This window comes from Meles meles, chromosome 20 (assembly GCF_922984935.1).
Source record: "Meles meles chromosome 20, mMelMel3.1 paternal haplotype, whole genome shotgun sequence".
Lineage (NCBI taxonomy): Eukaryota > Metazoa > Chordata > Mammalia > Carnivora > Mustelidae > Meles > Meles meles.
In genome coordinates, this window is record NC_060085.1 from 9673195 (window position 1) to 9813247 (window position 140053).

General features: G+C 54.0%; 3 protein-coding genes across 9 annotated transcripts; all 3 read right to left on the reverse strand.

Annotated features, from left to right (window-relative positions):
- Positions 1-598: 598 nt before the first annotated feature.
- PRKACA (protein kinase cAMP-activated catalytic subunit alpha) lies at positions 599-17904 on the reverse strand. Its single transcript, XM_045990612.1, has 10 exons — positions 17632-17904; positions 10117-10178; positions 9529-9657; positions 6343-6441; positions 5277-5359; positions 4379-4505; positions 4181-4276; positions 3964-4086; positions 1685-1849; positions 599-1281 (listed from the first exon to the last, which is right to left on the reverse strand). The coding sequence occupies exons 1-10, from the start codon at positions 17675-17677 to the stop codon at positions 1156-1158; spliced, it is 1056 nt and encodes a 351-aa protein (XP_045846568.1). The 5' UTR covers positions 17678-17904; the 3' UTR covers positions 599-1155.
- A 2137-nt stretch (positions 17905-20041) lies between these two features.
- Positions 20042-28401, reverse strand: ASF1B (anti-silencing function 1B histone chaperone). Its single transcript, XM_045991308.1, has 4 exons — positions 28132-28401; positions 23378-23493; positions 21629-21805; positions 20042-21245 (listed from the first exon to the last, which is right to left on the reverse strand). Exons 1-4 carry the CDS (start codon positions 28238-28240, stop codon positions 21039-21041), a joined length of 609 nt encoding a protein of 202 aa, XP_045847264.1. The 5' UTR covers positions 28241-28401; the 3' UTR covers positions 20042-21038.
- Positions 28402-41710: 13309 nt separating this feature from the next.
- ADGRL1 (adhesion G protein-coupled receptor L1) lies at positions 41711-85535 on the reverse strand. 7 transcript variants are annotated; one of them, XM_045989893.1, is made up of 24 exons: positions 85357-85530; positions 70071-70235; positions 66604-66817; positions 63200-63309; positions 59584-59598; positions 55186-55986; positions 54048-54362; positions 53220-53323; positions 52731-52916; positions 52404-52442; positions 52043-52226; positions 51602-51724; positions 50859-51073; positions 50398-50568; positions 49739-49948; positions 49424-49644; positions 49149-49215; positions 48625-48716; positions 47916-48084; positions 46693-46821; positions 46404-46500; positions 46183-46311; positions 45989-46006; positions 41711-45532 (listed from the first exon to the last, which is right to left on the reverse strand). In XM_045989893.1, the coding sequence occupies exons 2-24, from the start codon at positions 70138-70140 to the stop codon at positions 44790-44792; spliced, it is 4422 nt and encodes a 1473-aa protein (XP_045845849.1). In that variant the 5' UTR covers positions 70141-70235; positions 85357-85530; the 3' UTR covers positions 41711-44789. The 7 variants fall into 7 exon arrangements, with proteins under 7 accessions (XP_045845849.1, XP_045845848.1, XP_045845847.1 ...); XM_045989892.1 differs by having other exon boundaries at positions 59584-59601; XM_045989891.1 differs by having other exon boundaries at positions 46404-46821; positions 85357-85535.
- Positions 85536-140053: the final 54518 nt, after the last annotated feature.

Genomic DNA, 140053 nt, shown 5'->3' on the forward strand with positions numbered 1-140053 from the left:
GCTAAGCAGAGGAGGAGTGCCCAGGATGGGAGGAGGGGGGCGGAGGCTGCTGGGTGAATAAAACAGGCAGCCCCTCCCCAGCAACCCTGGCCTTGAACCCGGGACCAAGAGCGGGAGGAGGGCTTTGCCTTCTTTTGCGGGGGTTGCCTTCCCAACTAAGCAGAGAGGAGGCTGGGCATTAAAATCTAGCTGAGAATAAAATTAGAGTTTGGGGGGAGTGCTGGTGGGAGGAAAGACCCCGGGCTTGGGGCTCCCCTTCTATCTTTTCCGGGGACAACTCCTTTTTGGCAGGGATGGGGCAGCTGCTTTCTATGTCTTGGCCGAAGCCCAAGGGTGAAGAAAGGTCTGTTGGGGCAGAAGGGGACAGGGGCTTCCTAAAGGGGCCGAGACCCTTCCAGGCTTGCCAGGGGAACCCCCAGGGTAGGGGGGAGGTGGACAGAGAAGCAGAGGAGATTAGCAGCTTGGGGCGGAGGTCTGAACCCCAGCTCCTTCCTTTACAAATTCAGTCTGCTTCCCAGTCTTGTTAAAATGGATTTGGGAAGGGGGAAGTATGGGAAGAAGGTGGGGAGGCACTGGTGGAACTTAAATAAGATTATACTTTTTTTTTTTTTTTTTTTTTAATTCTAGCAAGCAGCCCACCCAACAGGTTACTAAAATCTCTCCTTTCCAGGCATGACTGCTCTGAAGAGAAGGCTGGCCTTTCCTTCATTTGCCCTTAATGGGTGATGCCTGTAGTTTGGGGAGGTGGGGATGGAGTTAAGTTTGGGCCCCTCTTTCCACACCCTGTCCCTGAATACACCAGCAAGACTTGGTCTGACTGGAACATAGAAACTCATTTAAAACAGGCAGAAGTGGGCTGGGTCGGGGGCTTCTGGGGAGGAGGAAGGCAAAAGCGGTGGGGGGTGGGGGTGGGCAGGAGGGTGAGGGATTGAGGGAGAGCAGCTGGTGTTTCCATTCCTCTGAATATCTGGCTTCCTGCTCCCCCTACCCTGGAGGGTGGGGTGGGGGTGAAATTAGATGCAAGGAACTCTGGGGCCTTCTGGCTGTTCAATCCAACCCTCCCACCCCCCCCACCAAAAAAAAAAAAAAAAAAAAAAGAGAGAGAGAGAGAGAGAGAGAGAGAGAAAGAAAACCCATGGGGGCACAGGCACACCCCTAAAACTCAGTAAACTCCTTGCCACACTTCTCATTGATGGAGACTCGGATCTCTTCCTCCTCATAGTCGTCAAAATTACTCGTGTCCCCAGGGCCTTTAAACTTTGGTATGAAGGGAGCTTCCACCTGGAGAGGGGTCAAGAACCACTCAGACCTCAGTAGTCAACATAATTATCCTTACAACAATAAATGTAAATGGACTAACATTCATGAGATAATTTACTATGACCCAGGTCTCAGCTTAACATTAGGATGTCGACTCACCTTAACAACCTAAGAATCTCATTATAGCTAGCTCACCAGAGGGGTGTCTGATGCTCAAGATCACAGAGTAGCCAAATGATGCCACTTCTAGACCTCCACTGCTCTAAGCCCCCTCAGCTGGACTGACTCAGAGCCTGTGGCCTATTTTCAGATGTCACTTCCCTTTCCATCTCTTCACCGGTTGCCCTCCCTGGCTCATGCTCTCCTCTCAAAACCCTCTGCACCTACTGGGAAGAGGGGTGGCATGGGAAAGGAGGTGGCCCACCTTCCTCTGGTAGATGGCGATCCAGTCAGTTGTGGCAAACCACTTGTGGTTCTTGATATCATTAACCCCATTCTTGAGGTTCCCAAAGCGTTTGGTGAGGTCCACCTGCAGCAGGTTCCGCAGCAGATCTTTCAGGTCAGAGCTGAAGTGGGATGGGAACCGCACCTGGAGAGGGGGTTAACACAGACAGGGTGGGGGACTTGTCTGGAGTTGAGAAATCCCAGAATGCTGCCTTTGCCGCCTAACAGTCCTACTGGGTGGAGAACCTTCAAATTGAATGTGCTTTAGGATCCCATTAAAAAAGCTTGTGTGTGGGGGGGGGGGGGTGCCTGGGTGGCTCAATCGGTTAAGCATCTGCCTTCAGCTCATATCATGATCCCAAGTTCCTGGGACTGAGCTTCAGGTTGGGCTTCTTGCTCACAGTGAGGAGTCTGCTTCTCCCTTTCCTTCTCCTGCTGCTCCCCCTGCTTGTGCTCTCAATCTCTATGTCAAATAAATAAAATCTTGGGGCACCTGGGTGGCTCAGTGGGTTAAAGCCTCTGCCTTCGGCTCAGGTCATGATCCCAGGGTCCTGGGATTGAGCCCCGCATCGGGCTCTCTCCTCAGCAGGAAGCCTGCTTCCCCTTCTCTCTCTGCCTGCCTCTCTGCCTACTGTTGATCTCTGCTTGTCAAATAAATAAATAAAATCTTAGAAAAAAAAAAGAAAGAAAAAGCTTGTTGGGGCCATGGGAGTTTGATTCAGGAGGTCTGAGAACCTGTGCCTAGCCTGTTCCTCGGCCATGCTGATGCTGCTGGACAGGAGGCCACTCTAGGAACTGCTGCTCTAAGGTAAACGCTCTGATGGTTCCCATATCAGAGAAGAGGAGAGAGGCTCGGATGGGTTGAGCAGTTTGTTTAGGGTCACACAGAGGACTGGGACAAGGGGGCTTTCACCTTGGGTCTGTTGGACTCCAGAATTTGCATTCTTAGCTACTGCTTCCTAAGGCAGCTCTGCCGAGGTCAGGGAACTTCTGAAATATTCATGGTTATGAGAGAAATGACTGTTTTTGTTTCCCCCTCTCTCCCCATAGCTAAGACTCTTTCACTCTTTAAGGCTCACTTCAACTCTTCCAGAAACTTCCCCAAAGCCTTGTTCGCAAGTAGTTACTGGATTTACAGCAGCAAGAACTAAGTTCTAGCACTGCTCTACATCTTATAGGCTGTATGACCTTGGCCATGGCCCTTAACCTCTCTGGGCCTGTGCCTGCCTCCAGTTGCACAAGGGAGAGAATACCACGCAGGGTGTGTGGGAACTGTAAAATGTTACAAAGAAGGGAGTTATGCTCATCTTCTCTTTCCTCCTCAGAACTGCCTATTTTTTTTTTCTTTTCCCCCACTTTGGGCCATTTTCCCTGCAATTTCTTTTCTGCCTGGTGGCACACACCTCATCTTTCCCTTTTTAGTGACTCCACATTGCAGCTGGTTTCTTTCTCAGAGAGGCAAGCGTCTGGTTCCCCAGTTCTTGTACGGTAAGATGAAGCTCAGAGAGGTACAGGCGCTTGCCGGAGGTTTCAAAGTCAATGGGTGGCTGAGCTGGGACTTGGAGCCAGGTTGACGCCCCCAGGCTGAGCTGGAACCTGCTTCCACTAATTCCCAGGCCGGGTGGAAGGATGGCTGAGTCCTCCCAGCAAGGTGGTGAGCTGAGGGCAGAGGTCGGGTTCCTACCTTGTCCCAAGCCCTTGGGGCCTGTGATGATGCTCTCCACACCTGAGCTTCATCACTCCTTCCAAGTGCTGGGGTACAGCGAAGGGGGGTGTGTCGTGTGGCAGTGAGCACATCTGTGCTCTGTGACTGCTCTGCTGCCAGACCTGGACTCTGAGAGTCAGCAAGTCTGCGTCTGGGAGAGAAGACGTGGGCCGCAACCCCTAAGTGACCCTGAGGGGCCCCGAGTGGCACCCAGGAACTGCACATGGTTGCTTTTCTGCTGTGAAACTTGTGAAAACTCATGCTCAGTGGGATGACTGGAGGCAAGCAGAGCTTCCGGTCAGGCAGGGGAAGGTGTTCGGGTGGGGCTTGGGGTTCTGGAAGCTCTGGAAATATCAGCAGTGTGGGTCCAGGACTGGGCGGGGAGGTTGTGTGAGGTGCTGGCCTGTTCGTGTGGCTGGTGCACCCAGCTTCACTGATTGGCTTAACTTAATGAACTTCTAGATTGTTCTGACACTATATGCAGGGCTCCATGGTGAGCAGAACTGGTGGGGAACGGTCTGTCTGGGGGCTTAGCCCCCGTATCCAGGCCTCACCTTCCCAGAGACAATCTTCTCATAGATCTGGATGGGCTGGTCAGCGAAGAAGGGCGGGTAGCCAGCGGCCATCTCGTAGATGAGAACCCCTAGGGCCCACCAGTCCACAGCCTTGTTGTAGCCCTAGAGTGAGAGGGGTGTACGGTGTGAGGAGGGCAAGGAGGGGGTGCAGGCGGAGCAGGCCTCAAGGCAGGGGGATGGACAGGGAGGTGCCTACTTTGCTCAGGATGATCTCCGGGGCCAGGTACTCAGGGGTCCCGCATAAGGTCCAGGTGCGGCCTTTTACACGCTTGGCGAAACCGAAGTCTGTCACCTGCGGGCACAAGAATGGGCTGTTGGCCAGGAAGTGGGGAGGGATGGGGAAGATCCAGCCCAAGGCCACCTGGGTCCACCCCTTGCCCGTCCTGGTGGGCACCTGGATGTAGCCCTGCTGGTCAATGAGGAGGTTCTCCGGCTTCAGGTCCCGGTAGATGAGGTCAAGTGAGTGCAGGTACTCGAAGGTCAGGACGATCTGGGCCGCGTAGAAGCGGGCATGCGGTTCACTTGTGGGGACAATTGGGGAGAGGACAGGTGAGTGTGGGTGGTTGTACCCAGCATGACCCGCCCACCCCCAAATGATCTAGAGCCGCCCCAAATACATAAGCAGAGCAGACTTCTTCGAATAGGGCCCTACATGGGAAAGCGCTGTATGTCCAGCAACAGAGGAACACAGCTAGAGTGTGGTAGCTTCACACGCTGGGAATGCACCCACCGCCACCACCAGGACAAACGATGAATACAGTTAACAACGTGACTAGATGTCAAGATGATTATGTGAGCAAGAGAAGAAAGGAACAGAAGAATGTGAACGGTGTGATTTCCATTTATATCCAGTCCAAACCCAGACCAAACACATTTACGGTGTTTGAAACCAGAAAGGACAACTGCTTTCTTCAGGCCGGCAATTTGCCAAGAAAGGGCTTCGAGGGAATTTTCTGGGGTGAAGGAAATGTTTTCTATGGCATTTTGGGTGGTGGTTTCACAAGTGTATGTGACTGTCAAAACACTGAACACCTGTGCGTTCTGTTGTATGTAAAGCGTTTATCTATATAACTAAGGAAAAAGATAGTATAAATTTTATAACTGCCGACTTAAGCAGGGAGCCCTAAGTCATTGTGTTGCTTCTGTTTTGTGGGGACTGAGAAACCACAGATTCCTCAGCTCAGGGGCAACAAGAACCCGGACAGACCTGGAGAGCCCACTTCATGCCCCCAGATGGCTTGGGTCATGTGACAACACCCGTGGGCCCACCTGGCCCCACCTGGCCCGCTCACCTGAACCTTCCGATCCGCCGCAGGTGCGAGAACATCTCCCCGCCAGGCACATACTCCATGACCATGTATAAATTCGAGTTGTCCTATGGGAAACAGCGGCTGATCAGGGCCCCGTCCGAAAGCCTGGTGCCCTTACATGGTGGGTGTTCCAAAATAATGGGACAACAACAATCTTGGCTCCCATATGAAGCCCGCTTGGAGTTCCAGGCGCTGTTCTCCCTGAGCCTCCCCCTCATTTCCTTCTGCCCCATGAAGAAGGGGCAGCAGGTATCCTGCTTACAGGAAGTGAAAGGGAGGGCCGGCAGGTGGGGTGTAAGGGGCCCAGCCAGCGTGCCTGGGCTGGGGAGAGGACTCCATGGTGCCTCACATCTGAGACTGTCTTGCCCAAAGCTTGAGGTCACAGTTTTGTCACCTGTAAAACGGGCCCAGGATGGGCTACAGAATTTGTGGGGCCCCAGAATAAAAATGTGAAGCCCCTTGTTAAAAAAAATGATGACAATTTTTAAGAAGGTAGCAGCAGAGGTTTAAACCACACATGGGGGTCTGTCTGGGTCTCAGGCCTTGAATGGCTTTTCCCAGACCTTGTTGTCACAGCTTAGGACAACACCCAAAGTAGCTCACGGAGGGCACTCACTTTGTGCTCGGAATGGTCATGTCCATCCCATGAGGTGGGGAGTGTTGTGATCCCCACTTTATAGACAAGGAAACTGAGACTCAGGGCAGGGAGGTCCCGCGCCAGCATTACACAGCCTGGAGGTGCACAGAACTGGGGTTTGAATCCAGGCTTTGTGGGGAATTTGGGCTGCAGGTGGGCGTCAGGTGCTTGCTGTCAAACGGGGAGCTGGTTTGGAGGGACGTCAGCCAGGTTCACAGGCTAGAAGCTGGTGGGCCCAGGAGCTGGATGTAGGTCTACCAGAGTCTCAGGCTGACTCCTGCCCCCGAGCAGCCCTCCTCTGGGCTCTCCTTCTTAGTGGACCTGCCTTGCCCTCGGCCCCATCCTAGCTCTGGGAGCCCCAAGGCTGTACCACTTAGCAGGGGCCCTGGCCCCCGGCCCCCGAGACCCCACCTTGAAGGAGAACTCGAGTTTGACGAGGAACGGAAAGTTGACCGCCTGCAGGATACGCTTCTCGTTCAGGGTGTGCTCGATCTGTTTCAGCTTCACCACCTGCGGGGGTGGGAAGGGAGGGCAGAGAGGGTCTGAGAAGGTCCTCTTCCTCTCCCATGCCCAGAAGTAGGGGTGCCTGGGCTGGGCTGGGTCCTTTGAGTGCCCACAGCCTGTAGAGCCTGGGGCTGGATGCACAGTGAGGACACACTGAGAAGGCAGAGGCTGTCTGTCCCTGCATGGCACGCAGTTCAGGGCAAGAACACGAGTCACCAAGCCTCATGGCCCAGAGGGGTCAGAGTCATGGTGTGGGAAGCTCAGGGCCTGTGGATACCCAGATAAGAGGCCTGGTAAGGTCGGGGGGGTGGGGGAGTCAGAGAAGGCTTCCTGGAGGAAGGGCAGCTAAGCTGAAACCGAAAAGACAAGCGAGAGTGATGCCTAAGAGATGTTTAGAAACACTTTGCCTGCATCCAGAGCACCCTCCCCACAGCCACTCAAACCCCAGGCTGATTCTGCCTCAGCTGTCCCCGGCAGGCGCCTCACACATAATGACAAGAGCCCTGAGGGGCATGTGCTCTGAGCATGGGATTTTGGCAGATGCAGAGAAGGGAAGTGACTTGCCCAAGGTCAACCACTGCTAACCCGGGTCAGGCCCGCATGTCACCTGCAGGCAGGCTGGCCCCTCGGTCAGCTCTGATCTGCTGTGCCCCAGGGCTCCTCCTGCTTTGCTCACAGCTGTAAGCTACAGGTCCACACCCGCACTGTCTGGTAAGTGTGTACTACCATGTATGGATGCTGAGCACCTGAGATGTGGCTAGGTGCCTGGTGAGCTGAGTTTAAAATTTTAAGTTTCTAAAATGAAAAAAAAAATTTTTTTTATTTGTCGGAGAGAGAGAGAGAGCGCACGTGCGCACAAGCAGGCAGAGTGGCAGGCAGAGGCAGAGAGAGAAGCAGGCTCCCCACTGAGCAAGGAGCCCGATTCAGGACTCGATCCCAGGACCCCGAGATCATGACCTGAGCTGAAGGCAGCGGCCTGACTGAGCCACCCAGGAGTCCCTGAAATTTTTTTTTCTAAAGATTTTATTTATTTATTTGACAGAGAGAGACACAGCAAGAGAGGGAACACAAGCAGAGGGAGAGGTAGGCAGAGGGAGAGGCAGGCTTCCCGCCAAGCAGGGAGCCCCATGTGGGGCTCAATCCCAGGACCGTGGGATCATGACCCGAGCCGAAGGCAGATGCTTAATGACTAAGCCAGCCAGGCGCCCCTAAAATGAAAATTTAAAAAGGGACACTCGAGGTCAGTTACTGGGTGACTTTTAAGCCTGACTGGAACAACGTGGACTATGTGAATTTGCTTTTCCAACCTCTCTGCTTTTTCTTGTTTTCTAGTAAAAACTGAACATCTGACCAGAGATGTAAGTGTAAAATACACGCTGGATTCTGAAGACTTAATACAGATAAAAAAAAAAATGAGATGTCTCATTAATGGTACTTTTGCACTGGTTACATACATTGAAATTATAATATTGTAAATATACTGGCTTAACTAGAGCACATTTCTGAAATTAATTCTACCTGTTTCTTCTCACCTTTTTTTTTTTTTTAAGATTTTATTTATTCATTTGACAGACAGAGATCACAAGTAGGCAGAGAAGCAGGCAGAGAGAGGAGGAAGCAGGCTCTCCGCTGAGCAGAGAGCCCGATGTGGGGCTCGATCCCAGGACCCTGGGATCATGAGCTGAAGGCAGAGGCTTTAACCCACTGAGCCACCCAAGTGCCCCTCTTCTCACTTTTTAAAGGGGGGATTCTACAGAATTTAAAACCATATACGGGGTGCCTAGGTGGCTCAGTGGGTTAAAGCCTCTGCCTTTGGCTCAGGTTATGATCCCGGGGTCCTGGGATCGAGCCCTGCATTGGGCTCTCTGCTGCTCAGAAGGGAGCCTGCTTCTTCCTCTCTCTCTCTGCCTGCCTCTCTGCCTACTTGTGATCTGTCAAATAAATAAATAAAATCTGAAAAAAAAAAAAAAAAAAAAAAAAAAAAAAAGACTGAAAAACAAACCAACCACCCATATACAGCTTGTATTACATTTCTATTAAACAGTGCTACCCAACAGTAGCGCCTGACATAGAGTAGGGTCTCAAAAATATTTACAGAAATATGGTCTATGGGGTGCCTGAGTGGCACTCAGGCGCTCAGTTGAGCGTCTGCCTTTGGCTCAGGTCATGATCCTAGGGTCTTGGGACAGAGTCCTGCATCAGGCTCCCTGCTCGGTGGGGAGTCTGTTTCTCTCCCTCCCTCTGACCCTCCTACCCACTTGTACCCCCTTCTCCCTATCTCGAATAAATAAATAGAATCTTTAAAAAAAAAAAAGTCTTGGGGCGCCTGGGTGGCTCAGCGGTTTAAGCCTCTGCTTTTGGCTCAGGTCATGATCTCAGGGTCCTGGGATCGAGCCCCGCATCAGGCTCTCTGCTCAGTGAGGAGCCTGTTTCTCCCTCTCTCTCTGCCTGACTCTCTGCCTACTTGTGACCTCTCTCTCTGTCAAATAAATAAATAAAATATTAAAAAAAAAAAAGTCTGTGTGGGGCACCTGGGTGGCTCAGTTGGTTAAGCCATGATGACTCTGGTCATGATTCCAGAGTCCTGGGATTGAGCCCTGCACTGAGCCCCACCTTGGGCTCCCTGCTCAGTGGGGAGTCTGCTTCTCCCTCTCCCTCTGCTCCTTCCACTCCCCACCCCTGCTTGTGCTCTCTCTTGCTATCTCGCTAATAAATACATTAAAAAGAAAGGAAGAAAGAAAGAAAGAAAGAAAAGAGAGAAGAGAAGAGAAGAGAAGAGAAGAGAAGAAAAGAGAAGAGAAGAGAAGGTAGGTCTGTGTAAATACAATACTTTCCCTAGGAAGACTTCTGGCTCCCTTGGTACAGGGTAGGTGTCCGAACCCAGGTTCACTGCCTGGACTCCCAGGAATGGCTGGTCTGGAGGGGAAGCTTCATTCATGAAGGCATCATGGGCGCTTCTGGCCCTTGAGTCTGGCACATTAGGAGGGCTCAGGAAACGGCGAATGACAGACAGGAAGACTTCTCAGGCAGTGGGAACAGTCTGAAGGAAGGCCTGGTGGGTGGACGGTGGTCCCTGGGATGGGCCGTGCTTACCTTCTGTTTGTCGAGGATCTTCATGGCAAAGTGGTTCCCGGTCTCCTTGTGCTTCACCAGCATCACCCGCCCAAAGGAGCCTGTGCCGAGGGTCTTGATTCGTTCAAACTGATCCAAATGGGCTGTATTCTGTGGGCGGAGGGGTTGCCAGGATCAGGGACCCTCTCCAAGTGGGGGGTAAGGCTGAGGTCCAGGGCTCCCTCTGCCACCAGCAGAGGGGGCCCTGGGGAGCAGGTGGAGTGATGGGCGTGAGGACAGGGGGTGGAAAAACAAGATGGCGAAGGACACATTCCTTAAGGCGGGTGGCAGGGGCCAGATCCGGCCCTGGCCCGGGGCCCAGGAACTGCTGGCAGCTGCATGGGGGGGCAGGGGCCACCAGGTGGAAGGGGGTGGTGGGGTGGGGGTACGTGGCAGTGGGTGATTGGGTGCCTCCGCCCAGGAGTCCCCATTGGCATCTAGGGGGCAAATGGGGTCAGGTCTGGAGCCCTCCACTGGGCCCGAAAAATCCTCACCACGTGAGAGGGACACAGCTGGAGGGAAGGGGGCCGTCAGCTCTCCCCTCTAAGGCTCTGCATCCCAGGTGCTTACCTGAGCAGGATTTTCCCATTTTTTAAGAAAATCTTCTTTGGCTTTGGCTAAGAACTCTTTCACTGAAAAGAAAAGGGAGAGCGTTGGTTAGAGACCCCATCTGGTCGGGGTGGGCCGAGGCCATTCCTGCGGAGACGCTCGTTTGTGCAAAGTGGGGTGTAGCTGTCTCAACCCAGAGACTGGCCTTTTCCCAGCAGCTTCAGGTGCCCCAGCTGAGCTGGAGGGCAGCTTTGGGGGACGCTGATCCTGGCTGGGGCCTGCACCCCCTTTACTCAGAGAAGTGGGATACAGACTCAACTCCGTCCCAAATGGGGTGCAAGGTGACTCAGGGGTTACTCTTAGGGGTACAGAGAATGACGCCCAGGCCAGCCCACCCCCACTCGCTCCAGTTCTGACCGACATTCCACGGCCAGGGCCGACGCCAGCCAAGATATTTATAGCCTGGGGATTTGGCTGCTCCTCCAGCCCCTTCTCTGGGGAGGCCGGGCCCTGGGTGGAGGCCTCTGGGGCTCGGGTAGCAAGCGCCCTTGGGGGGCTCAGCTGTTGCCTTGGCCCCCAGCTGGCCCCGTTCCTGCCTTTGCCAGTCCAGGGGAACTTCCTCTGAGCTGGTTCAAGGGGAGCCTTGTCCGATGCCCACACCCTATGGGCCCTTCAGCACCCCAAGGTGAACATCACCATCGAGGTAACAGTGAAGACCTCCTGGTGTACTCTGGGCCTGCTCACTTGGTTCGCCTACCAACTTTCTTTTATTCATCCTTCCCATTTAAAGCCCTAGGAAACTGAGGCTGGAAAACAGGCGTTCTTGCCAAAGCCAAGAAGGAGCCCAGTAAAGCAGTTAAGGGCCGGGACACTGGGACAAGATCAAGTTCAAATCCCAGTCTGGTCTCTGATGAGCTGTGCAACCTTAGGCAACTGACCTGACCTCAAGTTTTCCTCATCTGGAAAGAGGGGATAATAGTAGTAATGACCTGGTAGGGTGGTTGAGAGGAATGAATGCATTAATCTTGGCAAAAAGGGTTAGATACTGGCTGGTGTGGGGTTAATGCCATATAAATGGCAATTACTGATTTTGCTCTTAAGTACTTAAAAAAATTGAGGTATGAAACATGGGGGCGGGGTTGCACTGGCCTCTCAAACTTTAAATGTACAGCCTGGTGGATTTTCACATTACAGACCCGTCCTTGTCACCACCCCCTGGGGCCAGACACGCTCTTCAGGGACCCTTCCTGTGTGCCAGTCCTGTGCTGAATGCTCTTTGTGCTCAATTCCTACCCTGATGGGTCAGACCTGCTATTCCTCTCCTTGTACAGATGGGAAGACTGACCAGGCCCGAGGTGGCCTGCCGGACCTCACTGCCCACAAGACTCAGTGTTTCGCTGCTGCCGGATGGCAGTGCACCAGAGTGGCCCACAGACCGAGCTGTCTTCTCCCTCCTGATGTTCCTGCGACACCTGCTACCCTGCGGCGTTGTGTAGGCTTGCACTCAGGCCTTGTCTGTCACCTGCCTGGACTACCCAGACATAGCGCCAGGAATTCCACACAGCCTCAGGGGTGGCTGCCGCTCCCACCGTCCCCAAGACTCCCCTCAGCGTTTGGAGGGATGAGCCTTCCATGGGGTTGCAGGAGTGGCAAGATGGAGGAGAGACTGTTGGTCAGGAAAACCCTCAAACGGGTGACTGGGCAGACAGAGGGCAGTCAAGGAACAGCCACGAGTCCTAGGCTGGTGCCTGGCTGGGCCGTCCGCCTGCTGCTCGAGACCTCTCTGAGCCTGGGGGCTACACCAAGTCCAATGCTTTCACCTGCACAATCTCTTCTGACGCAGAACACCTTCCTTGGAAACCTCCAAACATACACACTGAATTCTGGATGAAGGTGGTAGGGGAGAGGGTACCCTTCACCTTTGGGGGTACCTTTGCCTGCCCAAGAAGGCGAAGCAAGGGCTGTGGGAAGAATCCAGGAAAATGCCTGGTCCTGCTTCCCTGTTTGCTCTCAGCCATTCCTGAGAATTACCATATTCTGCTTTTTCCTGACTCAGTGGGCCTGCCTCTGGCTGTCTGCTGGTTCCCCACTGAGAGGCTCCATGGGAGCCTTGGTCCTAGTACAGCTCTTCTCTAGACTCTCAAAGAACTAAAGTGTCCAGACTGTGTCCCCTCTGGTGCCAATGGCTTGCCAGATTTGGGCACAGTGGGGAGGGGAGGGGATGGTGCCAGGACTGTGCAGATAACGAGGGATAATAATTGGGGAACCCCAGCCAGGAGCCCCCATACTCACCTCTGCTTCCTACCTCTTCCAGCAGAGGGTGCAATGGGGGGGTGGAGAGGGGTAGGGTGATCTGAGACCCATCAAGCCCTGGCCAGGGAGGCTCAGGGTGCTGGCTGCGGCTTAGGTACCCAGAAGGTGCGGTGCAGGTAGCCCAGGAAACGGATAGTCAGGTGGGCCCAGAGGAGCAACTGTAGCCACAGCTGGAAGGTGGTCTCCGAGTCACTGCCCTGGCCACTGCCTGACCCCACATCCATCCCAGGCTGCCCTGAGCTCTCCCTGGAACCTTCCCTTTGCGGGGAAACCAGGAATACGCAAAGCCTCTGAGCTGGCTTCCTCTGGAGGGCCTCAGGGGACCAGGGAGGAGGAGCTGGTTGCCAGGGAAGCATTTAAAGGTGCCTGCTCCCAGCTGGCCAGGGTTCGCAAAGTCCCTCCTTGGCAGAAGGCAGTGGGAAGATTCTCCTGAGGGTGTCCCTTCTGGCTGGCCTGGCTGCCCCAGGGGTGGAGTGCTAAAGCTAACTTCCTGTTCCAGGGACTTCACTGCTCCCAAGACGCTAGGTCCCGCCTTCCTCAGTGGGTGCTGAACTACCCAACGGATGGCACCGGATGTGCCCAGGGCAGTGCTCACTGGGCAGAGGGGAAGGAGTTAAGGTTCAGGCCCAGGCAGCAGCAAGGGGCTCCCCGGGGGGCCAAAGAGGCCCCAGAGCCCCATTAATTAGCTGAAAGAGCGGATGGAAGAGAAAGGCCTGATTGGGGGGGGTGGGGTGGGGCAGACACAAGAGCCACCCTATCTCCTCCCCTAAGTCCTCTTGGAATCTGGAACCCCCAAATCCTGTTGCCCCAAGAGAAAAATGGGTATATCTGGATTTATCTTGCTCCTGTGTGGGGGCAGAGAGGGGACTGACATCGCGGGATGTCCTTGGCCTGTCAAACCTTGCCCTGTGCTTGGCTCTGCTTTCAGCCACGAAAGTCCAACCGGAAACGAAAGACTAAACCTAGGAGTGGGGGAGGGGGAGGCAGCCTTGACCATCTTCCTCCTTCTTTCCACATCCCAAATAAAGTGGAGGGTCAGTGGAAGCTTCTCTGAAAGCGCCCAGCACCCGTGGCCCCTCCTGACAACAGGAAGTGGCAGAGAAGGGAAACCCAGCCAGCTGCTGGCTTATGAAACCCGCACCCCTGCCATGTCTCCTACGGGGGATGGAGGGGTGGTTCCCAGCCTCCACTCTGGTCTGGATTCTATTTGGGCTAACAGAAGGAACCTCAGACACCCGTCCAAAAGCCAGGGCCACAGCAGGAGGCAGAAGCCCAGCCTCAGACACTGCAGACAACAATCCTAGCAACACTCAGCCCTCTGAAACCTGTTTGGGACATGGATGAATGGGACCCCTCTTCTGGACTGGATCACTCCCCAGCCGGATGGACCCCCATTCTGTACTGAACCATCATCCATTATGACCTGGACTCCATCACTGAGCTGAATCACCCCCCAATCTGAGCTTAACACACATGGGCTGGACCACCCCACTGCCTTCGTCTGAGCTGGACCCCCTGTGCTCACTTTGGCAACACATATTCTAAAATTGAGCTGGGCCCCCGCTCTGGGTGGACCGTCCCCCCTTGGCTGAACAGGGCCGCCCATACGTCTGCTTTTCCCCAGGCCTCCAGGTTCAGGGTGGTTAGTCAGGGAAGGGTTTCCAGGGCCAGCCAAGGGTCTACAGACTCTTCCTCTCTACCTATTCCTGAAACCCCACTGCAGCCCTTTCCTGGCTTGAGGGGCATAGAGTGCCTAGGAAGTTGCTATAGTAACAGGGCTCATTCTCACCATCGTTGGGGTTGGAAGCCATCACCCAGTCTTCCTCTCAGGGCACCAGACTACGGTGGCTGGGAAGGCTCATGAGACCTGCTGTACCAGCTGGGCTGCCCCATCCCCAATACTTTGTCTGTAAGGGGAGGTAGGAAGTTGTGGGGTGGTGGGAGGAAGGGAAACCCAACTTAGGGATCAATGGGTGCAGGGGAGGGATAGACAGGACCCTCAAGGTTCTGGAGGCCTTACTGGGCTAAGGGAAAAGCTGCCTTGGCAGGACCCTCTCGGGCACCCATACAACTGCCAGTGCACAGAAGGCGCTTGCTGCTCTGAGACAGGCTTCTGTGGGATGTCAGAGGGCTGCCCTTCTTCCCATCCAGGGACCTCTTGGGGGCACTTCTCACAGAGCCTGGATCTGCTTGTCCCTGGGACCTGGAGGGAGATCTGGGGGTTCCCTCTTGCCAGCCCCGCCCCTTCTGTGGGCCAGCTCCCAGGGGTGCCTTTGGCCAGTGCCAGCCAAGGCCTGAGCTCCACTTGGCCGCCTGTCCCTGGGCCTCTTGGGAGGCCTTCTCTTAGTTCTCCAGCCTCCTCAGAGCCCAGGGCTTGGTCTTTTTAATATGCTCCTTAGCATCTTCCCCGGACGCCGGCCAATGGCTTTGGCATCTTTGGGTTACGATGTCTCCCACCCCACCTCAGGGCTTGTTCTAGATCCCTGCTCTCCTGGGAGGAAACTGACACCGTCTCCTGCCATGGAGACAGGAGCCTGGGGGGCTGCGGGATGTCTGACTGGTGCCTCCTATGGCTTGGGCATTTTCCTGACCCGGGTCAGGCTAGCAACGGGCAGATGAAATTCAGGTGCCCCCTACAGGCTAGCCTGGCTACTGCCCCCACCCCCACCGCACCCTGGTGACAAGAGGGCATATTTTGTCTAATTTCATCCTTTTGGACTCAGAGCTTCAAAGCAAAAAGGGGCTTCATTTCTCATCCTATTTCCTTTTCTAAGAGCCCCTGTAAGCCTCTGGAAGGATGTACAGCTTGGGGCATTTCCTAAAGTGTGACATGGGTCCCCTTGGCAGGGCACAAAATGATTTTAGGAAGTTTCGCTTTTCCAGTTTACATTGTATTTTAATGTGTACCAGAGAGAACATGACCAGCAGAACAATCTCCTGATTTCATTTATATTATTGCTTAGGACAGATCAAACTTTACATCTGAACCAAAGTGGGTCAAAACTTTATTATTTTAAATTAAGAAAATATAAGTGAATAGAATAAAAATCAAGGAGGCAGCTTGAGAATGTCTGGGTCTGGAAATTCTGGGGTCTAGGAAGTTAGCTGATAAGCGGATCTGGATGCAAATCCTGCCTCTTTGACATCACCTACGTCAAACTCAAGACAGCGTGTTTGGAAAATTCGGAGAAAATTGTTATGAGAATCATTCCAGCAGATCTATCTATGGAGACCATTTAGCCTGGCACCTCCTAGATGCCTAGTAAACAGTAGCTCTGTTTCATCATGATAGTCCACTTCTGGGTGTCCGGCCTGCACTCCTAGCAAATTAGTGGTTCCTTCCAGAGCCTCTCTGATCCTCCGGAATCCTTTTCCCTGTGCGGAATCCTTTTCCCTATGTGGCTTTCTGTCCCACTATGCATGTGTTTGATATGCCTTGAAAGTTTTCCAGGACAATGTCATCTCCCCAACTTTCAAGTGAGCTACCGCAGTATATAGTGATTTGCCTCCACCTTCCACCTCCCAGTCAGTCTCACCTGCTGGGGGCTCCAGCCCCTCCCCCTCTGCCTAGTCCCCTCCACGCTCATGCCCAGACCTTTTTTGGTCACTACCCACCTGCTCCTCTGTCATCAAGTGCTCAGCTACAGGCACTTGCCTCCCTGTCCCCCGCCCATCGGTGACATGTCAGGCCTTTCCATGGCTGCTTGGTGATTCTGAGTTCTGCCGTTTGAATCCGTGTGGAAATAAAGTTCCCAGGGTTTTGTGCCTGCATCCTTCTGGGACGGGGCATTCAAAGGACTCAGATGCTGGGGTCGGAGATCAGAAATTGGGAAGGGTGTATTTGGACACGGCCTCCCTTTCAGCTCTATTTCTGGGTAACTGGAAGGGGATCCTAGCTCAGGTCCAGCTATAGGTCTGGAGTGATGACAATTTAAGAGCTGGGAGAACTGAGGAAGGCGCCGAGGCCATTTCTGAAGGCATTTCCAGATACAGAGTCTCTCTGGCTGGAAAAGGCCAATACCAACATAATTTGGGGGCTGAGGGGGAAACAGGCCTCTCTCTGGCTGAGCCCTGGGAATGATCAGAATCTATTTGTCCCTTGGCAAAGCAAGTCATTAGATGTCAGTCGCTACTCTCTCCAACTGTCATGCATCAAGTCCCCTCTCTCACCATCCCAGCTCAAGCTGAATGAGCCCTGCTAAACCCAGACACTTCATACCCCACTCTTCATCCTGGGCCAGGAGGGGGTGAAGAAGCCCTGGGGACTGCGTGAATGACGGAGCCTCAGTTGTGAAAAGACCATTTATTTAGGCGCACTTCAAGAAGCCTAGAGCTCACTGCGTATCAGGAGATGGGAAGGAGCTCTGTTGCCGCCCCCCTCACCCCCCTCCCCAAACCCAGGAAAGAAGATGCAACGAATCCCAGCAAGATGGGCTCAAACTTGGCTTTGGAAGCACTGAAGCAGTTCTCTAGGTTTATAAACAGTCTGCTACCTCAGTCAGGGACAGACGTTTGCTTGGAGGAGGGAACGCAGGCAGAGAAGCAGAGTGACTGAGTGACAGGATGAGAGAGGGGCAGAGGGACCCAGAAAGATCCTGTCCCCCATGCCAAGTGACACAGAAGGGAAAAACAATGCTGGAGGTGGCTCTGGGAAATGCTTAAGGGGGGCAGCGTGGGTTTGGAGGGGGGCTGTGATAAGGTGGAAAGGGGAAGGGCAGGAGAAAGATGGCGGGGGCTGGAGGGGGGAGGGGTGTGGTCACTAAGTGGCCAAGGTCCCTGCGGGGTGGAGGCAGACCCCATAGCACTCCCAAGCTGGCAGAAACCTGGGTCGGGGTCTGGCAGTGGGTTCCATCCGTGGGAGAGGTGAGTGACGAAGTGGAGGGATTAGAATCTGGGAAGAGGGGCCAGGAAAGGGGGGGGGTGGGGTGGTGACAAGGCCCCATGTGGGGCCCCAGCGGTCATACGTGCCTTGGTTGGCAGTGACAGCTGGGTGGGGGGGGCACAGTCTTTGCAGTGGGGGGTGGCCTTTGGCAAGGGGGCCCCTACGGGGGTCTTCTGCGGGCCCTGGGACCCAACCTTGGACAGGCAGGGGTACGGGGCGCTGGGAGGGGATGAGCAGAGAGAAATAGAGGGGGGCGCGTAGGGGGAGGGGCCAGGTGGTGATGGACAGGCCGGGGGCTGGCAGCGCGGGGCCGTGATCGGGGTCATGGCCCGGGCACTCACCGCTCTCCTGCTCGCTGCCCTTCTTGGCGGCTGCGGCGTTGCCCATCGCGGCGACGGCGGCCGGGGCCGGTCCCGGAGCTGCGGCGCGGCGGGTGCTGGCGGCGGCCGGCGGCCCAGGAGCGCGCTGGGCGGCGGCGGCGGCCCCTCGGGTTGGCTGCGCAGGCTGCGGCGCCGCGACCCCCGCCCAGCCCCTGCTTCCCGCGTCTCTCCGCGCCCGCCCGCCGGGGAACCTCAGCCCAAGTCCGCTGCTGCTGTCCGTGACGCCCCCGCAGCCCGCCGCTCATTGGCCTAGGCCGTTCTGAGTGACGGCGCCACGCCACCGCCCATTGGTCCTCCGCAATCCTCCCGAGTTGCGATAGGCCCTCGGCTCCGTGACGCGCGCCGCGGACGCCCGGCCACTCGCGAGCTCGCGAGGCCTCAGCTGGGCGGGCCGGCGCACCCGACTGGCCAAGATTCGCGACAGAGCCCGTGGCCCGCCCAGCGAGGCCGCCAATTGGCGGAGGCGCGCTGTTCGGCAAACCCCCCGCAGAACATTCAGTGTCAATCCCAGGGTGAGAGGGCGGGGCGGAGATGCAGCCTACAGCCCGGGCTGGCCGGGCGGGGCGGCAGAAGCTGGCGGGTGGCCGCGCCGCGCTCGGAGGCCCAGGAGGCGGTCCAGGCGGGCGCCCGCCTGGCTTCGTACGCGCCGCAGTCCCCCGCCTCCGCTCAGTGCGGCAGCGGCCGCCGGCCAGCCAAGGTTGGCGCCAGGGCCTCCCCACCACCCTCCCGGCGCAGCCGCCGTCCACCTGCCAGTGGGGGAGGGGCGCGGCGGGCGCCTCGGTTCAGAGGTCGCCAGGCCGCCGGCAGTCGTCATTCATAAGGCCTGACGCAGGACAGCAGAGTCCTGGCCGAGGAGCCTTCTAGGTCTCCTCCAGCCACAGCCGGAGTTTCAGGAGGATGCTGCGCCCAGGGCGTAAGGGGTGGTTGGTAGGGATCTCTGTGCCATCCCTTTCCTGGGCATCTACCCTGGGTTTGGCGTCAGTAGTAGGAGCTGGTACTTGTTAAATACATTGCACCCCACTCCTATCACGGAGGTACTATTATCATCACTCCCATTTTACAGATGAGGAATCTGGGGCACAGCCAGGTTGAGGATGCCTTTTGGGCAACACGAAGGGAAGCTGCCCTCCCTGAGCAATGACTATTTTTTCTGCGTGCCCTTTTATTTTCATTTTTAAGGAATTTAAGTAATTCCTACATCTAATGTTCTGCTCCAACATAAAACCCGGAGATCAAGAGTCCCATGCTCCACGCAGAGCCAGCCAGGTGCCCCTGGGTGCCCTTTATTTATTTAAAAGATTTTATTTATTTATTTGACAGAGATCACAAATAGGCAGAGAGGCAGGCAGAGAGAGAGAGAGAGAGAGAGAGAGAGAGAGAGAGAGGAGGAAGCAGGCTCCCTGCTAAGTAGCGAGCCCGATGTGGGGCTCGATCCCAGGACCCTGGGATCATGACCTGAGCCGAAGGCAGAGGCTTTAACCTACTGAGCCACCCAGGCGCCCCGGGTGCCCTTTTAAAACACAGCCAGGTCAGTTTCTCACTGCCACACTACTGACATTTGGGGCAGGGTAATTCTTTGTTGGGGGTGAGGGATGGGCCTGTGTGTGCACTAATTTTATCAGCATCCCATCTCTACCCACTGGATGCGGGTCGGACTTCCCTCACCTCCACCAAAACAGATCTCAGACATTGTTAAATGTGCCCCGGAGGCAAAGCACCCCCCGGTTGAGAACCACTGAAATAGAAGACCCAAACAGAACTTGCCAAGGGGAGCAGGGGGCCGGATGAACCAGCTACCTTGACGGAGGAGCTAGTTTGGTCTCAGGTCTATACACCAATTGGCTGGTCTGCCTATAGACCTATACAGTCCGCACCCTTTCCAGCAGCTGTCTGCACCCATGTTCCTAGGTCTCCCAGTTTCCGGGAGAGAAGAGTCAGGGCACTTCTCTGAATTATGGGGAAATGGCTCACCAGCCAAAGCAGTCTACTCTGAGCTATGTGGTTACAAAGTAAGGTTAAGTAAAATTTAATAAAAGTGTTGCTTTGTGTGTCCTTGGGGCATGATGTTAATTTCTTCCTGTGGGTCAAGGTCAAAGTCTAAAAAATCACTGGTTATGCTCTATCCAGAACAGCTGGGTTGCTTAACTTTTGACAAAGAAAAACCCCTCCCTGAACCTCAGTCTGGAGTATAATTATGTAACCAATTAAGACGAGGGTAAGAAGCTGAGCAAAGGGACAAAGGGCAGTCAGCTTAGTGGCTAGGGCAAGAGCCCCCTCACCACATTATGAGGAGAAATGAACAAATCTGCCTCAGCCCACTTAAATCTGCCTCAGCCCACTTAAGACAAAAGCAGAATCAGTCTAGATGAAGTGCTTTTTATTTTTAGATCAACCAAAATATTTAATATAAAAACCCTTTAATATACAAACTGCAATCACAATAGCATCCACGTAGCAGCAAAGGAACAGGGCGTCGCGGGGAGCATGGTGTGGGGTGGGGGGAGAGGTTTTCAGGGTCCCTACGTTTCCTTTGCCTGTAAGAGCACGAGGTCTTCGCAGCGGGCAGATCAAGGCAGGCAGAGGGGCCCTGATGCCAACACTGAGGCAGACCGAGCAAAGCAGACTCCTCCAACATGCCATTTCCCCACCATGCCATCCTCCAGGGAAAGACAGATCCAGTTAGGAGATGATGGGAAGGTGGCTGTGACTGAGAGGAGAGTCAACCATCACTCCTCAGCATCCTGCTGAGCACACCCCTTCAGGAACAGTTTTCCAGAGGCTGTTGCACTAGAAAGACCTAAAAACTGTCCTGGGAGAAGGACAGAAATTGAGTCCAAGCATACCTTTTAACCAAGATTTCTTGCCTGTGACTCCAAAAAGTGGGGTGGATTTGCTCAGATGTTGGGGAAGAACAGGAATGACAGAGCCGTTGGCTCAACAGGGCTGGAGCCTTGCCAGGGACTGACCGAGAAAGCCTCAAGGCAGGCCAGGGAGGTCTGTGGGAAGAGCTTTGGGTCAATGGTACTCACAGAAGCATGGTGGCGCAAAGGCCTGCAGGTGGAATTTATAAAGTGTGTGTGGAAGAGAGAAAAGATACAAGTCACGAAGAATTAAAAACTGAAGTACCTGCTTCTTACAGGCCTCGGCAGTAGAGGTAAGATGATCCTTCTGGGTGAGGGTTGGGAGAGACCTGAGGCCTGCTTCCTTCCTCAGAGCCATGTCTGACTGGCCTGGGTATAGTTGATAGCCTCAAAGTCCTCCAGATGGCTTCCATGGGACTGTCTAGGAGGCCAAGTTCCCCTCTCCAGATGTGCTAGGAGACTGGCCGCAGTGCCGGCTGGGCCCAGGTAGGGCCTGGATTCCCGCAGTTAGATGCAGTCCATGGAATTCTCGGGAAGGAGGCTGGGGATGCAGCCAGGGAGACCCAAGCCCTTGATAGGAGCACAGCTGAAGGGGAGGCCACAGCCCAGGGCAGGGTCCTGGTTCTCTATAGCCTCTAGCCTGTCCATGTTGTTGTCCCAGTTGATGTGGAATCGGGTCACTCGGGGGTTCGAGGCCAAGATGTTCCTCTGGAGCTGGGGCAGAAAGAGGAACGTCAACCCTTGTCAGCATGCCTTGTCATTACTCCCACGGAGCTGGGGCACCCCCAGCCCCTGCCCCAAGGCCAGGAAGAATAGAGCTTACTTATTCCATCACCATCAACAACTATGGGTAGAACTCCAAGGAGCGCCTATGTACCATGACTTAGGGCTGAGATCTATCTAATCTCAATTATGCGAGGCGTGCTTCTGAGAAACAAAGACCTTTCTCTCTCTGGTTCTAGTCTGGAGCTGCAAGATCTGAGCATGACTTGAAAACCTTAAGAAGCAACCTTGGCTCCCAGTTCCAACGACTCAACTACCCCAGGTGCAAAGGAGCCAGCCTGTCCGAAGCAGGAAAGTGCAGACACAGGCCCCACCTGAGAGAAGTCTGGCTTCAGGGGTGGGTTCTCCCGCAGCTCGGGATTGGGGTATTCGTTGTTGACGTAGTAGCCCACACGGATGAACTCCTGTCCGTGGTAGGTGCAGGTGATGAGGACCACAGTCACACCCACAGCATCAGTCTCGGGGATGAGGGATGGGTTGGGGGCGTCAGCCTAGAGGAAACACACCCATGCTTTAGCATTGATCACACAGCCACACCTCCCCCAGTTAACAATGATTTTCAAGCAACACATATTTACTGAGCCAGAAGTATGGTCTCTGCCAATGGAAGTTTCTAATCAAGTGGGGAAGACAGAATCAATCCTGCAAATGCCTGTAAAATGTTCAGTGTGACAAGTGCCACAAGGAAGTAAATGGTGCTGAGGAGTGTAGTGAGTGGGGGGAGGGTGGCATAGGATAAGGCAGGTAGGTACTAGGCCACCCAGGACCTTTTGGGCCAGTTAAGGGCTTGGGGAAGAGAAAGAATGTTTGGCAGGAAGTAAGTGCTGCATCACTCTTGTGGTCTTTAAAGACGGGCAGGGGGTGAGGTTATGATGGGAGGAGGGCCGTTGTGTGAGCAGGGAGATTGGGCAGGTTACAGTAGTCACCCTGGAGCACAGATAGCAACCAGGAAGGAGAGGAACAGAGGCAGACAGATTTGCGGTGTGTGGTTATGGATAGGACCAGCTACATAACTGGTACAAAATGAAACCAATACATAATGAAACATGGGATCCCTTATTCACAAATTACTGAGTTCTAGCCAGCGACAGCAGAATTTATTAGACCAGGTGCCGACCCTGTATGGCTGCATGGGCTGAATGCTCAGGAAGCCAGCCCTGCTTGTGGAGTGGAGCAGATGGGCTTGGCTTGCTGGTGGCCTGGTTACAGGTGGGGGAGGTATTAGGGGATGGGATGAGGTTGTTTGGACTGGGGTGGAAGCAGCAGAGTGGGAGGCAGGCGAGGACTGAGCAGAGCCTTTGCTTTTAATATCTTTAAATATTCATTTATTTTAAAATATTTATTTATCTTAAAGAGAGAGAGGGCAAACGAGACGGGGAAGTGGAGGAGGAGCAGAGGGAAGAGTATCCCAAGCGGACGCCACACGAAGCCCAGTGCAGGGCTTGATCCCATGATCTTGAGATCATAACCTGAGCCAAAACCAAGAGTCAGATGCACAACCAACTGTGCCACCCAGGCGCCCCGGTGACCTTGCTGTTCAGAATGGCCAGCAAGCATAGTGCTTGGTGTAAGACGAAGATGTGCCTTATGGAGAAGATATGTTAGATAAGCTTTGTTCAGGCATGAGTTAGAGTGCTCCTGGCAGGGAGTTCAATATGAATGAGCCAACAATACTAAATAAGGTGTCTTTCAATATAAACACGTGAAATAAGATTATGTACTGACATACTATCCTGACAATAGGACTTGAAAGAACCTAACCCTGTGTCCACCGGCAACGGTGTGGTGTTCACGAATTAGCTAATGCAGCATTTGCAGCGACCTTATAGAACGTAACTGCCATGAATAATGAGAATCAACTATGAATCAGTGGCTCGTGGCGACAACTGTGACACAGAAGTGGAGAAAAGGGAAACATATGAAGTATTTCTGAGAGGTCAGAGAGTTCTTGAAAGCAGAGCCAGAATTTGAACCTTAACTTTTGACCCTGGAACCCCACTGCATGCTCTCAGGTAGAAGAGGATGTCTCTAGGTGCCAAGGCCTCAGGCCTTGTCTTTCTTACCTGAAAGATGAACATGTGTCTCCCCGCTGGGACAGGCCCAACTAGCACGGAGTCTAGGATTTGGTCAAACTCCTCACTCTCAGCTGAGCCAACATAAATGATCTTCCACTCTAGATCTGTAAGGATATGGGGAATTAAGGATTTTAAATAGCTGGGCAGCATGAAGGCAAGGGAAGGTCTTCGCATGTGAGTTGTACACAGATCCTTAATATACTGAAAGATTTTTATTCTCAAGAATACCTGACATCTGCTGGAGACTGAGTGCCAGGCATCATAAGCCTGAACATTGGAGTGGCCATGAAACTCTGCTTCTAGTGGGGAAATTTTCCCCGTGAGCCTAGCTTTGCCAGGCAACCTTGACTCTGCATCTCTGGGGAAACTCAGCGATCTCAGAGCCTGAGGTGAACTGTATGGCAGAGGTAGAATTAGGAGCCACGTGACAGAGGCGTGCTGAGGAGGGAAGAGCAGGGAATTGGGCCACTTCAGGGCCCTGCCCACTGGGTCCTGGGATAGGAAGCAGCATCCTCTTTCACACACAGGGACCGGTGCCACCGAACTGAATAGATCCCTCGACAACTGGGGCAGGGCAGCAGATTCCAATCCAGTAGGAGAGCCAGCAGGCAGGAGGGGGAAGACGAGGCCACAGAGGGAGCCAGCCAGCCCCCAGGTCTTCCAGTTCCCGCACCAACTCATGCCTACTCTCAGATATTTGGGTGACAGTGACTCGGTCAACAAATGTGGCATTGTAGGTGATCCTATGAACCCCAACTTGCTTGCATCCCATCCAGTAGGGGGAATCTCATTCCTGAGTAGGTTCCAGCAAGGTGAAAGGAAAAGTGCTTAAGGAGATTCTGCCCAGCAAGCACAGGAAATTCCCAGTGACCGCTGCCTCTTGCAGGAGGTCCAAGTGTATCAGGGGCAAGGTCACGCTAGTACAGGGGAGCTTGGCAGGAGACCTGCAACTTATTTTAGGTTCTTTGAAATTACACAACCTACAGCTCCAGCAGCCGGCGGAAATTTCACAAGCTATGAGTTTCACAGGAAGCAAACTGTTGTTGAAGTTGCCCTGTTTCTTGGTTCAGTGTCCCACAACAGCATCCAACTGGGGAAACACTGCTATGCTGGGCCACAGCTATGGAGGCTTGTCACCTGAGCCCCACGCTCTTCCTCGATACACTGATTTCCTTTCCCATTGCAGCATCACCTAGGTCTGCTACTCAGGGTCCCTAGTGGGTCTGTGGCAAAGTGACCATAACGCTCACCGGGATTCAAACCCCCAGTCTCTTAATATTTGCAGGGACCAGTTAAGTTTACTGATTTACCTTTGTGACAAGGAGTGACACGACTAAATAGAACATGTTTCTGGATGAACAAAAGCCAAGCTGACTCTGTCTTTACCTTTCTAACGTAACTCTCTATTTTGGTAGCTTTCCTCCCAACCCTGCCCTCCCACCCCCTCCTGTGGAGTCCTATATGTGTGCATTTAACTAATCTGCTGGGGCGAGATAAAAAGGAGACTGAAGGAGAGCAGGTCCTGTGAGGGTCACAGGTACTGGGTATTCAATACCACTGGCAAAACCTAAACAAAGACTCGTGTGGGTGCTGCCCCAAGAAAACGCACCGGGCCAGCAGCCAGGCAAATGGGCCACAATGACTCCCTCAAGAGAGGCCAAAAAGAAACCTGAGAAATGACTGAGAACCATAGAAATACTGACTCAAGGGGTTAGAGGAGCTGATAAAGTCATCTGCAGAAGACAGCAGATGCTTGAAAATAAGGACTTATAACCTGGATCATCTTAAACTTGTTAGGTGTTTTAAGCAGAAGCATATTAAGTTGCCCCATTTCTTATTTTTACTTTTATTTATTTAAGATTTTATTTATCTGTTTGACAGAGATAGAGAGAGATCACAAGTAGGCAGAGAGGCTGGGGGGGGGGGAGGGGGGTTGGCGCGCAGGCTCCCCGCCAACCATAAAGCCTGATGCGAGTCTCCATCCCAGGTCCCTGAGATCATGACCCGAGCTTAACTGAGCCACCCAGGCACCCCTCCATTTTTTAATATAACCATCCTTTAGAAGAAGGAGGTGGCTGCACACGCGTCATGGTGTACCTAACTTTTTAGGCAATTTCAAGGGTGACTTGACAGTACTCAATTTTGTCTTTATGTCCTAACTTCACAGTTGAACAGTTGACAACATGCTCCTCCACTAGGTACGAAAACAAAACCAAAACTAACAACCTGATAAAAGGCATGTAAAAATTCATTGTTTTGAACTAGTTGGAGAATATTTCCTGCCTTAAAACAAAACAAAAACTATCTAGTAGGCTCTCTTTCTGTTTGTTATTTGCCCTTGTTCAGAATCATATAGATGAATCTTGGCTTGACCACAGTGTTAGCTGTGGGACAGAACATCTGGTTCCATGACTTATTCAAACAGTTGCCGTTGAATTTCTCAATACAAGAGGAAAAACACACCTACTGTATTAAATGTGGACCGAAGTCTTGGAAGCATCTATTTCCAGTTGCTGAGGAGAAAAAAGAACCAAAGGGGCTTGGAGCCTTTGGGAAACAGAGCCAGCCACTGACTGGGGGCTGGGTCTTTTTTGCACCTTCAGTTGCCAGTGTCAACGTAACAAGACTGAGATTTCTCCAGAATCTGAGAGACTCCTAAAACCAGGCCCCCTCCATATGTTTAGGAGGCAGGAAATGGGATTCTTTCTGCTCCATGGGAAGAAGGCTAGGAAGAGGCAGAAAGCAAGGTGGCAGGTCAAAGTCATGGACAGCCCTAGGGATAGAACCAGAGTCTGGATTTCCAGGCCAGAGTTAGCTTTCTGACTTGGATTTCTCTGAGCAAAAGCTTTATTGTCTGGGTGTAATTAATAATAGCACCCCTTCATTCTCTTTTGAGAGTGTCCCAATGTGGGATTAAATTCTATGGGCAGTCTTATTTATGCTCCACTTCTAAAATAATGGATGAATTCTTTCTTTCCCAGGTTATAGCCAAGGTAGAGAACTCTGGACTCAACTTAGAGACAAACTCTCGTGTCAATGCTTCTATAGACCCGGCATCAAGACTTCTACTTCTATGACCTTGGGGAAGTCATTCCATTTCTCTCTATTAAAAAATAATTACCAGCAGGTTGACTTTTGACTTTCCTGCTCTGGGTCTATAAACAGATTAATAAAGTAACAGGGCAGAGGTTTTCCTAGGAATAGAGGTACTAGATAATGACTATGCAATCCTTTTTAAATGCAAGGAGCACAAACAGGCTGTTTGAAACCTGATCTCCTGCCTTCTGGGAACTGTGAATCCCTTAACCTATTAGCTCCTTACATTTCCTCCTGGCTTTAAAATTAAATTCTTATTCCACAGTGTCATTCTACACTTTAATTATTTATTTACACCCTGCCTTGTTCCAGAAAGGATTTAACTGGGCTTATTCTATAGTTAGTCACAAGTAGATTCCTTAATTTAAAAGGGAGAGAAACTGGGAGAGACTAATCTATTGGCCCAGCCTAAAAGCACACACATCTCGAATTCTATCAACCCCAAACCAATCCAAGTGGCTGGCTTTTCCCACAAACCACCCACCTACCACTGAGAGGCGCTAGTTAGCACACCATGACCTCACAAATCTCCAGCTCCTCAGAGGCTGCCTCCTCTTTTTAATCACCAAATGGAGACTCTGTCTAATGGGGTACTTCCTCCTGAAAGTGATGCCAAGAGTCCCTGGGCAACCTTAGATTTTCGATTTTTATAGACCTTTACTTGAAAGGTCTTTCATTCTTTGTGGTTCCTGTCTTCTCATCTGTGAGATGAGAGCCATGTCTGCCTTTATAACACACAGATGAATAAGTACATCTGTGAAAGCACCTTGGAAAAGATGCACTAAAAGTTCTGACCTCCCAGCCAACTGTTTGAAGCCAGAGACTGTCATGGCTCAGCCTGGCCCACCCCCCCACCCCCACGACTGGGTCAGACCATCAAAAGGGTTGAAAGAATTTCTGCAGTAGGCCAGCTGGAACCTGGTGGGCAGACAGTGGGAACCCGGTGATGCTTGCCTGGTTAGGCCACCCCTCAGATAGGAGTGTGTTTATCGAAGCGCGCAGAGAGGAAGGAGGAACCGCAGCTGGGAAGAACAAGTTATCCTGAAGGACCCGAGCTGGAAACCTGCCATGCCTCCCCAGGTGGAGCCCAAGAATGGAAAATTGGGGACAGGCTAAGGAGGTGGGAAGCCAGGTTCTAGGGTATGTACTTTCGGGGTAGAAAACAATCAGAAGTGAGTGGGGGGGGGTTGTTTTAAATATCAGCAGGTTAGGTAGGGGATTACTGGCAGACAGATGGGGAGATCAGGGCGAGTAAGGTCTTACCACGGGGGAATGGGATTTCACAGAGATAAAGGGTGACGGAGGGGCTCCGTTGGGAAAAAAGGAAGATAGCCTGGGGAACACGGGGTGACTGAAGGTCTCTGCAGGTTAAAGCATGGAGGCTGGGGTCTCTACATAGGAAATACGTGCCCAGGAGGGGCTCCACAGAAAACAAAAATAGGGGGATGGTGGTCTCCACGCAGGAAACGGGAGTAACCGTGGGGAGGGGATCGGGTTGGCCACAGGATGTCCGGGGTAATCTCCACAAAAAGGCTGGGGCTGAACTGGAGGGAAGGAGGAAGATCAGGGCTGGAAGGGCTTGTTTCACGGGGGAGGTCGGGGTTGGCCGGGGGGAGGGGGGAATCTCCACACAGGCCCAGCCTCACCGTCCGCCAGGGCCTCACTGCACTCGAAGCTGATCTCGAACCGGAAGGGGCTGTGGAAAGGGCTCGGATTCTCCAGCACCGCCACGTTCAGCACAGAAACCTTGGCCATCGCCTTGCCGGACTGCGGCCGAGGCCACAGCTGGGGCCGAGCCCGCGCCTGAGTCCTCTGTGGTCAGCGAGGTAGCGTTACCACAGCCGCTCCCGCCTCTTCTGTCCGCCGACTGAAGTGCGTATTTGGTCCGCGCGCCTCCTTCAAATAGCCGGCCTCACCCTCCGGCCAATCACCGTCAACGCTCTCAGCCGGCGCAAGCGCACCCTCAGCCAATCCTGGAGCGCGGGTCGGCGCGCGCCGGGACTCCTTGGGCCAATACAGGGAGCTCCCTCTCCGGGATGCGCGAAGGAGGCGGAACCATTTCTTGGCTTCTTGGCTTCTTGGGACCCAACGGGAACCAATCCCCAGCGTCTCCGACTCGGATGTCGAGGGCAGGGGTGGGCGGAGGCAGAGCGCGGGGCTCCTCTCGGCCAATCCCAAAGGTTCCCGCACCGGCGGGGCCCGCGCTTCGCTCCGCCCTTCCGGGAGCCGCGTCCGGGCGGAGGGCAGCGCCGCCAACCGCCTAGTGGTGGCGCGCGGCACCCGCTTAAGAGGGCGGGAGGGGCGGTGCCGGCGCCCGCGGTGATTGGCAGCCAGGCGTGCGGCCCGGCTGATGCAGATTCTCTGAGAGGTGATTGGCTGGGTTGGTTGCGGGGCGGGAGGAGACGAATACTTAGCTACGGATTCGCGGCAGAGGAGCGGAAGTCGGTCGCCGGCGTGCTTGAATTTTGTGTGGAGGGAGAGGAGGAGCGTTTGCCGCTTGGCCTCTGTCAGCAGGTGAGCGTTGCCGGCACCTTCTTTAAGGGGCTCCCGGCTCCTCAGGCCCAGCGGCGGGGGAGTCCGTTGTGAACGTTGTGAACGTTGGTCACACCTGAGGGAGACGAAGCGGCGCTCACGCGGCGCGCTGGGCCCGGGGCCCGGGGAGTCGGGCCTGGTTCGAATCCCGCTCTCTCCTGCTTGAGGGCCGCTGGGAGGTTTCAGGTGGACAGCGCCGTAAGGGGGACTTGAAGTCCGGCCTCTGCCACTCAGCTCCCGGGGCCACGTCTCCCCGCCCCGTGAACGGGACCGTGGAAAACTCACGGACTTGACTCGTGACTGCATAATACAACTAGAGACCTCTGCACCCCGTAGCCAGGGTCAGACCGCCGTTGGGACTCCAACGCGACTTGGGAGACTCCAGGCGCCCGTTGGACCCATCCTCTGCTTCCTGCCCGCGACCAGTGGAAAATTAACGCGAGCCCCATTTCCCGCTTCACAGTTTTCTAGTTAGCCCTTAAAAAAAAAAAAAAAAAAAAAAAAGGTAACAAAACAGATGAATCTTAATGTTATCCTTAACCCGGTGTAGCCAAGATCTTATTTCCCCATGCGATGGGTATAAAAAATACAAATGAGGTACCTTGCATTCTTTTACTAAAGTACCAAGGCTTCGAAATCCCATGCGTTTTACGGGTGCAGCTCCATTTTCGTCGGAAGGAGTCGGCCTGGCTTTTAGGTTTCAGAAAATGGAGAGTTGAAAATGTAGGTTCACATGCCCACGCAGTCTGTCCCCAACTTAACAAGTTTTCCAGGAGCTCGACGGCGTGTCGGGTTTTCAGCGTAAACGTTGATCAGTTAGAATTCCGTGATGGCGAAAGTGCTGTGCCGCCGGGGCATGAAATGCGTGCACGTGTTCATGAGCCCCTGTGACAAGTGGTTGCTGTATTCCTGGACGTGTAGGTGGGAAACAATTTGGATCAGCCACTCTTAAATGTGAGTGGTTTTCTGTTGTCAGGATAAGAAAATCGTGTTCGAGACTCTACATGCTTTGTTTCCTACTATACCCCCTTCCCCTGCCCTAACCCCAGCTTCGTTTGGCCAAATTCTCATTTGGTTCCTTATAAATCTGACCTGGCATTTCCAGCGCAGAACCTCCACCCAGAACCTCTTCTCCCTGCTCTTGGCATGTCTGGCACCTTCTTGGCATTCAGGTCTATGTGTTGAAATGTGCTTTTCTCAGAGAAGCCTTTGCAAGGGTCCTCTGGTCACTGTTCAGACTCATAGAGTATAGGCCTGAACAGCACCTATTCAAGCCACTAGCATTTCTTATCCAGCCACCTCTGTGGTGTTGGTACAATTGTAAGGCCCCTTGATGCTAGGCATTTTTTTTCTTTTTGTATATCTACATTTCACATTAAGTTAAAAAAAATGTTTTGTGGTTAAAAATATTGACAGTTGTTTTTTCTTGGAGATGATTTGGCTGCAAGAAAATCCCCATTTATGATCAGCGATGATTTCTTGGCAGTCGTTGGGCATACTTGCGAATTTTTGTAACTGAAAAAAATCTAATTTTCAAATTATTTCCAAATGTAATTCAGTTGTTTATATGAATACTCAATTTAATGATGAAGTTGCTATGATGTTTTCTAGACATTTAATTAAATACTTATTCCAATGTCGTAGTTTTCTTTTTGCATTGTGGAACTTTCCCCCACCCCCCCAACTTTTCGTACCCGCTGAGAAGCTCATCAGCCACAAGCATTATGTCTTTGGTGCTAATGAAGAAAATGGCTCTCTATCTATAATGAGTACTCCATATAGCTGGCTAAATAATCTTCCGTTATAAACCAGATCATGTCTTTGCCCTGCTTAAAACCTTCAAAAGCTTATCATACTTAGAGTGAAACCTAAGATCTTTACTGTGGCTTAGGAGGCCCTGCATGGTAACCTCAGCTGACCTCTCGGGCCTCATCTACCAGCCTTCCTCTTGTCACCACTCTCCAGCCTTGCTGGCTTTATTTAGTGTATTTCAACATACCAAGCTTATTCCTGCTGCAGGGCTTTGCACTTGCTGTTCCCTCTGCCTAGAATGTGCTGGCTTTAGACAATTGCATGACTGTCTCATTGTCATCATCACATCACATCACATCAACTCAAATGTCCCCTCAAAGAAGCCTTTCCGAGCCACTCTAGTTTAAAGCAGCCCTCCCTTAATCATATCATCCTGTTTTACCTTAGCAGCATTCAGATCTAGAAGTACTTAACTTGGTTTTAGACTGCTTATCTCTCATCATCGGTCAGTAGATTGATAGCTGATTGAGGGTAGAGATCTCTGCTTCCTCATATTGACCTGAGTGTATTTAAAAGAATAAATTCATATAAAGGGCTTAATATAGTACCTGGAACGTGAAAAACCACTCTATAACATGAACCGTTAGTAGTATATAGTAATAAGGAGATATGTCTTTTGTTGTTTTGTTGTTGTTAAGATTATTTATTTATTTATTTGAGAGAGAGAGCATGTGGGCACACAAGCAGGGGGAGTAGCATAGAGAGGGAGAAGCAGATTCCCTGCTCAGCAGGGAGCCAGATGCAGGGCTGGATCCCAGGACCCTGGAATCATGACCTGAGCCAAAGGCAGATGCTTAACCGACTGAGCCACCCAGGCACCGCAGGAGATGTCTTTATTCTTCCTACTATATTTCAGGTGCACACCCATTTGGAAAGGTAGAAGAAATGCTACAACAAAATACATTTTTACCCATTACCCAGCTTAAGGAGTCAAACATTAGAGATGCAGTTGAAAGGTCTTGTGTACTCCTGTCTCAAAACTAGTCCTTTCCCTTTTTCCTCCAATGTAACCACAACCCTAGATTTGGTGTTTGTTTTCTGTGCATGTTTGTAAAATCTTTATATACAATATATAGTATTATGTTCTACAATTTTATATAAATGAAATCTATGCAAAAAAGTTACCATTCTAGGCATGAGACTGCTGTCTTTAGAAAGACCTGTTTGCAAGCTTGGCCCTTGACTGGTCTCTAGGAACTTGGATTTCATGAAGTTTCCTGTCATCCTATAAATGATGAGTGCCTCGTGGTACCTAAATTGTATAATGTAATTTATATTGAATACTCCTTTCCTTCTGGGGTCTGGAATTTTGGTGCTTGACCAGTCCCCAGTAAATACCCTGGGCAGAGTCTCTAATGAGCTTCCCTGGTGGGCACAGTTCACACGTGTGGTTACAACTTTCCTATAGGAACTAAGTGCATCCCTTGTGACTTCACTAGGTGAAGATTCTTGAAATCTTGTGCCTGGTTTCCTATAGACTTAATGCCGTGTGCCTTTTCCCTTGGCTGATTTTGCTTTGTACCATTTCACTATAAGAAGCTATAGCTGTGTGTAGGCTATATGCTAAATCCTGTGAGTCCTCCTAGTGAATCACTGAACCTGGGAGGATCTTGGGGACCCCTGACATAGTAACATACTGGATATATACTTACAGGGTGATGTGAGCCAGACATCTATGGCCCAAAATTTAAGGAGGTTTTCACTCTCGGGGTCACCCAAGTGTCCAACTTGTCCCTGTACAGCCCTGAGGGTGAGTGCCTCCTGAAATATTCACTCTATATACCCTGCTTGCTTCACTCTAGTCTCAGCCATTGCCTTCTGAAACTTTGTGGTTTTTTTTGTCTAATGTAATGCTTTTGCAGTGTATCTACGTTTACATGTATGTAACTCTGATTCATTTATTTTTACTGCTGCAGCCATGCTGTCTGATGTGGTAGCCATTAGCCACATATGGCTATTTAGATTTCAGTTAGTGAAAATTAAGTAGGAATTTCAATTCCCTAGTCATTCTTAGTCACATTTTGTGCATTTAATAGGCACCTGTGGCTGGTGGCTTCCACATTAGACAGCGTGGGTAGGCAACACTTCCAAGTTTCCTTGGACAGTGTTTACTTATCCATTCACCTCTTGCTCGATGTTTAGGTGGTTTCTCATTTTCTACTCTTACAAACAGGGCTTCAGTGGTCCCTGTTGTATATGTCTCCTTGTGCACACATGTAGGAGTTTCCCTAGCATACATATAGAGGAGTTGAAATGCTGGGTTATGGGAATATCCACCTTTCTAGATACTGCCAGTCTGCTCTTCAACGTGATGGTTGCTTATTCCACCAGTAGTGATGCTATTGCTCGGTGACCTTATCAACACTTGGTACTGTCAGATTTTTTTTTTTAAGAGTGAGTGAGCACAAGCAGGGAGAGCAGCAGGCAGAGGGAGAAGACTCCCCATTGAGTTGGGAGCCCCATGTGGGACTCCATCCCAGGACTCTGGGATCATGACCTGAGCCGAAGTCAGCAGAACCAACTGAGCCAACCAGGTGCCCCTTGGTGCTGTCAGAGTTTTACATTTTTGTTTTTCTGATGGGTGTGCATGAGGGGTTTCAGTTAGCATTTTTCTGATTAGTAGTGAGGTTGAGCTATTTGTATCTATTTATTGACCATTTGTCTTCTGTGAATTGCCTCTTCATATCTTAACTCATTTTCCTGCAGCATTGTCTTGATCTTAATTAGTGCAGAAGTTCTTTTTTCATGGGATACCTGCCTTTTCATTTGTTTGGTGTCGTTTGATGTCAGGATTTATTGTTATTATGTTAATGTCATCAGAGTAATCGATCTACTTACAGTTTGTGCTTTTTGTGCTTTGCTTAAGAAATCTTACCCTGCGGTTGATAAGATATCCTACTGTGTTTTCTTTCTTTGTTTTTTAAAGATTTCTTCTAGAAAGAAAGAGAGCAGAGTACAAGCCTGAGGGGCAGAAGAGAGGGAGAGAGAGAATCTTAAGCAGACTCCTCCCGGAGCACAGAGTCCAACACAGGGCTGGATCCTAGGACTCTAAGTTCACGACCTGAGCTGAAACTAAAGGTTGGGCGTTCAACCAACTGTGCCATCCAGGTGCCCCATCCTACTATGTTTTCTTCTGGAAGTTTTACTTTTCATATTTAGCTTTTAAAAAATCTACTTGGAATTCATTTTTGTGTATGAAGTGAAGTAGGACTGTGATTTAGTTTATTTCCAGACAGAAACCAGTTCTCCCAGTATCTCTTACTGAGCTGTGAAGTGGTTTTCAAAATGTGATGCCCTGTGGATCCAGGAGACTCTTTTAATAATAATTCTAAAGTGTTGCTCGCATTTCTCATCTGCACTGTGTAGTCCTGTACCCCACTGTTAAAAAGCAACGGTTGGGTAAAACTGCTTGTGCTTTAGCAGGAGTCCATGCGGTGTCCCCAAACAGTAGTCATGGTGTCCCCAAACAGTAGTCACAGTAGTCGTAGTTGTCATTGTATGCCTCACTGTTGCTACACATTCAGTGTTAAAACAGTTCCATTTAAGAGTGTCCTTGAAGAAGCAGTGAAAAGCAGAATCGGTATTAAAACTTAGCCCCCGAGCCGGTCTTTCTAGTGTTCTGTGTGGAGAGATGGGAAGTTTGCATAGAGCACTCTACTGCGTGCTGAAGAGTGGTGGTAGTTGAGGCAATGCACTTGTACAGTTGTTCAAGTTGAGGTGGAACTGGTGACTTTTTCATGGAGCACCATTTTTCTTGGAAGGATGAGACTGCAGTTATTTGGTTAGGATATTTGACAGATGTTTTCTCAGAATAAATGAAGTAAGCTGGTCACTTGGAGGACAACTGAGGGTTTGTTGCCAATGATAAAATTCGAGCTTTCAAGCAAAATAGTCTTTGAGAAAACTTATTCACCACAAGCCTGACAACTTCTCAATATTTAAAGATTTTTCTGATGAGATCAGTGGTGATACTAACAAGGTATTAAAAATACTGTATCGTGGGGCGCCTGGGTGGCTCAGTGGGTTAAAGCCTCTGCCTTCGGCTCAGGTCATGATTCCAGGGTCCTGGGATCGAGCCCCGCATCGGGCTCTCTGCTCATTGGGGAGCCTGCTTCTCTTCATCTCTCTCTCTGCCTGCCTCTCTGCCTACTTGTGATTTCTGTCAAATAAATAAATAAAATCTTAAAAAAAAATACTGTATCGTGAAATGTAGTAATTCAGTAGATCAGTATTTTCCAATAGACCAATGGGTTTCAGTGTAACAGTGTGAAAAGTTCATTGATACAGTTTCATATTCTTCATTATAATTAACTTGAACATATTACTACTTTTTGAGTTTTGGTATAATAACAAAGTAGAATATCTCCAGTTAGCAGAAAAGGATACAGCATTCCTCCCTCTTCCAGCTGTGTATCTGTCTGTGTGAGGCTGGATTTTCTCCATGTACTTCCATCAAGACAGCATATTGCAACAGATTAATTGCAGAAGCTTGCCTGCGAATCCAGGTCTCTTCTATTAAGTCAGACAATTGGGACTTTACAAAATGTAAAACAAAGCCATTCTTTTCATTGCTTTGTTTTGTTTTAATTTTTTTTTTAATTGAAAAAAAATCTTTTGAGAGAGAGAGCATGTGCACATGTGAGGGGTGGGGGAAGGAACAGAGGGAGAGGAGATAATTCCAAGAAAAATGTGCATGGAGTGTGAGCCCATCACAGAACTCAATCCCATGACCCTGAGACCACAACCTGAGCCAAAATCAAGAGTCAGAGCAACTGAGCCACCCAGGCACCCCTCACTACTTTGTTTTTAAAAACATATAGTTATTCTACTGAAATAAGTTATTTATGTTAACATCTAATGAATTTATTAGCTGAATTAAATATTTAAAAAATCATCAGTTTTATTTTCTAATTTAGTAAATATACATAGATATAATCCTTATCCCTTCATGTATTTATTTATTAAAATATTTTATTTATTTATTTGACAGAGAGAGCAAGAGAGCACAAGCAGGGGGAGCAGTAGGAAGAGAGGGAGAAGCAGGCTCCCAACCGAGAAGGGAGCCCGATGTGGGGCTCAATCCCAGGACCCTGGGATCATGACCTGAACCAAAGGCAAACGTTTAACCATCTGAGCCACCCAGTAGCCCCATCCCTATCCCTTTAAACAACAGCTCTTTAGGGTCCTCATTAATTTGTTTGTTTGTTTATTTATTTATGTGACAGACAGGCAGAGAGAGAGGGGGAAGCAGGCTACCTGCCAAGCAGAGAGCCTGATGCAGGGCTCGATCCCAGGACCCTGAGATCACGACCTGAGCCGAAAGCAGAGGCTTTAACCCACTGAGCCACCCAGGTGCCCCTCATTAATTTTTTTAAAAAAGATTTTATTTATTTGAGAGAGCAGAGCAGGGATAGGGACAGAGGGAGAGGAAACAGACTACCTGCTGAGTGGGGAGCCCAATGTGGAGCGTGATCCCAGGACTATGGAATTATGACCTGAGCCAAAGTCAGATGCTTAAGAGATTGAGCCACCCTGGTGCCCCTCATTAGTTTTTTTTTCTTTTTTTTTTTTTTTTTGAGAGTTAATGTTTTTCCTTTTTCATTAAAAAAAAATTTTTTAAGAGCAGTTACTGGGGCGCCTGGGTGGCTCAGTGGGTTAAGGCCTCTGCCTTCAGCTCGGGTCGTGGTCCCAGGGTCCTGGGATCGAGCCCCGCATGGGGCTCTCTGCTCGGCAGGGAGCCTGCTTCCCTTCCTCTCTCTCTGCCTGCCTCTCTGCCTACTTGTGATCTCTATCTGTCAAATAAAAAAAAAAAAAAAAAACAAAACTAAAAAAAGAGCAGTTACAAGTTCATAGCAAAATTTTCCATATGCCCCCTGCCCCACCTTCTGTCATGCGTAGCCTTCACCACCATTAAGATCCCTCACCAGAGTGGTACATTTGTTATAGCTGCTGAACCTACATTGACAAATCATTATTACCTAAAGTCTGTAGTTTACATTAGGGTTCACTTAGTGTCGTACATTCTATGGGTTTGGACAAATGTGTGACACGTGGCCATCATTACAGTCTCAGAGTGTTTTTCCTGCCCCCAAATCTTCTATGGCCCACCTAGTCACCCCATACTCCGCTCATTAATTTTTAAGAGTGTAAAAGGGATCCCAAGACCAAACCCCCTGAGAGCCTCTGTATGAATCCATCCTTTCCCTAGTGATTTGTAGCCTTTGTTTAGAGCAAGTTTCCATCCAGTCACAGGTCTCTTCCACAGGCCCATTTATCTCTTCCTGTGCCGGCACCACATTGTCTGAAATATTACCACATTAGAACCAACCTTTGTAAGGCTAGTTCTAACACCTTGTTCTTTATTCTTTCAGAGGTATTGTTGCTCTTGGTTTTTGTTATTCCACAGAAAGTAGGATACACAAATACTTCTTCCTATTATAGAAGTCATATATTGGCAGGGGGACAGCTGGGTGACTCAGTCAGTTAAGCATCAGACTCTTGGTTTCAGCTCAGATCATCATCTCAGGGTTGTGAAATCATGCCCTGTGTTAGGCTCCACACTCAGTAGGAAGTCCCTTTAAGATTCTCTCTCTCTCCCTCTGTCCCCCACATTCTCTCTCTCTCTTAAAAAATAAGTAAAAATAAAGTAGTATGTTCAAGGAAATAATTTTTTTTTTAAAGATTTTATTTATTTATTTGACAGAAATCACAAGAGAGGCAGGCAGAGAGAGAGGAAGGGAAGCAGGCTCTCCGCTGAGCAGAGGGCCTGATGTGGGACTCGATCCCAGGACCCTGAGATCATGACCGGAGCTGAAGGCAGCGGCTTAACCCACTGAGCCACCCAGGCGCCCAAAAGAAATAATTTTTTAAATAGAGAATTGCAAGGAAGTAAAAATTACCCCGTTAATATTCTGATGTATAACTTTATATTCTGATATTCTTATTTTTTTATAAACATATATTGTATTTTTATCCCCAGGGGTACAGGTCTGTGAATCGCCAGGTTTACACACTTCACAGCACTCACCATAGCACATACCCTCCCCAATGTCCATAACCCCCTTCCCCTCTCCCAACCCCCCCGCCCCCCAGCAACCCTCAGTTTGTTTTGTGAGATTAAGAGTCACTTATGGGGGCACCTGGGTGGCTCAGTGGGTTAAAGCCTCTGCCTTCGGCTCAGGTCATGATCCCAGGGTCCTGGGATCAAGCCCCGCATTGGGCTCTCTGCTTGGCAGGGAACCTGCTTCCTCCTCTCTCTCTCTCTCTGCCTGCCTCTCTCCCTATTTGTGATCTCTATCTGTCAAATAAATAAATAAAATCTTTAAAAAAAAAAAAAAGAGTCACTTATGGTTTGTCTCCCTCCCAATGCCATCTTGATTTTCTATGCTGACATTTTATTCATTGTGTTTCACTCTCAGAAGCCTGAGCACAGTGAACCTTCATGCTGCTAAGTCTTCATGTGCACATGTGATTCCTTAGGAATGATTCCCAGGAGAAGACTCGTTGGGTCACAATGAGGGTTTCAGTTGTGAGAGGGTGTGAAGAGAGGTGGAAGACTGTGGGAGACAGTGGGACAGGACAGATAGAAAAGAGTAGCAGTAGGCTTTGGTAGGAGAGTCCTGATGAAGTGAACATGTTGTAAATGGGAGAAGGAGAAGCCAGTAGGGGCCTGTCATCACTGTTGGTTTCCATGACCGATGTTTGAACAGGTAAGAAAAGGGCAGAATAAGCCAGTGGATGTTGTAGGGTTGGATCTATCCAACTATCTATCTACCTATCCAATGATCCTCAGCCTGGATCCCTCAGACCTTTCCAGGAGTTTATAGGGGAGAGGAGGTTTTCTCAAAGACAGAGGCCCCCAGTGCCTTTAGTCTTTTGGGAGTCTGAAGAGAATCTTCTTTTGCTCTGCATTAAGGCCTTCCCACTCTGGACAGCCTTAATACTAGCTACATGGGGACTATTGGAGTGTGGCATGGTTAGTGGGCATCTCCTCTGGTGTGGGGAACCAGATAGCCTCCTTTATTGTGTGCCATGTGGGATGGGTGAACGGTGATGGGGAGCGGGCAATTGCAGCTGAGTACGGACATCCCTAGAAGCAGCCCCTGGGATCAGAAGACCAAGGTGGAGGCCTGGTCCAGGTTAGAGAATGTATGGACATTCTCTAACCTTCCTGGGCTTCCGCTTCTGCAGCTGTAAAATGGAGTTAACAGCTGCCTCATCTTGTCATTGAAAGGTTTAAATTGGGGCATGGAAAGCCCCTACAGGGTGCAGACCCTTTCGATTGCCTAGTAATCTTGAGTCAGCCACTTAATCACTCTAACTTCAGTTTCCTCATTTGATAAATAGGGATAATAATGCATACCTTGTGATAATTAAATGAGACGAAATGTAGGGAAGAACTTTGAAGTGCTAAATCTCAGCGTAAATGTTACCGTTGGTGGGCATGTGCAGACGGTTGCGCCAGGTATGTACAGGTGCCCCTGGCGACCACCTGAGCATCACAGGCATCCCGCACAGCAGATCTGGATTGTGCTAGCAGGAAAGGACGTGTGCAGTGCTGGGGAGAGCAGAAGACATAGAGGTGAAAGAGCTGGTCATGTTGTAGACGCTCATGCTGGGATTTGATTTCAAAATCAGAGCGTGAAGTTGAACTCACATATTTAATTATCCTTAAAGTCCCCACACTTGCTCACAAAGTGTCTCTCAGTAAGTCCAGAGAATCAGCTCCTCTTCCGCATAGGAACAAGTTGCCTTTTCTTGGGTTGGATACCAGACAAAATATTGAACTTTGGTTTCAGGACCATGCTAAATTAAACCTCAGCATTGCACAGTGAGGGGCACATGGGAACTGAGAGCAGTGGAGGAAGTGGCAGATTCATAGCTCCCATCATTTGTAACTCTTGTCTCAGGCTCACTTGGGTCTTATGCTCATTTCAGCTTTCCATCCTTTAACAAATATTTATTGATCACTTACTGTATGTCTGATGCTATGTTAGACACTGGGGAACAGCAGGGGAAAAAAAAAAGACCATTCTACTTTACATTCTAGTTGGGGAGCTAGAAGTAAGCCAAAAATCTCTTGGTTTGCTAGATAGGAGTTCTATGGGGGACAAAAAAGCAAGATGTGTGGGGTAGGAGGTTCTGGAGTGGCCAATTACAGTTTAAATGGAGTGGCTTGGGAAACTGAGTTTCATAAGCCCTGCAGGAGAATTAATGAATGCTATGGAATGGCCAGTGCAAAGGCTCTGAGGTCAGTGTTGCCTGTGTGTTTGTGTACAGTGAGGAACCCAGCAGGGCTAGTGGAGGGAAAGAGGAGAGCCATGGGGATGAGATCTGATGTTGTAGAGTGTTACAGGTCATCGCAAGATGTTGGGCTGACCTTGGCCTTTTGTCTAGGCAAGAGAGGAGTGTATTGGAGAATTTTGAGCAGAGGAGGGATGAGATGCTTACCAAGATCATTCTGGTTTCTGTGTTGAGAAAAGCCTGAAGGACGGACAAGGGAACTAGTTAGGGGACTGTTGCAGTGGTCTTGGTGAGATAATAGTGGCTTGAAACGAAGGTGGTAAAAACTAGTTTGGTGTGGATATTTGAAGTTAGAACTACCATTGCATTTACTGTCAGATTGGATTGGGGTTGAACAAGGACATAAAGTAAAAGGGAACCTCTAAGGGCTTTATTCTTGAGTCTCTGGATAGACTTGCTATTAATTGAGTTGGGGGAGCTTATGGGAGGAGGTGGGGGACAGATTTGGACAGGTTAAGTTTGAAGTCCTACCAGACATCTGGGGGGAATTGTGGAGTGGGTAGTTAGATGTATATGAATTTGGAACTCGAGGATAAAAGTTCCGGCTGGAGCTCTTTTGGGGAGCCATCAGTTTATAGTTATTTAAAACCATGCTGCGAGGCCGAGATCTCCCAGGGAATGGGTGTAGGTAGCTGGGCTCACCAATGTTAAGAAGTGGGGAGATGAGAAGGAACCAGCTGCAGAGACTGGGAAGGAGTGGCTGGAGAGGTGGGAAGATAATTAGGGGAATATGGCATCCAGGATGTAGATGTTGAAGGCAGAGAGGCGTGCAGAGAGATGCTCGCACTGTTTGAGTAGTCATTCCTCTGAGCACTGGCAGCTATATTTGAGAATGTGCAATACACAGGTTGCAATTCCAACTTGTGTTTGAAAATGCAGCATTGCAGTGGCTCCTGGGTGGCTTAGTTGGTTAAGTGGGTAAGCTTCTGCCTCCAGCTCAGATCATGATCCCTGGGGGCCTGGGATTGAGCCCTCAGCCCTGCATCAGGCTCCCTGCTCAGTGGGGAGTTTGCTTCTCCCTCTCTGCCCCACCCCCTCGTGTGCATGCTCTCTCTCTTTCAAATAAATAAAATCTTAAAAAAAAAAAAAAAAAAGAAAAGGAAAGAAAAATGCACCATTCCAGCCACGTGTGGGAGTCTAGTAATGGCTGTTGGAAGGAGACAGGCACAGCATACGGTTCCTGTGCTCTGCTCTAAATACAGCTTGAAGGGCTTCTCTGAGACTTGACATGGCTGTGGCCTGGCCCAGGGAGACTTGGGCATGCATCTAGGTACTGTAAGCCAGTTTCCTCGTCTGTAGAATGGAGATCTGATAACCTCCACCCTAGAACATTTATGAGGATTCAAAGAGAAAGTGCCCCTGAAGTGTTCGGCCAGGCCCAGGAACTTAGAAATTTCTCTGTAAATGTTAATGATGCTGTGACTCACCAGGCCTCTGCTGTGGGTTCGAAATGCTGCAATGCAGGTTTCTCACTGTGTCAGCCTCATGGGGATACTTCAAGCAGATCCACTCACCCCTTTCATACCCCACAATGAGTCACACCACTCTTGTCATTCCAAGAAATCTTAATTTCTTTATTGTTTTTTTGACTCAACAATTTTTTTAAAACTTTTTTTTTCTGAAACGTTCTTGTTATGAGCCTTTTGTTTTGTTCTCGTTAAATGCACTCGACCCAAAATTGGTTTGGCATATCGAAAAGGAGACCAAGGAGGGATTCGGGGGTGGGGGGCAGGGAAGGGATGGGAGAGGGGAGGAGGCCCGAATGGACACAGAGAAATCAAGGGTGAAAGAGGAGCACAGAAACAGTGAGAAAGACACAGGGAAAGAGGTGGAGACAGAGAAAGGAAGGCAAGGGAAACAAAAAAAAATACCCACCCCCCCCAAAAAGAGAAAAATACTAGATTTAAAAGGAAATGAATTCAGGAGCCCAAGGAAGGGAGTAGGAGAGGAAACCAAGACCCTTCCTTCTCTATACCGTCCCAGCTGGGGTGGGGTGTCAAGGCACCAGGTCTGGTTGGGGTGAGGGGACACCTGGGCTCTTGGGGGTGGCTTTGCACTAGGCTGCAGTGGTGTCCAACCCCACCAGGGGGCCCTGCCTTGCAGCTCTGAGGCTTGGGAATCCACCTTGGTGATTTTGGCTGGAATGGGAACTTAGGGACCCACCCCACCCTCTCTCCCCCTTGATTGTCAGTGTCTGGAAAGAGAGGAGGGCTGGTCAGGGGCAAGGAAGCAGATTCTTCATATACTTCCAGTCCCCCGGTGAACTCTCCCACCAAGCCTATTCTCCCAGCCCCCTGCTGGTGTCAGAGGCAGCCTCTGGCTCTAGCTGGACTCATGCTGGGCCATCTCCATCATCCCTCCTCTCTTGCCAACTCTTCACAGACCTCTGGCTGCCCCTTCCTACAGTGGAGTTCCTGGCCTAGTGATGCCAAAGAAGGCCACAGAGTGGTCTGGCCAAGACTGTCCTGGTCCTTATTTCTCTTCCCCATCTAGACTTACCCATGGTATTCAGCTGAGAGGTTAAGCCTCCCTACCCGAAAAAGCTAGAGATGGAACCCAACCCTGCCTTCTCCCCACACCTGTCTCCCTACATGGGACAAACCACCATCTTTGGTCTGACCCCTTCTCCCCTAACTGATGGGGACAAGCCAGCCCCAGCTCCCCAGGAGAAGGGAGGGGCTTTCTAGCAGCAAAAAGGGTTCCTCCAGCCACCTACCTGTCCCTTTCCCCCAGTTCCTCCCTAGAGCCCCCCCCCCAACCCAAAGAAGTTTATGGCAGCAGCAGGCTGAGACCCAAGATGTTTGAAAACTCATGGCACTTGTGAGAAAAGAGGGAGGGGCAAAAGAGACAAGGGGTCAGAGTAGAGGTGGAGGGCCACCCCTGGGAGAATGGCAATGACAGGGCTGGGCTACTGTGGCAATGGGACTACCCTACTCTCAAGGAGTTGGGGGGCAGGGTGGGAAGGCCAGGGTGAGCGGCTAGAGAGGAGGGTGCTGGAAGAGGTACTCAGGAGACATCCCCAGCCCAAAGCTTCTGGAGTCTAAAGTTTGGGGTAGAGTGCCTGGTACAAGGGTGTCCTGACTGCAGACCCTGGTACCTGGCTTTGCTTTCCCTGTAGGAGGGTGTAGGGTAGGGAAGATGATCTCTCACCTTTGCGGCCCCCTCCCTCCAAGAGAGAAGACAACTTCATCACTCCCAGCCTCCCTGGCACACCCACCACCTGCTGCCTTCACTTTTCTTCCCCCATCACCCGCTCTAGGTGGGAAATCAGTCCCTTCCTCCACACCCAGAGTCCCAGAAGCAATATACAAGAAGCAAGAACTCAAAGGGACAGCGCAGCCATCTTGGCAAAAGCATCTTTGGGTGTAAGGGTGCCTCCCCTGGGCCAGTGGGGAGGGGAGGGGGAGACAGGCCCCAGTCCTGGGGCAGGCAGTGAGGTACACGCCCCAGGAGGGCCAACTGATGCCAGGGAACAGGCGGAGCAGGGAAAGAGGCGACAGAAACGGTGCCGGGAAGGAAACAGGTTCTTTGTTTCGCTGTTGCTTCTAGATTTTGTTTTCTGTCTCTGGATTGTAAAAAGCTGCTCTGGCGGCCCGCCCACCCCGGCTGGGGATGCACAAATACATGGAGAAGTCCTGGCTGCCAGGGCCCAGTGGCGCCACTCTGCTCCGGAGAAAGCCCCGGGCTGGCTGGGCCACAGGCTCCCGGTGGCTTCAAGTGATGAGATTTTCTTTTTTTTTTTTTTGTCTTTTTTCTTTTCCATTTCGTTGAAATATTTACAGCAATGGGGGAGGAGGAGAAGAAGGAGAGGAAGGGGTAAGATGGCCCCCTAGGGAAAGATCCAAGCCCAGGACCCACTCCCCAGGGAGATCCAGACCCAAAATCTGCTCCCCAGATAGCCAAGCCCACAGGACTGGGAACTGCCCAAATATGGCCACCCCTGTGGGCTGGGGGCCCTGCGGGGAGTTGTGCTTCATCAGGAGTCACCCCAAGGTAGGGGGTCACTGGGTGCACTTGAGGAGGCTGATGGGCAGGCTTGCTGGGGAGGCAAGGACGAAGAGCAGAGGGAAGGAGCTTCAGAGAAAGTTCCACCTTTAAACCAGCAGCCACAACCGCCCGTTCCTGTTGCCCTGGAGCTTTCTCGGGAGAGGCCCGAGTCTCCAGGAGTAGGGAACTGTAGTGCAGGAGGAACCTGTCTGTTGCCACTGCTCCTTCTTGGTGCAGCTAGCAGCATTTCTGGCTGCAGAGAGAGGAGCAGCTGATAGGTTCCGTTCAGTAGGGCCTTTGACCCAGGGAAACCAAAGCCCTCATTTTCCTCCAGAGGGTAGGAAGGTAGGGGTGAGGGGGAAGTAAAGAGTGGGCTGCACCCATCCAATTTCTCCTTCCTTACTCCCTTGGGGACCTCTTGGCTCCTTCTTAACTGCACTTCCCCCAAATCGAGCTGGTGCGCATGGCTGGTAGGAAACCCTGTCTGTGAACCCTGCACCACAGGCCCCCATGGCAGAGCTCCTGAGGGGCCTAGAGGGCCCACGGCTGAAGGGTACCTGGAGAGAGTGGCCCACCAGCCACTGCCTCCATGAGTCTCCCTCCCTCACTGGAGCCCCACCCAGGGTTCCCTCCCTGGCCTGGGCCACCAGCCCCTGGTCCATGAGGTCCCTCAGAGACTGGTGACCAGCTGCATCTGCCCATCCCCATCAGGCCCTGGCCCCTCAAGGCCCGGGGCCGCCAGGTAGCCCTCGTGGCTGGGCCGCCGCACCTGGTAGTAGCCCTGCAGGGGGTTCCGGGCCACCAGGGCCGGTGGGCGCGAGGTGTAGTAGATTTCCGGGGGGCCGGGGGGTGCAGGCGGGGGTGGGGGCAGGGCCTCACTGGGCCCCTCGGGGCTGCTGTCCGGATAGGAGGGCGAGTCCCGCAGGTTGGCCCCGCTGGCGTAGAGGGAGTCCCGGCCCGGAGGGGAGGATAGGGGCCGACTGGTGGCCCCATCCTCCGCAGTGCAGCTCTCCGACTCATCCAGATCGCTCTGGTACAGCACCGACTGGGCCCGGGGCAGCAGCAGTGGCTCCTCCAAGGCCTTGTAGAGAAGTTCGATCTCTGCCCGGTCAGCACCCCCGGGCCCGCCTGCTTCTTCCTCGCCACCACCCCCTGGCACAGGTGGCACGGGGGGTTCAGGTGGTGGGGGGCCCTTGGCCCCACTGCTGCTACCCCGCAGGTTGTTGTGTACCAGCTCTGAGATGATCATCTTCTCGAAGGCAGCAGCATCAGCCAGGTTCCGGCCTCGGGGCGGCTCAGAGGCCCCATCCCCTGGAGGGAAATCCCCACTTCGCAAGGAGTAACTGTTGTTGAAGTTGCCGTTGAGGGGCAGTGTGTCCATGCCGCAGGCTTCCCGGCCTCCCAGAGGGTGCTCTGCAGGCAAAAGGACCCAGCTCAGGAGTATGGGCGGTGATGGGTGTGGGCACATGGGAAAGGGGGGGCCTGCTTCCCCGAGGACTGGGATCTCCTGTTCCCATTCTTTCCTCACTGGTAGTGGGGACACCAGCCCAGAAGCACGTTGGTGGAATGGGGTTGGGGACCAGTTCCCTCTAGGTCTCCTCCCAGCTGGAGGCTCAGAATCTCAGTAGTGTGAAAAGGCCTCGTGATCAGCTGCATTTCCTGTGCTCTGACCATCATCACCTTCATTGCTTATCTGAGGACCAAATTTAATCCCCTCTGGCTGTATGTGTGTGAGGTATGTGTGGGGTCTGGGTGGGAACGGGGGTCGGGGGGCACCCGAATGCTTCTTCCTGAGTGAGCCCATCCCTGGAGGCCACTACTGCATTCCCCTCCCGGCCTCAGAAACATTACCAGGCAAGTCACACTTACTGGGTTCCCGGTAGCTCCCTGTAGGTGCCGGCCAGGAGGGAAAAGAGAGAAGGTGAGAGTGTGCTTGGAAAGTCAAGCCCAGGCTCCAATTCAGGAAGCACTAGGATGCCCCAAGCAGAGTGTCTCGGGATGCAGACCTCACCGCACTCCCTGACCGGGGCTGTCACCCTCCTCCTGTACCAGAGTGCTCTTACCTGGGGAGTTGAAGACAGGAGGGGAAGAGGGATTGAAGCCCACTGACTCAGCGATGAGGGTGTTGTAGGGGCTGGTGCCCCCACGGGGCTGCAGCACGGGATTGGTCAGCAGGTGGTTCCCCATGGTACCTGTCCAGAACATCAGAGGTCACCAGGTGGCCCAGAGACACTGGTCCAGGAATCTTGAGGGACAGAGCCAAGGTCAAGGGATGCCGTCTCACCTCGGTTCAAGGTGGGGGTGCTGTTGATGTCGCCTGCCATGAAGGAGGACTCCGTCTGTTTCCTCACCGTGTCATTCCACATCCTCCGGATTCGGCTCTGGGGACACAGCCTGGCTGTGAGGTCCCCCCCCCCCCCCCGACTGCCCACCCTCCAAGATCTTTCTGAGGCCACTTGCCTGCTGAGCACCACTAGGGACCGGGGCTGGGCGCTAACCTGCCTCTTGGGGTCTTGGGTCCAATACTCAGCCCCAGGGAGCCCTGCCCAGAGCCCTGGCCCCTGCCCAGATACCTGGGTCCCTGTGTAGTAGCGGGTGTTGCTCCGCATGGCTGAGGTCTTGAGTGAGCCGTGAGCGCCCCCCGGTGGGGAGCGGATGCAGCAGTAGGAGTGACGCAGGCACTTGCTGTACTCCTTGTGCACCTGGGGAGGAGGGCATGCAGCTGGCAGTGGGTGCCTCTGCAAGCCTCAGAAACCTCGTTGTCTCCTGTGCCCCAGCAGCTAGCCAGGAAGGCAGGCACTCTTCCCTGCTCAGGCCCATCCTCCTTTCTCTACATCCACTGAGTTCTCATTCATTCACTCAACAGATCTGTAATGAGCATCTGCTATGTTCGCGGCATAGTATAGGCCCCAGGGACGGTACAGAACCAATCGTTCACACAGCCCTACCTCCAAGAGCGAGGATTTTTGTACAGAGAGACACATGTAGATGCAAACAACAGCACATTGTGTAGGATGTCTGATGCTGCTGGGTGCTGTGCAGACCAAAACGGCCAGGAAGGGAGTCAGGCAGTGCTGGTGGGTTGGGGGATGTGGATGGGTTTTGAGTTCAAATAGACCAGGGGAATTCTCCCTGAGGAAACATCCCAGCAAAGATCTGAAGGAAATCGGGCAGCAGGCCTTGTGGATATGTAGGGAGGAATAAGAACAAACCCTGAAGGGAGAGCAGCAGGCAGAGAGAGAGAGGGAGCAGCAGGCCTCCTGCTGAGCAAGGAGCCCAATGTGGGACTCAATCCCAGGACCCCGAGATCATGACCTGAGCTGAAGGCAGAGGCTTAACTGAGTGAGCCACCCAGGTGTGCCCTGTCTAGGCATTTGAGAGAAAGCAGAGGAGAGGATGGCTGGAGGGGAGGAAAGGAAGGTAAGCCTGGGCAGGAATGTGTGAGCCTAGGAGTTCCTGTAAGCATGTTGAAAAGGAAATTTTATCACCACAAAACTTACAGTTTATCTTATACCTATTGAAGTAGAAACCGTCCGTCTGGGTGGTTTGTACCCCCACATTGTGTGGGTGAGTTGGTCCTGTTACCACTATCCTGCCATGTGCTCTCCCAACTCCCCACATCCGTCCTCATCTTTCGCTCCCCCAGGTTGCCATATCTTGCTCTGTTCTAGAACAGACCTCACTGCCTAAATCCTCACTGCCTAAATCCTCACTGACCCCAAGCCTGTGCTCCCCTCACAGCAGACCCAGGTCCCACTGCAGAAGGCAGGCACTTGGACCCCTTCCCTGATCTCACCTTCTTCTGTAAGGCGCAGTGAAAGACAAAGATGAAGACCCCCTGGAAGGCGTTGAAAGTGGTAAAGAGATAGGCCATGACCACTGACTCCTTATTGATGAAGAGCAGGCCAAATGCCCAGGTGAGGCCCAGCAGGAAGAGCAGCGCGATGGCCCCCAGGGCCCAGGATCTGGGGGGTCGGGGAGGGGAACAGGGATGTCAAAGTCCTTGCCAGTGGAGAAACCTACCCCTGCTGTCTTGTGTCCTTCTTCAGGTGCGACTGGATGCTATATGGGGTGAGTGGGCCTTTTGGTGAGGAGGTTGCGGGGGGACTGTCTACATAGTGGTATTTTCACCCAGCCAGGGCCTGAGCTTGGGGTTTGGGGTTTTGCAACGATCCGTCATTTGCCTTCAGCTTTAGGCCATATTTCCAGACCCTTAAACTATCTTTTGCTGCCCATTTCTCTTTAAGTGGCTCTGAACTGGACTTACTTTTCAACTCGGCCTCACCCTAAGAAGTATGTCCCCAAAAGCACAGATTGGATATGTTAATACCATGTTTTCTAATACTTGTTAAGTAGATACACAACAAGCAAAAAGTCACATTTGTCCTTAAAGTCACATCTTGTGATACTGGAGGTGAGCACACCACATTTCAGGAAGCCCTGGGAGAGAGCAGGCCTGGTAGGGAGCTATCAGGGGTAGTAGGGTAGAGGGAAGGGGTGCTCACTTAATGTTGTCCAGGCGACTGGAATCGGGCTTGAGCACAGACGAGCTCCGGACCATCTTGTGCAGGGTCACCATGAGGAACACCAGGTTCACCTGGGGGTGGAGCAGGAGCAGGGCTAGGCTGGGGGGTCCCTTGGGGTCCCTCCACCTCCCAGTGTGAACTCCTGCCCCAGTCTCAGCCTCAACGCCCCCTTCTTCTGGGCCTCCTCTGCTGATGTACCTGACCTCAGGTGCCTGCGGACTGGTAACAACTGTCTGTTAATGTGGCTCCTGGTGGTGGGAGGACAGGGCTCACAGCCTGACACAAGGCAGGGGCTCAAATCACAGTTCCTGGATGGACGGGCTTTGGTATCGGAGCTTTACAGACCCGCTCTGTTCTTGTCCTCTTAGTTGGCTGCTCAGTTTCGACGGTTTTCAAACCAGTCCTCTCAGGGCTTGGGGAGAGTGGGGGCGGGGCTCAAGGGTCAAGGCTAGCTTGTGTGAAGGAGGGAGACATAGTATTGTGGGTACCACCTTCCCACTTACCACGATAACAAAAGAGACAGGTCCAATGAAGCTCCAGATGAAGTAATTGTCCACTCGGAGCCAGCAGCTATAAAGGAAGCAGGACTGGGGTAGACAGAGGTGGGAAAGCCCTTCCCTCCCATCTTAGCCCCCAGGGGCTCTGTAGACTGTAGCCTTAGAGCTCAGGAGCAGGAAGGCCACTGCCCTGAAGGTCCTGGCCCAGGGGATTCCTGTTGAGCAGGGAGCCGGGCAGGAGAGACCCCGCGGGGATGACTGGGGGTGGTGGGGACACTCACGCCTTCTCAGTGCCATAGCTGCGGTAGTCGATGGCCGCCGCGATGCCTACTACCAGGGCCGGAAAGCAGTAGCCCCCCAGGTAGTAGTACTTGGTGCGGGAGTACTCGCTCTCAAACACTTCCACCAGCAGCAGGTAGAGGTGCACACCCTCCAGGCACAGCCAGGAGAAGGCGGCCAGGAAGAAGTAGTGCAGCAAGCCGGCGAAGATGGGGCATGCGATCTGGGGGCGGCAGGGAGGGGCACCACAGGTGATGGGCTACCCGGGCCAGCGCTGCCTCTCCTCCACCTGCCTCTGCCCCTAAACCCTGGCCCACCTCATACTGAGTCTTGTCTATCCCGACCAGGAAGAGCAGCTCGGCCAGAAAGAGGTTGATGCACAGGTTCTTGTGGATGGTGTTGCGGTCGGTCTGCAGCCCCCGCAAGAAGCAGAAGGTAGAGATACAGATGGCCAGGCAGACGAGGGAGATCACGATGCCCACCCAGGTGATGACCGACAGCAGCAGCTCGTTGATGCGGCCTTGGTACTGGGGACAGGAGCAGGGGGCTTGCTCAGCACCTCTGGCCTCGCACTGGCCAGGATCATCCTGGGCTCAGCCAGGTGCTGGTGGTGCGCAAGGTTAGAGGCCATGAGTACCACCAGCGCTGCCCATCTGGCCTTCTGCCCCCTGGCCAACTTGCTGGCCCCCACCCTTCTGTAGGTGGCACGCTCACTTCCTCATGCTCTGGGAGGCTTGTGGAGAGATGGCAAAGGTGACACCGACTTGCTTCTCCAGAGTGCCTTGGGAGAAGGTGGGACCATGACCAGAAAGAACCAGACATGTGGCCTCCTGCCCCGGGCAAGACTGGTGCCACCCCCCAATGCCCACGAAGCTGGTCTTCCCTGGCACTGCCCATGCAGCGCTCTCTAGGATGCCATGCAAAGCCAGGCCAGCAAGTGGGCCTGCCCAGAGGAGTGGAGCGCCGGCCAGCTTACGATCTCGCGGTGAGCCATTAGCACGGCAAAGTTGGTGAGGTGGCTGCAGGCACACGTGGTATGGGTCTTGTTGGACTCCACCAGGCGGCAGCCCTGGGTTGACCAGTAGCCCAGCATGGAACGCTCCGAGTAGTTCCAGAAGGAGCAGTTAGCATTGAAGTGGTTCTTGGCCTGTTGTGTGGTGGTGGCCGGGCAGTCAGATCCAGGGAGTCCCGTTCCAGCCCCCACACCCAGCTATGGGGATGGTGACAAGCATGAGAAAAGTGCCTGGGGCTCCAGGTGACAGTGTGGGATCTCTGGGGGCAATGGCCCAAGCTGTTGAGGTGGGGGTTGGACTGGTGCCCCAGGGAGGGGTTGTAACTTGCTCTTGGGGTGGGTGAACGCACAGTGGGGAGAATATACAGCCTGGGGACACGGAAGATGGTGGGACCCCCCAGGGGGGGTGGGGACGCTCAGCTCACCTCCAGGTGGGCCACGGTGAAGATGACAGGGTCCATGAGAAAGACACGACTGGACTCCTTATTGATGGACGCTGCAATGACCTGCGAGTTCACCACGAGGGAGGCGCCGCCAGGGCCACCCGTACCTGCTTCCCCCGCCAGCTTCACTGTGGCATTCTCGGTGGACAAGAAGAGGCCCAGGTTGTTGTAGAGGATGAAGACCACTTTGACCACACCTGGAGAGGAGAGGCACAGCGGGGTGTGCTATCGGTCCTGAGCCAGCATACCTTCAGCCATACCGGCCACGGGGACCTCTGAAGCCAGGCTGTGGCCCAGGTGACAGGGGCTTCAGGAGCCCTTCCATGTACCATTGCTCAGTTGCAGGCAGCTCGAAATGGCAAGGCAGTATGCCAGGACACATAGGGACTGCATCCCCAGCCCCCACCTCACTGGCTGTGTAACCTCGAGCAAAGCCCCAACTTCTCTGAGCCTTAGTCTCAAATGGGACAGACCTCCCTGAGCTATGAGAACCGACTGCCATTACACAGGAGTGAGCCCTGCAAACTACAAAGTGTCCTATGCTCTGGGGCTTTGGGGGGACCCCACAAATCCCCTGAAATGTTACACTTGCTTGAATGGAGAACAACTCTGTGGGTCGTTATGAGCCCCACCCTTTCCTCGGATTGTTCAACCCAATACAAATCTAAGAACTGATGTTCTTCATAAGTGAGGTGGGGATGCCAGCCCAGGGCTTGGGCACTGACCGTTGCGGCTGTTCTGCTTGATTGTGTTGGCGGACAGCTGGATGGAGTTCTCGCTTGGGTATTCCTGAGGGAACACCAGCTCCTGCACTTGGCCCTCTGTGTTTAGGACTGTCACCTCCAGGACTGTGGGGACAGGGCATGGCAGAGCAGGTGGGTTAGGGTCTGTCTCCAGGCCAAGGGCCCAGCTATAGCAAGAGGCCTGAGGCTAGGGCGTCCCTAGCTGGCAGGCCCCATGGTTGAAGATTTGCACCCAATCATGATCTCGGGGTTGGCAGACTGAGCCCCGCATCAGGCTCCATGCTTAACAGAGTCTGCCTGAGATTCTCTCCCTATCCCCCAACTCATGCGCATGCTCGCTCACGCGCTCCGTCTCGCAAATGAAATCTTGAAAAAAGAAGGGTGTGCACCTGATCTTGCCCTGGGCATGACTGCGGCACTCACCCACATTCTGTTTGGCGGCCAGGAAGCGGGCGGGCTCCCTGACATTGTCGGCCAGCAGGAAGGCGCCCTCCTCCAGCACATCCAAGAGCATGGTGGCAGTGTGCACCTGCTCTGTGGCATTCATGTCCTTCCAGGACTCCAGAGCCTCTGGCCGCAGCAGGTTGTCCACTGTCTCCACCACAGCCTATGCAGATGAGGGGACGGTACTGTGATTCCCCCCACATCCTCCAGTTCCCTGGGCTGGACTCTGACTCTGCATACCCTCCTCTCAGCCTCCATCCTGTGTTGCGTGGGGTGTGCCCACATGATGACGAGGGCTGCCTCACCCCCTCTTGGTCAGCAGGAACCCTCCGGGCCTCACCTTGATGTAGTCTTTGCAAGTTCTCTCCCGCTTGTGCATCTGGGGAAAGAGATGGAGGCGCTGTCAGCTTCCCTGATGCCAACACTGTCACATCTGGGCCCTGGAAAGCTGGCTCTTCTGCAGGGCTCGGCATGAGCGAGACCTGTTCCTAAGGGACCCTCAACCCTAAGGAAACTTCCAAGGGCAGCTCAGGAGGAAGATCCAGTATGCCTAGGATCAGTCCTCTCCTCTCTGACCGCCTAGCTTGGAGGTAACAGGCTGGACTCCTCTTGAGCCCTCAGGGCAGTACCCGCCCCCACCACCCCTGGCCCCACTGCCATGCCCCACCTTGTTGTAGTTCTTGCCCGCTGACTCCCGCTCAATGGGCCGCAAGGCCTGTAGCTGGGCATCCAGGATATCCAGCAGCTGCTCCATCAGCTTCACAGAGGAGGACACGTCACCCGCATAGATGGAACCTCGGGTGTGACGGGCCAGCTCGCTGGCAATGTTGGCTGCATTCTCGCCACTCTTGATCTGTGTGAGGTGGGAGTAGGGACCCCCAACAATCTCAGAGACCATCTTGCTTCCCACATGTTCCCTTTTCACCTGCCCAGCCTGCTTGGCCCCTCTCCTCCCTCCCTCTCTGACCCCTTCTCCCTCCCCATCCGTCTGTTCCCTCTGTAGGCCAGGGAGGAGACCCACACAGTCCTGGCTCCCAGACTTGCCCGTTTGTCTCCCCAATTGCTCTACTGCCCCCAGTGCGCCTTGTGCCCGGCCACCCAGGGCCCAGTGTGCAAGCAAATGTGCCCATCTGGGAGGGACAGCTGCTGCTGGTACCTTCTGGGCCACCTGGTTGACCCAGGGGGAGGTGCAGTTGCTGAGGTCAGGGCCCCGGGGGTTCCAGAGCCCCAGGGCTGGTAGACACTGGAAGGAGGCAATTCCTGCAGGGACAGACAGGAACAGAGAAGGGAGCCACAGGGAAGGAGAGAAAGGGGCCACAGCGGGGAAAGGAGATGACAGGGAGGTAGATAGGTGAAGAGAGGTGAAGGAAACACGGGAGACCAGACATGAAGAGGGCCGGACAGTCAAGAGAGGCGTTGCTGTGAGGTGACATGAGCTCCCCGCTCCCCCTCACTTCTAAGCTCCCCCCTCTTGGCTCCTCTTCCTTCCATCTTTGTCTCCCAGAAACGGAACTTTCTAGCAAAATCCATCTTCAAAGCCCCTTCTCCCTTAAGCCTCTTCAGACCCTCCCCTTGGATCACTCCACTTGGGAGCATGTGCTCCTGGCCCCACCCCGCCTGTCACTTCAGCAGCTCTCTGGGCTGCCACTGGCTGCTCCGGGGCCCGGTCCGTCTCAGCGTGAAGCTGGGGGCCCAAGTCACCTCCTGTGGGCTCCCTTCATGGTCTGCCTGGCACTGCAAGAGGGGACAGGGCAGGGGGACTCACTGAGCTGCTCCCAGGCCCCGAGAGCTCTGCTGGGCTCTGGGAACACAGCTGCAGGTGTCAGGTGCAAGCCCTGTCCTCATAAAGCCCATACTCTGGCAGGGAAGACAGACAGGTGCGTGGCCTGAGTAGTGGGATGTTCCCTGGCCCTTCCCTGGCCAGACTGGGTTTGGCCCCTCCCCAAGTCAGACACAGTGAGAGGATTACATCCTCTGTACTCACCTCGGGTCCCCTTGGGGCAGGGCCTCTCGACCAGCATGCCCTGCTGGGTGGCCGGCCACTGGACCCGCCGCACCTCTCGAGGTTCACAGAAAAGCTCTGGGGACACGTGCAGATTGGGGGCAGGGGGCCGCCGGGTGCTGGGAGCCAGGGCTGTGGCTGGAGGCAGGTCAGGTCCTAGCTGGTTGATGGCGCCCACCGGGTGTGTGGTGAGGGGCACTCGGCGGAGCGGGGTGGTGGCCGCAGGAGAGGCCGTGCTGGTAAGGGGTGTGGGTCGGGCTGTGGTGGTCGTGCTGAGAGGCGGGGAAGTGGCTGGGCCTGGAAGGGAAGAGGGTAAACAAAACAGGGTCACCCCGTGCCAGGGGCCCTGCCATGGTATGCCCAGGGCATTCTAGTATCTCCCCCGAAGAGGGAGGATATCTTGGTCACCACTGGGTCTGGGAGATCTCCCCTGGCCTCTCTCTGTCCCCAAGACCATCTAAAGCATCAGAAGGCAGTAAAAATTCACTTGAGTGTAGCCTGAGGTCTGAGAGCAACCAAAGAGAACCTGCCAAGAATGGGATGTGTGAACACAGCTTCCTCCCATTCTCATTCTGCTCTCATTATGGTCGCTATAACCTGGCCGGGTACCTTCCCTGTGCGGGCTTTAGTTCTCCATTATGCAAATAAGGGTGGCCTGGCTCAGGCTCTCCAGTGCCCTGGGGCTGCTCAGAGAGGGCTGCGGGGCCGAGGTCGGCTGAGAGAGACTGCAGCAGAACCCTCACCCTCGGTCCAGGCAGCTGGGCTTTGTTCTGTCACTGATGGGAGGCTTCCACCCAGGGTTGTGCCTGATGAAGGTTCTAGGATTAGGAGTGCACAGGTCCCTGAGGGAGGCGGTGCAACTTAGTGGTTAGGAACGCAGAGTCCAGAGTTACTCCTCAAAGGAGTAAACTAACTCCCTGCCCAGTGCCTCAGTTTACCTCACGAACCGTGACAACTGAACGAGTTAACTGTGAACTGCTTAGACCAGCCTCTGTCCAGTGCTGTGCGACTCTCCCCTCCAGGGATCCCCGGGGCCACCTCCAGGTCCCAGCTCTCAGCACACAGCGTGCTCCCCCCACCCTGGGGCCGAGGCGGCAGAGTAAGGGGGAGCCGTCCCTACCGGCACTGGGGTCTGGCGGCCCGAACTCCAGGCTGTAGCGCACCACGAAATAGTTGTTCCAGACGTACAGCTGGTTGTCGCGAGGGTTGTAGTCCACGGAGGAGACGAACTGGTAGGGGTTGGGGAAGGCCAGGCTGACCGGCTCCTCGCGGTTGGCGTTGGTGTTGAAGGCGTAGTCCACGCGGTTGCCGGCCGCCTCGCTGTCGTCATCCACGTACACGGAGCGCAGCACGTACAGGACTCCGCACACCATGAAGGCGTTGGACGCCGAGCGCTTGTCGTAGCCCGTCTCCCACGTGCCCTCGAAGCGCAGCGTGTAGGGGTTGAGCTGGCTCACCACCAGGCGCCCGTTGTTGCCCTCGGTGGCGTAGATGACCCACAGCCCGTTCTCGTCCACAGCCAGGTCGATGTCCGTCTTGCCCCCCCAGCGGTAGGGCGACGTGTCGTGGTAGTTGGCCGTGTTGATGACGGTCTCCCCGCTCTTGATGCGCGTGCGCAGATCGTACTTGACGATGTTGCGCGTGCGCTCCTTGTTGTAGAAGACCGCGCCGTCGTAGACCACGAAGCCCGTGCCGTCCACGCGGTTGGGCAGGCGGTAGGTGGTGGTGTGGCGCGAGGCCACGTAGTCCTCCCACGAGGCGTACTCCGTTAGCGTGTCCGTGCGGTAGGGGATCCAGGGCATGACGTAGATACGGTCGCCCGCCTGCAGCGGGTCCTTGCACCACGCGCCAGACTGGTGTTCCGACTCGTGCGTGGACGTGGGCTCCAACACCTTCTGTAGGGTCCCTGGGCACACGAAGACTGGGCCAGGCGGGTGGGCAGGCAGGCAGGGAGGACACGGGGAGAGGAGGAGCGGAGGGGGGGAGAGAAAGAGGCAAGTTGGTCACGTGGCCTGGGGTAGCCAGGCTGTCCCCTCCTGCTGCTGCAGTCACGGTTGCTTGGTAGGGCTGGTGATAGGAAGGGGGTTTCCGGGCTGGGACCCCTGCCCTGCCCAGCTGCCCCTCTCCCTGGAGATGTCAACCCTGGAGGCCATTAAGAGCAGGGTTAGTGGGGGGATGGGGGAGAGGTGGTGCCCCTCTTGCCTTCCCTGGCTGCTGGAGACCCCACAGGCTGGGGATAAAGGGTTTGGCAAGAGCCCTCCCAGACTTCCTCATGTGCCTTAAGTGGGGGCGGAAAGATCCCCTCCCTGCAGCCACTCCTGGCTTTGAGGTTCCAGGGACTCAGTGCCCTGCTCCTTTGCCACCGTCACAGCCCCCTATGGAAGAGCTAGGGTAGAGGGTCCCATCCTTCACCAACCACACCAGGATACAAGATTTTGTTTGTTTTCTCCCTCCCCGCCCCCAACCCTGGCAAAAATGGCAAGGTAGAGTGATGTTTCCGTACCCACTGTGGGTGTCAGGAGTGCCCCCCTATTCCAGGGTAGAGGAGGCACCCAAAGTTCCTGATGCAGCCTGTGCCCACCCCCCCACACCCAGTACCCACATAATCAGTAGGTGAGGAAGGGTTTTTGGAAAAGTCCAGCCCCTACCGCAGGGTGCCCAGCCCTGCCCCCAGCCGGCAAGGTCTCTCATGGGGCCTGTTCAGCAGCAGACTCTGACACTGGTGCACAGGGGAGGGGGTTGGGGGCATGGGAAAGGAGGGGGCTCCCCGGGAGAGTTGGGGAGGGGGGAGGAGAGCTGCGTGGAGGGAAGAGAGACAAGGTGGGGGGCCTCGGCGAGGTCCTGGCTCCAAGGGAGGCACGCTGGAGACCACCTGGGAAGAAAGGGTTAGTGCTGGCGAGGAGAGAGGGGTGAGCAGAGAATTCACTCCAAGGCCCAGGCCCGACTGAGGGTCCCTCGGGGGGGCAGTCCCAGGTCCAGCTCAGAGGGGGCAAGGGAGGGAACCAGGAGCTAGGATAAAGACCCAGCCCTCCCCAGCCAGGCCCCCCCCCCACCCTCCCCTGCCCCGGACCCCGATTTACCTGCAACCATCCCCGGCTCGGGAGGAGGGACCAAGGCAGCGCTGATGTCAGAAAGGTGGGGGGCCCCGCCCCACCCCCCCATTCCCTGAAAAGGAGGAAAACCTCAACTGCATCTCGTTGGCCGCCGCCGGCCTGCCCACCCTTGCCCCGTCACATCCCAGTTCCACCTGCTCTTAGCCTCCCCTTACTGACCCAGTAGGGGTCTGGACTTGGGAGTGGTGATGCCCAGATACCCCTCCATCCAGGATGGCTAGGCCTCCCTCTCACCACCCTGCTGGCTAAACCCCCAGACAGGCCAGGGCGAGGGTTTGCAGTGAATTCTCTGCTCCTGCTTGGCCTGTCACCAAAGCAGCTGGCCCTAAGCGGAACAGGGAGGGCTGGGACCCAGTGCGGGGTTGGGGGGGGCAGCCCCAGTGGCAAGAGGGTCATGGACAGGCACCACTCCTCATTCCCCCACTTCAGCCTCACTTTGTGATAGGCTTAGGTGGGGGGATATCTAGCCCTCCCTTCACAGCATCAGGGACAGCTAGGCCCCAGGGGCCCCAGGTGCAAAGCAGCCAGGAGCACACCCTGTTTTAGGGGGGGCAGGGAGCCTGGGACCCAGAAGTGAGCAGGAACCAGAGGGATCCTGGCTTGCATCCTGGGGCTCCGCCATCTCCTCGTCCCCAATACCCTGAGGGGTTGGCCTGCACCCTGTGTCCCGCACACCTGGCCTCCACCTTCTTCCTCTGTGCCCAGGTCTCCCCTCTCCCCAAGCCAGGACCCCTGCCAGCTCTGTGGCCCCTGAGCAGACATGTCTGTGTGTGTGAGGGGGCAGTGGGAGGTCTCAAAGCCTGACCTGGTCAGAAGGGTTTGGAGAAGGAAAACATGGTTAGAGGTTACCCTGGGGAAGGGGGAGAAGATGAGGAAGGGTCTGCCTGGGGCCTTTGACAGTAAGGACCCCTCCCCAGCACCAAGCTCCCAACACCTCCTCTTCCCTCCCCCCTCCCCACCCCACCCTTGAAGAGAAAAGATCCAGGGCTGCGGTATCAACCACCACCGGTATCCAAACCACCACCGGGCCTGTAAGAAGAGTGTCTGGTGCTGGGTGCGAGAGAGACTCAGGGAGAGAGAGAGGGAGAGAGTGGCGGGGCAGTGAGGGTTGGGGGCCTGGGCTGGCTGCCCAGGCCTCTCTGAGATGGGGGAGGGCAGGGGGAGGGGAGCAGCTTGGAGGGACCCCGCCCCACCTTCCTCAAAGGGGATGCTCCACAGACCACCGTAATTTCAAGGCAAGAGCGATCCTGCAAGGATGGCTCATCACGGGCCCTGTCCCCACAGCCAGCCTCACAGCTGTCAATTTCCTAAAAATTTCCGGGGAAGATGGGACCATCCCCAATATCCCACCCTCCAAGTTCCTCTGCTGCAAGCCCTCCCCTCTCTAGGAGCAGGGGAGCGTTCTACCCACCATGGAGTTTTCCTGTTCCTCTGCTGAAGGCTAACCCCACAAGAAACTACAGTGCTCAAGAAATTACGGTGCTTGTGGAAGTCCCCAGACCCGGCCTATACCTCCCCCAACCACCACCCCCCCTTGCCGCCCCGTCCTCTAACCAAAACAGCCCAGAAGAAACCCTGACTGCAGCTTCGCAAGTGTTTCAGAACCAGAGAAAATGTTCCCCCACCCAGCGCTCCCCCACCATGAGGCCCACCCCCTCCCCTTTGCCCCCAATTTGGCAGACTGCCCTCTCAGGGCTGGGAGCAGCTTTACATCCCTCCCCAGGGCTGGGCCCCCGGCCGGTCAAGGATGGGGGTTCGGGTTGGGGGGAAACGGGTGCTCCGTGCTCCAAAACAGCTCTGGGCCTTGGAAACGCCAAACCAGAAGGAACTTATGCCACCAGAAGCCCGAGAGATAGAAGGAATCTGCTCCCGAAAAGGAAAACAAAGGTGTCCCCTCCATCCCACCTCCCCTGAGCCAGACACGTGGTACAAAAGTTGGGGCAGGAAGAAGAGAAAGAAGACCGCTCACCCCCGTGTACTCTGCCCCCAGTCAGGAGCCAGAGAAGGGGGTCCCTCCCTCCCCTCCCGCCCTGGATGCTTACACACTTCTCCTGAAGGAGGCAAAATAAGTATGAGAGAAGGCCAGGTCCCCCCGCAAGGGCTGGGACTAGGAAGGAGGGACAGGGAGACAGAAAGAGAGAAAAAGAGGCAGAGAGAGAGAGAGAGAGACAGAAGGTCCTGCCCGTGCTCAGAGAGGAGCTTCCTTGGGCGTCTGGCAGGTGGAGTCGCCCGTGGGGGCACCAGGGCTGGCCCCACCGGGAGGACACCCGGGGTGGGGGACACCAACTGGACCCAGTTGGGGTGGGGAGAAGAAGGGGCCGGGCAGGGAGGGCGGGGCACATGAGTACGGTACAGGCGAGAACAAAGTGTGAGTTAGGGGTTAGCATTGGTAACAGTGCGTTTACCTTTCTGCTCCACTTCTACTTTAAGCATCGGAAGAGAGAGAGAAAACAAATTGAAAAAAAAATGTGCAAGAAAAAAAAGAGAAAAAAAAAGATTAAATTGCTTTCGTTTCTTATCTGGCAACATGCCCCCTTTTCCTTCCTTTCCTCATCCTGGTTCCCCAACCCCGAAGGCAGCATCAGCTCAGCCCCCGCCCCCAAGTCCCTTTCTCTGGGGAGGGTGTCGGGGAGACAGTCACAGGGAGGGGGAGACACGCGAGGACAGAGACCAAGAGAGACACAGGGGAGGGGGTACAAACAGGCAGGTGGACGGGCCCTCAGTGTGGTGGGGGTTGGGGAGGGGGGAGCTTCAGCTGGAAGGTGGGCTCTGGTTAGGGGAGCACTGGGGAGGGAGTGGTGGGGGTGAAAGGGCCACCCAGTTCCCTCCCCCTCCGCACAACCCACCTGCTGCCCTCCTGCCGGAAGCAGGGGCCCAGGGGGAGGGGGGTCAGTGCCTCCAGGGGCCTGGACGCCCCCAGCTGGGAGAACATGCTGAGCCCCCCCACTTTCTGTGCTGGCCTTGCGAGAGTCCAGCTGAGTTCCCCCCAAGCCCTCACAACCCAAGAAAAGCCAACACAGAGAGAGAGGGGGGCAGAGCAGGGAGCCCCTAGGCCTCAGAGAGCCGGGTGGGGGAGACAGAGGCAGAGAAGGAAGAGGCTGGGGTGGGGGGGACATCACAGACAGCACGTGGGGGCACAGACACGCTCCCACGCTCCCACGCTCCCCCGGGGCCAGCCCGTGGCTCAGTTTGTCTGCCCAGCACCCACCCCCGGACCCGGGGGCCCTGGAGCCAGGAGCTCCCTGCCTGCTGCCCGGTGGGCGGGCGCACCTGAGGGAGGAAGGGGCACGGTTAGAATGTGCTCAGCTGCAAGGCAAATCCAGCGTTAGTCGGGCCTGTCTGGGGTGTGTCTGTGTGTGTGGTGGGGGAGTCCCACACACCCACTGCCCCCTCCCCGTGGTGGGCCCCTGCACCCACCCTGACTCGCCTGCACCAGCACTGGGGTCACCCCGGCCTCTGAAGCCCAGGGCCAGATGGCTGCCCAGGCTGCTCCCCCTTCAGGCTCTGTGTCCCTGGCCCCTCAGGAACCTCTGACCAGGGCCTTGCTCTCCTGCCACTGCTCTAGAGGCACAAGCAGGGGTTCTACAGGGGAGAGTTTGGCTTCCTTCCCAGCGCCTCATCCAGGGCCTGGCACACAGGAAGTGCTCAGCGACCTCGAACAGTGGGGGACAAGTGAGTGCCCCGCCTCCCTGTTCTCCGGCCTGGCTTCTGTCACCCTGGGAACTCCTTCTTCTGGAACCAGGAGCTACACCCCCTCAGCCCTGAGTTCTGCCTGTTGAGGGCACACGTGGCCCCACGGTGTCCCAGACACATTCACTGTGTGTCCTGCCTCCCCCGGGGCTCAGGCTCACTCTAAGTCAGACCGGGGCTGCCCATCCCCTGGGCCATCCTGGTCTCCATGGGTCACGGCCCCCGGCCCACACTCGGAGGGAGGGGGGTCAGCTTCAGGAGGTCCTACGCCTCTTTCCTCCCTGTGCCTCTAACTTGTTTCTTGCTTCTTTACCCACATGATGCCAACTTGCTTTGGACTCCACTTGGACCAAGGGATGTTTTTCCCGCCCTTTATCTCACCTGCCTCCGGAGGGTTTGTGATCATCATCTGTCATTCGTTTTGTTTTTCATTTCCAACAGCAATAACTGCTAAAAATCACTACGAATACTCACAACAAAAGCAATGACTACCAAGTGCCTCCTGCTCCCTAAGTGATCAAGTGCTAGGTACTTCCCAGGCAGTCCTTCCAGAAACCTGTCTACACACGGGGAAACAGGCTCAGCGCAGTGAAGCGACACAACGGAGGCCATGCAGTTGGCAAAAGTGGGCACTGTTTCTTTTATATATATTTACGGCACAGGGTGCAGGAGGAGCTTTACCCATGTTCTCTCTGCTCCTGGCAGCATCCCCCAGAAGGGACCCTCTCCCAGCATCACAGATGAAGACACGAGCTAAGCTGGCTTGGGCAGGCACCTGTACCATTACTGAGCACATCCTGAACCAGGCTCGGGTCTGGGCGCTGGGGGGTGAGGACAAAGCCTCTGCCCTGGGGAAAGTTTGCATGCAGCACTCGGCCACAGGGAGTGGGCTCCGTGGCCAGCCCTGGGACAGGCACCTCACACGCGTGCTCTCCTGGCCTCTTGCCTCCTTCTGCAGCAGCTCAGAGAAGTTTAAGTCATTTGCTCAAATTTCAGAGTCAGAAAGGCCAAGCCTCAAACCCAGCCTCAGCTCCCCGCTGTGCAATGCTCCCAGCCTCCCGCCTCCCGTCCGTGCTGCCCCGGCCGTGGGGGTGGGTGGAGAGTGTCCCCAGTGCTGTGGGGAGGCTTCAAGGATCAGATGGGTGTCCCCCTCAGACAGCGGCTGGAGGCCTGAGTTGCTGAAAGGAAAGGTTGAGGAGTAAAAGAAGGTTATGGAAGCACATAAGTGATCCTGTTTCCCCTGGCACGTAGGTCATCACCTGCGAGGAGAAATCAAAGGTTGAGAGGGGAGGCTGGGGTGGGAGGGCAGAGGAGGGAGAGTCACAGGGCCTCCTGCTCCCCTGCCCCTGCCCCCCTCACTCAGACACTCTGGTGGCCCTGCCTCCTCCCCCATCTGCCCGGAGGCCCTACCTCCAGGTTGGCTACATGAAGCTGGCAGGGAGAGGAGGGAAATGGATGATGGGGAGAAGGGAAGGGACAGTGAGGGCAGGAAAGAAGGGCCATGTTAAGAGCAGAATGCTGAGGAGGAGAGACCCTGTCTTTGTTGGTTCCCTTTGACTAGATGCAAGAAAGCCAGGCCCCTGGCTCCCCAGATCACTCTCCTCAGGTTTCCTGGGGGCCACCCCAGTCCAACATGGCAGCACTTCCCTTGCAGACAGGAAGTGCTATCATGGTAATGGGCACACTAGCCAGGAGACAGGTTTCTGTGGAAGATGCCCCTAGCGCTCCACACCAGATCTGCTGCCAGGCCTCCAAGGGTGGTCTGCCTCTCTGTGGGTTTGGAGTCCCGCTTCCAGGACTGGGAAGCAGCAGGACTGGGAGTACATGAGAGGTGAGAGGGACAAGAGAAAGGACAGGGAGCTGAGGAAAGAAGGGAAGTGAGTGAGAAGGAAGAGTGGGTGTGTAAGGGGTGGTCAGAAAGGGAAGGGAGGTAGAGAGGTTGGAGGGCAGCTGGTCCAGGTCCAGGGAACCAGGAGACAGGGAGATGCACCAAGCGAGTTCTGGAGTGTGGCCTTGAAGGGTGTAAATGAACCCTTCTGCCTACGAAGGGGCAAGGTTAACAAGAGCGGGAGAAGGTGTCCTGTGGACAGGGACAGAGCCTGGGAGGGTGAGGATGGAGCAGGGACTGACTTGGGGGGGGGTTGGGTGGAGACAGTGTGTGAGGGAGGGAGCAGGCTCTGCTGCCCCCGCTGTGCCTGTCCTAACTTGACTCTGTGTGTGTGTGTGTGTGTGTGTGTGTGTGTGTGTGTGTGTAAGGTCAAGGTGTCTCCTCCTCACTTGCTTCTAGGAGGGGGAAGGGCCCGTGTCCGCATGAGGAACAAGATGACTCACTGTAGGGGACACAGTCGTACTGCACCTCCAGGTACTTGTAGGTCCCAGGACAGGGGTCAGGAAAGGCGTCAGAGCCAGCAACCACCACGCACTGGGTGCGGTTGTTACACCTGCAGAGAAGAGAAGGTTGAGGGGGGAGGAAAAGACCAGCCTAGAATGGGGTGGGGTGGGGGGGATGCATTCAGGGTCAGGAGAGGAATGGGCACCCCCAAGTGGAGATGGAATTGTGGCGACCAAGGCCCGGGGCCTGTGGGGACATCATCTTCTGTGTCCTGCCTGCTGTCCCTTTCCCAAGAGCCAGGCTTCTGCTCTTGGCCCCATAGGGCAGCAAGCTCAGGGTGCCCCTGCCCCGTAAACTGCTTCCCCAGCTCCCCGTCCTCACATCCCAGCTGCGTGTCACTGATGCTATTCTGTCCTTGGCATTTTTCCCAAATGGGCTGGAAAGCCCCTCCCGTTCACGGAAGAGTGAGACGTGAAGCCACATGTACGAGGCGGCGTCTCTGCCAACACGCTGTTGACAAGAGGCTCACAGTGCCTGCCCGTGTCCCCCTTGGGCCATGCCTTACATGGGTCTCGCACTCTGGGTAGCGCTGACTTGAGGACCTGCGGTTAGGACAGTGGCCGTCTCTTCACCTCACGCACAAGCCATTCTCAGTGCCCTCTGGGGACTCCGAGTCCCCACCAACTTCTGGTAGCCTAACTAACGTACAAAGGGAAACCGACATATGAACAGAAAGATGTTTCTCCTGTGCCGTCTGTGTCTCCAATCGAGGTCTCTGGGCCCTACCACAGGCCAGGTTGCGGCGGGGCAGGACATTAATTCATGAGGGTTTGCTCCTCAATGCCCTTAAAACCTGAGCCCTGACCTCTGAAGGTTAAGCCGTGAGTTGCCTGTGACCCAGCAGCTTTGTCCCCCAAGGAAGGGGGAAGCAGTGGCTCAAAGCACTGCTTATACCCCAGGGCTCTCAGCGACATCATTTACACAACTGCCAGAGGTAGGAACAGCCCAGGTGTCGGCTGGCAGAGGATGGCTAAGCACAGCGTGGTCCATCCACACAGCGGAATACGATCTGACCATTAAAAAGAAGGCTCCGGTGTGCCACGACATGGACAAACCCGAAGACACCGTGAAGCCAAAGGAGTCAGGCCCCGAAGGCCACGTTCCGCGATCCTCAGATGTAATGTCTGGGACGGGCCAGTGTGCAGCGACAGAAAGCGGATCGGTGGCTGCCAGGGGCTGGGGGAGGGGAGGGTGGCGGTCATGCTCCCGGGGATGGCGTTTCCCATTGGGGAGATGCTCCGAAACCAGAGGGAGGTGGTGGGTGCGCCACACTGTGAACGTACTAGCCACTGCTGAACTGCTCGCTTTGAAGTGGTGGACATGTTAGGTGAATTTCACCTCAATATCCAGAAGAGAGAACGGCTGGACGCCGCGCGTCCCAGCCTCCCCTGCGGCTGGCAGTACTCGGGACTGAGTTCCGGTGGGGGACGGGGATGAGCCCGAGGTGGCTGCAGAACGGCTGGGTGCGGGAGCCCCTGAGCCAGAGGGAAGGGAGGGCTGAGGATCTTCTCCCCCGCGATCTGGTTTGGCCACTCTGCCTGTTCCGGGGTGTCTCCATCAGAGCAGCAGGGCTGTACCTGAACCTGGAGCCTCACCTCCAGGCTTTAAAATGGCAGAGTGGCCGCCTCGCACTCCCTGGGCCTCTGGAATTACACGGTTCAGCGTTCCCCCTTTTGGAACCGAGAACCCATGAAAGCAGAACTGGGCCAGCTGACAGCAGCTGGGGGGACCATGGAGACCCCGCAGCCCTGAGGCCGGTGCTGAAGGGGTGAGGTGGCCAAGGAGAAAGCTGGAGGCAGGAGGTGGGAGGAGAGGGATTCCCAAGGAGGACAGGGCACAGCCTAAGCAAAGGCCGGGAAGCTGGATTAGGGCAGCTCATGCAGGGGAGTCACACAGGGAAGGGGGAGGAGGGGGAGGCCTGCTGGACTTGTGTGTGTTTGAGGGAGCAAAGGTGGGGGGCAGGGAATGAGGTGGCTCCAGCCTGGCCCACTGGTTTGAGCCACGTGACCACACTTGTCCCCTGCCCAAAACTCTCTGGAGGCTCTCTGTGACCCTGCCCAGTGACTTATTCTAGAATCCTCTGCCAACATTCAAGGAGCTGCAGAGCTGGCTCCAGCCCTCCTTTCCTTCTTCTGTTCTACACTCAGGGCCCTGGAGGGAACCTTGCCCTCTGTCAGGCATTTAGCAAAAAACGCAGTGAGTGCCCGCTGTGTATCTGGCTGGGGACACAGCAGTGACAGACACAGCACCCTGTCCCCATGGGGCTGACAGCCCAGTGAGGAAAGACAAACTTGATAAAGATGCAAAATATTCCCCAGAACTAAGGTTGGTGTCAGGGCTAGAAGATAAAGCAGGGAAGGGGCTAGGAAGTTGGGGGGGGGGGCTGTGATTTCAGAGACAGGCCTCGCTGAGAGAATAGTCAGGTAAGAAAATCCATGGGGAAGGGAAGGGACGAGCCATGCGGGTGTCAGGAACAGCATTCCAGGCAGGGGGACCAGCCGGTGCAAAGACCCAGAGGAGGCCCATAGGGGAGACGCATGTAAGGAGCTGGCAGGGTGGCTGGAGCCAAGCAAGTGAGGGGGAGCGTGGAGACAGGGAGCGCCAGGAGCAGAGCACAGGGCCCAGCGCAGGGCCTTCTGGGCCTCAGGGGAAAGGCTTCTGCTCTGAGGGGGGTGCCCCCGCTCAGGTGTTCACAGGCACCTCCTGGCTGCTGTGGTGACAATAGCCCGTGGCAGGCAAGACGGGGCAGAAGGTAGTACGGCGACCCCAGGGGAAGCCCACAGCAGAAGGGGCGGTTAAATCGGGGTGGGGGGGGGGCGTGTATGGTGAAGGAAGAGCTGACCAGCTCCGCGGCGCCGGCAGTGGGTGTGAGGAAGCCTTCTGCAGCTTCGCCCGTGAGGTACCTCTGCCTGGCATTCCCCCCACACTCACACAGCCTCACACACTCAGGCGCTCACTTTGTCTCTGATGCTCACGTGCAATTGTTTGTGTTCAGACTGTCACTTCCTCAGGGCAGCCTGAGTGACCTCTGGGCTCTCCCTCAGCTCCCATGACACCTCCGCCCTGTCACGCTATTGCTTCTACACTGCGAGACCTCCACTTCCTCCCCCAGGAATCCTGGAGCGAGCTTCTGGAGGTACCTAGTGGGTGCAGGCTGCCGGGGAAAAGGAGCTGGGTCTCCCTGGCTGTTTGCATGGGACCTGGCACCTAGCAGGTGCTCAGCAAATGGGCTGGATGCATAGAAAAAAGATGGAGGGGGAACAGGGTGCCCGGGCCAGGGGGCATGTGGAGGACAGGCATTTATCCAGGGCCCCCAGGAGCCCGGTGGGCTGGGGCCCCTCACCTCTGTGACATGATCTTGAAGGCATCGGGCAGGTAGCACTGCACATTCTCCATCTGGAAAGGGTCGGCGTCGCAAATCTTGTCATCTGTGCGCCCGTAGTTGGCGTTTTCCACCATGATGACGTCGCTGCCTGGGCACCGCAGCTCGATGGGGTAGCCTTCGCACGCCAGCTCCCGGCGCATCAGTCCAAATGGGAGCCCGGCCCGGCTCAGGCCTATGGGGAGGGAAGACCCCACTAAGGAGATGTGCCCCCCCACCAGCTTGGCTCTGCCCAGGACACGTGCTGTACGGACCTCAGGTCTTTCACCTATAAGACGGGCTTCTCGGTGTGCCCACCTGTGCGGTAAGGTCTTTGCCCTTGGCTCAGAGGTGCCTCTGAGCACTGGGGGTGTCCTGCCTGCCGAGCATCTGTCTGCCTGGGGGCCTTGGGCCAGGCCAGATGGTCTACACACCTGCGATGGGTTGAATTGTGTCCTCCCCACCTCAGATTCATATGCTGAAGTTCCAATCCCTCGTACCTCAGAGTGGGACCAAATTTGAAACGGGTGATCAAGTTAAAATGAGGCCGTTAAGGTAGGCCCTAATCCAGTATGACCAGTATCCTTATAAGAAGGGGAAATTTGGACACAGAGACACACACAAAGGGAAGATGGTGTGGAGACACAGGGAGAAGAGGGGTAGCTGCAAGCCTGGAACAGCAACTTCCCTCTCGGCCCTCAGAAGGAGCCAACCCTGCTGAAGACTTGATCTTGAACTCCCAGACCCTAGAACTGTAGGGCATTCCATTCTGTTGTCAAAGTCACCCAGCCTGTGGCCCTTTGTTACAGCGGTCCTAGCAAAGGAGCACGCTGACAATGTGAGCAGGAGCTTTTGGGTATCAGTTGACTTCTGGAAGGGCTGGGGACTGAGGTCAGTCCTGTGGGTGGTCACCCAGGTCTACACGACTGAGCCCCAGTGAAGACGCTGGACCCCGGGGCTCAGGAGCACGTCCCAGGTTGGCAGTACACTGCGGATGTCACGCAGCACCATGGGGGAGGAAGCGCTGCCCACAGCTCCACGGGCAGGGACCCCCGGGAGGCCAGAGCAGGGGACCCTCCTGGACCCTGGCCCATGCACCTCGTTCCTCAGCTGATTTTATCTATAACTGTTCACCACGAGTATAACAGTGTTGAGGAATTCTGGGAGTGCTTCTAGGGAATCATCCAATCTGAGGGTGGTCCAAAGGACTCCCAAACTTACAACTGGTGTCAGAAGTGAGGGTGGTCTTGGGTGCCTCCCTAACTTCCCGCCACCCCATGCAAGTGGGAGAGATGGCTTGGGAGGAAAGGCTCTCATATTCTGAAAGAACCCACAGAGCCTGGCCTTGCCACTCCTTGGCCAGGCACATCCGCGGGGCCAGAGCGTCTCAGTGTGGCTGGGGGGTGTGGGGAGGTGGTATGTGCCAGCGGCACCGGCGGCACACGGCGGCTAGTTGGGAATGCAGCTCCTGGCTCCCTGCCCCAGGCCTGCTGAGTCAGCATCTCCAGGGAGAAGCCAGGCCCCTCAGACCGACCTATGTGCCCGCCCCCGCGATTCTGACGCGCACTCAATTCAGACAGCCTCCTTGGCCTCCGTTCCCAGTCTGTGAGATCAGCACTGACAGCCCAGGGCTAGGCCTCGGGGAGTCCGTGTGCTACAGAATGTTCCCGAAGAAAGCACTGAGCATGGTGCCCTGCGTGGCGAGGGTTAGCGTGACGATGGAAGAACAAGCCCGGTGCGGCTGCCCGGTCCCATGTCCGCCCCCATCCCATGCCCGGTGAGGACCAACAGCCCCGGCTCAGGCCCCAGATGGCTGGGGTTTAAACCGACCGCCTCTGCGGCCCCTGTTCTTCCCTTCGGAGCCGCTGCCCGGCTGCTCCCTCCTCAGCGCTGGGGCGGCTGCAGCAGGTGCGAGGGCCCCTGACCAGTTACACTTGGACAAAGGCCTGAAGGAGGCAATGAGGGGGCGGGCGCGAAGTACGACAGTCGTTAAGATCATCGAGGGACGCCTGGCTGGCTCGGGCAGCTAAGCGTCTGCCTTGGGCTCTGGTCATGACCTCAGGGTCCTGGAGTCGAGTCCCGCATTGGGCTCCACGTTCAATGGGGAGTCTGCTTGAGATTCTCTCCCCTCCCGCTCGTGTTCTTTCTCAAATAAATAAATTTTAAATCTTTTAAAAAGCACTTATTGAGGCAGCCAGTCTCTACAGGACAGAGTGGGCTCCACATGGGCCACACCCACCAGATCAGCCACCTTTCCGGGCACCAGTTCCCAGCCAGGCCTCGCAGGGTGCAGCGGGGAGTGGGGACATGCAGGGGGACTTACAGGCTCTGAGGCACGGACTGTGGCTTGTGGGTACAGAGAAGGAGCGGTGCCCTGGGCAGCAGTGCCAAGCAGATCCCTTTCGGAGATCTGCTCCTTCCACCATTAGGTGGGGGGCCCCAGGGGGACCCCAGCCAGGCCCCTGGGGTCTTCTGGGGTGAGTTGAGTCTCACTAGGGGGAAAGTATTACATGTGTTCCTCTAGTACCATCTGCTTCCACAGCTAATTTTAGTCCTTCCCGGGCCTGGGAGGGAGGCTGGGGGTGGAGGGCTGGCTCAGATGGGTCTGGGGGTGGAAGTGGCCCCTCCCGGCCCAGCTAGGGCGGTGGGGCAGGACCTGGATGAGCAGAGAACGTGGGCACTGGGAGAGCAGAGGGTGCCAGCTGGCCAGAGCAGTGCCAAGGCCCTGGGGCCTGGCTGAACAATGCCCCCTCTGCCTTCGTGGCGTTTGGGAACATCAGGTTACGTGAAGGGACACTGGGGAGCAGAGTCCACCAACAGTGTGCTCTTGAGACAGAGCTGGGGGGTGCCGGCTGGGGCATGTCCAGGGCTAGGGGCAAGGCCAGCAGGCCCCTTCTTCCTGCCTCTCCTTTTGCCCTGCCCTGGCCCCCGCCTGGGCCTGCCACGGGGACCGTAATTGAGTAATTGGTGGCGGTGGGCGGGCAAGCTGGGGGCACTAATTGTTGCATGTGCAGGATCCTGGGGCCGGCATAGGGCCGAGCCGGGTAATTAGTTGTTTTTAAATAAACGTCGGCGGGCATGCTTTAATTAAGCCTTCTTCCCAGTGAGAGCCTCAGAGATGTAATCACAGAGAGAGACACACACATAAGACAGAGGAGTCTGGGCTCACCGGGAAGGCGAGTCCTGGTCCCAGGAGGCCACAGCCCTGCGTCCCAGGCTCCAGGACCCCTGGCAGGATGGGGCCTGCTGCCCCAGGTGTTGGGGGTAAACCCCTCAGTGGTGCCGGGGACTGCGATGACCAAGTCTTCTTCCGGCTCGGTTCCGCTGCGGTCTGGGGCGAGCTGGGGACCGTGGTTCTTCCCCAAGTGGATGGGAGGTGTTTCGGCATTCTCTCTGGCCTCCCAGCTGCCGTTTGCGCAAGGCTCCCGCCCAGCCCCAGCGGCACCTACCTTGGGTGGCCGAGGTGACGAGGACGCCGGTGATGCAGAGGCTCCAGAGCACTGCAGCCAGACGGGCCATGGCGGCAGCCGGGGGCGTGTTCGGGGTGCTCAGTGTCCCGTGCCGGGGGCCTTGCCCCACATCAGCAGGTGGGCACCACGGCCTGGCCCACCAGCCTGGGGGAGAACAGGGAGAGTAAGGCCGGGGCAGGCTCCCAGCAGGCCCAGGAGCAGGGGTGTTTGGGCCAGTCCCCTCTCCTCCTGCTGGTGGCTGAGGGCTGCCACCCCATAGTCCCTGACAGGGGCCTCTCAAGGTACCTCCCCCAAGCCAGCTGTGGGGGCTGAAGCGGCACCCCTCCAGGCCCTCTGGCTTACACTAACTCCCACCCCTGACCGGCAGACAGACCCACCCACTGGGCGCTTTGGACCAAAGAGGACCTCCTGGAAGCTCCTCCTGTGGTCTTGCAGCACCTCCCCCCAACCCCCGAAATCCCCACCCCCATAGAAGGGCCAGCTCACCAGGATGTCATGGCTGTGAAGGGCCCACCTGCACCCAGGCAGGCCTCAGACCCTCTAGCATGGGAGGTAAAGGCCTTCTGGAAGCCTCTTCTCCATCCCCAAATCCCAAACCTGCCCACTTGTCTCCCTGACCTGGCTTCCTCACCCAGCACTGCGGGGGTGCTGGGGCGGGGGTGCCCAGGCATCCTGGCCTTGAATGGCAGCCTCCCCGTCTTGGGCAGGAGTCCAGGCCCCGCCCCCAGCCCTTGCTTCCTGTCTCTCCAGCTCTGGTAGCTAATTAGAATCCAACTGGCTGGCGCCACAGATCAGGGACCAGGGACAACTGAGTCCCCTCTTTCCCCTCTGGGGGACCCTCGAGGTAAGCTGGAGACAGGCAGGCGCGGGTAAGGGAGGGGTGTGCGGTCCCCTAGGGGGCCGGAGTGGGGGCTGGCATTGTGTGCCCTCCCCGGCAGTCCTCCCACACATCTGCCTGTCCCTGGGCACGGCAACTCCGTGGGCACAGGGCTCCGTTCTGACCCATTTCCTCCATTCTTGGCTGCTCCTCCCTTCTCCCTTCTGGTCTCCCCTGGATGTGCTCAGAGTTGCAAACCCAGATCTCTGCCCTCAGCCCTTTGCTTTATCTGCACCGCGGTTCTCATGGTGGCCCTGGCCCAGTGGCACCAGCCTGGCCAGGAACTTCTACAAACATTCTCTGGGGAGGGCCAGCACCCGTGTTTTAACCAGTCCTCCAGCGTGTGAACACCCACTTGCTCTGTCTTCTCCAGCTGCCACCCCAGTCTGTCCCATAGTTTTAATGCCATTGACCAATAAATACCTTCCACATCTCTTATTTTCTGTTTGGAATCTCTCAACGGAGCCCCAATCACTGTTTTCCCTGCCAGATGAAAGCCCCTCCATCAGTGCCATCAGCATCCTGATCCCGTTTCTGCTCAGGCCACTCCTGCCTCCCGATATTCCTTGACCACACCAACCCCTGCCCCAAGGCCTTTGCACTTGCCAGTTTCTCCATGTGTATCTTCTGCCCAACAATCACCCATAAGGCTGATGCCCTTGGCCTCCTTTACACCTTTGTTCAAATGTAACTATTCAGGGGTAACTGGATGGCTCACTCAGTTCAGGTCATGATCCCAGCATCTGGGATCAAGCCCCCTGATGAGCTCCCAGCTCAGCAGGGAGTTGGCTTCTCCCTCTCCCCCCCCCCCCCCCGGGCATGCCTTTGCTCCCTCTCTCTCTCCATCACACTCTCCCTCAAATAAATAAAATATTTTTTAAAAAGTAACTATTTGTTTCTTGCATGGAACAGGCCCTGCACAGACAGGAATCACTGGACTGGACTGCTTTGCTCACAGCTAGCCTCAGCTTCTAGAATAGGCCTGGCACACAGCAATGTGTTCATTGAATCTCAGACCCCAAACCTAGGAATCCATCCCGATTCCTCACCCTTCCCCACCGCTCCCCTTCGTAAGCTCCACCAGCAAGTCCTGATGGCTCTGCCTCCAGAGCACCTCGCCAACCTGCCTACTTGTGGCCCCCGTGCCCCATCTAGGACCGAACCACCACCCTGCCACACCATGCTTGTCTCGGCCTCCCTCCCTCCACGCCTGCCCTCCACTCTGAGCTTGGGGGTCACTGAATGACGCAGATCGAGTGTTAACCTTCACCTCGGCTCTCCCCTGGGGTCTGCATTCTTTACCAGGGCCGCAGGGCCACCTGACACCACCCTGCTCTGTAACCGGCTGGCCCCCTCCAGTTCTAGGAGGCTCTAGCTTCCTCCCCCTCTCCTCAACGCCCCCCCGCCCCCAGCTTTCCTGGGCTGCTCTCTCTGCCTGGAATGCTCTCCCAGGATCCCCATACACCTGCTATGGCTTCCCACCGGTCAGCACTCAACTCCAAGGCCACGCCAACAGAGCAACCTACCCCGACCTCCCCAAATGTCCCTGCTGTTCCCACCTACCATCCTGATTTACAGCTTTCAGCCACACCTGAAGTTACCTTTAGGATATCAGCAGGTCTGGGGTCAACCTTCCTTACTAGACCATAAGCTCCTGGAGGGCAGGGACTTGGACAGGTTCTCAAGAAATAAAGGTGGGAGGCGCACGCTCCCGCACAGGACACCCCCTCCCAGGCCGCAGACTCCTCTTGCTTTTGGCAAGGGATCGGACAGTGTGGCCAGCATGCCTGCGCCCTCCCCACCCCCAGCCTTCAGGAAGCACTCCCTCCTCCTGCCTCGCCCCGCAACCCCGACCAGGCATGGCCTGCGGCACTCTGGACTCCGGCTCCTTTGATATTATTTCACAGTCTTACATTGTGGGGGGCTGGGGCTTCCTCATTGCCCCTTCCCCACCTCAGCTCCCACCCACAGTCAGGCTCAGGAGGGGTGCTGACTTTCCACGAACAGACATCCCCTCTCCCTGGCTCTCCGCAGGGGCTCTCCAACTAGTTAGTGGCTGGTTAATGCTGGCAAGGCTGCCGGATGCCAGGCTCTGGGGGCAGCCAAGCCACAGGGGTCTGGATCCAGTTCTGCCATTCACAAGTGGTGTGAACTTGAGCTGGTCCTTCCCCCGCTGCCCAACCTCAGTTCCCTCTGTGCCTCACACCAGCAGGGTTCTGGTTAAGGACAGCGGTCTGCCCAAGTGACAGGCCAGCCTGGAATCCATCTGAGGGTGCTGTCCGCAGCGTGGCACGAGCCAGGGCCCAGGCAGCATGAGTCCGAGGGCAGCGGCTCTTCTTCCTCCTCCGGGCTGCACCCGGACCCAAGACACTGCGACCCCAGATGGAGTCCCAGGCCTCTTCGCCACCTCCACTCCTTCCCGGGGTCTAACTGGCCTCCTGGCTGTAGACATCGTCTATCCTGTGATGACTGCCACACTGGAGGGCCAGCCCCGCTTCTCTCCTCACTGTCTGCTGTCTACACCTCCCTCAGGTCTCCAAATCACCTTCAGCCTGACCAGACTAAAACAAAGTCCCCACCATGTTAGTCCACGGGCCCAGCATCCCCCCAGGTCCTTGGGCTGCGACCCCAGGAGTTAAAGTTCCTGGCTCCTCTCTCTCTCCCCGACATCCAGCTTGGGAGTAAGTCCTGGGTCTGCACCTCCGGGACACGCCGGTGTCTGTCTGTCCCCAGCAGCTGCCCTCCCGACAGCCCAGACCTCCTCCCAGCAGCACACCACCCTTCTTGCTCCTGCACTTGGGGCTCCCCACCGGCAGCCAGAGAGGCATTTAAAAAATCATGGTATAATAGATACATAACATAAAATGTGTCATTTTAACCGTTTTTATGTGTATTATCCAGTGGCATTAACTGCTTTCTTTGTGCTGGGCCGCCCCAACCACGGTCTATTTCCGAAACTTTGTTATCGCCCCAGACAGAGACTCTGTCCTCGGGAACAGCCCCTCCTGTTCCCGTGCCCCCACCCCTGGCAACAACCGGTCTCCTCTAGGGACCTCATCTGCATGGAGTCAGCCAGCGCTTATCCCTCCAAGGCTGGCTTCCTTCACTCAAGGCCCATCCGCACCGTCATCTGGGGCGGCACACCATCCCTCTTCAGGGCCAAGTAATATTCCCCCACGAGGCCAGCTGGCATCTTGTTCAGCCATTCATTGTTTGGGGGCCTTAGCTGTTTCCTGTGGTGGTGGGGCAGGGCGTGCTTTTAAAGACCACTCGACACTCCGTCCTGTCTAAGGCCCTGCCATGGCTCCAGCTCCCCCATCTGTGAGGCCACGCAGAATCCCAGCCTATGTCCCTATCACCGTGGCCCTTAGATCTCAGCTCAGATGTGCCCTCCTCAGAGATGCAGGGGCCCTGCCCCCAGACTGTTTCAGCCTCCGCTGCGGTCAGGGCCCGCCTGTCCAGCCCCCCACCGATCCCGGAACCTCCTCTTGGTAAAATGGGGGTACCGCACAGGGCAGCTGCATGACAAGATGAACTCACTCATGTGAGACACGCAGGGCCGTGGCCGGCATGTAGTGATGCAAAGTGTCCCCGCAGCAGCTGTCACTACCATCACCACTGATCACGTCACTGCCTTGTGACTTGACTTGTCCCCTTGGGGATTTCCTTTGCACCCCCAGGCCCCCAGAAAAATGGACGCTCCCAAGCCCATCTCCGGGCACCCAGATACATAGGCGTCTTCAGACAAGTCCTTCCTGAATGAACGTACGGTGACAGTGGTGGGAGCAGCTGGAGACAGGTGTTTGTGACCTGCGGGCCAAGTCTGACCCACGCAGCCCAGGCACCATCACTTCAGGGGTACAGAGAGCGTTCCCCTCGGGCTACCCACTGCTCCCTGAAGGCCCGTCCCCAGAGCAGCTCCCCCCAGAAAGCCCCAGGCACCCCCAGAACCTGGCCCCAGCTTGGGGCTGGAGTACGAGGAGCCAGGCAGGACCTCTGTCCCCTCCCCTCTCCTCTCCTCCAGGCCTGCCCCTTGGTGCCCACCTAAGTGGGGAGGCAAGGTCCGGTGTGGGCAGGTGGGAGTCATACCCTGGGAGGCCTGAGCCTGACCATCCCTGAGGCCTTGGGAGAGGGTGTTATGGATTGAACTGCCCCTCCCCCCAAAGATATGTCAGAGTCCTATTCTCCAGCACCTCAGAATGGGACCTTATTTGGTCTTTAAAAAGGTAATCAAGTTAAAATGAGGCCATTAGGGTGACCTCTAGTCCAGTATGACTGGTGTCTTTATAAAAACGAGATATTTAGGCACAGACAACACACAGGGAGGGCGCTAAGGAGGACAAAGGCAGAGGTCAGGCAATGCAGCCACAAGCCAAGGATTGCCAGCGAACCCCCAGAAGCTATGCGAGAGGCATGGGGCAGACCCCTCTAGAGCCTCCAGAAGGAACCAGTCCCACCCACACTCTGACCTTGGAATTCTGGCCTCTGGAACTAGGACAGTGAGTTTCTGCTGTTAAAGCCGTCCAGTCTGGGGTACTTTCTCACAGCAGCCCTAGCAAACTCACATGGGGGTTCAGGACAAACGGTGGGCTGGGAGGCAGAGATGGGGACAGGGCTGAGTCGCAAACCTTGGGAGCCTCGCGCAAACTGTGGCAGTGGGAGGCCTGCTGGAGCTCCAGTCCCGGAAGCTCCCGTGGCGCCAGGGGCAGCGGCTGACACCTCGGCGCCCCGTCACAAGCACCGCGTACGCACAGTTCGTTTAACCCAGAGGGACTCGGAACGCAGGGTGGGGGGGAGGGGTAGAGGGATGGGGGAGAGGCACACACCTACATCTAACAGAGGAGGAATATGAGGACCCAGGGGCACCAAAGTGATGAGGGGACTTTGAACCCAGGCAGCCTGGCCCCGCAGGTTGGGCTGGGGAGCCCCTGGTGGCCGGGAGAGTCCCCTCCTCCAGCCAACCGCACCGCTGCACGGGTGTGACAGCAGCGTCGGAGCTGGGCACACCCAGCGCCACTGCCCCCACAGGGCCAGAAGAACCCGCACCTGCGTCTGTTCCCACCTCAAGCCTCAGTGGACTTGGGTGACCCTAACTGAATGCCTGGAAAATCGGGCTTACTGCCTCCCCGTGGAGGGGGACCAGAGCCCAGGCATGTCCAACCCCCAGGTCGTGTGGACAGCCAGGTCGTGTGGACAGCCCACCAGCCCCACCCACACCTGCCTCCGCTTGCTCCTGAGCCCCACGAGAGTGTCAAGTTAAGGGGGCACGTAGCAGGGGTCCTGGGGGCGGGTAACATGGCCCAGGCTCTGTCCTCAGGTGCCCTGAAATGGGGCAGGGGTAGATGACAGGAGGAGAACCAGCTGCTGGAGGAGAGAGGGCGCCTCCAGTCTGCCCTAGAGTGCAGTTGCCATGGCAACCCTCTGCTCGAGTGGGTGGGAGTCTGAATGCCTGGGGCGGCACCAGCAGAGGGGGCTCTGGGCCCCTCACGGCGGAGCCTCACCACACAAGTCTCCTGCTTCTGGCCCCAAAACTAGCAGCGTGAGGGACCAGAGCCACAAACCTGCCTCCTCCAGGAAGCCCTCAGGAAATGGCAGAGTAAGGAAGCAGCTGGCCAGGGCACCTGGGTGGCTCAGTAGGTTAAGCGTCTGCTTTCAGCTCAGGTCATGATCCCAGGGTCCTGGGATTGAGCCCCGAGTTGGGCTCTCTGCTCAGCAGGGAGCCTGCTTCTCCTTCTCCCTCTGCCTGCCACTCCCCCTGCTTGTGTGCTTTCTCTCCCTCTGTCTCTCTGTCAAATTAATAAATAAAATCTAAAAAAATTTTTTTAAATTAAAAAAAAAAAAAGATGTAGCAGGCCCTGGGGGAAGGTGCAAGGAAGAGGCTCCCAGGTATGAATCTGCTTTGTGGCCTCGGGTTTAGCTCTTGGCCGTTCTCAAGTCTGGTTCGCCGTCTCGCCTCAGGGACGAGCATATAAACCTCACAGAGGTGGAACCAGAGCCTGGGCAGTGCCCTGCGCGCAGCCCTCCTCTGTGAAGGGCCCTGTGGGCTCAGAGAACACAAAGTCCTCCCCAGACCTTCCACTCCAGCCCCATCTCCTGCAGAGGACAGCCCAGTCCTCCCAAGTGCTCCCTCTGGACCCCTCTCCTTCTCACCCTCACATCAAACCCCTGCAGCTCCTGCAGCCCCTCCTGCGGAATCTGCTCACCTCCCACTCCCTCCCTGGGCCAGCCCCATCACCCGCCCCCTGGTCAGACCTGCTGCCCCCTCAGGTCTCCAGCCCTTGCTGCCCACAGCCTGATCGTCCCAGAGCAGCCAGAGGGCGCCAGTGAGCAGCCGGGTCAGGGCACATCTCTCCTCTGTTCAGTACCTTCTGTGACTCCCACCTCACTCACAGCTAAAGCCCATGTCCTCCCTGGGGCCCATATGGCCAGGTACACTCTGCCCCATTCCTGCCCTCAGCTCTTCCCACTCTCCTCCTTGCTCACTCACTCAGCCCCAGGTTCCTAGAGGAAACCATCAGGCACAGTCCCATGTCAGGGCCTTTGCACAGGAGGTTCCCCCCTCCCCAGATCCCCACACGGCTTCTCCCTTGCCCCCCCAAGGCACCGCCTGCTCAGGAGGTCCTGCTGCTCCTAGCACTCCTCCATCCTATCCTGGCTTTTTTCTCCATGGCAGCCATCCCTGGCATGCCAGCCCTGACTTTACTATCTGCTACCTTCCTCCCACTAGATGTCAGTGCCACAGGGTGGGGCTTGTCTGATTTGTCCGTTTTCAAAGGTCACTCTGGCTGCCCAGTGGCACTGGGCCACGGTGGGGGTGGGGGCCATTCGAAGCAGCCGCTTTCCACTGAGGCCTCCTCCCTGGTCTCCCCCCTCCATCTGTCACTCCCACCCTATGTGCTCTCCACCCAGCCCAAGTGATCTTCATAAAATGAAAACCCAATCACGTCCCTTCTAACCTACCACCCCCATGGCTCCCTATTGTCTCAGATGCCCTAGCATGCCATCTCAGGCTCTGGTCTCTGTCCACCTGGTCAATCCCATCTCCGCTCTAGCTTCCTAAGGTGCCCCCAACCCCACACACCTCTCCCTCTCCCATACACATAGTGCCAGGGTGCCTGTCTCTGCCCCCTCTCTTCCTTCAAAAGGTTCTGCCCCCAGGACTGCCTGTGTTGGCTGGTCTCTCCTACGCCCACACTCATGGCACACTGAGCCTCCACGTTTGCCCCCCTAACTGGATTTGGGCTGTGCTGTTGAACGTCTATCTTTCCCACCAGCTGGGGACTTCTCAGGGAAAGTTCCATCACAGGTCAGTATGGCTCTCTGTTGCGTGTCCAGTCCTGGGCAAGAACAAGCACTTATTAATTTGTTTAATGAATGGAGACAAAACAGACCCAGAGAGTAGGTCATCTATTCAGTGCACAGTTACCTAGTTCCTACTGGGTCACAAGCGCTTTAGAAGAAAATAGGCCTGAAGGGGAGGGGGGTTGTGGGGGTCTATCCGTGGGTACAAATGTATTTACATTTAGGGTTGTCAGGGAACACCTCTCTCAGAGGGAAACATTTTAACAGAAGTGTCAAGGCGGTGAAAAACCTCCCAGGCAGCGGGAACAGCACGTGCAAAGGCCCTGAGGTAGGATCTGCTGGAGCATGGCTGTAGCCCAGTGAGCAAGGGGGAGAGTGGGAAGAGGTGAGGGCGAGGGGAGATTAAAGGACAGAGCTAGCAGGGCCTTGTGAGTCGAGGGTAGGACACTGGCTTTTTCTCCAAGGGAGGTGGGAGCCAAGGAGGGTTCTGAGCAGAGGAGGGGCGTAGCCTAACTCAGTTCAGAGACTCTTTCTGCTGCCAAGGGAGATTAGACTGGGAGGAGGTGGGGGCTGCTGAGAGCAGTGGGTGAACCCCCCCTTTTTTCTTCCTGTCCATTCAGCCATCAAAGCCAGAATCCTGCCATGTAGCCTACGCTTCCTTTCTTCACCCTCCTACCAATCACCCAGCAAACCATGTCAACTCCTGTCCTGAAAACCCCCACACCAGCCCATCTCTAATGTCTCAAGGCCCTTTGCAGAGCCTTCACTTTGACAGCCCCCAATAGCCTCCTCTTCCCACTGGCTTCCTGGCCCCCCTTCTTCCCTCTGGGGTTCTCTCCCACCCAGGAGCCAGAGAGAACTCATGCTGAATATTCCTATCCTGTCTGGTGGGCCTTGACTCCTCCATAGGCTTTCCCAGCCCCATGGACACACCTCATGGCACAAACTCAATCCTTCTGCCCCCATGACCAGCCTCCAGCCTCCTTTCTACATGGCTGGCCATAAAACCTCTTACCTTCTCCCCTTTGAGCGACCACTTTCTTTCTGACCTCAGGCAGGCCTCTCCTCACATACTCTCTTCCCCCTCCACTTTATCCCTTCTTCCCCCTCCAGGCTGCAGCTGGGAGGCCCCCCTCCCCCAGGAAGCCCCCCTGACTTACAGCCTGGCCAGGTGCCTCCACTAAGCTCCTCCCCACAGGAGGCTGGCACTATGGAGGCCTACGGTACATTTGCACTGCATATTGTTCACTGCCCATCCTCGAGCCTTGCACTTCGAGCACGACAGAGCACAGCTGAAAGACGTAGTAGGAGCCATGGCCCAAAGCAGAGGGGGGGAGGTGGCAGGAGTCTCCGGGCCTCCACATGCTGGCAGTGAAGGGGCAGGGTGGTGGACACAGAGACCAGAGGGAGGTGGAGATGATACCCAGCAGGGCAAGAGGGAAGAGTCCCAGGGTCCTACGTTCAAATCCCAGCTCTGCCCACTTCGGGCTGTGTTCTTCCTCTGATTGTCTCTCCCCATGGAAATGGGATGGAAGCCTCCCGTGGTGGCTACAGGGCTTGGAAGTAATAGATGGCGACCCCACATATCCTTTCTAGAACACCAAGGTACCAGACACTTAGGAGCTGGACAGACATCCGCGGATGAGCCAGACACAAACAGCACTAAAAAAGCCAATTCTATGATGTACTAGTTTTGTGGAGGAAAAGGGGCTCTGGTGTGTGTGTGTACAATTTAAATTAGGGTGATCTAGAATGACCAGACACTTCAGCAAAGCCCCACAAAGGTAAGGAAGGAGCCATACAGGTGGTCAAGGAAGAAAAAAGAGTTCCTGTCAGCAGGCACAGCCCATGCAAGGGTCCTGGGGCTGGTCGGTGCATATTTGAGATAAGTGAGGAAGCCAAGGTGACTGGTGGAGTGGGTGTGGGGAAGTGGGAAGTGGTGAGGGCAGGGAGGCGACAGGGACAGACTGTACCAGACTTGCCATGTCCGTAAGTGCACAAGCGTGGCCCAACAAGGCTGCTCTTCTGCTGAGGAGGGCGCACCCAGAGGTGTCCCAACTTCCACCACCAAGGACACCTGGGGGGCGCTCTGGGGCAGAGGCGTCCACCTGGGGCCCAGTGACTGACTGTTTTTGCACAGCCAGGAGCCTGAGAGAGCTCTTGCCACTTCGGGAAGGTTGTGAAGAGGCAGAGGGGGAATACGCATGAGGGCAGCTAGGTCAGCTGCCCGACTCCAGGAGTGACTGTCTGGCTCTTCACAGAGAAAGTCTGCCAACCCCTGTCCTGAGTGACGGTCTTCCTCACCGAGAGACCATTTTTGTTCTCTACCCCAGTCTGTTTGCCAATGTCTCGGACTCGTTTAGGTGTCTCAGCCGGGGGGCACGAGGGATGCTAATAGTATTTAGAGGGCACAGACCACGGATGCTGCCCAAAGTCCTAGGATGCCCGGGACAGTCATCACAAAGAACAGCCGGCCCCGACACCGGCCTGCCATGTCTGCGAGAGCCCGGCCCAGAGAGCCGGCCCTCGGCCCCGGCCTGCCCACACCTCTCTGGCGGCCGGACACAGGCACCCCCTCGGCTTCCTGGGCTGCCCCCTCCCGACTTCCAGGGCATTTTGAGTGTCTGAGGGAGGGGCCCTGGCTATTCTTAACTTTGGGGGGCAGGGCTATTTTTAGTCTCAGTGTCTATTTACTGAAAGTTTTATCTTCCCCAGTTTTAAAGTTCGGGGTGGGAAAGCAGAGAGCTTTTGCTCCACTGCTTTGCCAGGGCCCACGCAGACCAAAACAAGCATGAGGGTCTCGCCCCACAAGCGAGGCTGAGACAGTGCCCCAGGGGCTGCTCAGGCCTTGACCCTGGGTTTCCCATGCCCCGCATGAGCAGAGGGCGCCTCCGTCTCCCACCCCAGGCTCTAAACCCCACAGCGCACACACAGCTATGCACACACAGCAGCTCACCTACAGCTCCGGGGCAGGTGGCCCATACAGGTACCCGCACCCACGGGGCACCCACGAGGCCACCTCAGAGAGAGTACTCACGGGTGGGCACAGCAGACAGGTGCAGAGCTGGCCTGGTCAGACCCCCAGTGGCAGCTCTCAATCCCCCCAGAGGGGCAGGGTGGACGGGGAGTCCTTGCCATGCACAGCCAGAGGACTCACCTGGGAGTCTCCAGTCCTTCGACAGACCCCCTCCCACACACTCAGGGAAGACTGCTTCAACACCTACTGTGGGCCAGGTATGAGTCTAGGCATCTTGGATCCAAAAGCAAACCGAGTAACAAACTCCCTGAGCACTTGGACTCTGGCTGGGGAGACAAATGATAAATAAGCAGCCACAATAAATCAAGAAATTACAGTGTGAGAAAAGCCATCCGTGCTAGGAAAAGTCAGGAGGTAAGTGGGAAGCTGCATGGGGTAAGGTTACTGGGGGGCGGGGTGACATCTGAATTGGGTGAAGGAGCAAAAGCCTTACAGATGTCTGGGTGAGAGTCCCAGATGGAAGAACAGGCAGTGCAAAGGCCCTGGGGTAGAATCGTGCTTCGAATGTTGGTGAAGCGAAAGCAAAGTGAAGGGGATGAAGTGATGGGGAGGATCATGCAGGACCAAACCCCAAGATGCCCCATGGCCTGATCTGCACTGGTGCCTGGACAGACAGGCTGCTACCTTCCAACTCTGGGGCCACCCTCCCACCTGCAGTTGGGACCCTGGCCACTCCAGAAAGGAGACATAAGCTTTCTCCCTGGCTCCTGTGACACAAGCCTCTTGACTGAAATTGCTATGTGTGGCCAGACTATGAGCTCCGAGAGGACAGGACCAAGGCACTGTACCTACAGCACCGTCAAGCACAGCGCCTGTAGAGAAAGCATGTGCTCACAGACTCCATGGAGAGGTGCACGGGCCTCGGCCCGAGAAGCCCCATGTGTGCGCCCCTGGGCGCGTGGCTGCAGGTGCACATAAGATGCAGACCCTGCTCCTGTGCAGAGCTGCAGACACACACGGGACCGCCGACTTCACCAAACTCATGGCACCAGCTCTGAAGAGACCCCTACACATGGGGCTAGCCTGATGACACGGGGTCACACACAGGCTTCACTAGGTCCCCATCCCAATCACACACAGAGCACACACAGACATCCAACAGAGGACTGGCTTCTGGGGGTTGGGAGACACCCCCCCCCCCCGCCATGGCTCTGTTCAGCAGCAGCCTCCCATCCTGGGACCCTGCTTTCCTCTTTCTCGGGGGTGGCCAAGACCCAGCCCAGGCACCTCCTCCAGGGTCACTGCAGCCAGGTCCGGTTCCAGACCCAGGGAAACCCTCCCGCCCCGCAAAGAGGGGTCTGGAAGAGGGGAAGTGTCTGGCGTCTGGAAATTGGATCCTCGAGATGAGCCCACACAGAAACCAGAGACTTGTCCTTGGCCACACAGATGGCTGGAGAAGTAGGAGGGAGTAGAGACCTGGAGCTCCAGCTCCCCACACGAGCGCAGGGCAGGACAGCGCAGGGCAGGATGGAGGGGGGGTGGACTGCAGGGATCTTGCTCCTCCTCTTCCCCATCAGGGGTACCCACTCTAGCAGAGCATCACAACCTCCTGGGATCAGCAACTCCCCACCAGATGCCCATGCTGGAGCTGAAGCACCTCGTGCTCACCCACCAGCCGGCGGGGTTGGGGAGGGACCATAGGGACGCTGCAAACTCCAGACGCAGGTGGCTCTCACAGGTGGAGGCACCGGGGGTCTGGAGTCCAGACCGCTTGATGCAGACTCCAGAGCAGCCAGGGAGCCCGCCAGCCCCTCCCCCACATATCTGGAGGGTTCTCCTAGGCCCCCCAGGAGAAGGGACTCCCCGGGGCACACTGGGAATAGAAACAGGACTTCATGAGTCTCCCTTCGACCTCCCCCCTACAGGCACCAGGGCCCAGGTAGGTTGGCTCCCCAGCTCCCCACTCCCTAACCCTGGGGAGCCTCAGAGTCCAAGATCAGGCATTAGCAGCTCCCCAGGAGCGGAGGCTGGGATGGGCGCCCTGCGGAGGGATGGCCTAGTGGGGCATTAGAGGGCAGAAGCAACAGGCGTGGGGCAGGCTAAGGCCCTGTGGGAGGTCACTGGGGAGAGGAGGAAGGGGGCCATGCCAGCGGCAGGGCTGGCACTCACATGTGAGTGCACACGTGTGTGGCTCAGTGCATGGGTGCCACTGCCGCCAGCCAGGGATCGAATTAGTTCCCTTTTCCGTTTTCCAGATGATTTTTCATCTCTGTAATTAATGGGCAAGTCAGTTCTGAACGGCATGGCAGGCAAATTGCTAGTTAGGAAAATCACGGATAATTTTCTCGATATGATAATGAAGGTTGTATTCCTTCTCTTATTCTCCCTGTTTTCATCCTACTTTTAAGTAATAAATTTGGCATTAGTGGGTGGGGAGAGGGGAGGAAGGAGAAGTCACCTGCCCCCACAGCTGGGGCCTGACCCAGGCCCACTTGGAGTCCTGAGCCCCTGGCTATGGGGCAGACGGAGAGGATGAGAGATGGGATCCTCCATGGGGCACCCAACACCCCAAATGATCAATTCAGGGTGTCAGGGCCTAGAAGAGCCAGTTGGAGGGCAGGGAGCCCCCAAGCTGTTAGCTGGGCTGGAGGGGTTGAGTCTAGGGTCAGGTTACAAGCTCTTGCCCGCCCCTGGGGTGCTGGAAAGAAGAGCAGAGACCAACAGCCTCTCTCCAAGAAGCAAGCAGCATCGAGGTCAACAGACCTAGAGCAGACATCATCACCCTTAATGTTCCCCACATCTGTCCCCACACTGTCCAAACCCTTCTCTGTGGTGACTCCGGTAGCAGCTAAGGGAACAGAGCAAGCAGAAAAGGGAGAGAGTGAAAGAAAAACAGACAGAGAAAGGCGGAGAGGCGACCAGCCATCTTGGCAGCCATTTTGAACCCCTCCCCCTGCTCCCCCAGGCACACCACATGTTTGGATGTGGGCAAACCCAGACTCTGGGTCCTGTAGAAGCCAGGAAGAAAGGGGGCCCTGCCTCGAGACTGGGACGGCGGGACACCCCCACAACTGCCAAGGCTGGGGAGGGTCGAGGGGGGTGGTGGTCATGGCCCGGGAACGAAGATTGAGGTGCTGGACAAGGATTGGGCTGGGTGCTGACCTAGACTGGACCAGCAGGGACTGGGCTGTGCGTGGGGGGGCTGTGCAAGCAGGGTGCTGTCTTCACATGGGTGCCAGGGGTGCATGGGCCAATGCCTGCAGGGGCATTTTCTGGCCGAGCCTGGAGCACTCACAGCACTCTCCACCCTCTCCTGCTCCAGACTTCTGTCCCGGGACCCTCAGAGGCGAGGATGACGGTCGAAACCACATAGCTCTACCCAATGAACACCTGGGGGAGAGGAAGGGCTGGTCCCCTCAAAGCCCGAATCCGGAGGGATCAAACCCAACAGCTACCCATGCTTAACCAGGTACCACGGAGAAAGAGAGAAGATGCCGCCACACACCTCCTGACAGCGGCAGCCCCCGGGCTGCAGTCGGCCGGACACCCAAACAGACCCCTCCCATCCACCGCGTCTCTGCCTCCGGGAGAAAAACAATCCCCGGCCCAGCATCCTGCGGTGCCAGCCCCCGACACAGCTCCTCCGGGGGCCGGGGCCCGCGCCCGGCGCGCACACGCACCCTCTCCGCTCACACCCAGACACCTACACAAACAGGGCGCCAAGCACCCGCGCGCACACGCACCGGGGACACGCAGGCACCGCCGCGCCGCTTCCCCACAAAGGCTGGCGCGCGCGCGGGCACACGCAGCCACGCGCGGGCACACTCGCGGTCCCCTCCCCCCGCCGGCACCCCGCGGCCGTCCATCCGCACCCCCGCGTCCTCGGCGCTCCGTGGGGGCCGCCCTCTTGACCCCCAAGCGGGTGGGTATGAAGTGCAGGCCGCCCCTGACTCCCCTCCAGCTCAGGTGCGGGGAGTCCGCGGCTCCAATATCCCCTCCCCCTTCGCGGCCCGGACAGGCCTCGGATCCCGTCCTCCCCCCATCCGCCTCGGCCCGCACACCTGGCCCAGGTGCTGCGTCCCCCTCACCCTGGGCCCGCAGACACTCACCTGTCCAGCGCCGCTCTGGGGTCGGCCCTGCGCGTGTCTCCTGCGGCTCCGCGAACCCCGGCCCCCCGCCCGGCACATCTCCCGGAACCGGGGCGGGGGGGAAAAGGGTGAGGGGTGGCGGGGCGAGGGCGGCCTCCGTGTCCCCTCCTTCCCCCAGCCCAGCACCGCCGCCACTAGCCAAAAATTAAAAAAAAAAAAAAATTAATAAAAAAGCGGATTACACAGCTCCAGAGGCGGCCCCCTCGCGGCAGCGGAGGCTCGGGGTTGGGGGCGAACGGGTCCGCGCCCCTCCCGGGGAGGGAGGCGGCGGAGGCGGCGGGGCGGGGGCGGCGTCAGAGCTCCGGGGGCTGGGGCGAGGCGGAGCCCCCCGAGGCGGCGCCGACAGCGGCCCGCATCTCCCCCGCAGCTCCGCGGCCCCGACGGAGGCGGCACGTGTGCGCCCAGGCGACTTCCCAGCCCCCTCCGACGGCGGCGGCGGCGGCCGAGGGGTTAACGGGCCAGCCGGGGCGCCCCTGCAGCCCCCCGCCGCCCGGCGGCGCCGCTCCGGGGCCGGCACGGCCCCATCCGCCGGGGCCTCCTCGGCAGACGGCGGGGCGGAGGCGCCGCAGCGCCAACAGCTCCCGCGCCGACGGCTCCGGCTCCCCGCAGTGGCCGCGAGGGGCTCGGGTTGGGGGCGGGCGGCGCGGAGCTGGGGGGGGGGGCGCGGCTGGAGGCGGGCGCGGCGGCGTCGCGCCCCCGGGGCGGCCGGACTGGGGGCGCCCGGCCGGGACGGGCCCGTGGGCACCGCAGGACGCGCGGACCGAGCCGGCGCCGGGCACCAGCAATGACAAGCCGCCTGCTCGCCCCTCTCCCCGACGCACCCGCTCCGGGAGGGGGGCGGCGGCCAAGCGCAAAACCCGGCCCGGAGCCGCCGCCGAAGATCGGCCGCCGCAACCAACCGGAGCGCACCGGGGGCCGACCCAAAAACCCGGACTGGATTTTTCTTCCCTCAGCCTCCTCCAACCCCACTGGAAAAGCCAAGAGAGGGAAGGCGACGTGCTGGGTCGCTGCGTCGGAACTGGGAGTGGGGGAAGGGAGACGGGCGCAAGGAAGACCCGGAGAGGATTTCGCCAGCTGTTAAGTAAAGGAAAGGCGCTGATCCGAAGGTAGAAGGGAGAAATGGAGGAGCTCTGGAAGGGGTATGCAAAACCCGGATTGGATTAGACAAAGATGGGAGGAAGGGAGGGCGGCGGGTAGCTGCGACAGGGCCAAATGCACCCGGGGCACGCAAATTTGGGGCCGGATTCATCCTCGGGAGACGGAGTAATGCGTCATGCCTAATGCAGTGGGAGTAAGCAAGACCTGGCCTAGAATTCGCAGACCTGGGCTCGCAGGGGGCTCCTGGAGGGGGCTGCTTAGTGGCTGAGGCGGCACGGGCTGCCCCAATCTTTCTGACAGAGACGTGCAAGGGGGAGGGGCAAAAGGAGGGCTGGACTCCTGCACGAAGGGATCCGGAGCGCTGGCTGCAACGATGCAGGCCGTAAGAACAGCTTCAGGATCCAGGCGCGATGCGAAGGGAATGCGTTGAGGAGGCTGCTACCCTGGGAGACCAGACCTACAATAAAAGACGGGGAGGGACGCAAAGCCTGGACTGGAATTCGCGGGACAGGACAAGACCCCGGGAGAAGGTCCTCTGCAACCAGACAAGGGCTTGGAGCTGACGGGGCAGCAAGAGCGGGGAGGGCAGTGTTAGGTGGAGGTTGTATCTATAAACGCCTCAAAAGTCTCGCTTTGGGAGGGGAGACGGACGGGGGTGGGGGGTGGCGGGGAAGGCGGAGAGGAAAAAAAATTGAATTTTAGGTTCTTGGCAAGATCCAAAACCTGGTACGGAATTTCACAGCTCAGCGACTTCACTGCAGCTGGTAGACTTGAAGAAGTAGGGCAAGGAACCAGAGGGTTCCTAGGCATCTGGCTGAGTGAGGCGAGGGGCAGGTTTCAGGCCGAAGCTGCAGAGGGAGCCCCGCACCCCCTCTCCAGGGTGGGGAAGTGTGTCCAACCTGGCTTGGATCCCCAGAATCAGACTGTCACTGCCAAGACCCACAGTGGGGGCTATAAAACCAGGCCCCAGGCCAAAAATAAGCACTTCAGCTGAATAGATAACTCAGTGCCAGGTGGGGGCTGGGGGAAACTGGAGGGGTGAGGGCTGCTGGAGGGTCCTTCAAGGTAAGATCCGGTTAGGATCTCGGGAGATGGGACCTGGAAGCCTGGCTGCAGGCTCAGTTTTATGAAAGATGGGTGCAACTCTAAGACTGTTGGATAGGGAGGAGCAAATCCCTGGCTTGGATCCTCAGGGAAGGGAGTCCATCCAAGCGGGGCCTAAATAGTAAAGCAGGCAGCGCAAGCAAAGTCTAAAGTCCTGGCTGAATCTTGATGGGTCCAGAGTGGGCATATGCACAGTGAGGTGTGGTAGAGAAGTAGGGTAGACAAATCTGGAACTAGGTTATAGAGGAAGGGGAAGGGCTGAGGAAGGGGAGGAGGAAGGGTAAACCCTGTTTCTGTCTCCAGGAAAGAGAATGCATAGCCACCCAAGCTTGGCTCTGCAGAACAGGTAATGAATAGGGTGGAAGTAGCAGTGGGAGGGTTTGGGGTGATAAATACACAAAACTTGGGGCAGACTTGAATGGGAGTATGAGACTTGAATGAGTATCTAAGAAAGCCTAAATTGAACATCCGCAAGCAAATTGACCTGGCCTTTACGAATCCCTTCCAAGAAGCATATCCTTGTGGCTGAACATAGGGGAAAATGGAGACACCAGACTTCCAGGCCTGCTGGGTGACCAGGGGCAACCTCCATGGCAACCAACTGCCCTCCACCCCCTTTTATGGAGAGCCTTCATTTCAGGACCAGGGAGGGATTTTCATAGCCCAGAACCTGGAGGCAAATCGGGCCCCAAAACTTCCCAGGGGGGAGAGGGTGGGTGGACCAACTTTGGTTCCCTTTCATGCCCAGGACTCCAGAGGTTGGTGGATGCGGAAAGAAGTCCGTCTACCTGTGGTTCCTTAACTGCGGGTGTGTTGGGTGTGGGGATGGGGGAGAGTGTCTTAACTGCCCACACCTCAGTTTCCCACTTTGAGATATATCCCCAGCACCTGACAGGACCCATGGAAGGTTTTGGTTCTGGGGAGGGGGGGAGGCCTGTGTTCTATAAACCCAGAAGGATCGGAAGGGGAAAGAACGTGTAGCTCAGAGAAAGCTGGACATCTCCAGAGCCCTCTGGCTCCCAGCCTCCTCCCCGCCCCACCTCCCCCGCCCTGAGCAGCCCACCCGCCTCCTCCAGCAGAGCAACCCTAGGAACTGATGAGCCTGCCTAGGAGGTGAGGTGGTGGTTCTAACTTGCGTTCTCCAGGGACTGCGAGAAGGGGCGGCTTTTACTTGTATAAAACTAAGGGGTGGCATGCTTTACGGGACTCCCGGCTTAGTTTGAAAAAATCCCGGCCAGGACCTCCTCTTTTTCCTACTGCTCTTGCTCTCAGCCGGGATCGCTTAGGCAGCCGCCATTCCATCCCGGTCTTCTGGCCTCGCGGGCCAGGGGCTCAGGAGGCAAAGGATGCGGAGAGGATGGGGGCGTGAAAGAGCCCTGACAGCCCCCCAGCCCCCAGCCCTCGACTGCGCAGCCGCAGTGGAGGCGGCGAGACCTGCCTGGCTCCCGGAACCAACGCATCCGCCCGAGCGCGCTGTCCTGCCCGGTTGCCGTGTGCCCTGCACCGTGCAGGTCGGTACCGGTGCACCAGACGTCCACTCTCTACTCCCGGGGTGACTCTTGCTTCCGGCACCCTGCGGTGCGCCGCGGGTACTCCCATACCCGCGCCTTGGGTACCCCACGTCCTGTGCACCATATACCAGAAAACCCCCACACCCAGGGTGTCCCGCGCTGAGGCAACTGACGTTCTGATCCTCCCATCTGGGGGACCCTGCGTGTTGCCCACCTTAGCACCTCGGGGCACCCGGCTTTAGACTTGGCTAGGACGGTGGATGGGGATGAAACGTGTTCCTGGACTCAGGAGGAACTGAGCAATGCCCCAACCTCCACCGCTGGCCAGATGCACTCAGCTGAGCTTTTCCTAGAGCCCACTCCGCACAGCACGAGATGCATAATCCCACAGGTCGTTTTACTATTCGGTTCATACATTCGCTCCTTCTATTTATTCCTCAGATACAGAGCACCCCTTACATGCTCTTAGTGCAGGCATGGGGCTAGGCATCAACGAAGCCCTAATGCCCCAAGAGCAAGCCTGGAAGCCCTCTCAGGGGCATTCTGGTTCTAGTGAGTAAGGTGGAAACAGGAGGCACGTTGGAATTACCCCTGGAAAGTGAGCAGGGCGCTAGGAAAGCAGATGGCAGATGTGTCCAAGCCTTGAGGGGTGAGCAGGTGAGGCTCACCTAGAGGTTCCCTGTACCACACCTGGGGCAATGTTTGAACCCCATCCCATCCTATGCCCTCACTCAAGTAAAAAGCAAGGTGAAAAGGTCTTAGAATTGGGCCAGGAGGATAGGGTGTGGGTGGAGATTAACATCAGCTGGGTCTTTGGGAGCGGAAGGGTTCAGCTAATTAGCAAATGTCTACGGAGCACCTACTGTGTGCCAGGCACTGTACCAGTTGCTGTGGACACGGTGGTGAATGAGGCAGAAGATTCTCTGTTCTGGGGCTTACAGTCTAAGAATGACAGATGAGAAGTCAGACAAGCAAAAGATACAGGATGTCAGATGATAAGTGCTATGAAGAAGACTAAAGACAGAAAACAGAGGGTATGCTGGTGACTGCAATTTTAGATAGGGGAAGTCAGGGAAGCCTTCTCAAAGAAGCTGAGATTTGGAATAAATACTGAAAGAAGTGAGGGAGGAGTCATGGGGAAGGGGAAGGTTATTCCAGGCAGGGGGCACCGCCCGTACAAAGGTCCTGAGGCAGAAACACACTGAGTGGGCAAAAGATCATGACTCAGCCTCTGTGGTTGGAGGGAGGGAGTGAGGGGGAAAGGAGATGAGGTGGGGAGGTTATGGGGCAGATGCAAGGGTAGGGGGAGCTCTCTGAGGAGGAGACAGTTGAGCTGAAGCTTGAAAGCTGAGGAGCCTATCATTGTGATCCAAGAAGAGCGAACAGCAAGTACAAAGGCACTGCAGTTCCAACAGGCTGGACTATTTGAAGAGCACAAAGGCCAGCATGGTGGGACCATAAGGCACAGCCTCAAGGGCCACGAGGAGGGTCAGGATTGGATTCTCATGACATGGGGAGCCAAGGGAAGGCTGAGAGCAGGAGGATAGCATGCTCCTATTTAAATGTTTAGCAGATTATAGGGGTGGCTCCCCAGTGACTACAACATAGAATTACCATATGACCCAGCAATTCCACCCCTGAGGGTGTCCCTGAAAGAACCGAAAGCAGGTACTCGAATAGATACCAGTACACCAACGTTCACAGCAGCAGCATTCGCAGAAGCCAGAAGATGGAAACAACCCAAATGACCATCAAAGAGTGAACAGATAAACAAAAGGTTGGCTAGCCTATCCACACACGGGAATACTATTCAGTCATAAAAAGGAATGAAATCTTGACACACATTACAACGTGGATGCCTCTTGAAAACACTATGCTGAGTTAAAGAAGCCAGACACAAAGGGCCAGCTATTGCATGATTTCTTTTATATGAAATATCCAGAAAAGCTAAATCCATAAAGACAGAAAGCAGATTAATGGTTGTAAGGGGCTGGGGGACAGAGCGAGGTGGACTGACTGCTAACAGGTACTACAGGTACAACATCCTTTTGGGATGTTGGAAAAATCTGGAATTAGATAGAGGTGGGGGTCGCACAACACTGCAGATGTACTAGATGACAGTGAATTGTCCACTTGAAAATACTTAGTGGTTAATTTTGTTATATGGATTTTACCTCAGTTAAAACAAAATTACAGGGGGAATCTGAGAAAGAGGCTGGAGACCAGGAGAGTAGCCGCCAGTTGAGAGGCGACAGAGGCCAGGAGCCGGACTGGGTGAGGGCAAAGTGGTCAGATTTGAGGCATACCCTAGAGGCTGAGCCAATAGAATGCCTTAACCTTTGCACTACCCGCCCCCCGCCTCGCCCCAATCAGGACTGATGAAATGTCATCTTTCGACAGACACAGAACTGTAAACACCCCATCCCCTTCACTCCCAAAAAGGAAGAGTCCAGGAAGCAGGCAGCAGCCGGCAGGCAGGAATGGTGGTTGGTTCCCAGTTAGGTACAGACCGGGAGGGGCGCCCAGCTGCGCTTCCCTCCCCGGCCGCTAGGGGCCGCTGCCCCGCTGCTCTGCGGCCTCCAGGTGAGGAGGCCCCGCCCCTTCCCCCCTAGGTGCGCGGGAGGCGCGGCCGCGGGAACGGTGCAGGAGAGGGGAGAGCGCAAAGCTGGCGGAGGAGCTGGAGGGTGAGGGGACAGAGTGGGAATGAAGGGAGCGTGTCTGTGGTGGGGGCTGCTGAGAGGAAGGATTAAGCCAAGGGGAGGTTGGAGGTGTGAGAAGATGAGGGAGGAGGAATCAGCAGGATGCTTGGGGGGAGGGGAGGTGTGAGCAGGGGAGAGCGGAGGGCTCTGGTGCGAGAGCGGAGTTGGGAGCAGACCACCGAGGGCACAGAGCAAAGCTGGAGGAAGGAAGACAGGCAAGAAGGTGAGGAGTCAGGGAGAGTCCTAGAGGTGAAGGAGTTGCCTTGGGGACTTGACTGGGAGACATTTGGACAGTGCTTAGGGACGGCTGGGATGGTTGGGGGTGGGCGGACCTGTGGGAAGTTAAGGACCTCAGGGAAGGTGCCCTGCGCTTCGCCAGCCTTGACTGTTACAGACTGGGGGCGGGGGTGGGGGGGATAGAGCTGGAGGAGACCCTCTTGGGCCAGCCATGGGGAAAGAGCTTCTGAGGATGACGCGTGCCTGCCCGGCTCATCCTAGGAGCCCAGCCTGCTTCTGCAGAGGGTACGACGAGGTCAATGGTTTATTCTACCTGGCAAGAGTGCTCTCCCTCTCTCCCCTTTATGCCCCATGCCCCATGGCCAGTATGCCCTGTGCATTTAGCGGGTCGTGGGCAAGTGGCAATGAATAAGACAGATGCAGTCCCAGTTGACTGGGAGCTGGCAAGGACTTGTCAATGCAAATGTGAGCCATGGAAGACAGGTGGGAACTATGGGAGAGTACCCCTGGGAGGCCCTCCCCTGCCAGAGAGTAGAGAAGGCTGCTTTGGGGAAGTGGCCTGTAATCCTACAGCAGAGACCCCATGCTGAAAAATAGAGGTCGAAAGGGACTGCAGGCTCTGTGAGATGGAGTAGAATTGGAAAGGGTATTGAGAAGGGAGGTGAGGGTCCCATGAAGGTCAAGGCCATGGCCACAGGAAGGTAGGAATCGATTCCTGACCTTGCACGGGTCCAGGACAGGTGCCACAAAGCCAAATGCCGACCAGGGAACAAAAACATAGAAATGGGGCAGGTGTGAGGCAGCAAGGAGGGAGGGTGGCAGCTATGGGATCTGGAGACGCACCCCCCTTTTAAGCCAGCAGCCACTTGCTACTACTTAACTCTAGTCAGTGCTACCACATACAAAGTCAGGCTTGGGGCTGCCAGAATAGATTCTTCAACAGAAGCCAGAAGTCAGGATTTTTGTGCAAAATTCCCTGAGCTTTAGCTAGCATCGACCGATTGATTAAGGTTAAATTGTCCCAGCCCAGCAATTCCATTCCTGGGTTGATTCCCAGTGGGAATAGGCACTTATTCCCACCCAAAGGCACACATTCATCATTTTCAGACCCTGGACACCCCAGGGCACCAGCCAAGTGGCCATCGACTGGCAAATGGAAAATAATTACATATTTACAAGATGGAATATGATGCGGTAACGAAAAAGGATGGACTAGGAATGTGTGGAGAGCTTTGGTGCCCGATGAATCTCAAGACATAATTTTGAGCAAGAGTCCAAGACACAATGAGGGTACACGGTGTGATCCCATTCTATGATATTCAAGGACAAACGGAGGTAATCTATGGAGTCCGGGGACCCAACTTTTCCTAACTATAGACCACTGACATTTGGGGCTGGATGGTTCTCTATTGTGGGAGACCTATTCTCTGTGTTGGAGGATATTGAGAAGCATCCCAGGTCTCTCTCCGCTAGATGCCAGTTGTGACATGTGTCCTTTGTGTGGTGGAATACAATCACCTTCAGGTGAGGGCCGCTGGGCAAGTGATACTTTGGGGTTGGACCGTTCACTGGGAAGTGGCCTCAGGGAGCCTCCAAGAGGCTGGGATGTTCTATATCTTGAACCAGGAGTGGTGACAAGGATGAAACATTATTTTTTTTTTTTTAAAGATTTTATTTATTTATTTGACACACAGAGAAAGATCACAAGCAGGCAGAGAGGCAGGCAGAGAGAGAGAGGAGGAAGCAGGCTTCCCGCCAAGCAGAGAGCCCGACGCGGGGCTCGATCCCAGGACCCTGAGATCATGACCCGAGCTGAAGGCAGCGGCTTAACCCACTGAGCCACCCAGGCGCCCCGAAACATTATTTTTTAAATTCTGCATTCTTAAGCTATATTCTTAAGAAGTATGTGCTTCACAATAAAAGAGTTAACCCTACAACATGAATGACCCTTGAAAGCATTATACCAAGTAAAAGAAGCCAGACACAAAAGGCCACAGATTGTAGGCTGCATTTATGAGAAATGTCCAGAATAGGCAAATTCAGAGAGACAGAAATTAGATCAGTGGTTGACCAGGGCTGGAGGAGGGGGAGCGGGGAGTGACTGCTCATATAGTGTTTCCTTTAGGGTGATGAGAATGTTCTGGATCTAGGTACCAGTGATAGCTCTGCAATACCTGAATATACAAAAACGCATTGAATTGTACCCATTAAAATGGTTAATCTTATGTTGGGTGAACTATACCTTAAAAAGAAATGATAAGAAAAAAAAATGTTAACTCACAGAGGCTGTAAGAGACGGGGCCCGGGGTCAGCTGGCCATTTTGCGTCAGAAGGAAGGGAGGCATCACTGTCTGGAGAAAGGCAGAGTGGTTTCTGTGGGCATTCGTGGGGAGCGAGGGCTACAGCAGCTTGGAGGCAAAGAAGTCTGCTTCAGCTCAGGGGAGCGCTCCCTCTGAACCCAACCTGTCAGGCCTGGAAAGAAACAGGCTTCAGGTCAGAGGCCGGCTGGCAGACTGTTGAAGGGAACGAAGAGTTCTGGCATACAAAGGAGGAATGACAACCACTCAGCCCAGCCTCACACTGAAGGGACCTTCCAGGGGGCTTGCCGAGTGTTCTCTGCAAGTTCTGGGGAAGGTGGGGGCCTCACCCCAGCTCTTTGGCAACCCACAGAGAAGCATCCTTCCTGAAGGCTCGGCCTGCGTTGGAAACAGAGGGCCGTCAGATGGCATTTGGGCCTATGTCTCCCCTCCTGGCAAGGAAACCACCCCACCTTCATCCCCGACAGTGGGCCAGGGAGCAAGAAGTGGGTGTCCAGGCTCTGGTTATCCCTTGGTTTCCAAAGATTGAGTAAAGTGGAGAGAGAAGAAAGTAAGGCAGGACTCCAGAAAGCTGTGGGGCCTGTCCTGCATAAATGGTGGCCCCCACAAGATGTCCACCTGCGAGTGTGACTTTATCGGGGAAAGGGGGTCTTTGTAGAGGTAATTAAGTTAAGGATCATTTAATGAGATCATTCTGGATCAGGGTGGGCCCTGAATCCAATAACAAGTGTCCTGAGAAGAAAAGGAGAGATGCAGAGAAGGCCATGCGGAGGGAGAGGCAGAGCGTGGAACGATGTGGTCCCAAGCCAAGAGCCACCAGAAGCTGGGAAGGGCAAGGCAGGAACTTCCCTTAGAATTGGTGGAGGGAGCACAACCCTGTGGACACCTGAATATCAACGTCTGGGGGCGCCTGGGTGGCTCAGTGAGTTAAGCAGCTGCCTTCAGCTCAGGTCATGGTCCTGGGGTCCTGGGATCGAGCCCCATGTAGAGCTCCCTGCTTCTCCCTCTCCCTCTGCCCTTCCTGCTTGTGCTTGCTCTCTCTCTCTCTTTCAAATAAATAAAATCTTTAAAACAAACAAACAAACAAAAAAAAAACAGCAAACAAAAGAAAACCTTCTGGTCTCCAGAACCAAGAGAACCAATTCCTTGTTTTAAGCAGCCCTGTCCAATCATTTCAGTGTGCTGGGATCACCATCAACGGAGAAGAGGGTCAGGGATGGTTATGCGGTAGGATGAAGGGAACCTCTCTTAGTAGGGTCGATGTCACAGAGCTGAGCCACATCCCACAGGCGACAGCAGGGAATGCAGACACGCCAGACAGCAAAGTCAAGACCAACCGTGTCAGCAGGAGCACAGGTAACACCCAGCTTCCATGTTGGGGAGCGAGTAAGGGTGATAGGATCTGTAGTGAAGGCTGGTAATAATCGTTAATATTCATCAACACTTGCTAAGCCCTTTCCTTATATGATATTAACTCATGTAACCCTCACATCAACCCTAGAGGCAGGTATAATGGTTATCTCCATTGACCGGGTGGGTTCACTGAGGCACAGGGGTTGAATCAGCTGGGCCTGGCAGGAAACACATGATACCTTCGAAGAGGGTAATGTCAGCAGAATTCAATGAAGGAATAAATTTACAAAGTGTGGACAGATGTGGGGAACTGTGCGGAGGGGCACCATCCCTTAGGCTCATAAAATTGGGGAGCTCTTAATACCCCTAGCTCTGAGAGGTGAGGCAAGGGGTGTTGTCAGAACCTGGAGACATCATAGGCGATATGGATGGGGAGTGCCTGTAACCTATGACAAGGACACAGCGGACCCACAGGGGCCACAGCGTAAGGGGCTGAACCGGGGAATAAATACCCTTGCTCCCCTCTCCCCACCCCCCACCATGGGTTCTCAATGGCTGAAGCCAGCACAAGCCAGAGGATCCGGAGCCTGTTGGTGAAGTCCACACAGCCCAATCTCCTGGGACACCAGGCTGGAAGGAGAAGTGAGGAGAATCACTCCAGGTGGGCACTTGGAAGATTCCAGAATAGAGAGGTTGAGTGAATGCAGCCTGGGCAGTCTGGGTCCAGAGTCCCCTTAACTCACCACATGAGAACCCCACAGCAAACCCAGGCCCTCTCCTCAGGGGGCCACCCTTGCTGAGTGCCACCCCTGCTGAGAATGTGACCTCAGCCCCTCAGTGGCTGTATCTTCTGATGGAAAGCCAGGAATACAGATTTTTATGCAACAGTTGCCTGATATTTAAGAGCTGGCAACTCCTTACATTTTTTTTTTTTAAACCCTGCATGGGCCCAACACATGGCATCGGTGGGCTGGTTTGGGCTCTGGGTGCCAAACCCCAGGGCTCAGGAGGTAGACACGGAGGGGGCAAGGCACCCAGGCACTGGAATCGGGACGTTCAGAGAGGTGGCCGTGCAAGGCATTCTGGGAGAGATGCGGACACCACATGAGCCGCTGGTTTTGACGAGAAGGTGCCTGGGGTCGGGAAATGAAAGCAAACAGGTATTTGGGGTCTAAACTTGGAAGGGCCATTGGAGCCAAACTAACAGGTTTCAACTTGGAAGGAGAGAAGCCACCGATGGTTTTTAAACAGCTAAATGACTCAGTCGTGTTCGTCTCTTCTTCCCCCCACCCCAAAGTTGGCTATGGATCAGGTTTTCATGGGGGGAGGGTGTGGATAAATAAGCAAAACAAATGAAAAAGCCCCCCGTTCTTTCAGTGTGCTCCCAGGTTGGTGGGGACACATCCTCCGCATGTCCCACACCAGGGATGAAGGGACAGGGTGTGGTCTTGCCTTGGAGGAAACGGGCCAGTGGATGAGGGAGGAAATAAAGGGAGAGGAAAATCCCAGGTGGTGACAGGAGAATGTAAACATTAGAGGAAGGGGCTTATGTTAGGTGCCTGCCAGCAGACCCAGGAGACAGACGGGGCCGGGGGCAAGGGGACAGGGAGGCCCCTCCTCTGCTGGGGCCCAGCAGTCTGGCCCGGCTTCCCTCTCCCCTGTCATCCCCATCACACCACCAGGAACAAACCCACGGCTGACATGGATTCCTAAAGCGGAGCCTAAGCAGGGGGAGAGAGGGGAGAAAAAACACCCATCTGTTCTCTCTCTGATAGAACGCGATTCTTCACCCAGTGCTTAAACCCCGCGCTTCTCCTCCCATTTCCTCTCAGCAGCCGCGGTGACGCGGTATAAATCGCCACAAATGGGTTTTCCCGCCGGTGGCCGTGTTGTTTTAATAATGGTTCATTTTCTGCTCCAGGAAAAAATATTCCATCGAGAAATTGGGGACAGGGGAGGAGGGGTGGCTTATTCTGTGTATGTGTGTGTGCGTGTGCACGCACGCGTGTGCACGTAGGAAGATTCTGGAACATCCTGCTGAGACAGCAAGTGACCTATCTGGTTGGGTGATGCTGGTCTGAGGTCCTCCTCACCAGGACAGAGGAATTTGTTGGGAAACCTCCTGGGCATATTTATTGAGCACCTACTATGTACCATGCCTGAACTAGGTATAAAGGACACAGTGATCTCCTGGGTCCTGCCCTTCCCAGGCTTACCTTCTAGAAGGGGGGAGAGCAACATTAAAAAAAAAAAACTGTTCAAAACGTAATACAATTGTGGAAACTGTTCACAAAGGAGTATCAGGTGAGATGAGAATGTATAATAGGATCTTGATATAAGCGAGGCTCCTGTGTCCCCTGTGCCAAACTGCAGAAGGGACCCTCAAACTGAAAATTGAAGGAGAGATGGATGGATTTGCAGGAAAGAATGTCATTCGGGTGGAGGGAACTTCCTAGTCAAACACCTGAGACGTCACTTGGAAACGGGGTCTTTGTGGATGCCATTAGCTAACATGCCACGCCATGATATCGTGTTAGATCGGGGTGGGGGGGCGAATCTAATGACAAGTGTCCTTCTAAGAGGAGAGGACACACGGAGAAGACAGAAGTAGAGGCTGGTACGATGTGGCCATGTGCCAAAGAATGCCAAGGAATGTCTACAGCTCCCAGAAGCAGGCAGGGATCCTGCCCTGGAGCCTTTGGAGGGAGCACAGCTACTCTAACATCTCAATTTCGGACTTTTGGCCTCCAGAACCATGAGACAATACACCTCTGTTCTTTTAAGCCACCCACCTTGTGGCAACCTATTACAGCAGGCCCAGGAAAGGAACACAGTTGGGATCTCCAGAGGAGACACCCTGATCTGAGTACAAGTGATTTACTTGGAAGGCAATGGCAGGAAGCCCTGGTGGAAGAGAGGGGAGACGAGATAGGGAAGTGAGGGTGCCCAGTAAAGACTGTGTTCATGAGCAGGTCACACTGGGATATCTTGGGTTACTCCCTGCGGAGACCTATGGGACATTCACCCCAGAATTATCTCATGTGAGCAGTGAGGGAGCTGGGTTGTTCATCCACCAACATCCAGCCTTCGTTGGGTGAAGTATGCTAGCAGGGCCTATGAATCTTCTAGAACTGAACTGCCCCAGGCAAGCCTGAGGTACGTCTGCAGTGAGAGAGCCTCCAGGCAGAGTTACCGGTGTGGCGGTATGAAGCCATTGGACTGATGTGCGTGACGAGGTAGCAGCCTTGAAATAGCCTCCAGTGATCCCCACTCTGTGTGATCCCTTCTCCTCAGGTGTGGATGGGATTCCAGGACTTTCTTCTAACCAACAGAATGCGGCAAAAGTGATTGGGATGTCACTTCCGAGATTACTTTCCAAAAAGACGGTGGCTTCCGTCTTGGGTGCTCTCTCTCACTCTCTTTTTCATTTGTTTCGAGGGAAGCCAGTGCCGTGTTGTGAGATGCCCTGAGGAGAGGCCTATGTGGCGAGGAACCGAAGGAGGCCTCTGATCAACAGCCAGTGAGGGACTGAATCCTGCTAGCGACTAGTGAGCCTGGCCACAGATTTTCCCCAGTTGAGCCTTCAGAAGAGACCACGGCCCCAGCCGCCATCTTGGCTGCAGCTCTGTGAGAGGCCCTGAGCCAGACACACTCTGCTAAGGTCATACGTGGATTCCTGACCTGCAGAAACTGTGAAGGAATACACATGTATCATTTTAAGCCACTAGGTTTGTGGGGTAACTTGTTATAGGGTGACAAATAACTGGACATGCTCAGAGCCACAGGGATGTGGGGAGGGCAGGGACTGGTAAACCATCTACTCAATTGCTGTAGATTCTCATCTTTCTCTCTCTCACTCCTGTCTAACAATTCCTGTCAACCATAACTCCCAACCAATCCCGAATCCATACACCCTTCCCCACCTGCCCAGCTCCCAGTTCATGCCAAATTAGCCTCATCTCTCGCTTTTGTTACAGTAAGGGACATCCTTCCCCTCCAATCTCCATCCAGCTACTTCTCCACAGTCAGGGAGGACTTTCAAATCAATCATGAATCAGATGGTGGCATGAAGTAGGTGCTCAATAATGATGGAGGGAATTCAGGTATCAAGTCAGGCTGGACTGGGTTTCTCTCCTAACCCTGAGGTCAGCCCCTTGTTCTTCCAGCACCTGCATAAGGAAGGGAGTCACATAAAAGGAAGGTTGTTAGGCTACGAGCACCGAACCCCTGGCCCTGGGAGGCAGCTCTCTCCCTTCTTCCATGTATATACTGCACCAGTGCTGCCTGCCCAGGCATGGGGCTACACTCATAAAGCCCTACACTTACTATATGCCCCTGACTTCGAAGTACCTGACAGGCATCATCTCATTTAATCCTTGAAATGAGCCAGAGGAATCCTAAGAAAGAGGGAAAGAACTAGAGGCATCATACTTCCTGATTCCAAACCATATTACAAAGTTGTAGTAATCAAAACAGTATAGCACAGGCATTAAAAAAAAAAAAAAAAGACACACAGGCCAATGAAAGAGAATTAGGAGACTAGAAACAAACCCATGCATATCTGGTCAATTGATATTTGACAAGGGAGCCAAGAATATTCAATACAGAAAAGAAAGTCTCCGGGTGCCGCGTGGCTTAGTGGGTTAAGCTTCTGCCTTCAGCTCAGGTCATGATCCCTGGGTCCTGGGATGGAGTCCTGCATCAGGCTCTCTGCTTGGCGGGGAGCTTCCTTCCTCCTCTCCCTCTGCCTGCCTCTCTGCCTACTTGTGATCTCTCGCTCTCTCTCTCTGTCAAATAAATAAATAAAATCTTAAAAAAAAAAAAAAAAAGAAAGAAAAGACAGTCCATCAATGAGTGGTGCTGGGAAAATTGGATATTCACATGCAAAAGAATGAAGCTAGAGCCCTCTCTTTTACACCACTCATAAAAATGAACTCGAAATGGATTAAAAGACTTAGTCCTCAGGGAGCCTGGGTGGCTCAGGTGGTTAGGCGTCTGCCTTTGGCTCGGGTCATGATCCCAGCGTCCTGGGATCAAGTCCCGCATCAGGCTCCCTGCTCAATGGGGAGTCTGTACCTTCCTCTGCCCCTTCCCCTGCTCATGTTCTCTTCTTTCTCAAATAAATAAATAAAATCTTAAAATTAAAAAAAAAAAGACTTAATCTTCGAAATGGTCCTACGAGATAGGATTCTCATTATCCTGTTTTATAGTTGGGGGCGGGGGGAATGAGGCACAGAGCAACAAAGCCACTCCCTTAAGGGCAGGGCTGGGATCTGGACCCAGGCAGTTTCAACACTAGCAGTGGGGTCTTCAATGACGCTCAGCTCACATGTCCCAGTTTAATTCTTTTGCTTTCAACCAGACGGGCATTGCTGAGTGCCTGGAAACCTAAGCCAATTTATGCCCCTAGGCTTTTTCCAGAAGGTAGTTCTGTCTTGCACCGTGAAAGGGCCATTCCCTGCCCTCGGGGAGGTCCCAGCCTAGCTGGGGAGCCAAGGGCATGGATAACCTGAAATCCACAGTAATGACAGCAGCCACCGCAGAGCGTGCTGAGCATCTGAGTGGCATTAATTCGGGGGGTGGGGGGTGGATTCTGGACAGCTGGAAAGGCTTCCAGATACTTGCGGTGCTGCTGTGTCCATTGATGGAGGACTTTCTTGTCCTGGTCTGGGCCCCGGGACTACAGAGGGTCCTAAAGCTCCCAGAGGCCAGGAGTGGGCAAATGCTTGGCTCCAGATCTGGGGCACCTTGCGCATTGTGTCTTGCTGCCTGCTCTCCCTCCTGTATAAATGTCCTGTGGCAGCCCACACAAAGGGCCACAAGCTAGGCGCTTAAAACGACAGGCCTCATCTCACAGTTCTGGAGGCCAGAGGTCTGAAACCCATCAGAGGGGCTACCCTCCACCTGAAGGATCTAGAGGAGGAAACTTCCTTTCCTCTTCTAGCTTCTGGGGGCTGCCAGCTCTCCCTGGTGCTGCTTGTCATATAGACACATCACTCCAGTCTCTGCCTCTGTCTTTATTTTTATTTTGTTTAAAGATTTTGTTTGTTTATTTGACAGAGAGAGAGAGCACAAGCAGGGGGAGGAGCAGAGGGAGAGGGAGAAGAAGGCTCCCCGCTAAGCAGGGAGCCCAAGGTGAGGCTGGATCCCAGGACCCTGAGATCATGACTCGAGCCAAAGGCAGAGGCTTAACCCACTGAGCCACCCAGGTGCCCCTCTGCCTCCATCTTTCTGTGACATTCTCCCTGCATGTACCAGTATCGGTGTCTTGTTTTTGAGAATAAATTTATAAACCAGTCACACTGGATTAAGGTCCCCCCCACTCCAGTCTGACCCCATCTTAACTAAATATATCTGCAACAACACTATTTCCAAATAAGGTCACATTTTGAGGTACTGGGGGTCTAGACCTCAATATGTCTTTCTCTTTTAGGGGGGACACAATGCACCCTGTAACATTCTCTCTTCCTAATCAACACCTAGTTAAATGCATCCTAGTTAAATGTCCACGCCTCCGCTTTTTTATGCAGCAGTGCCTGAGCCTCATTCCATATTCTAACTTAAAAAAAAAAAAAAAAAAAAAAAAAAAAACAACCAACAGGTCCACTGCCTGTAGCATTTCTAGAGATCCAGAGAAATTCTGTGTCATCATTCGAGGATGCACTGGGCTGCAAGTATCAAACACCAAGCTGCAGTGGTTTAAACAAAAAAGTGGTTTTTCCCTCTGTGAACAATCGGGAGTTGGCACCAGGCGTTGTGGGAGGCCAGCAGCTAGACAGCACCAGGGCCAGGACCCCCCAGTTCCTGGAGTCCCCTCGCTATCCCTCTGGGTCCCTTAGGAGACCCAGACCACAGAAGAGTTGCTGTTTTGTCCCCATTTTACAGCCAAAGCAACTGAAGTTCAGATAATCACATGCTTACCTTTCCCTGCACCGCCTCCTGGGCCTCACTGGCCAGACGTGTGTCACTGCTACTTCTAGAATTCTAGAAGCCAGGCAGGTTGGGAGACATGCCAGAGTGGGGCACATGGTCACTCAATGAGCAAGCACTGTTTGCAAAGGAAGAAAGCAAGAGTGAGTGTTGGAGGCAATACAACGTGTCTCCCACAGTTCTCCTTGCCTCTAGGTCTAGACCCGGTACATCGAGGGCCCTCGACGGTTGAGGCATTGTGCTACAGGCTATCTGAATTATGTCTAAAAATTAGAAATCAGGGCACCTGGGTGGCTCAGTTGTTAAGCATTTGCCTTTGGCTCAGATCATGATCCTGGGATCCAGGGATGGAGCCTCACATTGGGCTCCCGCTTGGCAGGGAGCCTGCTTCTCCCTCTCCCACTCCCTCTGCTTGCCCTCCCTCTCATGCTGTGTCTTTCTCTGTCAAATAAATAAAAATCTTTAAAAAAAATAAAAAATAATAAAAATGAGAAACCGCGGTATTTAGCTCATGGACTCCTAAACACCTGTGAGGCTCATGCTATTAAGGTCCCATTTTTCAGATGAGAAACCTGAGGCTCAGACAGGACTGGTAGAACCTCACTGAGTTACTCTTTTATCAAATATTTATTGAACATCTACTGTGTGCCAGGCCATTTGGGCACTGGAGATACAACAGTGAATGAACTGAATGCTTCCCCTCCAGTCTTCGCCCTCAGGAGGGGAGGGGGGAGCACCCAGAAATAACACAAGTAATATCAGTTCTGGGAATAACACCTAGTGTAGGCCAGGCACTGTTCTGAGGGCTCATCCCAGTGTCGGAACTGAGATTCAGACAAGGGAAGTAACGCGCCCAACGTCACACAGCCAGTAACTGTGAAGCCACGATTTGAACCCGGGTTCCAGAGCCTGAGCTCGGGTAAGTAATATAATGTCAAGAGGTGATAATACAAGTGAGGAGGGCTAAGTGGCCAGGGAAGCTCCTTCTGAGGAGTGGAGGAGCTGTAGAGAGATCTAGAAAGAAGTGCTAGTGGGAAGTCACAGGGCTAGGAGCTGTCATACCCACTTGACACTTACTACTTCCTTTCAGCATCTTAAAAGACTCACGACATAGGCTTTTGTAATTATCCTCATTTGACAGATGGGGAAATTGAAGTTCTAAACAGTTAAGTCAGGCGCCCAGCAGGGAGGCCACACAGCCAGAAAGAGGTGAGGCCCAGGTAGCCTTGACTCCATTGCCCAACCACAAGAGAAAGAGCAAATGCCATCAGGCTTGAGGGCTACCTGGAGGAGGTGGCTGTCAAGGGGACTTGAAGGGATTGGGGGAGTAGGGAGGGGGAAAGGTGGGGGCTGCTGCATGAAGACTCCGACTGAGGATATAGCACATGAATATGTTCCAGGGGGCAGTTCTTCGAGGACAGATTTCCAGGCACAGCCTTGCCTCGGCCTCCCCCAGGCCAGCTCTGCGAAGAAAAGGGAAGGCACCAACAGGGGTTTCATTAGCGCCTCAGAGGCCCCAGCAGCCCTGGGGGGATGAAAAGGACGGGAGAAGGGAGCCATCCTAATTTTGGCACACCTGGCAGGGGGCACAGGGCCACTGAAAAGGAAGCAGCTGGGGCCGGCTGGGCAGGCCCCGTCATTGTTCCTGCAGGATCTGCTGTCAGCGCTTCAAATGCAAAACCAGAGTGAAGGGGGTGGGGGCGCCGGTGGCCTGTGCTCCTCCTTTAATAGACCAAAGGACCCTGGCGGCTTAGCTCTTTTTCCTAATTTAAAGATATTTTCAGGCGTTTGGGAGCTCCCCTATGGTGCAGCAGGAAGGTTGGAATGGGGGGCCTTGAAACTCTCATCGTGGTTGCCGATGGGAGGATGGGGGAGCAGGCAAGGAAGTGGAGGTCTTCAGAGTGGTTTGGAGCCAAGGATGCGACCGACCCTTGGGGAGTAAGGAGGTCACTGGGTTCTAGGCTCTCTTCTGCCTCCGCTTCCCCTCTCGGGCACCTCAAAAGTCCTCTCTAGAAAATAAAACCGATGCAGATGTACCCAAATATTCATCCCTGCCAAGGAAAGGGTAGGAGCTCTTCAGGGTTCACACTGTAGGCCTTGAGTTGGGACGTGGTAGGGGTCTTGCCCCATGCCAGCGCCTGGGCAGGGCAGACGGGCCACAGGGGAGGTTGTCAGAAGCCTGGGAAAGCAGAGGGATGAGGCTGCCCATCTGCCCAGCTGATGGGGGGAGGTGTGTTCCCTCTCAGTTTGGCACTTCTGGTACCAAGGCAGGAAAGAGGCTGGGGAGCCAGGCCAAGGGGGTGCAGCCACCTCTATGTTGGGGGATGGTGCTCCTTGGCTCATCTCCATGGGGAGGGCGCACAGGAACCAGGAGCGAGCTGGGCAGGGACCCTGACTGGAGGGGAGGGTGTAGCCTAGGGACAGCTTGGGGTGAGGGTAGGTTCATTCCCTTTAACACAGGCTCCCCTCACTGCCTTTTTCTCTCCACCCCGCCCCCCCACGCCGGTCCCTTCCCCTCCTCCTTCCCTCGCTCACCCCACCCCAGACTGCTATCCTTCCTGCCCCCCCCCAGACCTCCCCCCTCACCTGCCTCCCCCCTACCTCCGTCCCCCTCCCAGCTCCCTGGCCAGCTCTCCAGACTCCCGCGGTGCCACCTCCATGCGCTGCCTATCTCTTCCCTCCTCCAGGCTCCCAGCCATTCTCCCCCACCGCCCCTCCAACCCCCCCCATCCTGCCCTCCTCCCTCTGACTGGCTCCCGCCTCCCCACCGTTCTCCCAGCGCCCCCCTTCTCTCTGTCTCCCTCTCTGTCTCTCCCTCTCTTCCCCTTCTTCCCTCCATCCCGGCCTCTCTTCCCACCTTCCCCAGCAGGAGAGAGGGGCCGCACTCTCCCCTCTCCAGCCCCCTCCCCAGCCGGCGGCTCCGCTCTGCGCCCTCCGCTGGGGCCGCCGCCATCTTGCAGGATGCTGGGGAGGGAGCGGCGAGCAGGCAGTGGAAACAATGCATCTTTTATGAAGTCCCCCCCCCCCCCACGCCTGGAAATCTTACATTAACGCGACATTGATTTCCCTCGGAATAGAGGGGCCTCTCGTGCGCCCCCAGAGGGGCTGGAGGGCGGGGCGGGACGCGGGGAGGAAAGGGGCATGGGGGGGGGCGGGTAGTCTGCTTCGTGCTGGGAGTCCAGCAGCCGGCGCCCCCCATCCCACTCTACACCCCGGATCCCGAGGCCGCGCAGGGGCAGCCCCTGAAGATGGGCTCCTCCACGGAGGGACGCAGTGGGCCGGTTTCCAGAAGGGCGTCCGGGAGCGAGGCTTTGGCGTAACTCCTGGGCCGAGGGCGCCCAGCGGAGTCCCTCGTCAGTCTGGGCTACCCCTGAGCCCGCTCTCTGCGGCCAAGTCGGATGGGCCGCGTGTTTCCCCCCAAAACGGCCGCCTGGGCTCCCTAACCCCTCCCCGCCCAGTTTCCTTCCTCTCAGCTCTCCCATCTTGCCACCTAACTCCCATCCTTTCCAGTTCCCGCCTCCCTCCTCCTCCCTCATTCTCTCCAGCCCCCCCCTTCTCCCTTCCCTGCTGACTGCTCGCTCCCCCCACACCCCTCTCCCTGCGTGCTAATGGCCCGGTGGCAGGCGGCTCCGCGGCTGTTTCCGGGGGAGTCGGGTTTGCAGCCCGGGGAGATGCTGGAGCGATTGTTGGGGGGGGGGGGGGAGAATTATACACACATAAATCTGGGATAATGACGGTGGTGCTAATGGGGCTGGCAGCCGCAGCTCCCAAGCACCATCCCCCCCACCCCCCCCACCCCCACACACAGATACTCAACAACCAACCAGGGCTTACTGGCTCTCCTAAGGCCCATGGATCCTTGTCATCTCTGAATGGGTCCCGCTGGATATACAGGGCCCAGGCTAGTTTGGGACACCACATGCCACATTGGGTCTCAGTTCAATTTGCAGCTTGCCACTTGCCTGCCCTGCAGCACAGAGCAAATAGGGACCACCACAGAGACAGGTAGATTTTGGGGGTCTGCAGTACCCCCCTCACCAAGTTGTCCCCCACCTTCTGGAAACCTATCTCTAGGTTTTCTAAGGCCATGCCACCCACAACATGGTATCTTTCATATAACTGAAAAATCAGACTTGGATTTTCTTGCCCTTTCCTCATTTCTTGGATGTGTGACCTTGGGCAAGTCACTTGACCTCTCTGAGACTCAGTTCCCTCTAAGCTGAGGATGATAATAACCATCTTCAACTGGAACCTGAAGCATGGTTCTCCCACAGGTTCACTGCTATGTGAAAGACATCAGACAGAAGAGGGCATGCCGTATGGTTGCATTTATACGAATTTCAAGGACAGGCAAAACTCATCTATGATGACAAAGCCAGACTGGGGGATATAGACTTCCAGGAATGGGCATGAGGGCATTTTCTGGAGGGACGGACATATTCTCTCTTGGTTTGGGTGGTGGATACACAGGTATATACATGCACAAAGCTCATTGAGCTGAAACTTAAGATCTGTGCAGTTCACTTTATCCATGTCATACTTCATTCAAAGAAAAGAAAATGTCCCCCAGACATCACCCGCTTCTTCCCACTTCCATGGTCCCCACCCTAGTTCTGCCCCCATCTTGGTTTATCTGGATTATCATTGCTTCTGCTCTGGGCTCCTCCTCTCAGTCTTTGCAGGGGTCCAGAGGGGTCTTTGGAAAGGCAAGAAGTTCATGATGTCATTCTGTTCAGAACGCTGCAATCCATTCCCATGGCTCTTAGATTCGATTCAAATCCCTCACTCAGCCTCTTCGGGATCCCTCTCCCCATAGCTTCCTGCACCCCAGATTCACAGAGCCTTTGCTCTGTTCCCCTTCCTAGAACACCCTCCCTCCCGCCCCGGCCCCAGATCTCACATGGCCAGCTCTACCACCTTCTTCACGTCCTAGCTCCATGTCACTTCATCCCTGGGACTCTTCCAACCACCCCCAGTCACTCTCTATCCACCACCTCTCTGGCACTTTCCCCACTCTGATATGGCCTTGATTATTTGTCTGCAGGTTTACAATCTCCTCACCACTCCCCACTGGAACACAGTCTCTTTTTAGACCTTGATTTTTATTCTGTGTGTCCCACAATACCTGGCATCTATTAGATTTTCAAATATAGGTTGAACAAGTGAATTAAATAAGAATGTTGTAACTATTTAAGGATATAATGGATGGAAAGTTCTTGGCTTGTCACGGGCATTCAGTAAGTCAGGGCACCTGTCTTCTTCATGAAGAAGGAACAGGAAAAATAATAATCTGTGGTTATTTACTCTTGTGGCTCTCCATCCAGAACCTAGGGAGATAATTTGATGTAGGAAATATTCTCCCAGAAGGAAGATATTTGTAATAGTCTCTGACAAAGGATGCATATCCATAATATATAAAGAGCTCCTACAAATCAGTAAGGAAAAGACAACCAAATGTATAAAATGATAGGAGACTCGAACAGTTAGCAAAACAGAGTATCAAAGTAGAAAATAAGCACATGAGAAGATGCTCAAAGCCATCAGTCATCAGAAAAATGCTTATAAAACAATGAAATACCACAACATAACCGACTGGAATGGCTAAAATGAAACAGACTGATGGTACCAAGTGTTGGCAAGGATGTGGACAACTGGAGCTTTTTTTTTTTTTTTAAGTAGGCTCCATGCCCACCTGGGCCTTGAACTCATGAACCTGAGGTTAAGAGTCATGCTCTACTGCCTAAGCCAGCCGGGTGTTCTGGGATTTTTTTTAACTCATTTTTATTTTTGTTTAGTAATCTCTACACCCAATGTGGGGCTTGAACTCAGGACCCTGAGATCAAGAGTTGCATGCTCTTCCGACTGAGCCAGTCAGGCACCCCGGCACTTTCATACACTGCTGATGAGAATGTAAAATGTTATAGTCACTCTATTTAGGAAAACTCTTTGATGGAGTCTCCTAAAAATGCACACACCTGCCCAGTGACCCAGCAGGTGCACTCCTGGGTACCTACCCAATAGAAAGGTACACTGTGTTCACATACAAGAATGTTCATGGCAGCTTATCTCAAGAACAAAACTGTTAACAAGCCAAATATCCATCAACAGTAGAATAAATAAGCAAACTGTGGCACAGTCTCACAATGGAATATTACACAACAAAGAAAAAGGACAGGGTACTAATACTTGTGATGGTAAGGATGAGTCCCACAGGTTCAATGTTATGTCAAAGACACCAGACAGAAGAGGGCAGGCAGTATGGTTGCATTTATCTGAAATTCAAGGGCAAACAAAACTCATCTATGATGACAAAGTCAGATTAGGGGTTATGGACTTCAGGAATGGGCATGAGGGTGTTTTCTGGAAAGATGGACATATTCTCTCTTGGTTTGGGTGGTGGATACACAGGTATATACATGCATGCAAATTCATTGAGCTGAAACTTAAGATCTGTGCAGTTCACCTTATCCAAGTAATACCTCAGTCAAGGGTGAAGAAGGGGAGAAGGAAACACAAAAGAAAATGTCCCCTAGAGCTGTGTATGGACCATAGGCAGTGTGAAACCTGACGTGTTCCTCCTCTGAGGCTTCACAATAGTGTTCCAGGGTGGACAAAAGTTGGAAAATTTAAGCAGCTGCCTCAGATTCAGGATGGAAGTCCAAGGGTAGTGGCGCCCCTCCCTGTGTCTCTGGGGTGATGTGGGCTACTAGCCTCCTCTGGCCCTGGGTATGAGTGGTCCAGTCTGAGGACAAGGGGGCGCCCTTGAGGTCTCCTTCCTACCCCTTCATCCCCTCCAGCCCAAGCTGTGGGCCCAGCCATCTCCTGTACCAGAAACTGCTAGTGAGTCTGGTTGCTATGACAACAGGGCTGCAAGGCCCCCAGGAACCCGCTGCTCGGCCTCATTGCATGGGGAGCTTTTCCCCCCTTTAAAAGGAAATGGGAGTCGGGGGAGGGGGAACCCCCTGCCTCTGATCTTGAAGGAGATCCTTGCTCCTACCAGCTTTGTCCCAAACCCCTGGTTATGAGAGGAGGTTCTGTGAGGAACCCAGACAGTGGATAAGGATGGAAAGGGGAGGAGTATCTGCTCCCTGGGTTATACTGGTCCTCCTAGTCCTTTAAAAGGCCAAGAAAACAGTCTTTCTCTAGCTTTTTTTCCTGTTTGCTTATTCCTTGTTGTCCCTGCCCCCCAGAGGAAGTGTGGGGTGATGGGTAGAGAGAGCACTGCATTTGGAGTCAAAAGACAGGTGGAGGGTCTGGCAGCCTTACTGTGTGGCCTTGACCCACTCCTTAACCTTTCTGGTTCCTCTTTTACCAAATCAAGACAATCACAGCTCCTGGTTCATAGCTTATTGTCAGGACTCATGTGGACTCACACCTGAAAAGCACTGAAAACAACTTCCAGACTACGGTTGTTACTCAGTACATCTGTTGCTGTGTTTAGATCCCAGGTCCTGTGTCAGTCACTCTCCTGTGTAATAATGTATGTAACCCTCACAAGCAGCTTTGCGGGATGGCCATTGTCATACCCATTTCATAGATTAGGTAGCGGAGGCTCAAGTACTCTTACAGAGAGGGCATTCTTAGGTTCCCAGACGTTCTGGACCCTTGAGCCACCCCAAGCTCTCCGCTCAGCTGTCAAATGGGCTGGTGGTTCCCTGCTGAGGGTGCAGAGAGGGTGTCCTCTACGTCTTATTTTCCTGGCCCCCGTGTGTGTTAAGAGAATCCTAGCTTCTTCAAGGCCAGTGTTATGGTCGACGATAAATCATGAGTGCTTCCTGGTCCTGCCCCTCCATCTGTTATATTCTACAAGGGATGTAGGAAATCCCTCCTCGGGGGAAAAATATGCACGTATTACAGACGAACCGTCCTGTTCCCCATCCCTGTTTCCTCATTAGAGGACCCACTGTTGTCTGGGGTATATCCTTACGGATCTTTTCCTGAATATTTACATACACCTATACTATACCCACCTGTATAAATGCAATCTTTGAGCGATGTCTTAATCTGAGTTCCCTCGAAGACAAAGACTCTGAGATAAGCAAAGATTTGGGGGCAAGTTGTGGGTCTGGGAGGTGATTCCAGGAACAGCTGTAGGGGATTGGTGAAGTCAAAAAGAAAAGGTAGGTTGTGATTTCCAAAGATGGCCACCCCTCATTTTTATCACCTGGTACAGGCTCTTTCTACAACGTGCTCCTCCCACAAGAGGCGGGGTCTGTGCACCTCTCCTTGAATCAGGGTGGGGTTTGTGACTGCTCCGACCAAGGGAGTGTAAAGAAAGTGATTCTGACAGGTTGCAGAGACTGGGTCACAGAAGGCAGGATGGCTTCCACCTGGCTCTGTTTTCTCCTCCTCCTCCATCCTCCTCCTCCCTATCCTCCTCTTCAGTATCGTCCTCCTTCCCCCTCCTCCTCCTCTCTTTTTCTCAGTGCTTGCCCTTGGCATCCAGCCATGTTGTACGGAAGCCCAGAACTCGCGAGGGGTGACATGTGGGTGTTACAGACAACAGTCCTAGTTAGGTCCTCTGGCAACAGCCCGCGTCAGGCAAGGAGTGGTCCCCTTCAGAGGACTCCAGCCCTCGTCTTTGAGGCTTAAAGCTGAGGTGTCTCAGACACTGGGGAGCAGAGACATGCAATTCCCCTGTGTCCTGTCTGAATTCCTGATTCGCAGAAACATGAGAGATTATAAATGATCATCGTCTTAAGCCACTGAATTCAGGTAATTTGTTAAGTAGGATTAGATAATTAATACAACAGGGAAGGTAGGAAACTAACAGGGTGGGGCATTAGTGAGCAGGTGACCCCTGTGGAAACCTGGGGCTCATTCCCGCTGGGAACCGCTGGGTGTTGATTGTGCATCTGCGTTGCCCGCCACCCCACAAGTTGGGCATATCCACCAGCTCCCATGCCTCCCTGACTGAGGGCTGCTCCTGGGGCCAGTAACAGCACTGTCCACCCCTAAGAGAAGTCCCCCAGGTGGGGATGTGGCTGCTTGGGGTGTCCTGCTCTAAGCCTGTGTGGAAACTGTCCACTAAAGCCTCAGGCGACTCCAGATGGCCCCAGGGCAGTCGGCAGGCCATTGACCACAATGCTACTTCGGTGCTTTCTAGCAGTCTTAACATAGATTGTATCACACTGCACACATCGTTCTGAAACTTGCTTGTATCACTGTTTTTCTGATACGTGTATCTTGTGAGGGCTGCACCACATGGCCACAAACTGGGGGGCTTAAAGCAATAGGAACATGTCCTCTCCCAATTCTGGAGGCCAGAAGTCTGAAATCAAGGTGTCAACAGGGACACACTCCCGGGGAAGGCTCTAGGGGAGGATCCTTCTTGGCCTCTTCCAGCTTCTGGGGGTTCCTGGCATTTCTTGACCTTCTTCTCTGTGTTTCTCCAATCCCCCTTTCCTTTCTTGTGTAAGGACCCCAATCTCTGAGCTTGGGACCCACTCTAAAATCCAGAATGATCTCAACTTGAGAGCCATACCTCACTGCACCTGCAAAGACTATTTCCAAATAAGGCCCCGTTCGCACGTACTGGGGGTTTGGACTTGGGCGTGCTTTTTTTTGGGGGGGGGGGAAGGGCACAATTCAATGCACACTATCATCACAATAGATTTGGGTGCTTTTTTTTTTTTTTAAGATTTTATTTATTTGACAGCCAGAGATCACAAGGAGGAAACAGGCTCCCTGCTGAGCAAAGAGCCTGATGCGGGACTTGATCCCAGGATCCCGGGATCATGACCTGAGCCGAAAGCAGAGGCCTTAACCCACTGAGCCACCCAGGTGCTTTGGGTGCTTTTTTGCACCACCTTTTTTTTTTTTCTGGTCTTGTTTCCCATAGTAGGGGCCATAATTCACTTAATAATTGATCATTCCCGGGGCGCCTGGGTGGCTCAGTGGTTTAAGCCGCTGCCTTCGGCTCAGGTCATGATCTCAGGGTCCTGGGATCGAGTCCCACATCGGGCTCTCTGCTCGGCAGGGAGCCTGCTTCCCTCTCACTCTCTCTGCCTGCCTCTCCGCCTACTTATGATCTCTCTCTGTCAAATAAATAAATAAAATCTTAAAAAAAAATTTTTATAATTGATCATTCCCCATGGCTTGATCTTAGATTGTTACCAGCTTTTTGTTCTTGCCAAAGTCCTTGTCTGTACCATCTCATGCAGGAGAATAAATATTTCCCCAAAAGGGGTTTCCACCACTGGAAGAGCTCCCTGGTTCTGAATTCTACATTAAGGAGGGTAGGATAAGGTGGTTCCCATGTGGCTTTCAAGATTGACGCTTCATTGGGGTGCCTGGGTGGCTCAGTGAGTTAAACATTTGACCTTTATGTGGTCCATATACACAATGGAGTATTATGCCTCCATCAGAAAGGATGAATCCCCAACTTTTGTAGCAACATGGACGGGACTGGAAGAAATTATGCTGAGTGAAATAAGTCAAGCAGAGAGAGTCAAGTATCATATGGTCTCACTTATTTGTGGAGCATAACAAAGAACATGGAAGACATGGGGAGATGGAGAGGAGAGGGAGTTGAGGGAAACTGGAAGGGGAGATGAACCATGAGAGACTATGGACTCTGAAAAACAACCAGAGGGTTTTGAAGGGGCGGGGGGGGGGGGGGCGGGAGGTTGAGGAACCAGGTGGTGGGGAATAGGGAGGGCACATACTGCATGGAGCACTGGGTGTGATGCCAAAACAATGAACACTGTTATGCTGTAAATAAACAAATAAAGGAATTAAAAAAAAAAAAAAACATTTGACTTTTGATTTTGGCTCAGGTCATGATCTCAGAGTTATGGGATCGACCCCCCAGCATGGCGATTCTTACTCTTCCTCTCCCTATGTCCCTCCTCTCCCCCACTAAAAAAAAAAAAGAGAGATTGAACTTTCGCCCTCTTCCACCCTTCCCTGGGGTGCTGGGGCGGATGGGGGCTCCCTGGTCCTCTGGCTTCCTCAGCTTTAGCCAAAAGGAGGCTCTGGTTGAAGATGGAGAGCAGGTGGGGAGTGGGGTCAGCTCTGAGCCTGTTCTGCAAGCTGGCCACTCACCTGAGTGGGACCACAGCTCCTCGGGGTGGTAATGGCCCCCCAGCCTCACAGGGGCCCAGACACCCTTATGCTATAGCTTCTTTCATTCCTATAACAGACCGCAAGTCACCTACTTAACAGAGTGCTTCCCATGGGGACCCTAACCACAATGGGTTTTCCTTTAGAGCTTTTCCTCTTACCTAAAGTGTTATATTTAGAAAGAATTTAAAAATATTTAGCTTTATTATTATTGTTACTAGCACAGGCAGGAAACACACTCAGAGCGCACGTTCTCCCACGTTTCCAGCCTTGAGGATATCACCGTTGATCTTTACGTGTTTATTCTTCTAGTCTTTCTTGGGGCAGGACTTTGAGGTCACACAGAGCCGGGTCTGAGTCCCAGCCTGGCTGCTACATGCTGTGTGATCTTGGTGACGTTTCTTAACCTCCCTGAGCCCTGCTTCCTCACCTATAAATGCAGTAGTTGTAGTACCCACTTCCTCCGCTTGCTGGGAGGTGCAAATGCCCAGGATTGATAATACCAGCTCTTATCACATACGTCAGGGTTACAGGTAGCTCTTCAAATCCCCTTTCAGGCTTTCTATAGATAACAGGATCTCAGCCTTCCTTTTTTGGCTTTTTTTTTTTTTTTGAGTTCTTGTGTCTATTTTTATAGTTTTTCTGCTAGCCGCTACAAAGTTCAAGTTAATGTTTATCTAGTACTCACTAGGTACCAGGCACCATGTTTGACATTTGTTAACAATTTTCTGTAACCCTCACAATAACCCATTTTACAGAAGGAAGAAGGCAGGCAGGGCTAGTAAGTGCTGGAGGCAAGACTTCTTCCCGTTCTTTGCCTTCAGCACTGCTGGTTTGTCCAGCCTGAGTAACCTGGCCAGTTGTTACTGTGTCTAAACTAGGAGCAGGGGCTGTAGGTCAAGGCCACGACCATCAATTCAATTCAATTCCACAAAAATATATTGACCACCCACCACATGTCAGGTGTTAGGCTCCTTGAGACAAGATTAATGGGATCCCCTCTCTTTCTGGAGCTTATACACCTTCTGGGTCACATGCTTTCATTGATGCATGGACTTTGTGTCATGTGCTTTGGGTCACAGACTTTTCTCTTGCATGTGGCTGCTCCGTTGAGGTCCAAGTGGTTAAAGGTGTTGGAAAAATGCCTGGGGGGCAATATGTTGAGGTTATTGGTCTTGCCTTGTTTAGGAGTTAAAGCCAGTTGTGTGGGGGAGGGGAGTGAGGGGAAGGGCAGAGGACTGTAGTCCAGAAGGTTAGGGGCCCAAGCTCTGAACCCCAAATTCCTGGATTTGAATCCCAGGTTCATGGTTACTTGTGGTGTGACCTTAGACAAGCTCCCTCACCTCCCTCTGCCTCCATTTCTCCATCTGCAGAGTAGACCTCATCATAATAGCATCGTGCCTTCTAGAATTGTGAAAAATCAAGGAGCTCTACAAAGCTTTAGACAGCTTCCGGCAGGTGGCAAGCACTCCAAGGGCAACAGAGACTAGACAGTGATCCCTCCAGGCTCCTGGGGGAGGTGACTGGGGGAGGGCCCTGATTCTGAACCTGTGCAGGGCTGGTGTGGAGGACTAAGAGGGAGCCAGGACCCCAGCCCGGGCTTTGTAGGGGTTGCCGAATAGGGTAGAGGTGGAGGTGAGGGGTCTGGCTGACCCCAGCAAGCCTGTTAATTACCTCTCAGGGTCACCGGTCTTAAAGAGCCCCTCAGCGGGATCTCACCCGGCCCTCTGTATATTGATCTCATCTAATCTCTCAGCTGGCGGGCGGGTCTCTAAATCCTCCTTAATTCGCCTTTTCTGCCCCTGCTGGGCAGGGAGGCCCCAGGCAGGGCTTAGCTTGCAGCGAATGAGGGAAGCCGGAGCGCTTTGGGGGCCATCTCTGCCCATCATAGCAGAGGATGGACTTCGCAATATGTACGCCGGGAGGTCCCCCGGTGGGGGTGGGGCACGCTGGCACTTTTTTCCCTCTGCCCGCCAGGTGCCAGGACCCTGCCCCCTGCTCCCCACAGTCTGGGAATCCATGACTAGATGAGGAAGCTGGGAATCGGCCCCTCCCGGGCAGCCATGGCCCCCCACTGTCCCAATGTGGGTTGGTGAGGCGCTGGAGGCTGTTTGGGGAGCTGGCAAAGGGCACTGCTTTTCTTCTCCCCTCTCCTTGCAGAAGCCAAAGCTGCTGGAAGAAGCCTCCTGGCGGGGGCCTGGCTGGGCTCTTCTGGGGTGATTAAGGTCTGAGAAGAGCACCTGGCTTTACCTGGAGTTGCCTGCGCTTTTCCTGCCCTTGGGCGATGTCCACTGTTCAGGGGTCTCCCTGGGTGCCTGGGAGGCGTTGGTTTCCACCTTTGAAATGAGCTCTGTTTGGATGGTGGGGAAACCAGGGGTTCCTGAGCTGCCTGGCTCTGCAGGGCAGGGTCCAGAAGGGAAGGTTTCGGGAGGCTGGTGGGACTTGTGGGGAGCTAGTAGAGGAGAGGGGATGCAGATGTGAACTCCAAGAGGAAGCGTGGTGACATATTTTAACTCTCAGAAGACAGACCAGCCTGGGTTTGAATCCTGCCTCTATGACTTTTTGCTGGGAGACCCTGAGCAAGGGACTATGACTCTGGGGGTCTGTTTCCTCATAGGTGCTGCTTGTCACCGTCTCGAGGTCAAGAACTCCTCTGAGGGAGTGCTCCTCCCGGCCAAGAAGAAAGGTCATCAACCAACAGGTAAGTGAAGAAGGGTGAGGGGTGGCGGCAGATGGTAGGACCTCCTACCTTCTGGAGGTCCGGGCTGCTCGCTGAAGCTGCCATGAGCACTTGTCCTCGCCCGGGGTGGCATGCATGGCACGGGCATAAGGTAGGTCTCTGGAGGTAAGGGCTGCCTGTTGGAGGGTCTGGGCAGGCTCCAGCTCGCATCTCCTTCCCTGGAATGCAAGGGGGGGAACTCTGTGGTCTTGTCTGAGTTCAGGGTCAGGCATGGGTGTGCCCTGATCTGTGCCTCGGTGGTTGGCCGTTCCTGGCACACACCTGGAGCACATCTTCAGGCTTCCAGCCACTGGTCCACCTCGATCCTGCTCCATCATCATCAGAGACCTGGGTGAGGTCACTTTTCCTGGTAAAACACAAAATCAGGAACATGGAAAGAGTGCTTGCTGTATGCCAGGCACTGTTCTAAGCATTTCACATTCATTACCTCACTTAATTTTTTAAAAAACATATTATTTATTTATTTGACAGACAGAGATCTCAAGTAGGTGGAGAGGCAGGCAGAGAGAGAAAGAGGAGGAAGCAGGCTCCCCAATGAGCAGAGATCCCGAAGCGGGGCTCGATCCCAGGACCCTGAGATCATGACCTGAGCCCACGGCAGAGGTTTAACCCACTGAGCCATCCAGGTGCCCCACCTCACTTAATTTTTATGACAACCTGTAAGTAGGAGGCCCATCAGTGCTGCTGGCCAAGAACTGTGCTTCCTGCCCACCCTGTGGAGGAGGTCACATGACTGGTTCTAACTAATGAGTTGTGAGTGGAACTGACACCTGTCATTCCCAATGAGAGCATTTAGTTGCCTGTGCATGACCTTCCAAAGCTCTTATTTCATTTTGGCATGACCGCAAGCAATGTTCTAGAATGTTCCGGAGTGTGACTGCTCCACCAGTGACCATGATAAAAAGAGCCTCCCCGCGATGACCCAGAACAGACATGAAGCATGAGTGAGAAATAAACCTTGTGATTTTCAGTCACTGAGATGCTGAGTTTCTTTTGCTTCTGCAGCCTCGCCTAGCCTCACCATTAGAAATTACACTCCCATTTTACAGATGAGAAAACTGAGACACAGACAGCGTAAGTCGCTTGCCCTCAGTCACCCAGCCAGTAGGTGGCCTGGTCAGAGTTAGAATCTGGGCAGTTTGATTCCAGAAATTATGCTTTTATATCTATATGGTCTCTCTGGACAGGATGCAGTCTTCCTGGGGGCTCCTGGAATGTATGGAAAATTGTAGTGATGCTTGTAATGGATTCTAGGTGAGCTTGGCTTCTGTTAGCCCATTGCCTCCTATTGTTTGGGGCTTTGGGGCTTTTTTCTCTCTTGAGCACAAGCTCTCCAAAAAGGTTCCTCTGTTAGCTCCCCTGAGGCAGATCTGAGAGGCAAGGTGACTTTCTCCTCTCCCATACCTTACTTAGAAAGTTTAGCTCTGGGGCACCTGGGTAGCTCAGTCAGTTAAGCATCTGTCTTCAGTTCAGGTCATGATCTCAGGGTCCTGGGATCGAGCCCCACATTGGGCTCCTTGCTGATCAGGAGCCCGCTTCTCCCTCTGCCTCTTTCCCTGCTTGTGCTCTCTCTCTATGTCAAATAAATAAATAAAATCTTAAAAAAAAAAAAGTTTAGCTCCTGCAGCTCCACTTTGCTCCCGCCCCCCCCCCCAACCAATTCCCCTCCACTCCATTCTCCTGCTCCTCCTACACCCTGTCCACAGGAGCACCAGCACTCTCTCCAAAGCTGCCCGGAAGAGAAGGAGGTCAAACATCGCAAAGGAGAAAAGCCAAGAGGCCAGAGAGCAGAGCCCTGAGCTGAGCTTTCAGAAATGTCTTCTAACCCCTTCACCTCAGGCTGCTTCCTTTTCTTCCCCTGGGATCTCTGAGGTGCGGCAGCAGCCCCGGGAGAGCCAACACTACAGCAGCCCCTGCCCTTCGAGGCTCTCGGGGAAAAGCATCCAGGCAGGGCTCAGGACACCTCCATGCAAACCTCAGCTTGTCCTGCCCTGAGCAGTTAACTCGACACTTACTCTACATTAAATACCAATTGGGCCAATTTTCTACTGTAATTAAAACCTCTGCAGACGAACCCTGCTCATCAGTGATGAGTTTATTAACCTCCAGCTCCAAAGGAAATGTGGGGCAGCGAGGAGAGAAGGACAGAAAAGCATTTGGCTCCAGGCAGGGGCCAGGCGGCGGGCAGCCGTGTTTGCAAAAGTGTCAGCATTGGTGTGTTGGCTGCTTCTGTGGCCGAGAGACTCAGAAATATGTTATGGCCATGCTGACTTGCAGCAAACCTGGGCCTGCTGTATCATAACTGTGTGTCTTTCAGGAGCCCCATTCCCCAGACTGCCGACAAGCAGCATGTCTGGAACCCGGAAACACAGCCTCTTCTAGCTCAGCGACCCAGGCTTGCTTGTTATGTAGCACAACTGAGTCTATGCTAACTATTACATATTACATGCCCACTTACAGACGGTGAAACTGAGGCCCCGTGGCTTACTAATCCAGGGGAGCCCGAGATGGTTCTTGGTGAGGGAGTCCCAGACCCTGGAAACAACTCTCCAGGTTGACAGGGGAAGCAGCCCAGGCTAGTTCCCTGGTCCGCCAGAAGCACAGGTTCGTGGCTGCCAGCCGTGGGGGCTGGGAGCTCATGCTTAGTGCACTCGTGTGGCTCCAGCAATCAATTATCTCTGTTTATCAGAGACTACCCCCCAACTGGAGCATGATTCAGCCCCAAGGAGTCAGTGCTTTGGTTTTTTAAATCAAATATATATATACATATATATTTTATATATATATATATATGTGTGTGTGTGTGTGTGTGTGTGTGTGTGTGTGTTTTGAGAGGGGGCAGAGGGACAGAGGGAGAAGGAGAGAAAATGTGCAGAGCCACATGAGGGGCATGATCATGACCTGAGACCACAACCCTGAGATCATGACCAGCTGGTTGCTTAACCAACTGAGCCACTCCGGTGGCCCTAGGTTATATATGTTGAAGCAGTTTTAGGTTTACAGAAAATTGTACAGGCAGTGCAGACAGGTTCCATGCACCTCTCCAATTTCTCCTGTCATTAACGTCTTACATTGGTGTGACAATTTGTTACAGCAGATGAACCAGTATCAATTTAGTCCACTCCCTGCATTAGGGTTCACGCTCAGTGTTGCAAGTTCTATGGGTTTTGGCAACTGCAAGAGTTCATGGATCCACCATTTCAGTATCATAGAATAGTTTTACCACCTTAAAAATCCCCTGTGGTCCACCTAGTCCTCCCTCTGTGCGCGCCCCCGTGGCCCCGGCCCCGCAGCACTGGTTCTTTTGACTATCTCTATAGTTTGCTTTTTCCAGAATGTCATATAGTTGGAATCCTACAGTGCGTAGCTTTTTCAGACTGGCTTCTTTCACTCAGCAATATGCATTTAAGCTTCCTCTATGTCTTCTTGTAGCTTGATAGCTCATTTCTTTAGCTCACTGAATACGACTCCGTTTTTTACTTTTTTTTTTAAAGAATTTATTTTTAAGTAATCTCGACATCCAATATGGGGCTCAAACTCACATCCCTGAGATCAAGAGTCTCATGCTCCATGGACTGAGCCACCCCTTTTATCACTCAGGCTTCACACTGTCATCTAATTTTTGCTGCCTTATAGGGAAGAACACAATCCAAGAGATGCCTGGGAAGGAATGGTCTCATGGAACAAGGGAGCTGTCTTGCCTTCATGGAGTGGGAGTCCACCCCATGGCCCACGATCAGTCGGACTCCTCCTCGCCAGCACATCACTGGGTCCCAAACCCTTCCGGCCACTGTCTCTGTGGTCCAACTTTTCGGGAGTGCTCAACTATCTGTTAGCAACTCTGCACCTCTTTTGATTCTTCACTGTACCCCAGGGGCTAGAGTCTTAGACCTACATGTCTAAGACATGTCTAAGACTCCCTTGTCAACAGGGCTATGGGGTGAAGTCTACAACTGAGAGGAGTTCATGCAAGATTTGTTAGGCTGAAGAGAAACAGGAGCCATCATTTGTCCTGTCAATGGCAAGCAAATGGCAGCTGTGAGATTGGCCTGGCACTTTCTGGGCATTGTCCTACAAATAGTCTATTCTGATGTTGAGAGTAGACACTTGGGGTCACCAAGCATCAACAGTGATTCTCTACTGTTCCTGTATACGCTACCTTCCTGGATGTTGGTGTGACCCCCCCGCCAGCCCTCTCAGTGGGTTTGTGCTGCCTCTGGTTCCCTGCGTTAAATCTGTCCCTATTGAAATATCTAGGTTGCCTTCTGTCTTCCTAGCCTGTTTTCCCAGCCTGAACTTAACCGATGCAGTGGGATTCTGGAAGAATATTGGACTACTGGAGGAAAGATCTCCAGTCTGGCCATGTTCTCATCTCTCAGTTCCTGGCATGCCTATGTCTGGGCTGCCTGACCTCTGCCTGTAGCAGCCACCAGACCAATGCACAGAAAAATCTTAGCATTCCCCCAGGCCTACTTTTATAGGGTCATTAAATGTTGGGTTTGAGGGGGCTCTCCATCTTTCTCCAGACCACCCTTTCATGCGAATGTGGTTAAGTCATGACTGCTGCTCTCCAGATATTCTTCTCCCCTTCCGGGGAATCACATTTCCTGGCATCCTTGTGGTTAAATGGGGCCATATGATGAGTTCTCGCCAATGAATTTCGAGCAGAACTAACATATGCCACTTCTGGGCTGGATCATGTCATTGCTGACAGGGATCCCTCCAGAGTAATCTTTCTCTCTGACATGGCAATTGGCAACATTCAAGACGGTGGCTGCTTTATCGGCCTTGGTCCTGGAGGGCAGTCATATCCACCCTACCCCTTCTATTTTTTTTCTTGTGATTGCATTTTATTTCACTCATTCATACATACATACATACATACATACATACTTTCATTCATTCATTTTAGTAAGCCTAGTAAGCTCCAAGCTTAATGTGGGCCTGAACTCATGACCCTGAGATCAAGAGTCACATGCTTCATCAGCTAAGCTAGCCAGGCACCCCATCCCGCGTCTCTCCCAACTCCCCTGCCACCCTAACCCCTTCTGACCCATCACAGCCATGTAGTATGAGCAAGAAATGAAGTTTTGCTGTTCGAAGCCCCCAAAATGTTGGTCTTATTTGTTACTGCAGCATAACCCAGCCTGTCTTGACTGGTACACCATAAATGATGACCATGATATTTATATTCCAGAGGAATACAGCCTCATCTAAATACCCTGTCAGCATTTCATTTCAATGTCTTATAGGCGTCTCAGACCGGCAATGCCCTAGTCTATAGGAAATCTCTTCCTCCAGACCTCCACATCCAATCTACCACCAAGTCTCATGAACTCTACTTCCCCAAGTGGATCTTGTGGACTCTGCCTCTATAGCCATTCCTTGAATTTGCCTACATCTCTCCATCTCCATCAACCACTCTAGTCCAAACCATCATCAACCCCACTTGGATGACTGTAATAGTTCTATGGCTCTTAAAATAAAGACCAAAAATTACAATATGGCCCACAAGGTCTTGAGTAATTTGACCTTTGCTTATTGCATCAACTTCCTACTGCACTCCTCTACCCCTTCCTGTCCTCTCTTCCAGCCACCCTGGTCTTCCCACTCTTTTGCACATGCTCCAAGCTGTCTTCCTGCCTCAGGTCCCTTGCACATACGGTTATCATCATCTGCAAAGTTTCTCCCTCTCCTCCAATTTCCTCTTTTTAACACCTACTCATCCTCTAGCACATCTCCCCCTGGCACCATCTATGTCAAGTTTTGGCTGGTTTAAGCTCTTTGAGAATTGGTTCTTTTCTCTCGAGCCCATATCTCAGTAGGTAGTTGCACTTCACTAGAATGTTGATTTGATCCACATCTGTCCCCTAACTAGGTTTTAGTTGTCATGAGCCCAAAGACCAGGTTGGGGCTGGCTTCCCATTTTATCCCCAGCAGCTAGCACAACACCTGGCACATGACAGGAGCTCACTGAACATTTCCTCATCCATTCAACAAATCTGCAGTGTCTCCCCACTCTATGCCAAGCACTTTTCTAAGCCCTCGGTGCATATTCAATTGTCTAATGTTTTCAGTTGCCCAGTGTTGTAGGTACAGATGGGTGGCCTAGGGCTGCTGTAATAGACCCACAGCCACAAACCGAGTGGCTTAAAATAATATCAGTGTTCTTTCACGGTTCTGGAGGCAAGAAGTCTGAAGTCACTATTGCTGGGCCAAAAGCAAGATGTCCCTCCAAAGCCACCTTCCTCTGTCTCTTCCAGCTTCTGGGGGCTCCAGGCCTTCCTTGGCTTGTAGCCACATCACTCCAGTGTCTGTCTCCATTGGAACATGGCCTTTATCCCTATGTCTGTCTCCCTTTCTCCTCCTTATAAGGACACTTGTCCCTGCCGGACAATTAAAATCAGACTCTGTGGGTGGGTGAAGGATCTCTGGAAGAGGTATGGCCCTGGCAGTAGCCTCTGGCTGGGGTCTGGCATCCAACACCCTGGGGACCCCAAGCCTTTCTCAGGGCTGCCCCTAATTACTGCCCCTTTCCTCCTGTTCACCACCCCCCGCCCCACTTTCCCACTCCCTCCCTCTTCAGCCTCTGTCTTTCCTTCTGTTCTCCTTCCCAGGTTCCTCCAGCCTGCTCCTCCCCGCTCTCACCACTTGCTTGCCCCAGACGCGGGGATGTGAGAAAGTTCCGGCAGAAATTGCAATCTCCTCTCCTCTCATGTGGCTTCTAGATAAGACAGTAAAAATCCGATTTTCAGCAATTTGCTTCATTTGTGAGCTCTCCCTCGTCTCCCTTTCTCCCCCTGACACCAGCTTAGCAAAATTGCCTGGGCGGAGTGGATATTTTTAACCACTTAGTAGTCAGGGGAGGATCATAAAAAGTTTTGCAAGAAATCGGTCCTGGCCCCTAGTAGCCGGCTGCTGGCAGTGTGCTTTGGGGGTTAGCAGAGGAGCATTTCAGGAATCGAGGTGGACAGGTTTAAGGGAACTAACTGGGAGGGAAGGGGCATGGGGAGGGAACAGAGTTACCAGAATCAGGCAGGGAGCAAGCTGCAGGAGAGGGTCTGCCAGACAGGAGCTGTGATTGCAGAGGAGACCAGTCTGGGGACTGGGTTTCATGCCTGGCAACAAAAGACATAGCAAAGGAGTTTCCCCAGCAGTTTGGGAAGGGGCATCTTCTTCCCCAAACCCGAGGCGGAGGTGGTGGGGAAACAGTGAACATTTATTGGGCATCCTCTAGGTGCCAGACACATGCTCGTGGCTTTATGTGGATTCCCTCCTTGAATCCCCATAGCGGTTGATGAAGGAAACATTTTTCTTCTGTGGGTATTAGTTAAGGCAAACGTGAGGCTGCTGTAGCGACATGGCCCCCAAATGCAGGTCCCCCTCACCACCCGTATGTTCACTAAGCAGTCTCCGCCACTACCTGAGTCTGACATCCAGAACTTTGCCACATGATCTCGGGAACTGAAAGGATGCTGATAGGAGGGAAGTACTATGGCTTAAAGGACACAGGTCATTTCTGACTCACATGGCAGCCATAGCTGCAAGGCTCGTGTTCTGTAATAGACCCCGTCTCTTGTATCTGTCATAACAACCCAAACAGACTAAGCCACCTAGAGCTACAGGCTGTCTTCAAGGGTCTCACAGATGCCAGGTGGCTTAATCCATTTGGGCTGTTACAACAGATTACAATAGACTGGTTGCTTATAAACAAAAGATATCTATTTCTTGGTTCTGGAATCTGTAAGTCCAAGATCAGGGAGCTAGCAGATTCGGTACTTGGTGAGGAGGACTGGCTTCCTGGTTCATGGACGGGGGTCTTCTCAGTGCGTCCTCACATGGTGGAAGGGGCAAGCGAGCTTTCTGGGGTCTTTTTTGCGGAGCAGTGAGGACTCCCATTTGTGAGGAACTCCATCCCCATGACTTAATCACCCCGAGAGGCCCCACCTCTACTAACCATCCTGTTGGGGGTTTGGTTTCACCATCTGAATTTGGAGGAAGACACACATTGGGTCTATAGCAATGGGCTCCATAACCACCGGCTTCCCAGCCTGTCCTGTGTGAATCCTCACCAGCTGCCTACCCACTAAGATAATGCCAGGTATTTTAAATTCTATTACCAAATTGGTAGTTACAATATCATTTTGGCCGCTGGAACAGAAATCCAACATTACAGTGGCTCAAACAAGAGATACATTTTTAAAGTTTAAGTCATCTCTTAAGCCCAACGTGGGGCTTGAACTCACGACCCCGAGATCAAGAGTTGTGTGCTCTCCAGACTGAACCAGCCAGGTGCCCCAAGAGATAACTTTATTTAGTACTTACTTAATAATCTGGGTGTAAATGGTCCAAGCCTGGGGTGGTTGGCTATATTTTGGTGAGGATATAGGCTCTTTCTGCCTTTTGTTTTGCCTCCTCCACGGTGGACCAAGATGTCTCCCCAGCATGGCCACTTTCCAGCCAGTGGGAGGAGAAAGGTCAGGGGAGTCTCCACTCCTCCCCTTTAAGGGCATCGCCCAGAAGGCGAAGGCGCACAGATCACTACTGTTCACCTGTCATTGGCCAGAATAAAATCACATGGCATAGCTTCAAGGAAAGTCGAGAAACGAAGTCTTTTTCCTGGGTGGTCATGTGCCCAGCTTAAAAATGGAGGTGACTTATCAATACAAAAGACAAAGAAAATTGAGGGGAGAACAGCGAGTGACCACCTAATGGGTATAGGGTTTCCACCGAGTGATGGAAAAGTTCTGGAATGAGGCAGTGGTGCTGGTTGTACAACGTTGTGAATATACTTAACACTACCGAGTTGTGCACTTTGAAATGGTTATAATGGTAAACTTGAGGATTGTATTTTATCAATTATAAAAATTATAAATTACAAAAATAATTTATTTACAAAAAAGGACAAGAAGAGGGATATTGGGGGACAGTCCATGCCCCAAGCAGAAACCTGAGTGAAGAGAGAGAGCAAGCCATACAGATGTCCCAGAGGGTAGATTTTTCCTGGAGGGAGGAAAGGCATATTCAAAGGCCCTGTGGCTGGAACTTGACTGGTGTGTCTGAGAAACACTGAGGAGGCTGGAGGGAGGTGAGAAAGGGCATCAGTTACCATCAGTGGTAAGAGATGAGGGCAGGGAGGTGACAGAGGCTTATAGGCTGTGGGGAGGAGCATAGATTTTTTTTCTGAGAAGCTAATGGAGGGTTCTGATCATGAAAGTGACCAGGTCCAATTTGGATTTTAAAACAGTCGCTCAAGCTGCTAAACCGCAGGGTGCTCTCAGCGCCCTAAGAGGGCTGAAATCGAGGTGTGGCCAGGCCCAGGCTTCTTGGCATAGCTCAAGCCTCCCGTCTCCTCACTCTCCTCCCTGGGGTCATTTCCTAAATAAATGACTTGCACTTGAATCCTTGTTTCTAGGTGAACCCTCTGTCCCAGGTGGAACAATGCCCTCCCTCCCCCAGATATTAGTTCTTGAGCTCTGGAACCTGTGAATGTGACTTTCTATGGCAAAGGAGATTTTGCAGAAGGGATTAAGTTAAGGCTCTTGAAATGCGAGATTATCCTGGATTATCTGGGAGGGCCCTAAATGCAATCCCAAGTGTCCTTAAAAGGGGGAAGCAGAGGGAGGTTAGAAGAGGCCACAGTGCTGGCTTTGAAGATGGAGGAAGGGGCCAGGAGCCAAGGAACACAGCAATGCAGCTCTAGCAGCTGGAAAGGTCTAGAAAACAGAGTCTCCCCTAAAACCTCCCGAAGGACCAGGGTCCTACTCACACTCTAATTTCAGTCCAGTGAAACTGATTTCAGACTTCTGACCTCCAGAACTGTAAGGGAATAAATGCTGTGTTAAGCCATCAAATTCGCCACAATTTGTTACAGCAGCCACAGAATACTAATACACCAGCTGAGACGGTGGGTCAGGCTTTGGTAACCCCAACATCTCAGTGACTTAAAGGGTTATCTCTTGCTCATGCTACATGACCATTTGGGACCACATGGGCCTCTGTTTGGGTCATCCTCATGCCAGGATATAGGCTGATGGGGCAGCAACTATCTGGAATGTTCTTAGTCACAGCAGCAGAGAGAGAGCAGAGGGTCCTGCATGAGCAATTAAATGCCCCAGACTGGCAGAGACGTCATCACTTCTGCTTGCAGCTGATTGGCCAGAACTCATCACATGGCTCCAGCCAACCCCAGGGTTAACCAGGAAGTGCCACTCGTCATGAGCCTGGAAGGTGGAGAGCTGGGAATATTCAGGGAGAAACATCAGAGGCCCCCAGCGTTGGGTATTATTGGAGTAACAGGATGCTAAGATGGACATTTTCATTTAGACCCAAAATAAGTAGATATGATGACTAGTGAGAAGCATCAGACTAAGATTTTTTTTTCTTTTCTTTCCTTTTCCTTTTCTTCTTAAGATTTTTATTTATTTACTTGACAGAGAGGGAGACAGTGAGAGGCAACACAAGTAGAGGGAGTGGGAGAGAGAGAAGCAGGCTCCCCGCTGAGCAGGGCGCCTGAGGTGGGGCTCAATCCCAGGATCCTGGGATCATGACCTGGGCAGAAGGCAGACGCATAATGACGGAGCCACCCCTGTGCCCCTAAACCAAGATTTCTAAAGTTGATGGCTCACAATGGGTTTCAGACTTTCGCTTGACCAAGGTCTAAAGGGCTTGAGGAAGGCAGGTTTGGAGAGGATTTTATGAAGAGGTTTTCTTTGGAGGAGGCTGTGCTGTGAGCTTTATTCTCTCACTGAGAAAAGGGACAGAGCAGAGTGCCCTCCTCACCTCAAGCCAAGGAAAGACAAAACATCAGCAGGATGTCCTGGAAAATCTGCTGTGGGTCCCCTGGACTTTGGGGACCTCATGGCCTCTGGAGAGCAGAAGAAAAGGATCTGGTGGATCAAAAACACAGGGTACATCCAGGAGGGCTTCCTGGAGGAGGTGCTGGGACTCCGACTGCGACTGCCAGCATTTGATGGGTTTCAATGGGGGAGAGAATCCGGCTGAGCAGAGAGCAGGTCTTAAGGGAGAGGCAGGGGGCGGGTGAGAGGGTTCCTTAAAAACATTTACAAAAGGAAGGCTGGGCGTTGAATACCCTGCTAGGCCAGGGAAAGGCAGCATCTCCTGACCACAGAGTCAGTTCCACCAGGACCAGCTGCCCTCTGGTGTTCTGAGGCTGCCACAACAAAGGACCACAAACTTCAACTAACACAGTAGGAATTTACTCTCCCTCAGTGCTGGGGGCCAGCATGTGAACTGCAGGTGTGGGCCAGCCCAGCACCCCTAAAGCAGAATCTTCCCTGGCTGCCTCCAGTTCCAGTGACCCCAGGCATGCTCTGGCTTGTGGATGCACTGCGGTAATTTCTGGGTTTGCCCCTGTCTGCCCCACTGCTATCTCTCTCCTCTCATGTTCTGTCCCTTATAGAGACACACTCGTCACTTCCTCAGCTGATCCAGGATGATCTCATCCCAGGATTCCTAACTTAATCCTATCTGCAAAGACCCTTTTTCCAAATAGAAGTTCCAGGGGTGAGGACGTGGGACGTGTCCTTTTGGGGACCACCACTTGACCCCCCCACTCCCCTTTCCCTCCCTGAGCTCAGATCCTGAGTGTTGACTGGTCCTCAACCTTGGGCTTCTCCGTGTCCTTCCTTATAGAATCCAGTTTTAGCAAGAATCCTGCTAAGTCAGTGAAGCTAGAACCTTCCCTTCCTCCTGATGTTTGCTCCTAGTAATTTTCCATCCGCTGCCCCCGACCCTGCTCCTTGGCTGTAAATCAGAACTGAGCCCGGTTCTACACTGAGCTCTCTTTCCCCTACTGCAATAGTTTTTTAAAAGAACAAAATTTATCTTCATCGCTTTAACATTTGTCCAGCTCTGGTTTTCTTTAAGTGTGACAAGAAAGGTGAGGAAGGGAGGGAGGGAAGGATGGGCTCCTGCACCACTTTGGGCCCCCAGAACCAGGCCCTGGGGAAGGCGGGGGTGGGGGGCGGCGGGCATATTTAAGTCTAAACCACAATCTGAGCTCAGATCTGGACATTCTGGTCTTGCATCTTGCCTAAGCTACCTTGTGACTTCAGGGGACCACAAGAGCATCTGTGATCTGAGATGCGTGGAACAGTTGGGAAGCTGAGAGTTTATCCAGCTGATACCCCTGCCCCCCTCCCCCCTCCCCAGTGAAATCACATTAAGTTGCTGCAGGAAGCCAAACTAGAACTCCATTTGATCCCACCCCATGAGTAAGACCTGCTTCATGCTGGTTCATTTTCCGCCAAGTGTCCTCTTCCCTCCAGGATTCTTCTAGAAGGTCTTTTGCTCTCCCCCCTTACACTGACCTCCCTCCAGCCTTCCCCTGGACCCTGGGTCTTCCTTCACACTGGGGCCCTGCTTGCCCTCCATTCCATCCGACAAATATTTATTGAGCAACTGCTGGGTGCGGGGGGCAGAGCATGGGGAGGCACTGCGGAGTCAGGAAGGAACAGCAGAGACAAGAGACCTTCCTGGTGGAGGAGACATTTGGGTGGGAGCCAGACAAGAGACAAGATAAGCGAGTAAATATATTTGGTATATCCCAGGGCAGCAAATGCAGTGGGGAAAAAGAAAGTAGTTAACAGGGGTTTGTGGTGGTTGTAAATGAGGGAGGGGAGGGTGTCAGAGAAGGGCTTCCTGGGGAAGGGACATGGGAGGGGAGACTTGGAGGAAATGAGGGAGAAGACCTGCAGATTTCTGGAAGGAAATAATCCAGGCCCAGGAAATAGCCTGTGCAAAGGCCCTGAGGCAGGAATGTGCCTGGTGAGGAGGCCCAGGTTGCAGGAAGGAAGGAGGGGAAGAAACTCGGGAGACAAGGGCAGAGGGGTGACGGAGGACTTGGGGTTTTGCTCTGAGTGAGGAGGTTGATAGATAGAATGGCTCCCCAAAGACGTCTACTTCCTAATCCCCAGAACTTGTGAATATGTTCCCTCACATGGCAAAAAGGACTTTTCAGATGTAATCAGGTTGTAAGGATCTTCAGACAGGGAGATAATCCTGATTATGGGGTGGGCCTCATCTAATAATACAAATCCTTAAAGGCAAAAGGGGGAGGGAGAAAGGGGGTCAGAGAGATGCCACATGAGGACTCTTCCAGCGGGTTTCGAAGGTGGTGGGATAGGCCACAAGCCAATGAGTGTGGGCCGCCGTTTCAGCAGACATCCGGCAAGAAAATGGGGACCTCGGGACTACAACCCCACGGAACTAAATTCTTCCAGCCACTGAATGAGATGAGGGCTCCTTCCCTAGAGCCCGGCCATCAGCTGACATCTCTGCCCAGGAAGACCTAGAGCAGACTCTAGGTTCCAGAACCTGAGATGATACAAATGTGTGGTGGGAATTCCTGAGGGCAGCACCAGGAAACCAATGCAAGGGAGGAGTCGGCTGAATTCTGAGCAGAAGAGGGGCACAACCCAGCTCAGGTGTTCCCTGGCACCCCTGGGGGGCTGAGGGGGAACAGACTTCCAGGTGAGGCCAGGCTGCTGGGGGCCAGGGTGGAGGCGGTTGCAGGTCCAGGTCCAGGTGGGCGATGCTGGGCTGGACCAGGTGGGGCCATGGAGGTGGGAGAAGTGAAGTCCAAGGTTTGGATGTGAGTGGAGAGAGGACATGGAGAGAGAGACAGGAATCAAGTCAAGGATGACAGGAGTCTCCTGACCTGGGTACCTAGTGCCCCCAGTCCTCTCTAGCCCCCTACCCACCCCTTCAGGCAGTGGCCACGGTCTGCACCCTGTGGCCTCTAGCTCCTGGCATTTGGCCTCTCCATTCCCAAGATAGGAAGTCAGTTGTGGCTGGCGAGGGTCTGAGGCTGCCAGGGCCCTGACCCTGCGACAGGACTGGGAAGCTGCCTCCTCCCTCCCATCCGAGCCCAGCCAGACCAGCTCCCATTTCTCCCCTGGTCTGCGCATCTCTCTCTTTCTCTGGAATTTTTATCGTCTTTATGGTAACCGAATTATCCCATCTCTGCCTCTTGCCAGGGGCTGCCCGCTATGGCGTGGGCGAGGACTGCCCAGGTCCCAGCTCGAGCTATTAAACCATCAATCACCTGTCACTGCCGACTCCCCTGCACCTGGGACCCTCTGCTGGCTGGGCTGTGAGCCCCGGGACCAGAGGCAACTCAGACACAGACCTGGAGGCCTCCGGACCCTGAAGGGTGGGGCCTCCGAAGAAACTCACAGGCCTTGCTCACCTGGATCCAGGGAAAAACCATCCTGGGTTCGAATCCACCAGCTGCCTCTTGCCAACCTGGGCAAACCACTTCATCACTCTGTGCCTCAGTTTCCCCACCTGGAAAATAGAGATAATAACCTTTTTTAAAAAGTTTTGTTTTTGTTTTTGTTTTTAAGTATTCTCTCCACCCAGCCCGGGGCTTGAACTCACAATGCCAAGATCAATAGTCCCTCGCTCCACCAACTGAGCCAGCCACGTACAAGAGGTAATAATATTTTTGTTGTCATTGCTGTTTACTGTGAGGATTACATGAGTGAGTATGATGGTAGTATCTGGCACCTAAGAAGTCCTTTCTAGGATTTGTTGCTATGATCGCTGTCCCGCTCCTAGCATTCACTGGGCATCTTCAACTGCTGATAGACATCTAAGACTTGGGACGCCTGGGTGGCTCAGTGGGTTAAGTGCCTGCCTTTGGCTCAGATCATGATCTCAGGGTTCCGGGATCGAGTGCCATGATCGGGGTCCTTGCTCAGCAGGGAGCCTGCTTCTCCCTCTGCTTGCCGCTCCCCCTGCTTGTGCTCCCTCTCTCTCTCTGATAAAATCTTAAAAAGAAAAGACATCCAAGACTTTGGGCTGGGTGAGGGGCACGTTTATGGGGATTGTGGCTATGCCATCTTCCAGCTGGTGCCTCATCCAAGACAGAATTGAAAAATTTTTTAAAAGCCTCTAGCAGGACCTTAACTACTGCTGAGCACCCCACATTTAGTGTTAACTCATTTCGGATAATAAGTCTCAATGCTTTGCACTGGCTGTTCCCTCTGCCTGGAATTCTCTTCCGCCACGTGACACGTGACTCCTCTTTGCCTGCTTCAGAGCTTGGTTCACAATTCCCCTCCTCAGTGAGGTCACCCAGTTAAACTTGCGGGAGGTGTCCTTGCCGGCCGCCGCCACCCGTATTATTGCTTGCATAGTGCGCATGTGCGGCCACCCAAGGCCCAGAGGGCGGTGCTTGCTGGGTCTGTCTGTCCATCCCACTGGAGCGTCAGTCCTAGGGCAGGGGTGTATTCCTCCGCCACCGGGCACAGCTGCTGGTGGAAAGTAAACGCTTGGTAAATATTTGTTGAGTAAATGAATGCATTCCGAGGCTCCTCTCCTCTGGGCCTGTCAGCAATTCTGGGCTTTTGGGGGGTACAGGAGGTGTGATCAGTCCTGGGCGGGGCCCCAGCTGGTCTTCCCTCATCTTTATATGGATCTATTTTTCTTTCTTCCTTTGCTTCATTCCTTCCTTCCTCCCTCTCTTCCTCCCTCCCTCCCTTTCTTTTCCGAGGCGAAACTCACCTAACATAAAATCGACCATGTTAAAGTATACACTTCAATGACATTTAGTACCTTCACAGTGTTGTGCGGCCACCAACTCTACCTGGTTCCAGAACATTCCTATCACCCCAAAAGGAAACCTGTACTCCGCAGGTCACTCCTCAGTTTCCCCTGTCCCCCCAGCCTCTGGCGACCACCAGTCTGCTTTCTGTGTCTGTGAATTTACTTATTCTGGACATTTCACATCAAAGGCATCATGTGTGATCTTTTGTGTCTGGGTTCTTTGAGCATGAAGTTTTCAAGTTTCATGCACACTGGAGCATATGCCAGTATCAGAGTACTCCTTTTTTAGGGCTTAATAATATTCCAATGTATAGATGGACCACATTTGCTCATCCATTATCTGTTGATGGACATCTGGGCTGTTTCCACCATTTCTGTGGATCCTTAAAGGGCACCTTTTCCTCTGGGCCAATGAAAGGTGTGGTGAGGGGGAACAGAGGAAGGACATCAGCCCTTGCTCTGGCTTCTGTCTGGCACTCTTGTGCAATGAGCAACCTGCACAGCTGTTCATGGCAGCCCTGCCGGTGCCCATCCTTCCCAGCCAGCTCAAAGATCAAGAAGCCAGGAGCTGCACCTCCTTACCTAGGCTTTCAGACTGCCAATCCCCGACCTCAATGGTCTGCTTACCCCTGCGGAAGATCTGCCTGGGAATTGGGCCACTCTGGCTGGGACTCCAAGCCCCCTCCTTCCTCTTGCCCCTGGCGGGGCCTCCCTGGCCTCTCCAGATTCTGGGGACTCTCATGCTCCAGAGCCCCTCCCCCGTCCCACCTCTGCAGGGTCTCCACTCAGCCTGGAGTCCCACACCCGCCGACTTCTCCCAACCTTCTCTCTGTGTCTCCAGCACCGTGGCTATTTTTATTTTCCCTTCTTATTAAATTTCCAACTTCTGCAAACACCATGGCCCCTGCCTGGCCGCCGCCCCCCGCCCCTTTCCCTTGGAGCGGATTTGATTCACTTGCGTTTTATTAACAGATTAAAAAAAAAAAAAAAAGCACGCAGCTGCCACCACACTGTGCCTTCTCCGCTTTCTTGGAGGTTTAGAGAAGCTAGAGGGAGGAAAAGCAGGCTGCAGGGTCCCTCTGGGAGTTTAAATCCACCCTCCTCCCCGCACCCCAGCATATTTCCTTTCCATCTCAGCCTGAAGGCTGGGGGGTGGGGGGGAGGGGCTGGGCAGTGAGGCTGGGCCCTTTCCTGAGTTGGAGGGATAATTTGAGGGGTGTCAGGCCCCTGCGATTCCCCCAGCCAGCACCACAAGGCGGAATTGGAAATCTAAAAAAAAAAAAAAAAAAAAAAAAAAAAAATTCCTACGGAGGCCCCGCCCCCACAGACAGCGGGTGGGGACCTGGCCACCGCCCAGGTGGGCCTGCGAAGTAGTCGGGGCTTAGATTTGGAAGCTTCTACACCAGAGCTGGGATTGCCTCCCCCCATTCCCTTTTCGGATAGCTGGCGGGGAGTGGGGAGCAGACACAGAAGGTTCCAGGCTCCCTGACACCACCTACCCTGGCAGAGCTCCCTCAGCTTTTCCTCCCCAGGAGATTCTGATCCCAGTCTCCTCCTCCCACCCCCTGCCTCCCAGAGCTGAGAGCCCGAATTGCTTCTTCATGCCCCCGGGGTGTTTCCCCCCTCAAAATTCTTTGTGGCAGTCACTATGGCAACCAAGAACCCAGCTGCACTTTATTTCCTCAGGATACAGGATGGGGGGTGGGGAAGTAGATAGGTGGGTTCAACTGGGACTTTCCTACCCTCTTCTTTCCCCTTAGATGGGTGGGTTCAACTGGGACTTTCCTACCGTCTTCTTTCCCCTTCTTCTGACCTTCCTCCTCCAGAGGGTCTGGTCCAGCCTTGGTCCACAGAGATTAGGCCGCCTATCCAGCTACCCTTCCTGGCTTGATGGGCTGCAGCTCCCCACTGGGCCCCTCATCCATTTGAGGAAGGTTCTTCATCTGGCCAGAGTGCTAAGGTTAAATGATGCCCGGGATCCCAGTGGAGTTTCTTTCCCCTTCTTTTTTCTCTTCCCTCTTCCTCTCCAATCCCATAATCAGGGTAGGCTGGAATGGTTGGGCAGGTTGGACACTGCGCAAGGGGGCATAGAGTGAGCTCAAGCCATGTTGTGAGTGCCCCTTTCTCCTTTGCTCAGGGGTACCCTACAGACTAACCTCTGTCCTGCTGTAGCTGACACCGACTCTTGGTTCACTATAAAGAGAGCCAACTATTTTGGTAACAAATTTCAGTTCCAGTCACACCCCAGAATAGACGAAGAAGGCAAGCCATGTCAGAAATTTAAGGTTTTTGAACAGTATAAGCTACAGGTCTGTTGAGACCTGAAGAGAGCAAACCTGGACAAGAGAAATTCTAGAGGGGCTACAGCTGGAGTTAAGAACCCTAGAATGCCTTGGGGTTAACCAGAGAGGGTCAGGGAATGATTATCTGAAGTCCCAAAGAAGTAACAGAGCTGGTGTAGAATGACTGCCACAAGGATCCAGCTCCATGTCCTCACTGTCTACACTCTGTGCCTCAGCACTGAGTAGATCCTGCCATCATCAGGAGGTGGGGCCTATTTCTTTACCCCTCAAATCTGGGCTAGTCTTGTGATTGATCTGCTTTGGTCCATCCAATGCAACAGAAGTGCCCAGGCGCTTCTGAATCTGGGGCTCAGGAGATGCTGCTTGTTTCTGCTCGCCAAAAACCCTGCCTTTGTCACCTGACGCAAGCCCAGGCTAGCTGGTGGAAGGGTGAGGGACATCAAGGAGATAGCCCTGTCCTCCCAGCTGAAGCCATCCTAGACCAACATATGGCTGCTGAGCCCCAAACATGTGACAGAGTCCTTCCCAGACCCATAGCTGACCAAAGACTCAGGGACGAGTCCAGCCAAGACCAGAAATGTCCCGCTGATCCGTAGACGGCGGAGCTGTCGTTAAGGCTGATTGGCTAAGCCACGGGACCTGGGGTTGTTTGTTATGCAGCGTGAGAAGTAATAGGTAACTGACACAGAGCTTGACAGACGCGTGGGTGCATTAGGCATAACTTGCCCTTCCTCCCAGAACTGGACTCAGATCTTCCAGCCCTGGATTTGGTTACTATCTCCTTCCTTCCTTACAAATTCTTCCCTGTTCCTTCCGTTTCTGATCTCTAGCCACACCCCTCCACTTTCCCACTCTCACTTACTTCAGCCACATCAGATGAGCCTCACACCCTCCAAGCTTGGACCCACTCACAGGTCAGGTCTCTGTGCCTGCTGTGACGCGCCCGCCGCCCCCCCCCCTCCCGCAATACCTCCCCTAGATCTTCACGTGGGTCCCTCCCTCACCTCCTATGTCCCAGCTCACATGTCCCCTCCTTTAAGAGGCCACCCCTACCTCAGACAGGCATGCCGCCCTCTGGCGCCTCATAACTCCTTCCTCTAATTTTTGTGGTTGTTATGGCATTTACCACTACCTGAAACTCTCCTTCCCTTCCTTGTCTCACTTCCCCAGACCCCTCCCCCTGCTTCCCAAGGTCACCTCCCAAATAAACTACACCTACTCTCAAACCCTTGTCTCGCGTCCGCTTCTGGAGGGAACCCAACCCAAGACAGCTAGGGAAGATTCTAGATTTGGGACAAGGACACTCAGTAGTGCTGGGTCCTTCTGCTGCTCCCACCAGAAGCCCCTCGTGTCCAGCTGTGCCACATTTAGGGATGTTAAGGTTGACCCAGGGCTTCAGATAGGGGCAAAAAAACGTTCCACCAAAATACTCCTCATCTGCCTTTTCCCCAGTGATTTCACTGTCCACGGATAAGCATGTCCCAGATCCATGATTTCATTACCGGTTGCAAAATAGCACTATTCCCAGTCTGTCCGGGCATTTTCTCATTTATACACCTGTCTCCTCCACCAGGCTGGGAACCTCCTGATGCTAGTGATAGAGCTACTTCAGTACCGAGGAAACGTTTGCTGAAAGTACTTGAATTCTGGAGATGGAAACCATTGGGGAAAAAAAATCAAACAAACAGGTATTTGTCTTCCAGGGAAAAGAAACCTGGCACCACTCCTCTTGCTTCTGGGATCAAAGACGGTCTGGCTCCAGCCTCCTCTGGACCCCAGGCTTGGCCTCCCCCCACCTCCATCACTCCCATCATCTGATGGATTCCGGAACCGCTGGGAGCTTAGGGAAGAAGAAAGATCATCTGTCTAAAGGCATCAACATCGCTTGCCTTTAAATTTTTTTTTTTATTTTAAACCTTCCCACAATTCAAATGTTTCTCTTATTATCTTCTGCCGAGGGAAAAAATTAATAACACGGCGCAATATAAAACACTAAATTAAAGGCATTTTGGAACCAGCAATTATTTCATAAGCTTCTCTTTTATTGCCGCGCTAATGTGCCTAATTGCTGTCTTAATGAGGACATTAATTTCTAGCTAATGTGATGTTATTATAGAAATTGCAGTCAATCTCTTAAAAAGGGGAAAGTGCTAGAAAGCTGTCCCATGAGGCAGGGGTTCTGGTCACCCTGGGGGAGGGGCAAATGAGAGGGGAGGGAATGACCCTGGAGCCCAGGCTGGGACAGGAGCAGCCTGGAGCCAGGAAAGGGGGAAGGCAGGGGGAGTCTTGCAGGTAGTGGGCAGCCTGGGGAGGCTCCGGTCAGAGAATCAGCTGTTCTAGGGACCTAGGAGGTGAGACGCAATAGGGCACAGTGTTAGAACAACAGTAAAACTTAACATCAGGGGCGGGCACTGTTGGAGTGTCTTATTTATATCTTCATCCTTTTAATAACCTTATGAAATTGATAGCATTGTTAGTCCCATTTTATTGATGGGGAAACTGAAGTACAGAGAGGTGGACTGACTTACTCAAGGTCACACAGCCAGCAAATGGTGAAGGTGGGATTGGAACCTAGCCTGTCCAGCTTAGCCATTGAGCTGAGCTGCTTTTTGGTCAGTGCCCACCACTATCCACGATAATAATCTCAAACACTTGAGAGTTTATTAAATGCCAGCCCTGTACCATGTCTCTCATATGTCATCTCAGGGTAGGCTCCTCTGAGAAGAAGAGGGGCAGGTAAAGCTACATCTGAGCTCTCCCTGATAGAAAAGGGAGGACAAAGCTCAAGGCTGACTGCACCACCACCCCCTCCACACACACATGGGAGCCGGAGATCTGGTGTAGGAGAAGGAATTCAGGGCCAGAGACGGGAACTGTCTTTGCCCTGACTCATACCTTCTGGCAGGTTACCACCGAGGGTCAAAGTGGGCTGTGAAGGCAACTGGTCTGGGTTAGAATTCTAGCTTTCTCACTTCCTGTGTGACATTGGCTGTGTGGCTGGCCCTCTCTGTGGCTGGCCCCCTCAGTTCCTCAACTATAGATCAGGGATAACAATGGAACCTATCTCAGAGGGCTATTTCAGAGGATTAAGCAAGCTCAAATGATACATTAGTCAGTATCAGTACACCCTAGTGGCTGTGACAAGCAATCCCCAAACCCCATGGCTTAATACGCTACAGACTTATTTCTCACCGACATGGTGCATAGCTCTGCTCGGCTTGGAAACCCAGTCTCCCTCTGTTCCATGGTGCCACCTCCTCTAGGGCCTCCGAGCCCTCGGGAGGATGCTCTCTGTCCAGCCAGGAGATGAGAGAGCAAGAGAGAGCACACGGAGGGAGGAAGAGGGGGGAGTTTGGGAAGCCTGGTCTAGACTATTTCGACCCCCACTCAACAGAAGCAGATCAGGAAAGATGGGGAATGGGTGTGAGGCCAAAAGCACAACCAACCACTTTTAAATTCCAACAGCTACTTACAGGAAAAGCAAAAGGAGAAGCCCCATGAGGCCCGCATCCCACACTCAAAAAAAAAAAAAAAAAAAAAAAAAAAAGACAACCTCGAAACCAAAGGGACCTGATTTGCTGTAGCTCAAGCCTTTGCCAGTGTGGCTTATGGAGAATTGCCAGGCACCATGATAGAGGCAGTCCCCTTCACGCCTTTTTATTTTATTTACAAAACTGACTTTCCTTTGTTTTAAATTTAAAGCAAGTCACTCACAAAGGAGACTTCTCTGACTTCTCTTATATGTATACAGTGAAAGAGGTTTATTTTAAGAAAATGACTTTTGCAGTTATGGAGGCTGGCAAATCCTATATCTGCAGAGTTGGCCGGAAGGCAGGAGACCCAGGGAAGAGCTGCAGTTTGAGTCCAAAGGCAGTATGCTGGCAGAACTCCTTGCTTGGGGAGATCAGTCTTTGTTTTCTTGAGGCCTTCACCTGATTGGATAAGGCCCACCCACACAATGGAAGGCAGCCTGCTTTCCTCAAAGCCCACTGATTTAAACCTTAATCTCACCCAAAAAAGTTCTGTCTCAGAAACTTCTCAAATAATGTTTGACCAAATATCTGGGCACCATGGCCCAGCCAAGCTGATGTAAAATCCAACTGTCACATCTGCTCAAGTCCAAACTCTTGTTTTCTATTACAGTAAAGCAAATATGGTTGGTGCTATTTCTACATCCCTTAGCGCATACACCCCCGTGTCTCTCTGCCTGAGGCTTTTTTTTTTCTTAAAGAATTTATTTACTTGACAGAGAGAGAGCACAAGCAGACAAAGAGGCAGGCAGAGAGAGAGAGAGGAGGAAGCAGGCTCCCCACAGAGCAGAGAGCCCAATGCGGGACTCGATCCCAGGATTCTGGGATCATGACCCAAGCTGAAGGTAGAGGCTTTAACCCACTGAACCACCCAGGCGCCCCTGCCTGAGGCTTTTATACAAGCATGTGGGGTCTGCAGGCAGGAAGTGCTGGGAGCGGCACTCCCAAGAGTGACCGTCCTCAGCAAGAGACAGAATTTTGGAGGATAAGTACCCCAGCTTTCTCCTCTGGGGAGTAGACTCTGAAGTACGTGCTCTCTGCTGCCTCCTGGAAGTCATCAGCGGAACTGCATTCCAGTTGGGAACTGCCTTGGGAACACATTGGGAACTGGCTCAAGAATATATGCTTCCCTTTACTGCCTCACTACCTGTGTTTCTTGGAATCACCTTGCAGATTAAACTGCTTGCATCTAAATCCCTGTCTTAGGGTCTGCTTAGGGGGAAACCAGCTTAACCTCTTTAACCTCTTTCCCATCTCTACAACAACAAAGCATCAGTGGGTAGGAGAATTTCTTTTCGCAGAAAAGCAATACACACTCGTGATCAAATGATACGAATGCAAGCCCTGTCAAAGGGAGAGCATGTCGAGTTGAGTCCCTCTCCAGGCTGCTCCTCTTTCGGCCTCCATATAGCCCTGCTAAGACCTGCTCGGTGTATCCGCCCTGACGTTTTGTATTCACACTCCAGAATCCTCTGCCTTTCACAAACGGGGATCATTGCAGAGGCACTGTTCCACACTTGCTTTTTCTCCAGTTAATTATATAGCTTGGACACCCTCCCCAAATCGGCACATCCAGACCCGCCTCATTCTGCTTAATGACTGCCGAGTATTGGAAGATGGGCTTTCAGAGAAAGAAAGGATTTGTCTGGAAGGCTCCGCCTGGAAGTCCCGGACCTGAGCTAATGAGATGGAAGGCCACACTCCAATTCCTCTCCCATCTTTTCCAGCTCCTCCGTGCCTTGGGAAACCCACACGGACCCAGTGTCTGGTCTGCCCCACCTGAGCGGTACAGACAGGCCTGGGTCTGGGTCAGGGTGAGAGCTTCAGGCTCCTGTTCCAGCCATCAACCGTCTATGCAGAAAACAAAAACAAACAAGCAAACAAAAAAACCCCAAAACCAAATCTCAGAGCTTGATACCTACTCTTTGGACCTCCACACTGCGAGCACTTGGCATCTCCTCCTGGCCTTGGCCCCCCGACCCTCGATAACCTAGGAAGATGCAGAGGCCAATCCATTTGCAGTGTGAGTGGTCATGTGCTTCAGAAGGTGGGCTCTGATTGGTCCAGATCCATTGGGCGTTCCCTTCCCCTCACTGATGATTGGCTGGGGCATGGCCCCTGAAGCCGTTGGCATCCCCCTAGGTGCTTTTGTAAATGAAGTTTATCAGGGCATCGCCATCCTTATTTGTTTACGTATC

Coding starts and splice junctions, on each gene's coding strand:
- ASF1B (XM_045991308.1), bottom strand. CDS start 28,240: ATGGCCAAGGTTTCTGTGCTGAACGTGGCGGTGCTGGAGAATCCGAGC. Junction 23,494..28,131: donor CAGTGAGGCCCTGGCGGACG/GTGAGGCTGGGC, acceptor ATATCCTTACAG/ATCTAGAGTGGAAGATCATT. Junction 21,246..21,628: donor TGAAGCCAGACTTCTCTCAG/GTGGGGCCTGTG, acceptor TTTCTGCCCCAG/CTCCAGAGGAACATCTTGGC.
- PRKACA (XM_045990612.1), bottom strand. CDS start 17,677: ATGGGCAACGCCGCAGCCGCCAAGAAGGGCAGCGAGCAGGAGAGCG. Junction 5,360..6,342: donor AACTCGAGTTCTCCTTCAAG/GTGGGGTCTCGG, acceptor TGTTTCCCATAG/GACAACTCGAATTTATACAT. Junction 1,850..3,963: donor AGAAGATTGTCTCTGGGAAG/GTGAGGCCTGGA, acceptor CCCCCTCTCCAG/GTGCGGTTCCCATCCCACTT.
- ADGRL1 (XM_045989891.1), bottom strand. CDS start 70,140: ATGGCCCGTCTGGCTGCAGTGCTCTGGAGCCTCTGCATCACCGGCGTC. Junction 63,310..66,603: donor TTCAAGATCATGTCACAGAG/GTGAGGGGCCCC, acceptor TCTTCTCTGCAG/GTGTAACAACCGCACCCAGT. Junction 53,324..54,047: donor CTGCCCCAAGGGGACCCGAG/GTGAGTACAGAG, acceptor CTGTCCCTGCAG/GAATTGCCTCCTTCCAGTGT.